A 144179-nucleotide genomic window follows, 5' to 3' on the forward strand; every position below is an offset into this window, starting at 1 on the left:
ATAGCGATGCCTTCTATCTGTCTGTCTGCAGCTGAGAGATAGAGCCGAGGACCCACGGTGAAAGCCACAAAGAGTCTCGCGCTCAACCCCAGCTCATCCCACCATTATTAGACATAACGGGGCCCGAAGCCAGAAACCAGGGCCAGGGGTGCAGAGATAAGTATTCATTAATTTATAGCCCTTTGAATTTTAAATGGTCAGCGGTGCCTGCGTGGCATATTTAGTGGGTTATCAGCACCATGGACAGTGCTGTGGCAAAAATACACAGAGTAGCACCACGGACAGCACCATCAGCAACGAGTCGAAGGAATGCAAAACATGGTTTAAAAGGAGATATGATGTTGAAAGGCAAAAGCAAACAGGTAGGTGGGGCAGAGATAGATGGGTACCGCATCCTTTTGGTATCCAAGGGTATGGATGGTACACGGGTGAGCAGGAAATCGTCCCCTGCGGGGTTAATGCCAGCATGGTGCGGACTGTGTTGGTATTATGGGATTTCACACAGATATGGTGAGGAACAATAGACAAGCAAAGACCACAGTTACCGGGGGACCTATTAAGTGCTATTTCCAGCAACACACACACACACACACACACACACACAATTCTGTCGTGGATTACTCCCCTAAATTTTCCAAACCCGTAGCCTATACATTTCTTTGTTCTTTTGAACACAAAGAACGATATTTCTGGGACATCATTGACTACCATAGTAGGAAAAAGGTAAATGTTAGTCAAATGTGCCTCAGAACTGTTTGTGTTCCTGAATTCTTAAAAATATATAATTTTGTGTTCAACCGAACAATATAAATTGTGCAATTATTTTTACTTCTATGGTACTCAATGATTTCCCAGGACTGTCAGTTGCTAACACTTTTCCAAATATCTTTCTTTGTGCTCATCAGAAGAACAAATACATTTTATACAGGTTTGGAACTCGACGGTGAGCAATTGATGAGAGATTTTCATATTTGGGTGGAGTATCCCTTTAAATATTATCACATTTTACTTCACAAATTCAGCACTTACAGTGAGGGATTTTGAAGATTTTAACATATTGCGATGTGCATACCTCCAAAAAGTTTATTTAGCATATGGTTCTTTTCATGTTGCCTTATGAAGACAAACTGCGTTTAGTAAAATCCTTGTCAACTCAATTGTGCAGTCCTTCAGATCAACATCAAACTTTGTGATTTTTGCAATGATTCATCATAAATCCACAGGTTTTTCCTGTAACTGTAGACATGCATGCGTGCATCTTAATGGGAAAGCTTTGACAACTCAGAGGCTGTGGTCACATAACTTGGGCTTTGTGGAAATTACATTTCTCCATCTCTGTCTGGTATCTAGCGCTCAATGTTGGGCAGAAAAACAGCTTGTGACAGATTATATACGCAGCTGTAAAAATACTAAGCAACTGATATCGCAAGCTGCATGCAAGGAGGTATGTTTATGAGAAATAACATGCATTTACGTAAATACGTATATAATTCAACTAAGGAAGTGTTGAACAGAGAGAAAAAAAATATATTTTTGCCTTCCAACAAGGGAAAGAGAAAAAGAAAAAATAATACTTCATTGAATGAAGGGGCTTAGCACATGAAATTTTATTTCATTACTTCTCAAAGCTTCTGAGATTTAAAAAAATGCTCTTGGAAACTTTTTTAACTCCTCTAAAAGGATCCAGATCTGGCAAGGCAAAGGCACTCAGGAAATATCAAAAACATATTTATAGAAATATTATTTTTGGGGAATTGTAATGTGATTGGTGGCTTTTCTAACGGATATATATAAAAAACTGAGCTCTTAGAGAAAATAAGAGTTTCTTCATTTGGGGAGTAAATGTACTTAAATGCCGATGTAATTCACACAGCAAATTTGATGGAGGGAAGAAATGATGAAAACAATATTGTGTAACCCACCGCTGCAATCTGAAAACAACACACAGCAGAATGCGTGACAGTTGCAAACACAAGCGTGCTAAAAGAGGGCCGGGCCGTTATAAAGATGTCAAGGGATAATTAAGACTTGACAAGCACGTTGGAAACAGCGTTAATGGCACAGCCCCATGACAGATAAAGTAAAACGCCTGTCAGTGTGGCAACCCCAATTAAATAGCAATTGTTGTCCTACAATGCTTTCATCAGACTGCAAGTTACAGACTGATTTTGTATAATTGCATGCCCTGTGGATCTAACGCAGGCATGTCTTTGTAAAATGACACATCATTCTCCAAGACGTTGTTTTGCTCATAAAATAAATTAATAAAGAAAACGAATCTTCTTCCTTCTCAGAACCTATTTTCTTTACAAGGTTCATTCTCCAAAGCCTAATGCGAGGCTTATTAAAGCTTTGCTATAGTTTTTATATGGCACATTTGATCTATTTAGTCATATCTGAGGACAGGACTATTAGAGATATAGAGGGTTGGATCTTTTGATATTTAATCACCAGGCCACTTAGAATGCCTCACAGCAACACACAAAACTCAAAGCTTCACAGAAATCTTTACTATACAATTTCCCACATGAAAAAATACTTTAGTATACTGTTGTATAATTTACTAACACGTAAAATTACTTGATAATACTGTGTTTTTTAACCTCATTTTTAAGTCTACTTAAACTATTGCAGTATTTATCGTAAGTAGCATTTTTAGTGTTTGTAATAGCTCATTTTAGAGTCAATAATATAGCATACTACAGTTTTTTCATGTAGGTCAAATGTTAACCGGACTTTTATTTTGACAGGCTGTCGCAAACAACTTTTCAGTGCGTGTTTGGCAGTAGCTTTCTCAAATAAAAGTGACATTCTCGTAAAGTAAACTCTTAAATCAGACGTGGGGAGTCTGTGCGTCACACATTCAGTCAGTCACACACAGAAGACATAATTTAACCATAGTTGAATAATTTGGCATGATTTCTAGTACGATTTGAATTTTGTTAACTGTTCACGTCATTAAAATCACAGTGCTCTACATAAAATGTATTTTCTTTTCCTTCTTTACCGTCATTCATTCCAGCATCCTTGCATTTAGTATGTAAACTGCACCTCAGTTTCCAAAAGATGCTACTTTACAGGCTGGACCGACATCAAATTATTTAACAATTTCCCATTTAATTACATTTGGACTTTCATGATTTGAAATAGCTACCCGGGTGCGTTCTGAAGGCGTCCTGCGAGTGAGCAAACTTAAATGGGACTTTGGTTTTACCGCATAAACAATTTGAACTCCCAGCATGCACCAAGTATTAATAGCAGAAACTTCAGAGAGGCTCTTCAGCATCGGACAGTTTTGTATTATTTATGATTCGAGTCTCCGAGTTCCGCGAAAGCTTTCTATTGAAATTATTTTGATGATATACACAAGCTGCTTCACTAAATAGAAACTTCTTCAAGCTTTGTTTTTGTTTAATTTATGATGTTTTGGATTAAGGTCCCATAAAGTATTTTATGCTTCAAGTATGGCAGATGCAATAGTTGGATATAGACTTGTGATGATACACTGATAACAGAAAATGTAACTGATTGTGTTATTTCTATTAAACTATTTGGTTTAAAAATTAAATACACAGCATAACTGGCACACAACTGAAATCTGAGAGCTCTTTGTCAATGTCTTTTCATATCAAATAAAAAAATCAATACTGGGTGCTTTTATAGCTCAAAGCATCCTAAAAACAGCATTTCTACTTCCTACAAAAACAAACATTTAACGTTAATTCCCATAGATTATACATTCATGTACTTCCTCGTGTAACTGACACACAACATATAAACATCACTGTTCAAATTCATTTAATCTTTATTCATATTAAATTGAAAATATACTTTTTAACAGGATCATGTAACAAATATGGGGACAGTATCTCTGTTCAGTTGGCATTGGTTTTCTGGGAAACAGTACGAGGAATGATCTGAACTATTGAACGTACTGAGTTTTATCTTTGTTTTCATATGTTATGACAGAACAGAAAGTAAAACAATCTACACTAACTGTCAAAGATCTTAAATACAGCAGACCAGTAGGCATTTGGACACATAAGCCACACTTAAAAATGTATCTCCGTTCTAACTTTAATAATATGCCTTCCATCACATACAGTGTCTTAATAAATTCATTTTAAATACATTTAAAGCAATTTACAAACAGAATATTTAATAAAAGTACAATCGCTTGTTACGTTATGACTTATTAGTTTATTCAAATAGTATTTTATTGAAGTAATTTAAATATATCCTTTAAATGCTACATTTAAACTATTCAATTATACTAATAAATTAATTTTAGAAAAATATTAAAAAGGAAGAGTTACCAAACACTTTCTGTGAAGCTGATGATTCATACGTATTTCAAAAAAGTTTGTTTTTAAGAAACTAAACTGCAAAAGAAAGGTTACGTTTGATGTTTTGTTATCTAATTCAATGACATTCGTACATTGTTAATCATAGGTTAGGTGTCCAAATCTTTCCGTTAAGTTCAGAATCCGAAATCCTCCACTCCATTTTCCCATATGTCACCATGTCATAAGATCAAAAACAATAAAACTCAAAACATCGAAACAAATGTCTATTAATAAATAAGGAAAAAATACACTCAAGATACAACAGTATTTTGCTTTTAAATTAGGTTGATAAGTAGATAATGGTCTTTTATGTAGTGCTGTAAATCTCAAACAGTCATATTTACAAGTATTAAAGAATATTAAGGTAAAGAAGAGAGAAAATGGGCACTTATGGAGAAAGGGCCACGGCTAACCATAGAAGCAGCAGGAGTTTAAAATCACACGACAGTGTTTGACCTACAAAGAATCAAGCCCGAGGATAACGTAACATCACTTGAGTTTAAATCAAACACAAAGATACTGACACGATGTCCAACTGTTACCACAGACACGGCATGTCAGACAAAACTGAACAAAATAAACAAAACAAAAGTCCTGATGCAACAGTCTCTATATATTTACAGATCATCATCTTTCATCGCTCTACAAAAATACTATTCACATTTCTTTAGGACACACAGAGCAATTATTCTGAATGCTCATGGCTCAGAAACATGGTACATTTCGCTGAATGCACAAAATGTTTATTATTATTATTTTACGGAAGTATTTGCAATGCCATGTACCGCTCACTACTTGCACATAAACTGCGCTTAAAGGAATCTACTATAATCTAATGTTTGTTTAACAGAAGAATATTTATATAACTTTTGAAACCCCTGGCAGTCCATAGAAGTTTTACCGTATCTGTGTACTGTAAATTTGTTAGAATTCCCTGAAGTGCTTCCATATGAATTAGTTTTCATTTCGAGTTAATGACATGTAAAATAAAAACATATTCATGTTAAATATGGTTTACAGTTCAATTAAACTCAGCTATTTCAGACAGTGCAAAAGGCCAGCATCTTTCTGTTTAGATTATATTTTAACTACAAAAGTCTTGCTCCAAATTTCGTTGTATGCAAAAATATACAATGGCAATAAAGGGGTTCTACTTTCTCCTCGCAAAGTCCTATACAGCACAAACTCCTCAAATACATTTACCTTTGGGAAAAAAACATTTGCCAAACGCATTGAATGTAAAACGTGCGATAATGTGTGATAATGTTATCGGAGCCAGGATATCAGGTTTTGTAATAATTTGGCAGTTAAAGACTGTTTGGCTGATGATGCACAATAGTATTTTGTAATAAAGTTCTTAAAATAAAGTGATATCGCAGGAAAACCACATCTTGGTTCCCCAAAGAACCGTTTGCTAAAGGGTTCTTAGACGGTTTTATCGGATGCATCGGATCTATCATAAAGTAAAACAACACAGAACAGCGATTATTCAGGGGATTCACAACAAACTAAGAGCTTTCTGAATAATTTTTGCACTAAGAAATGACAAATACATACTGTGCCTTTGAGTTTGTCTTTTAACAGTCTTTTACACAAATTCAGCTATATATATCTGGTATTGTAATTCATAACACATTATAACATGTCCATAACATCAGACACATGTAAACTGACTTTTTCAACTAAAAAATGTTTTTGAGTTATGTAATATCAATGAAATGCCCCCGAAAAAACGTTTAGCAGCCTTTGTAAATAAAAAGTAATGATAATATAAATGTTGTGCCCAGATTCAACTTTCGATTTTTGAACTCGATATAAACACAATGCATTGGTTTAATGCAGTATCGACCAATAAAGGTGACCAACCCGAGCCTCTTTCAACCCACAGGAACATGAAAGATGAAGTTATTCCTTGGAAAAGAAAGAAAATGAATGTAAACACCCTGTAAACCATTCTGTACTGTTTTTTCTGCCGATGAATTCTCTGTATTTACATTTACATGTAGTCATTTAGCAGACGCTTTTATCCAAAGCGATTTACAGATGAGGGTATCTCTCTACCGGTGAATCCCCCTGAGTTCCCTTGCTCATCTCGGGCAAATAAGCCCATGACTTCCATTGACAATATTTTAGGACTTTGCATTCATTATGAGCAAATACACACGCATTTATCAGCTTTTTGCTCAACTCACTGTGTCGAAGAATTAAATTCACAATATTTTGAATGTAACAGTAGCTGTCCCTGTACGGTAGCAGTGTAACCGGTTTAAAATGGCCGAAGTATGCGCTGGAAAAAATGTGCGAGTGATGTCTGCATTGATATCTTGATAATCTGCATTATCAAGCAGATTTTAGATTTCATTGTTCGTTTAAAAGAATATTTTGAGCGAGACACTTATTAAATACATGTTCCACACTTGATCAACCAAAGTGGTTACCGATGTTGAAACCACCATTTCTACAACTATCTACTGAATATACATTTTTGTATCATTTAAAAATTGACTTAATAGAGTTTAGGTTCTATATGACACTCGTATGTATATGAACCCTTTTTTGGGTTGCTGGCACAATCTTTTGGGATGAAGTAATGGACAGACCTGGATGGAGTTACCTTCCCCATTGGACACGTTACACATGTACGTTTTGTGCCTTCCTGTATATTATTTCACACCCTCTTTCGTTGACCGATGTAGGATCGAGGAAAGTCATTGAAGGTAAAGTGCTGGTACAAGAACCAGGCTCAGAGCAGAGAGAACCGGTCTTTAGACCACAGTATTCCTCTGCCGGTACGGAGGAGGAGGCAGGACCGGTCCTGGTTTCAGAGCCGACTCAGAAACGTTCTCCGTGTTTTCCGGCATGGACGACTGTATGCGTCCGTTCTGCTTGTACAGAAACTTGTTATTGCAGATCATTGTAGAGTCTTGCGAGTTCTGAGGGCTCATCTTGGGTGGAAGGCTGTGCTGCCAATATTCAGGATTGTCAAAGTTATTCCTGTACATCTTGTCTGATAGAATCATGCCGCCCGGTGGCAGGGGGTGACCTGGCAGGCCGGACGTGCCGACTTTACCTGCGACCGCAGACTTTGCCAAATCAAACTGTTGGGGAGTACGATTGGATTTGCTTACTACACAGATCTGGCCTGCAGGTGGCGGCTGAGCAGATTTGCAGGGGTGCTCATGGATGGCCTGAACCGATTTAGTATGTTGATCGCTCTGGCTCATTGGTACGGGGTGAATCAGTTGAACCGGCGGTATGGCGAAGTGAACGTGCGGTCCGTGGTTGTGATGATGGGGTCTACCTACTTGTGTGACGTGGGTAACCTGGCTGTTAGGATTGTGGGTTGCTGTTGTCACCTGCAGCGGGATGGAGACTCCGTTTTTCCGTAACATCTGCTGGGTTGTGTCACTGGTGTTGTTGAACGTGTTGAGGTAAAGAGGCTCGTTTATATACTCGTCTTCGCACTTGGATTTACCATCGGGGGTGGTGTGGTAAACCGGGTTGTCTATTGCGTGGAGGTCTTTATTTTTACGCCGGGAAACAAAAGGATTCTCCTCGACAGGATTCAGATGATCTATGGAGATGGAAGACAAACAACATAGTTTGCGTCCGAATTTTACAATGACACTCGAAGTTTTGTCGCCATCTCTGTTTGAAACATGAAAGAGCAGGTTACATTACTTTTCTTTATTTGAGTCAGTCAAAGTACCCTCAAGATGTTCCAAACCTGCATACATTTTGTTGTTCGGCTAAACACAATGATATGTAATTGGAATTATGTTCGTAAACAAACAGTTTTGGGGCACTGCTGACTACGATATCTGAAAAAAAGCCAACGGTGCCCCAGAACTTTCCTCAAAATAACTTCACAAAACAAACAAATTGAAGTCAAGTAAAAAATGACAGAATCTTCATTTTGGGTGAACTATTTTGGGGTAACAGAACAGCACAGCCCCCATTCACTTCTATTATAACCTATGCAAGTGAATGGGGGGCTATAGTATAACTACTATAAATGAAGCACATACTGATGGAGTCTTTCATAGGCGACATATAGCCATTCTCATCTGTGTCTCCTCTCTGTTCTCTTTCTTCCAGTAGCACAGTTGGATCCGCACTGTATCGCTGACCGCTGCTGTCCTCCACTGGGTGACCTGTGGTCTGTTTCTTCAAACTTCCGTTGCATTGCTGCAGACCTGCTGTCTGTATGCCAGCAGTGATGGAGGGGCTGCTGCCTGTGGCCAATGCCTCACGAGATCGAGTCTCGGACGCCTCCTCAGGACGCAACGTTCCATCATGATACCCAAACTGGTTCTGATCACAGGAGGAATGGACAAATTTTACATTTCAGATGAATCAGAAAAAGGATCAATAAGGTGCCATAATTGTAAAGTGTAATATAATTACATTAGAGTATATAGACTGGAACATTATGATGTAGATTCTCATCATAAAGATAACTATAATTATATCTAAATTAGCGTAAATGCTAGGGGTACCTCAATATACCGTGATATTGAAAACCCACAATATTTGTTTTATTTTAAACATGATAATATCATGAAGAATTCAGCACTTAAGAGACACAATGGTTACAAACTTTCTCTTTCCACCTCCACTACATGTATTTTGTAATTAAAGATGAATTTTACCAAAAGAAATAGCTATTGTGATAATATCATTGCCAACATAATATTTTGACCGCGATGACCATGTAGTGAAAACCTCAACGGATGATTCTAAGCTTTATAAACACGCAAGCACTTTATATTCGAATGGATTTTGATGAGCTCTTAATGTTTCACCAATCCTAAACTAAAATTGTTGACTGGACTGTTCCCTTCAATGTAAGGCCTTAAGTGTAGTCAAACATTTCTCTATATTCTAAAACTTGAATTAAAAAATCTATGTGCAAATGCTTGATGTTTAAAGATCCTCATAGTTTTGGAGCCGATATACTTATCATATATTTTTAGATCAACTACATTTCCAAGCTGTAGTTGGCCAGATCTTACCACTGTATGAGCCAGGACATGGATGCGTTTCTGACAGTTCTTTTTTTACTTTGGTGAAATTAAACGCTTGGCTATGAGCAGCGACTGCTTTCACGCGCTAATAATAAAAACAGCAGTTTAAGCACGGCTCCATATTTTCCTTCAATTCCATTCAATTGAACTGATTTCATCATCTACAGGTGACAAAACTTAAAGATATAAAGTAAATGTATACAAGATGCAATTGTTGATTGATCGTTGACCACCCGACCACAAGCTTTGTTTTGAATTGCTTTACATTTATTGGTGTGTATTTCAATTTAATATTTCACAGACTTAACTCAGAAACATATCTCAATTGCCTCAAACTGTTGAATTGATTTAAAGCTTGCAGTTTTTGTGACACACTTACTTGATTCGAGTCGACGTGTGGGCCGGATATGTGGGAAGTGGGATGGGAATTGAAGGTCTGAGGAACCAAGTACTCATCGGCGTCCATCAGGTCATCCAGTTCCTCCTCATCCAGAAGACTCTGGAAGAACTTACTGTGGTTGGGACTGGGCAGCTTCATGCGATCGTCTCCCTGAGAAAAACTTGACAGTTAATCTCTATTAATGGTTATTCTCTGTGATTCAGGTACTCTTGAATGAAAACTTTGGAAATGAAGTTGAATATGAGAGATCTGCACCTGTATGACCAGGTATCTCTGAGGGTCTCGTGCCATTCGGCTGAACTCTGCGGCGAGTTCTTTGAATCGAGGACGACTGTCGGCATCGATCATCCAACCTGGAGATGAAGACGGACAAATGCTGACGGATTAATGCTTCTATTAATGCAATGCGTTTATAAAAGTCCTCCGTTTGTTGAAATGCTCATATATTTCTTTCTCTTTCTTCACATCTAATGTGGAGGCTTATAGAGATTTGTCCCAGTGTTCGTTTTACTTTAACATCCTGTTCAACTCTCATCCAATATGCATATGTTTATAAACCGCTTTCACAGATCTAATTTCTTCATTTGATTTAATTTCTGCTCAAATCTGACAGATTAGACACGACTAGCAATATAAACTAATCACATATATGAATGTAACTCTCTCTAAGGTGCTGTAATTGATATACAGAATCTAATGAGAAACAGCAGCTTCCAGTCGAATGTAATTACAACAGAATCTCTTTCACACGCATTTATTATTGACTGTGGCAAATCCCATTGAGCAGGACTGTACAAAGAGCTGAAACACACGGAGAGCACCACAGTTTCTTTCCTTATGAGGATTTAAAACTACCTACAAGCTTTCTATTGAGCAATTACATCATGTGCAATGCACATTTACAATGAGGCATTCAGCAGACAATCACTTTTATCCAAAGCAACTTATATTAGGAAACAATAACGCGATTTATCATAAACACTATGCACAACATATTTACTGTATATTTACTCTATAAAACAACTTTTCACATAATTGTTGAATGTATTACATAACAAAATCAGTTGTATCCCTGCACTGCAGTTCATATATCTAAAAATGATTAAAGAAGCAATATGGAGATGTTAGCGGCATCTAGTGGTGAAGTTGCAAATTGCAACCAACAGCTCACCCCTCCCTTTCAAAAGCACTACGGCAACTGACACGGGACAAACATGTAAGCACGCTATCGCATCTTTGCCGAAGACGATTTAATTTGTAGAGGCGTTTGTCTATTTAGGGCTACTGTAGAAACAACTTTGTGAATATCATGCAAGGGGACCCTTACGTATGGAGTGTTTTTATATAGAAAAAGCTCATTCTATGGATATATAAAATCATATCGCCTCATCATGTAAGGTCTTTCTACACCTCTGAAGACATTGTTATGAATGTTATATTGCATTTCTGTCAATGGATCATCCAAAAAATGACACAATGGGCCTTTAAGTCAATATACATTCATACAAGACACATCAAATTTTGTAAAGTGCTTGTGCAGACATAAATTTTGTCTGTTGTCTAAATATATTTATTGGTGGCCGCGTCTTTTAATATAGATTTGTATGTATTTGATTGAATTTTTCATGTCTTACTGTGTGCTCTGGAAGCTTACATAACTAAAATAAATTGTATTTGGCAAGCAGAGAAAACCTAAAGTTGATCTTGATATTGTGTCTCAGGGTCTCACATTTCACCATCACCATGTAGACGTCTATGGTGCAGATGGGCGGTTGGGGCAGCCGCTCGCCTTTCTCCAGGATGTCTGGAATCTCACGGGTGGGAATCCCATCGTAGGGTTTACCTCCAAACGTCATCAACTCCCAAATAGTCACTCCTGGAAAAACAAATAAAAAATGCTGAAAATCTTTAACTTATGTATTGCTTATGCCATTATTGTTTATTATTATTTTTTAGTTTATTATTATAGATTTATTGTGAACAACTCACCGTAGCTCCAGACATCACTCTGGTGTGTAAACTTTCTGTAGTGAATGCACTCCAACGCCATCCACTTGATGGGCATCTATAGCAAAAAATGTAAAACAACATCTTTTTTTTTCATTTATCTTAAAGGGATAGTTTAAATTCCGTCACGAATTACTCAATCTCAGATTGTTCTAAATCTGTTTAAATTTCTTTATTCTGTTGAGCACAAAGAATGATATTTGGAAGAATGTTAGCAACTATGATTTGACAGATTTTACAGTCAAAGGTGCCCCCGAACTGTTTGTTTTCATAAATTCTTTAAAATATTTTCTTTTTTGTTCAAGAGAAGAAACTAAAAGTATAAAAACTTCTTTCTAATATGGTGGTCAATGGTGCCCCAGAAATCTCAGCTGCTTACATTTTTCCAAATATCAAACAAAGAAATGTATACAGTTTGGGGAGTAATACATGACAGTAGTTTCAATTTTGGGTGAACTAACCCTTTAAATAATCCCCAAAAAACTAACCTTAAAAGATCCCAACATTTGATTGACTTTCCTTACTTTGTAGAACACAAAAGATGTCATTTTGAAGAACATTGGTAAGCACTCATTGATCTACATTGTATGAACACAAAACCACATTTCTCAAAACATCTTCATTTGTGTTCCACAGATATACATGTTTTGAATACTAAAAGGTTGAATAAATGATGACAACATTTTCTTTTTGAGTGAACTATCCCTTTAACACTAACCTTGCCTCCATCTGCTTTGTATTCCTTTTCATCTGTATCCAGCAGTCGGGCGAGGCCAAAGTCGGTGATCTTAATGTGGTTTGGAGATTTCACTAGTACGTTGCGTGCCGCCAGGTCTCTGTGCACCAGACGCCTCTCCTCCAGGTACATCATACCCTGCCAAACCACACTTTTAACCATTATTATTTCAACCAACAGAGAACAAGTTTCCAGTTGAGAAACAACATAATTAAAGCAGAGTATTCAGAAATCACATTGAAGCTACATTCACCTGCACCTGCCCTCACATCTCGCTCATCTCATGTGGACCGGCATTATATGAATACATCAAGGACTTCAAATGTGATCCTGTCAAAACACATACTCTTCCTAAAGATAGACTGTAAATCGGGGGGACATCTAATCAAAAATTGATAGCGTCTCCTTATTTCGATTTATCCACGTCCACTCGTTTTATTTCATTGGGTCACTACGTATTAATACTGATCTTCAGATCTTTAGACGTTTGCCTGTGATTTATGGCTCCATGTTAATATTCAATTAAAATGCAACATCCTGGCCTTTGGTAGGAGAGAGGAGAACAGAGGTGGGCTGCAGGGGGCTGGTAAATCTTTGCATACGCTTGAAGAAAATCACTGAGTTTGAATGATTGTGGTGCATGGGGGTCACGACGGCCCTACAGGATCTTTCTGGACAGCACTGGGGTGGAATCTCGACCAAAAAGTGCATTTTGTTCATGTTTATCAGCAGACCACCAAAAAGATAGCCTCAAAGCTAAGACTCACAAGGCATTCAAAGAGTAAATCATTTGTGATTTTTAAGGTCCTACTTTGGTGTATGGAGTGACAACAAGTTTACACACATACACAGTGTAAAATCACTTGAGATTTCTAATAAAAGGCAGTTATTATTACATCATATCTGGACTGACTCTCAAATGATTCGTTCGGCGATTCATCGGTCTAATCCCCTACTTTCTGTCAACCCTTCTCTGATCTGATTGGTCAGATGGTCTAGTAGCTGTGATTGGTCTACCGTCTGCAGTGTCGCAAATTGAACGTAGGCGGGCATTACACGGTGCAAACCGAAATTAGAACGACAGACGACTCGTTCGCATGATTCAGAGTCGACTCCTTTTTTCCCAAGCCAATAACTTTGCTATTCGTTCACTTTCGGCTTTACAACTTGGCAGACTGCTTACAATCACACAGGAACATTACACACTGCATGAAATGTGATTTTAAGGACATTGTAATATTTACTCTTTAAAACATACATTTTTATCAGTATGTGCATTCTAAGGGAACATAATCTGTGACCTTTGCACTTCCCCCTGATGCAAATTCTCGTTTTGATGACATTCTGATATCTCCCGTTCATAGCTTGTCTTTTTCATGCACTGTCTCCGGTGACTTGTAGAAGCGGCACAAATGTCTTCAAGCGAGACCACAAGATTAAGTGAATTTGCATCAGCGCTATAGGGTAACATTCGTGTGGATACCAGTGTCAGGGAACCTCCAGCATGCCTGGGAATGCTGTGGTGAAAACTTAACAGGGCCCACAACATGAATAAGTCTCAAGTGAATAGTTAAGAGCCATGAGTCATTATCTTTACAAACATCAAAGTTTAGTTTTTATGTTTTACTTACTATGGCTAAAACAAACATTCAATTGTTTTGGATGTTATCATTTCAACGATCACAATAACTTTACTTTAAAAAGCCCTAAATTAAGAATAAAAACTTAACATAAAAGTTTTTATTCTTAGCTGTGGTCAGCTGTGGCCTAATGGTTAGAGCGTTGGGCTTGTTATCAGAAGGTTGCTGGTTCTAATCTCAGTGCCAGCAGGTCATGACTGAAGGGCCCTTGAGCAAGGCACCTTACCCCTGATTGCTCTGCAGTAATGTGCCACTGTATAAAACTACTTGTAAGTCGCTTTGGATAAAAGCGTCTGCCAAATGAATAAATGTAAATGTAAATGTAAAACCTTTTCGTCTTGTCTTTATTATTGTGTTTTAGAGAATCTTAAGACAGAATCTGAAACTCACACAAAAGTTTAGCAGAATGGTCGATTAATCGTTCCAATATTCGCTAAATTATTTGCTAATCAAAAATAGAAACAATGAAAAAATTTGTTCTGCAACTAAGAGTCTGAAATGATGAATCTAAAACTCACACAATAGTTTAGCGGAATAATTGTATTAATTGTCAGAATAGTCGATTAAGTAATTTAAAATATTCAAAAGTTCAGCTGAATGGCTGAATAATAATTGCATTAATCGTCAAAATAGTTTACCATTTAATAAATAAATAAATAGTTTACCATTAAATAAATAAATAAATAGTTTACCAATAAATAAATAAATAGTTTACCATTAAATAAATAAATAAATTACCATTTAAAATATATGCAAGATTATTCCAGTATCAAAAAAAAATCATTAATTATCCTTAATCATTAATATCCTAACGACGTATCAATAAGTGAATAAAACCACAAGTTTTGGGCTGAGAAAAAGAATAAAGAACAAGGAGCATTTGAGAAAATGAAGCATTCAAGCTGTCCCCTACAATGTTATCTGTGGAGGTAAACTTGTTTTATTGTTTGATAAGCTTTCCTGTATCTCAGTGGTAAGAAGATTGTGTTAACAACGCAAGGTTGTGTGTTGGATCCCAGGGGATTGCAGATACATATGTAAAATGTTTAGGATAATGCAATGTAAGTCACTTTGGATAAAAGCATCTGCCAAATGCCTAAATGTAATGTTTTAAAACAGAGCTAAAATGTTTCCTGTTTTGATAGCTTCATTTGCATTATCATTGTAAACGGGCAACACTTACAACCCATATTGACTGGAATAACATAGATTTAAAAACACAAATGTGTTTTTAGCGCCCTTGTCCATTTCAGCTGAACCTTTATGAAAACCTAGATTCACATGAACTGTGTCCAAAAAATAACATTCTCCCAAGATGCAATTCAATTAGATTTTTCACTCCGAGATCAAGAAAACAACACATCTACAGGAATTAGCATTCAAACAGCAAGCTTTGCTGCTCCCGGCTTTTAATGTTTCCTTCCACACAGAAGCTCTCTATTTCTCCAAAGAGCCGGACTAGCCAGTGAAAAGCAGCTCTTTGTGCGCTTGACTCGACTGAAGTCAAGATTAAAGCAACAGCAAAACCCAGTCAAAAGCTAGTGTTACGGGCTCTGAGCGGGTCCGAGTGTTGGCGTCAAGAGCATGCGAGCAGCATCCCTAACCTTTGTTCCCTCGCTTTATGTCTGCGTTATTTAAGGTTAAAGTTTCTCTGGAGGAGAAGAGAGCGGGCAGCTACAGCGCCCTGTTGCAACACCTTCTAACCCCTGGCATGGGAAACAACAAATATAACATGCACACGACCATCAGGGCCCAATTAAAACTGGGAGGAGGAAGATGAATCTTGAGGAGAGTTTGACTAAAAGAATGACTTAAACAAATAGATAGAATGAGGGATGCATATGGGGTGAAGAAGGGCAAGACTGTTAGGGGAGAAAATGGTGAATGTGTGGGGAGGTTGTTGAACTTTGAACTCTTTGAGCTTAAGATGGGTTATTTCGTCACCAGCGCTATGTCATGAATAATATAGTATTATACTGTTTTAACTTTGAATATGCAGTGTGTATTTGTATGTAGTATACAACGAAATATATGCACATTTTCTACATGCTAAAAAAGATTTCTGTCCTCATTTATCGCACGTTTTTCAAAGCCTGTCTACGACTCTCTCTTCTGTGGAACACAAAAGAACACATTTTGAGAAATGTCTCAGGGGTATTGTGTTCATACAATGAAAGCAAATGGGGGCCAATGTTGTTTGGTCACCAACGTTCTTCAAAATTATTTTGTGTTCTGCAGAAGAAATGAAGTCATAAAGGTTTGGAATGACATAACTAAGGAAAGCATTTGGTTCTTTGCGCAAACTATCCCTTTAAATGAATGTCTGGATTGCATACTATAGCGGTCTGTATCACACAATGCAATGCATTAGCGTTTCATACTGCGGAAAACACAAGGCACCATCATTTTTCAATGCCTGTTGACATGTGCATGTGTGCAGATAACAGCGTGCACTACATCAAAAAAAGAAAATAACATTTTATCTAGGCTGTATGGCTGTTATATAATGTTTTAATACACTTAGCTTGCGGCCCGCAAGAAAGATTGTCTTGCACTCTTGCTGTTTAGGCTTGCTTCTTTTGTTGCAGAAACGGAGGCGTAGCTTGTGGCATTTACGAATCAACGGTATCTCTCTCGGAACCATGACAGAAACGTGGGCTATTGAAGGGGACACTTTGCTGACTAATGCACGAAACAAACTGCATTTAGGTTTTAGGCAATATATAGTAGCAGAACATTAGTACAGAACATCAGGGCAACACATTTGTTCTTCTGTATTTGCAAAAATGAAAGGGCAACAAAAAGGCTTTGAAAGCATTTTAGTTAGTTCAATCTGAATTGAATTATTCATCAGTCTTGCATGAGGGATTCATGTTTACAAACTCTCTAGATTGCAAATATACATGATCGGGTGTGTTGTCAAAACAGGACTGTTAATCTGACATGTGGGCATCACCAGACAACACAGTGAGACAATCTGCAGACAAGTGTTGTCATGCATTAAGAACAAACACCCAATTTTTGTTTTGGAAATGTTAAAGTTGCTTTTTATGTATGTTCGGGTCCTTTAAGTTGCGTGCACAACTTTAAAACTAGCTTGCAAAACTAAATCCATAAACATAATTCATTATTTATGAAAACGCGAAACTGAACTTGCCACTGTGGGTTTCTTAAATTATTTTGTGTCGATATTTAAAAAAAATTGATCAAACCTATAAGATGTTCTAAGCATTAGAGGCATTTTCAGTTTGGTTTTAGTACGGTTTTTACATTCATTGTGTGTTTTTTATTATTGAGCAGCAATGAGATGCAAAGATCTGAAGATAACCATTTCATACAAAACGGAACGTTCTCTCTGCACCCTGTGAAATGTCACCGTTCAAAATTGACATGAGTAAATGGCTCACATATACAAACAGAAGAAAGATTTAGAAACAATAAAGACAGAAAGAAAGCATTAAAGCATGTAAGAAAGAAAGAAAGAAAGAAAGACGGATGGCGTATGCACACTTGGCTGAATCCCAGCATATCCTGTGGGACTGAACTAAAATATCTGCACCAAAATATTAGTATTATTTCAGAATTGAATGAAGATGTCACCCTATGCCCACATCTTCAAACGCAAACATTACTAAATCATTTACAAGCACAGGGCCCGTTCAGCTGCTGGATGCCTGTATTAACCCAGTTCGCTCTCGTCTCTGATCAGGACACCTCAGGCTCTCCAAATGAATGATCCAATCAGACTTTTCAATCCCCAAATCCAAAATCCATCCATCGATAATCTCAGCAGATACCGGCGGTAATTAAAGAGTTTTTGGATCTCCCTACACTTTTCAAAGCGATCAGAAATGCTGAAAGTGCTTATTCGGCTAGGATGAGATATGAGTTTTGTGAAGTGATGTAAACTGTTCTTAGAAAATAATGCACACCTTTCAAAACCATACTACAGTTACAACCTTGTTTTGATGTTTGCTGTCAATATTTTTAAGATTAATTGTCCTGGAATGCGCTAATCTCTAATAGAACGCTAATTGATTAGGACTCATTTCTTACGGGTCTCATTTCTAGCCATTGCTTGAGCCTGTAATCGGAGAGCGAGCGAGATGAAGACAGACAGCACAGCGCTCATGCTTATGCGTTTGCTTCATTTAGACAGAATTATATATATTTTTTTATTATTTTGCCTTGTTGTGCAAGCACTGTCGAGCTTGTGCAGAGGCTGCAGCTTTTTCCAGAGGGGAACTTGAATCCCCTTGTTAGGCCTGGTTTCCCTCAGAGTTTTGGGTTCCTCGCCACCGTTTGCATACTGTTTTGCATACTGTTTTGAATTTTATAGTTTTATTTAATTAACACTGCATATAGGAATTTGGAAATCTGATATTTGACCTGTGTTTTGACTCGCATAACCTTATATGTTTTGCTTATAGTCAATGTTTTCTTGCCATTAGCATTCATTTGCCGTTTCATTTTTCGTCTGGAAAGTCCAGCACAACGCTGCCACCTGGTGTTGTTGTTTACATTTTTAAGTTATTGTTATTACGGAGTTATTTCTTTTCGGACAATGGAAATTATGACTGGAATTAATTTTGTTTGTTGTTAGATCTTTATTCAGTAGTGGACAGTAGACTACAGTATAGCCTTATTCACTTAAACTTGGCGCAGCGATATCGAACTGTAATTCGGTCGAAAGATGTGGAAGTACTTTATAGATGTGCGTTTGACTGAAAGATAATGCACACCCGTTGAACGTTCGTCAGCCAATCAGAATGAAGCATTCCACACCCCGTGGTATAAAATATAGTAAACAATCCAATAGTTATAGATTTGATCAAGATGCCGCAGTTCTATTAAAAGGAACGGGGAGAAAGTGCTTTTAACGTTAACTTTGCTATTACAAAACAATAGCTACAAACCAGATTACAGATGGAACAGTTTGCTGTCTTACGCTCACGGAGAGCAATAAGATACACTGAGAACAACATTAACTTGCTCACACTGCCAAGATACCGAAGTCTTGAACTACTCCGAAGAGCTTTGTAAAGTCCTTCTAGGATCTCGGATGTCCAAATTCACTGTTTTTCAGGAAATGGAAAGAAGACTGTGCTTTTCAAATGATCAGTTATGTCCGTCCTGATATATTATTTAAAATATTAGGTATTGAAGGTAAAGTGTGACTAACAATTTCAATATAACCCCACACAATAAATCTTTGCTAAAACGTGCACATGCAGAATGATCATCTATCTGTACGTGCAATGATAAAAGTAGTTCTTTCTAATATATTCCTGATTCTGTCACTTCTGTTCGCTGCCAGAGAAATGCTGGAGATGATTAAAATGGCACATATCATCTGATGAAACACATCGCATTTGATGCCAACTTAGCCTATAAATACATGATTTTAACCAACGGGAGAGAGAAAATAAGGGTGTGTGATGTCAGAAAACGAATCGTAACCATCTTTTACCCATAATGCACAGGCTGAACGTCTAGTCTCATATTTACATTTAAGCATTTGGCAAATGCTTTATATGTCAATTGATTTAAAGAGCATTCAAGATTTTATCAGTATGTTTGCTTCTGATTCAAACCCATGATCTTTGCGCTGCATGTGCAAATGTGTTACAATGCTAATTCGTGCTTCACTACTATATGTCATAAAACAAACTATAATCTAGACAAACCAAAAGATGCAAAACAACATTTTGTCAGAAGAACAGATGACCACGTAAAGCGAATCAAGCCGAAGTGAGGAGATACTGAAAAAGCAGCTTTTGAATTCAAATATCAGTGGTGATCCGAAAACATTGCAGGTGCCAGAATCTTTCTCCTCTCTCCCTGGCATCTAACTCTCACCGCACCCCAGCTGTCATGTTCCAGGTCTGGACGTGAGAAGGAAACAGGTCCAGAAATTCACTGGCAATAGAAAAAGTCTATAGTTTCTGCTAAAGCACAGCAGGAGGAGACCATATGCAGGATCTGTACTATTGGAGCAGAAGATCTGAAAGGAACTGGCGAGACTCGCAGGTCGCCGGGGTGAACGCTGCGGGATTATCTAATGGACGAATGAAGGGATTAATATCCTGAAGGCCACAGCAGGTGAGAAATCAAACGCAGCTTCCACCTTAAACTTGCGAGCTTCACTTTGAGATTTCACGCTGGTTAACAATATCTTCTGTAGATCAGTGATTCAGCTTCTTGTTTGAGAGGTTTATCTGTCCTACACAGATGATGAAATGTTGGGATAGTTTAATCTGCTCGGTGTGAGAAGTTAAGGTGATATTCAACCCAAAAATGAAAATTCGGTCATCATTTCCTCAACTTCGAGTTGTTCCAAATCATTGTAAAACGTCTTTGTCGTGTTGAACACAGAGAAATATATTTGGAAGAATGCTTGTTACCAAACAGATCTCACAGATTGACTACTATAGTAAGTGCCCCAGAACTGTTTGCTGTCCTACATTCTTCAAAATATCTTTCTCTGTGTTCTACAGAACAAAGACATTTATACAGATTTGAAACAACTCGAAGGGGAGGAAATGAAGACAGTTTTGGGTGATAATTTATCTAAATCTTAGTTCAAGTTATCTAAATAAAAATTGGGGCAACATCTGGGTGGTAAATATATCCACACTGGAAACCTTGAAAATGTATTTAGGAATTTAAATTTTTTTTATATATCACCACGAAAAATTTATAACAAATTATTATTTAATATATTTAATTAAGTACTTTTATAAATTTGATAAATATATTTAATTAGTTATATACATATTTATATATGAATATAAATACATTAAGTGCAACTATTTAATCTGAGATCTCAACACAATATACATAAAGAATATATAAATATTTATTAAATACAAATAATTGTATTAATATATTTAATTATTATTAATAAATATTAATTGATCTATACAGATACATATCATTTCATTTTGAAAAATATAAATATACATAATTACAAATATTTATATATTTTTAAATATAAAAAGAGGTTAAGATTCCAAAATGTTAAGGCTCAAAAAAGCATATACAACCATGTTTAAATACCCCAAATTATTCAAGTTGGCTAATAAATGTCTTCTGAAGCAAACCTACAGGTATGTAAGGAAGTGATTGATATTTTTGGTTTATTTAGCAAAACTGAAACCAAAACAAGAAGTAAATTCAAAGATGATGAAATGTAAAACCTCACTGGTCCTTGTCTATGTCTTGAAGAAAAATTATAGGAAAAAATAGTGACTGTAAGAACTTAAGAGGTTTGAAGTTGTTGCCACATCTACATTCAATGATTTGGTTTCAGTTTAGAAAGGTGTCATTTGGATTACTTCTATTTTGGACCGTCAACATTTTAAGACGTATAAACAGTATGTATATCCTTTTTTTGCGTCCAGAGACTAAGACCTGTACACCTTTGATGACATGAGGTTGAGTAAATTGCAAGAGAATTAAACATTTTGTGTAAACCATTCCTAAAAAAACTGTAAGGCACAGGTTGGATTGATTGCCGCTTGAGACCTTCTCTTTTTTAAGTTCTTTAAAGAACGTCCTTCTATGTGATCTGGAACCCTACTGAGTTGTGGGTTCATCAGCCTGCAGGTTTGTGCGTCCAGACACGGGTCTGATGAAAATCAGGTGTAGTATATCAGGCACCCTGAGACCAAGAGCAGGTCCAGTGTCTACTTCAAAGTGCAGCATCAAAGACACGCATGTTCCAAATGACTCTTACCTTGGCGATCTGCACGCACCAGTTGAGCAGCAGCTGTGAGCCGATGTTCTCCTGGTGCTCGTGTACGTAGTCCAGCAGACAGCCGTGGGGCATGAGCTGAGTGACCAGCTGAATGGTGGGACTCAAACAGACACCCAACAGACGTGCCAGATGGGGATGCTCGATGCTGGCCATGATCAGCGCCTCCTACAGGACAAAGATAGACATTTCTAGAAAGGTCTAGTACACCACCACAAATATCCTAAAAACATTTGCAGGACGAAAAACACGGATTTACATTCCATGCCTTGGTCTTTAGGTGCCTGTTTATTAAATGCGATAATTACTCACGTCCATAAACTCCACATTAGCTTTCGGGCCCGTGGTTTCATTGAGTATCTTAATGGCCACTGGTATCTTCACAGTTTCTCCTTCTGGAACCCAGATTCCCTTGGAAAGACATCAGAAGACATCAGTACCCAAATGCAAATCTAAAACATCAATAAATAAACGTAACACGTAATAAAGCATGACTGTTACCTTGTAGACCGTGCCGAAGGCTCCAGTTCCCAGAATCTTGACCCTCTTGAGCTCCATTTCCTTCAGTATACGAAGTTGAGCCTGGTTGGGTGCTGCACCGCTGGGAGTCAATGGCTCCACCAACTGTTGAAAAGTACAGAACCAAATTCAGTTCATTTCATAATTTCTCGACCCTTTGCCCTCAAATGGGCATATTCAGGTGTCAGTCCTCACACAAACCATCTCATCCTGTATTCACCACAAAGTACTTCTCTTAACCTCCACGACTCTTCGTGGCTTCATGGCTACTGAATACAAACACTGCTGCACGTATGATATAGTCCTCCAAGTTCAGCTTTCCTGACACACTTCCATACAGGTGGCACATTTTTAAGCGTGTTGGCTGCTCAACAATTCACGTCTACTGTCTCTGCAGCATTTCACCCGTTTATCACCCTCTCTTAAATACTGATAAAGAAATGCATCTTGTAACACCATATTTTATAATTATTATTATTTCTATTATTATTATGAAATTGGTTGTGATATATATATATATATATATATATATATATATATATATTATTTGTATCATTCTCCACACTGTTATCTTTCATTGCATTTTATTTCTTTTACCAGAAAATAATTCTGTTCGATTTTTCTGCAATAATCCAAAATCTTCTAACAGAGTAAATCAATTTGTCGGCTTGACATTCCCTTTCTTTCCTCACACAACATAGCCCTGCAGTTTCCCAATATTGACCTAAACTTTATATAAAATGCTCACATACACACAGTAGAACATTTTCAAGTAGTTGCATACATTTCCTTTTAAGTGTCTATAAATGTTATGTATTATTCTATTTGAAGTGAAAGAGGCACTTTTAACTTTTAAATGGAAACCGAGACTCGCTGTAGACGTCATAAATGTGACAACACACCAACTTCAGTTTTCAGGCTTCATAAAAAAGTGTTTATAAAAGTATGCAACATGAAGGTTTGAAATCCACTGTGAGATTTTTACCTCTGTTTCTAGAAAACGTCGCAAGGCGCGTTTCTTCTTGATGCTTTTGCGACGGAAACAAATGGCAAAACCCAGCGCCACGATTACTGCAACGAACATCCCTCCAATCACACCAGCCGCTATCAGAGGAGTCCTGAAGAAACACATGCACATCACGTTACACTAAAACAGATACAATGTTTCATTTTTACAAAAAGATTTTGTAATTGCCATATGTTTTGATTGAAAAATATAATGTTTCCTTTTATGAAGGAAACATGTCTTCGTAGAACTTCATTATATAGACATAACTTTAACTCGGTATAAATGTATTTAATAAAACTACAATTTGCATTTGGGCATAAAACTTGTACTGTTTTTCCCTTACAAACATCTGTTACTTTTACTTTAGAGGACTGAACTTACTTTGCCAAAATATGCATGCGTTCCAAACCATAACACTTAGTTATCGCAATTTAAAACCTACTCAATGATAAAAATAACTTCACTAGTTTTTCAAGATAAGAAAATATCCTCAACTTGAAAACAAACTGCGTTGGACAGTAAAAACTGGTTGGATGAAATACGCTTTGATGTGTTCAGTTTTGCTTGTGTTCAGTTCATTAATTCTTAGCTATCAGAAATTAACATATGCAATGAAACAAGACTAATTTATATTAAAATTAAAACCAGTGTCTTGATCAAATCTCAATATTTAAAACAAGTTTAGCATAGTTTACTAAGATTTAAACTTTGAAAATGCTTCTGTTAATTAAAATCAAATAAAACATTGACCAAATAATTATATATTATATTTTATAACAACATAAAAAATAAATGATAAAATGAAAAAGCATATATATATATATATATATATGTGTGCCAAGATGAAATAACACAAAATGTTTCTTACCTGTCTGCCATCCCGATGCAATCTTGGATCCGGGGTCCAGTACACCTTCAACACAGATAAATGTAAAGTAAAATGAAGTAAAACAATCCAGAAAACAATATTTACTGTCATGATTATCAAGATAAAGCTTAAGCCCTCTGGTGAAGTAAATAACTTCTAACGACCAAGCTGTTGCCATGTGCATGATCTGCCTCAGATCTGAGAGAGATGACACTGCAGGAGCATGGAACTAAACTTATATTTGTTACCCATTGGGCAGTTACACACAAGCACACTCCTACCCCTGAGTGCAGTTGGGGTGGCATGGGTGACACTCATTGTTGGTCTCAGCATATTTGAAGATGAAGCTGTTTGCTCCCTGAAGACCGTCGGGGCATTTCTCCACACAGTTGGGCCCGTCTTTCAGATGCAAACACTTTGCACAGTGGTCTGGACCCTATATCATGAAAAGAAAGGATCAAATAACAAATTGAAAAAGTAATATATACACATGATATATATTAAAAGTCAAGTGGCCTACGATTTCTTTTAATAGGATTAACTGCTATAGCATCAAAACTTTGTCTTCTACAGTATCAAGCGATCACCTCCAAAATACATAATATACGGTAATACATATTTACAGACTATTATTTTACCTAAACACATACCTATGTATACAGTATGGACAAATATCAACAACTATTATTAACAGATACAATTGTAGTTAATGTTGACTTCATTTCGTGCACAGCTTTTGTTTAGCTATGCTGTTTTTGTAAATCATTGAATCATTTAAAATAATATAAATATTCTTTGATATGCTGCGGTTTAATAATTTTGCACTTAAATGTTTAGTGTGTTTGGATTTCGTACCACACTCCGATTCGTACCACTGTTTAATATGACATGAGTGGGCATTATAAGCAAATATTGTACCCCTCGGACATCACTTTTTGCAAAGCACTTTGGGAATTGACATGGACAGACAGGTTAAATCCTTTCCTGATTTAAAACCACCGGATGTGAATTCTTCAGCAAATCTACTTTACAAAAAAAGTCCTATACCGTCCAACATCATCCCTTGTTAAAAGTGTCTTTCATTGGCTGGATCAGCTGGTAGGTGGGGCTTAACAGGATGGAAGTATATTTAAAAACTTTGGTTGACTTACTGGGCCACGACAGGTGAGAATATTTTCCTTGGACTTCTCACACTGGCCATCACACTCCACACACACAGAACCGTTGGCAAACTCTCGAACATCTCTAAAAGGAAAAGTTCTTTGTTAGCTTGATACACAGAGGACAAAGATTTAATCATAAAAACAGAATTATAATAGTATTTTACAGTATTACTTAAACATTATAAAACTTTCTCATATTGTAGGTTAGTAATCCTTTAGTACTTATTTGCACATGCAAATCAATCCGACACGTTCATCCAAAGCAGGTGATGCGTTCTGTCAACGCCAACACATACAGCAGCTTCTGTTTTGTCTCCAAGTCTTCTTGAACTGCGGCCAACTGAACCACAGACACGGTTTTCACACATTGCAGAGAACTTGGCTAATACGCCAGTCGCCAGAATAAGATCCATGAAGAAATAATGGCATTTTAATTGGAAAAATCTTTCTCCGCACTGGTCTGAGAGGAAAGAACAAACTGTCCTCTTTTTTTATTCCGTCTGAGCAGATGGTGGTTTAGATTGCGGAAGACACGGATGAGGAGCTGCCCCGCACAACCATCAAAACAAGCCCTGCCTTCATTCCCATCAGCCCGTGTTTCAGAGCGAGATTCGCACAGAAAAGATGATGTCTAGTAAATAACAGAGTTGGGATCAAAGGCCCGCTTAGATCTTCAAAAATCAGAAATCGGGCATAAGTGCTCCTGTGAAAAGGAGCGCAGCCTGAAGTTTCTCATGATGAAGATGAATTGAAGGTGAGGAATGTGGTTGTGACATCGTTACCATAGCAACATGCAAAGCATTTACACCACTCATGTGAAAGACTTGGATTTATAGCGTACAGTTCGCTTAATATTCATCGATAACTTTTTTTAGACCCTTTAAACTTTTTCAAAAAATTGGCCGCATATTTAACTTGTAAAATTAAATGAGTTTCAAAATTATATCACAACAGTTTTTACCTCCCACTGCATGTCACTATGCAAAAAATGTGAAATTGCTGGACTACATGAACAAAATACATGAACTCATATATTTGATCAGAAAGAACAGAATTAAACAGTAAAATCAGTCAAGACATTTTAAGAAAATTTTGTTATTTAGGCCCCATTTCAATGGACACTATATAAACATTCATTTGCAAAAAAAGATATTTCAATTATTTCAGTTGTACATTCCAATTTTTATCAATCAAACTGCAGTCAGGTTGTTTTGATTAAATAATATAAACTAAAAAAACACAACGAAAAGATAATACAATAAACTCATGATTTATGTATAAAAACGGAGGTTTGGCAAATAAACTCTTCTTTTGTTTGTTTCATCATCCGACAACCACCATCCGAGGCCTAAGACGACACCCACTGGGGTGTGTTTTTAATCACCGCCACAATACCCGTCGTGCTGCACATGTCCTGAAAAGTGAAGCTAAAGATATTGGATCAATCCCTGGTGGCTGGCTGAAGTGTAGGTCATAACTCCCCCATCCCTATGTAAACAAACAGGACATACGACAAACTAAAACATCCAATTACACTTCAAATACATTTTTGTCAAAGATCTTTCTAGTCAAAGGTTTTTCTAGCAAGTTTGGTTTAGATTGTTAATTTAGATGGATGGATGGATGGATGATTTCATTTATCTACAATGGAAGTAAATCTTTTTTTAAGGTCTTTGCTCAATGCCAAAACAACAACTTGCATTCCATAAATCTAAGTCATACAATAAAAAAATTCAAATTAATAACAGACTTTTAATCCATTTCGGATTCGGAATGAAAATATATGCAGCTGGTCTCTTCTCAGTGAGCGGGAACTGAGATTTTGGTCACGGCCCCATTGATAGACTCAACACAATAGCAAGTGATTTAAATCCCGTTTGATTGACTGTAATGAGAGCCTTGTTCGCCTCTCTAAGATCGAGACACTCCCCCACAGCTGATCATTGTTTGGAACTAAATTACATTTTTTCCCCATTGGGAATCTTATTCAGATGCCGGTCAGAGCTGGGAGTTTCCTTTGTTTAATGACCACACCAGAATAGCAGAGCCAACCAAAACCCTCTTTTCTCTGAAGGTCCCAATAGACAAGAATGTTAATTTGTTGTCAGATGAGAGTTTCCTTTTTGTCACATACAGACGGCAATGAGTTTACTTAAAATAGTCCAAAGAACAATTAGTTGGATTTTGGCCAGTGCAGCACAGTCGGCCGGTCACAGCGAAACTTTTCGATGAAACCCATCCCTTTCATTCCCTTTTATATCCCAGAGGAAGATATTTTTCCACGATTGTGTTTACAAAGAGTATAGAGATAACTGCACTCTAAATGATAGATAGTCTTGATAAAAATCCTGCAGGAGCTGCGAGAATACCCAACAGTTTACAGAACTTTAGAAACGCTCTAAAAACCGTGGTCATCCGCCCTACATGAAATACAGACATTGGAATTTTGAGGAAGTGCTTTTTCAACATCAAAAATACGTTTAACATTAACTATGTCAGCATTCCAAACCAACAAGAGATAACGTCGTGTTTATGCTAAGCTAGCGTACATTTAAAAAGCAAGCCAATTGTATTTTGTACAGAACAGCTGACTAAGAGCGCTTTTCCACCATCCCGCCGAACCGTTGAAAGCACAGTCTGAAACGGTTACGGACGTGTTTTTAGTTGAAAACGGTCTCGTGTAAACGGCCCTTAATTTTTCACAGGCAGAGTCACATAAACATACTGAACATTGTCTCCGGTTTGATGTCCGTTTGCCATCTTTCTCTTACTCACCCATCATATAGATTACAGGATTTTACACATGTCTTCCCTCGGCTGAAGTATTTACATGACAGACACTGGTCTGCACCTGGACCCCAGCAGCCTTCTTCTGAACACAGCGGGTCACACATCATCTTCTGCTTGACTGAGAGAAACACAATATGTTTTATTTATTTAGTCATTTTCTAGTTTGAAGTAGTTTTCAAGGCCGCTTAGATTGTTTACAGCTTTAAATGAGTCTATTCAAATATCCTGTATACTATTAATACCAATGCTTTCATTGCATCTGTGATTTCCAAACAAAACTCATGTACTGGTCGACCGGACGTCCATTCCAGTCAACAGCAGCTAATGGAATATTGTGGCAGTCAGTTTTGCGCCGCCGGACAATCCAGGAGCATCAATCTGCCGCGATCATCAGTGTGGAAAAGAGGCCAATGAACGAGTCGGCTAACAGCCCCATTGATCCCACACACCACAGACTTATTACCTCTCTAATTACATCAAGCACAGGCTGGCAGTGCGGCACTATGGGACGTGTCACACTCTCTGAGTGTCTGAACATCTTCATTAGACACTCACCAACACGTCTGCACTCACGACCACTCGCTTTCTTCAACCGGGAACAGTCGATTTGTTCATAGTCCAGTATATTGTCTTGTACAAAAATGCTTTTATGTTCAATGCATGTCCTAAAGGTTGAATATATTGAAATTCAAGAACTGGCTGACATATTAGACTGGTATATTTTCAGAGCTCTGTGATGATCATACAGAATAATTAAACATACGCTTATTTTATTTAAGATTAGTTAAAGATGTATATACGTTTTTTTTTACTTTTACTTTTATTCTTATTTTTATACTTTATTTCTTTAAATTATTATTCTTTATAGTGTTTTACATATAATTATTTATATTATTTTTTAAATGGTAATACGTTTTTTTATTGTGACATTGTCACAGACTAATTCAACTCTCAATCGACAGAATTATGCAAAAGAAAAATATATACAGTACATATATACATATATAGAGATATATATATTTAAATGATATAATGTTTATCTTTATTGTTTTATTTTAATTATTGTTTGATATTTTCACAGGCTGATTCATCTCTCATTGGACAGAATTTTGTAGAAGATACTCACTGCACTCTCTGGGGTCTCTGTTGTTTTTGATCAGGACTCGCTGGGTGCCGGTGCGGAACAGGCCGGTCCAGTTTACCGTGTTGTAGAAGCACAGCTGACTGTTGTTGGTGATGTAAACGTTTCCAGCGCTGATTTCTTTCAAAGACTGAAACTGCAGTGAAGAGATCCAGCGCTGTTTCAGGACCAGTAGAGAAATACCACTGAGAAAACACATTAAAGAAATCTGTGTTCAAATCATTCATTTGGTAAAAAGTCCTTTCATATTTGGCCGACGGAACGACAGTACCTTTGTACACGTACATTTTATGGGACTTATGAATCAAACTCGTATCTCTACAAGTTAACTACATCTATTACATGACAAATGCAATCCATATTCAATTATGATCGTTCACAAATTGCTTGGCAGTTCGCAAACCCACTAGATGCTTCAAAATTTCATTCACTTTAATATTTTCTAACTTTCTTAATGTCATTAATATATAATGACTGTTAACCCAAAACTATCTAAAACTCTTCTCTTTGAAGAAAATCTATGTAAATTATCTGTGTACACAAAATTAATATGAGATTAAAAGGATGTTATATACAGTAGCTTCTTTACACCACTAGACCCCTTGTATTTCAAGTACTTCAAAATCGTTCCCTAGAGAAACTGCTGACGGTCCTAAATATCTTGTAGAAACTTATACGGCACATTTTGTAACAACCCAAAATCGCGGGCTAAAGTGCTTTTCTCAGTTACAATCCTTAGTTACAACAGCTCTTTAGTTTTCAAAAAAATTAAAATAGCTTACAAACATGACGGCAAAGTCATTAAAAAGGATACTTACAGCGATTAGGATGTATTATCATATATATTATATATTATCAACATCAAATCGCTTCATACTACGTGATGTTTGTATCAACCAAAACAAATAAACTTTTCAAAAGCCGTTCCTGCAACTCAGCGAGTATAGAAAAGTTTGCCATGGGTTTAATTTCCCGGACACACATGCTGCTACATTTGGATTTTAAAACCTTAAAACATCAGGGAGAATCATTGAACATAAAAAAATTATGCAAACAAGATCAATATTTAATATGCTTGTGAATCACACTACCGTGTTATAGAAGGTCAAACCTGTTTTTACCTGTAAAGAGTTCTTCCTCCTATGGTGACAAGGTTGGAAAAGACACCGAGGTCGGTCATGTTCTCTGGCCAAGACTGGATGTTCAAGTAACCTTTGAAAGGAATTAAGAAAACGTGACAAAATCTCACAAAATGATTTGTGCATGTTAGTGTAAAAAACTATGATGAACGTCTGTAGCTACTGATGGTTAATCGAAGAAATGCAGTTTCTGTAGAAATGCAATATCTTATAAAAAACTGCTTCAATAACTTGGGCTCACGGCAACATTCTTGGTTCTTTCTTATTGCGTATTTTCCGTTTGGCCACATTAACAACAATATCTGCTCCATCCCTGCGCTAGACTTTAACGTAATAAAAGTCTTGTCACATGACTAAACGCTCATTCGTTTCTAACCTAGACACACACAAATCAATATTGACAGACACAAAAACAGAATGGAAATTCAATTCAATTCCATTTTATTTATACAGCGCTTTTCACAATATGCATTGTTTGCAGCTTTACAGGAGCATATAAGAAAACGGAAAGGTAAAGCACAGTGCACGGTGTTTATAGAACAGGCAAGATCATTCTAGTAAATCATATCTAAAAAATATGAAGAAAAATAAGGATCTTTTGTGTATCTGCATGTGGCCGCATCTTACCTGTGATCTCTCTGACTGTGCGAAACACATTTAGCTTCTCAGGGTCCAGAGCTCCAATGCCATGATACATGTCTCTGTTATACCAAACAAAGCAGAAACCAACAGTTAATGAATTGCGTGATGTGAATTTACAATTCAAAACCGAACCCCTTACAAAAAACTGCCTCTCCGAGCGGGATTGATATGCACATACAGCATCTTCTCATAGCAAAAAGAGGTTCAAAGAGAAACTAAAAAGTCATTCAGGGCCTGACAGACTTTAAACACTTCTCACCCTTTGATGCCTGTGATGAGGAAGATGAGGTTGCCGTTGATCTTGGTGCAGTTGACAAACATCTCAATGTTGCTGGAATCCACAGTTTGAGCCATTTGAAGACTGCCGGTCCCTATCCCATCACACACTGAACACAAACATACATGTTGTAAAATACCATTAGAGGTTATATGCTCGTCCTGAAATTCAAAAGCCTTGTATTTTACTTTTTGGACAGATGTCTGTGCACGGGATGCACATCTTGATGTGATTCTCCTCGACTTCCATCTTGTTGCTCGGACAGGCGCGAACGCACGAGCTGTGATCCACCACAAAGTTATCTGTGACATAAAAAAACAAAAGTTTTCTTGAGAAAGTTATTTGGATCAAATCAAATGTCACCCAATCTGCATTTACAACATAAATGTTTTTTTTATTAGTACTTTACAATGTTAAAGGTCATTTTATTCCATTTTTAAAGTAAAATTGCCCACAACAAGTTGTTTGACATTGTGTGTAGTTTTCGAAATGTTTCAGACACATTCGTTTGTGTAACTTCAATTGTGGGTCATGTGGCACGCTGTTCATGTGATTTCAACATGGCTGATTCATTAGGCTTGTTCGACTGGATGAGGCGCTGCAAGATCCGACAGGCGACGACATCAAAGTACCACGAAAGCGATTCGAAAGAAAACATTTTATGGTTTTTCAAATCACTCTTTCGGCACTTTGATGTCGTCGCCTGCCGGATCATGCGGCGCTGCATCAAGTCGAACAAGCCGACTCATATTAATAAATTAAAAATATTCTAAACGACCTTATATTATAATACACCTTCTTGGTTTTTAATTCCATATTTATTTAATTAAAAAATAAGAATTTAAATATATTAAACTACAATTAAATTATTTTTATTTCATTAATAATGTTTACATTATAATAACATCCAGATTAGTATTTCATATTTACTTGACAAAAGAATAATAAAAGAATATTTTATTAAAGTACAATTTATTTTATTATTTTTTTGGTATCACTTTACATTAAGGCACCCTTTATGAAGCATTTATAAATGTGTTCATTAATGATTAATAAATCATTTACAAATACATTATAAGCAGTTATAACTGCATAAATAAAAAGGGAATCTAACTAAATACCTTCCAAATAGTGAGCCATTTTAACTCATGTTATAAATGCTAAATAAATCTATTTATTTATTTTTATTTGACTCGAAAGCAGATTCATTATTGTCTTATAGTTATAAGTTATAACTGCTTTATAATGCATTTGTAAATGACTTAATAATCATTAATGAACACATTTATAAATGCTTCATAAAGGATACCTTAATGTAAAGTATTACCATTTTTTAAATCAATCTTTTGGTCATAGTTTGTTGCCTTTTTAAATGTATTCTTCTGTGATCCTTACCTGTTTAATTCAGCATGAATAATAGCCTGACTTACGTGGACATTTCTTGACGCAGAAAGCTCCGTACGTGTATTTGGCTTTGGGATTGAGCTCAAGCTGAAAGGTTGTTGGATTGTAGACGAACGGTTGAGGACATTGTGTCACGCAGGCCCCGCTGTCATTGAAGTTCGTACAAGCCTGACGACAAACAAAAACCGTGCTGGATCATAAAAGAATTCATAAAACTGCAACCATCCGTGCTTATTTAAACTTAATAAACCTTTAAAATGAGAGCAGAAGAAGAGAAAAACGTACAAAGCAGTCCGTGTCTTTGGGTCCGTAGCAGCCGCCAGCACACTCGCGATGACAACAGTTACTGACGTACGGCCCGAAACATCGCCCGTCACACTGTTCTGCACATACCGTCTTTGTTACTGTAATTACAAAGAAGTGTTTTGTTATTTGAGTACGCAACGGTGCAAAGTTATGAAGTTCATCTAACTTTACTTTTCTGTGAATATGTCATAGACAAAGCAAAACCCTTAAATCTATTATTTGTCAGACAAACTCTACCACCCCCCAATCAGTCCTGACACCCTTGGATCTGTATTCTCTTTAATTCAATTTAATTACACGGTGAAAACCGAACCTACCATCTCCTGTCCTTCCCACCCTTTGTACCCGTAGCCCACACATGAGTGCATCATCACAGGTTGTGTCACAAGGGTATCAGAGGGGATCCAAACAGCTTTGAGTCTGAGCTTCACAATGAGATACTTGAAAAATGTACCATTTTGTGCAATCTTTGTAGTTAAAAGATCTCTATATCTTTTCAGAAAAAAAAACGATAAAATAACCTCCTCATGCATAGCATTCTGGGAACCAGAAATCCACTTAAACCCTTTTCAGTTTTTTTCTAATTTTGGTTCCCAGAATGCTTTGCATGAGGCTGTTATTTTATCATTTTTTTCTGTAAGGATAAAGACAGTAAATTACTGGCAAACTGCTGCCAGTAATACTGTAATTTCTACAGATATTTGTTTTGGATGGATTATCACTTTAAATATACCATCACTGTTCCATTTGTGTGCAATCTTTGTAGTTAAAAGAGACTATTATAACAGTGTTAAAGAACGAGTCATATACAGTACAGGTTTTGAATGACAAATCGTTTATTTTTGGATGGATTATCACTTTAAATACTCACAGCTTTGGCACTGGTCCTCTTGGGGTCCCCAACAGCGACCGTTACAGGACCGATGGCACCGTCTGCCTGCAGAACATATATACATGTAAATCTTATGGCTGTACGATATACAGTACTATGTAACAATACTATAGCATTATAGTGTTGGATTTAATCCTGAAAATAATATAATAATTTTCAGTTGTGAAATGGATTGGAATTAATTGACTCTTTTGTGATTGAATCACTTCAGGGAATCACTTCAGTTACAAGTGATTATATTGAAGAATTGTGACTTTAATTGTTCGATTGACTAAAATATACCCGTGGATACAAGCCCTCGACAACATATGGCCATAATTCAGTAAAGTAAAGGGTCCGTCACAATATCAGATTTTTTATTGTATGATTACTGTGTCCAAAAATAACCGATAATAACAATCGTATCATAATATCTATAAATAAACAAAGATATAAAACAAAGATATACAATTTCTGTTAAATGAATCAAGAGGTTTAATTTGGCAACCCTTAATATATAAATCTCTGCTTAAATCTAAATGCCCAAAGCGCTAGTGAATTTGATGTTTTGTGTATTTATAATTTGCTGATTTTAATTCCTTCAGTTAATCTACTCACATGTGTTTCTACTGTTGTTAGAAGGAACCACCAAGAGTTCAGAACGCGGGTTCTTGATGATGTCATGCCAGTGGATGGTGTCAGCGTGGCACAAGAACTTGTTCTGATCCACATACACGCCCCCATTCAAGATTTCTAAACAGTCAGAATATAAACAGAATCTGAATTAGGAATCATGACAATTTCAGGATTAGTGTGAAGACATGAATTCACTTTAGATTATGATCACATTATGAAACCGGTAGATGTTACACATTATGAAATAAATATAATCTCTCCTTTTAGAAGAGGATTTAAGAAGGAAAATCGTTCAAATTCCAATAAAAGTTAAGCAGCTTATAAAAGATCAAGCAAGATTATGAACATATCAATATGTCTGGACAGATTGTGAGCGTATGCGTTTATGTGAAGTATTCATAGTCCCGGGGAATAGGGCAGACTTTACTTTCGAGTGCGTCCTATTCTCCTGAAACGAACATTAGATTTGATTCAGAAAAGGACAAACCTGATTGAGAACGTAGACATGTTATGCTCCAAAATCTCTATTTATGGTCCGAGACATCACTAATGTATTAATGTCCGAAACCAGCGCTGGTTTATTAAAATGGGCTAGCATAGTTATATTAGTACTCAGACTGCATTTCATAATGAACTAATGTAACTTTATCCATTACATGTCTGCAGTTTGAATGTGCATTAAATATGATATAATTATAAGACCAGTCGGCCTTAGGAAAGATCATCTATTAACCAGTGTTTTGTTTTATTCTTATCTTAAACTGAATATGTAACGAGTGCAGTCCCCATTTAGAATAAATATGCAAATATTCTTCTTACACAATATTCTGATATAAATTTGGATTTGGATAGCAAACACATATTGTGGCCAAGAAACATTAGGGGACATCCCTAATTGTCAGATTCAAGTGAATGATAAAATGTTTGACATTTCTATTCATTTCTTTATTCTGATTTTGTCCAGAAACAAAAGTTGGCAATTGTGAGGCTAATGCTATAAACAAAAAGCTGAATCAATAATGTTCATTTACTTAAAGTACTAATAAATTGCAGCATCTGTTAAAGTGTCAAGTAGGATAAAAAATACAGTTTTCTTTAAATCTGACACAAACATATTTTATATATATATATATGGGGAGAATCCAATAAAAAATCCCCATAAGATTATTAAATAACAGTGCAAATGTATTGCTTTTTCACTGGTATCTCATGTTGTCTGCAGGAATCATCACATTATGCATCCATTTTTTTCACAAAAGACTGATTTGAAGTACACTTTCTGGTCCTTAATTTTAAAAGCATGTCCAAGGAGGTCCACAGTCAGGTCCACCGTTCCTATCTTCTCCTCAGTGGCTTTGAAGTGATCTACAACCCTCAATCACGACTGCTCTCCATCATTCAGCTGACCGAGTCGTCTCATTATTCAGTCACAAGGGTAGGAGAGCTTGGCTTGTGGTGATAGCACAGAGCCCAGAAATCACAACAACAGCAGGGTCTCATGAGGGTCGGTGGAGCAGTGAAATGGAGCCCACCATGTCGATGGTTTCACATTAGACCAGAGTAAAAACAGAATCTACAATGATCTTGACATTTGCGCTTATTTTGTTATTTATTTTTAGCTAGATTGATAGTGTTAAGATTCGGTCACCCCCTTCAATGGCACTGTTATTGAGTATTTTCTTAAGGCAATATTATGGGATTGTTCACCCAAAAATCTAAATGATTTCATGATTTACTCGCACTCGTGATTTCAATTATGTGTGGCTTTCTTCTGCAGACTCTGTATTGACTTCCGTTGCAAATAGACACAAAACCACTGAGACATTACTCATAATATCTTCTTTTGTGTTCTACATAAGAAAGGGTCAGATACAGGTTTTGAATGACCTGAAGGTGAATACATGATGATAGAATTTGTATCAAATGGACATACAAAAGAAAGGAAGATAGACATAGACAAAGCACTGCAACGATATTATGAAAATAGGCTACAACAGAGATGTTTACTTTCATTTCTTCACTGTAACCTTTGAATTCCTGTTTCTGAAGGTTTTCTGGTTCTCCATCCTTATATGCAAACATATTTGTTCTAATGAGAAAGAAAAAAATAAGCTGATACATTAGAAACACCTTTTGCAGACGTAGAGTTTCACAGTTTAACATGGAAATATTTAGAAAAAGTAAAACTGTGTTTGAAGCCGTGAGAAACTGCAGTTTAAACATCTCGCTGCATGATATCAGATTCATTATTCATGCAAGCCCGGTCCTCTCTTAGGCTTCTTAGGAAGAACCCAGTGATACAGTACTTTCTCTATAATAACATCTTTCATTTTAGCTTCTCCATATAATGTCTACATTTTCAAAACGGCCACTCCAGTGTGATTTTTTTATTGTAAATTATAATTATATTATGAATATTGCATCATATATTGTTTAATAAAAGCCTATTACACAACACATCAAGAATATTACATGTAATTCCCATATTATGTGAAGATGGTATAATGGGTCTCTAAACCCTTTACACTGCAATCCTTTTACAGCTATGTGGCCATTAAAATCACATTTGTTGTATATAATAAAGTTGTATATATTCAGCATTAATCCTCCTAGTAACATGGCCCGGTAAACCAGAATGAATTGTCAATGGAGCCAGAAGGCGGAGCTGCGGTATCAAACTTCCGCCCGAACTCTCCCATGCCCAATCAACCACGCCCCCGAACTTCTAATTTAACTGCCCTTTAACGCTGCGTTTACTGTATTTATATAGTGTTTGAACAATTGAGGACATCCCCAAAGGAAGGTTTTGCTCTGATTTTTACACTTTTGGGTACGAAAGTGGTCCTATGGAATGAATGGTGTGTTATAAGTTGCCCATGAATGTATAAGACACGTAAAATTGAAAAAATTAAAGAGTCGGGACAAAAGATGCATTCTATCTAAAGTGAATGATCACCCAGACCTGCCTGAAACGCCTCGTGCAATCACACCCCCACATATCTACGTCAGTTCGTGGTACGATTTGACTAAGACCGCCCAAATGTATACGCACGTAAGGTGGGCGTATCTGCTTTGGAACCTGATGTTCCGTCACACGCTTACAGTATTCGACCGATCAGTACACACTGGTTAACTGTGCTTTGTAAAGAATCTGTGCTTTCAGAGAGGCGGGGCAAAGAGGAGATACAAACATACACGGTACGTGGTAAAATCCAACGTTTTTGAACCTTAAATCGTGTATACACATTGCTCATGTACACACTTTCAACTCTCCGTACACTCCAAGACATGTTAGCTGACAAACCACAAAGATCAGCTGAGATGAAATTGTTTCTACACTGGCTGAACTACTATGATTGTACAATGAACCAAGAAAAAAGGAGCTTTTAAAATCGTTGTTTATTTAGTGTGCCCTACTCTTGAAAGAGAATAAACTACGGTATATAGGTGTACAGTAGCTGCCTGTTCATCTCTTGAAGAATTCATTTTTGTCCCATTGATCCTCTACAAGGATAATGATGCTAAAAAGAACATCTATTTTTTGTGATGAACAGACCATGTGTTTACCTACCGGCATCGCCTTGGGCAACAATGACCGCATGGTCATGTGAGCGATCAGCATTTAAAATGAGGAATTATTACTGTTATTGCTCTTTCACTGAAAAGGTAAACGTTTTTATACTTTGGTACACATTACCTGGCTTCAACCTGAAATACTCCACATAGGACAATAAAGAAAAAATACAGGTAAAAAAGCGTAAAGGATCACAATGACAACATAATTCAGACGATTTCCTTCCAAAACCAAAAATCTTAAAAGTGATTAGCAATTCATTTACAGCAGATTCTCTCAGGGGTTTCCTAAAGCGTTAAAGTGACTCATAACACTGCCCATATATTCATGAAATCATCTTCCTTTGCGTTCAGAAGAAAGAGAAAGTCCGGTGTTACGGGATTTAAATGTTTGGGTGAACTGTTCCTTTAAGCCTCAATGGTGTGTGCATGTGTTCATTTAACCAAGAACATGTGTGATAATGTGAACATAAATCCAGATAAGAGATGGAGATTAGGAATAAACAAGAATTTTTATTGTAATGAAACACAACCAAGACTACACTATAGTACTATAGTAAATTGGAGTAATTTGTAGTTTACTTCAATGTAGGGATGTTGTACAATTTAAGATCCAATTTGTATTCGAGTCATATTCACTGTCCTCTCAACAATTGTATTCGGGATTGGAATAAAAAGTGACGATTTAATGCAATGAGGATTGTTTTTACTACAGTAATGCCTCTGTTATTTACACAGCGTCGGAAAGATATAATCCCCCCCTTAAAACCCACAGAAATAAAACCTTCCTGTATCCCAACCATGCAGCAAAATCGAGGACTTGGCAACACTGCAATTATTCTACTAAGAATGGCATTTTCTTTTCACTATTTAGTTTGTGTTACGTGCGTTAGATACTGCTTCTTTTCTGGCTAATTGCCTGCGGAAACAAATTAAACCAGAAAATATTTTCTTCAATTTACATTCTCTACGTTCATATAAGTGCTGATGTTCACAAATTGCTACTTACATCTGTTTCCTTGGAAAACATGCAATTACTTTCTGAACTCTAAAGTTATGAGCTTCATCAACATTATTCTGCATCAGTGGATCTGATGTGGGCTCTAATCTGTATGCAGTTAAAGTTCAGGCGTAATTGCTTTGTAGGGAACATACGGAGACCTATCGGGAGTTGTGTGTGGTCAGGCCATTCCACCAGAGAATCTACAACAGGAACGAGGAAATTGGAAGAAGTGCAGTGAATTAAACAGAACACTTCCCTCTTAAGGTACCTCTTCATCATTTTCCTAGCGTAAATGTCATTATTTATTACGCTAGTTAAAAGGACTACATAGACTAAATTATAGATGTTGAAAAAATTATGATTTCCAACATCATTTACACATACCTATGATCTTTCAAAACCAGTACATAACTCTTTGTTCTGTGGAACACAAAAAAAGATATTTTGAGAAACGTCTTAGTGGTTTTGTGTCCATAAAATGGAAGTCAATGTGTTTTTTGGTTACCAACGTTCTTCAAAATATCTACTGAAGAAAGAAACGTGTACAGGTTTGGGATGACATGAGGATAAGAAAATGATGAAATAAAAAACTTTAACATTTACTGTCCAGCTTAAAGCTTTCTTCCCTTATATGACATTACAGCGGCAGTATGATGAAGTTCATTCGACTACGAATCTCAGAATTGAAAAACTATTCATGTTGCATAAAATGAATGCATGTTGTTAAACTCTACACCGTCCTAACACGTACTGAAAAGAGTCGTAGTGACAGAATAAGGAAAAGGCCGCCTCATATTTCTGCTGAAGTGACCATGTATATGAAAGCTACTTGGCATCAGTAAAGCAGACGTACATGGGGGGGGGGAGTACATCAGTTGCATTTTATATCAAAGGATCCATTAGGTTCGTAGGGCATTGCTCTCGACGAGAAGAAATACAAAGCTTTTATCCCATCCCTTGGAACGACGTTGGATTTGGAAACTTGTTGAACTCGTTCTATTTGAGTATCTTCAAGGTAATGATCTAACTCTACATGTTAAAATGAATTACAGAATTATTTCTAGTTGCTTTCTTAAAGCTATTTAATCATATTTATCAAACCACTGAGGAAAAGGCCAATCAGGTTACGTCTTATAAAAACAAGTCAAAAAGAAAAATAGATCATATTCATAAAGACAAAACAATATTCTGTATTATTGGTAAATGTATAAACATACTACTATCGCCCATTAATCAGCTTTTCACCAATAATGACAAACTGAGATATATGACATACTGTAGATGTACTGTATGTATTCTCTTGGTTAATATTATTTATAGGCATAATTTAGAATATGGCATGGTAAGTATTAAATGCGCTTATTATTGAATCCAAATCAAAAGATGATCAAAAGATCATCAAAAAATATAATATCAAATAAATAAATAAATGTGGCCCAATAACACATCCAACGTTTAAGAAGTTTAGACAGTTGATTAAAAAAATCATTCTCAGTGGGCAGAAGCCGTGTCTGGGGGGCATATCGATGGTTGTGTCTTTTTCATCTTTCGCCCCTTTGTGTCACCAAGTCGCCTGGGGTATAAGAAAACATACTTAGAAGTGTGTGTTTAGAATTCGGAAATCATCTTTCCCGGGGCAATATTGTCACACTCAGCAGGGATTGAGTCGAATTAAATCAGACATGACACTTTTAAAGGGTTCTTAGAGTTATTTGTCTCTCAAATATAATTGTGTTGACGTGCCGGCGTAAAACATTTGACAGCCAAACATTTGTACAATCTTTTTGTGCATTTCAAGTTACAGAATACAGCAGGTGGTCATGTTACCTATATATAATATTATAACATTATAAACACCCCCATCACAACTGGTACTGTTCCCACCTCATTTAAACTAGCCCTGGGGTCTCATTTATAAACGGGAACGTACATGACTATAAGCATTAATGTCTCACACACATTTAATTTCACCTCCTATCCGTTAAATATCCACAGAGTATCCTGCAGAGTTATTTGTGCTTGTATTGAGTGATATTTGTTTGCACCTTCTTGTAAAATCCAACTCAAATCTTAAATAAAAATTCAATCTAAATATTTAATCAGCGCTGTCTCACCATCACACGATGAGCGCATGAGGAGAAGATGGCCGACTGCATGGAATAGGAGAGCATCATACACTATAACTCAGTGCAAATAAATAACTACATAACTTGTATATTTTCCTTAAATACCGAGCATAATCATCATAAGTCAAAGTACGGAAATACAGCCATTAAGGTCTCGAACAATCGTTTCTCTTTATGTCCTTGTTATCAGTTCTTACTATGATGGTGTTCATAACAAAACAGGAACGAAGAAACACTATGTCTTCAAATTTGATCTCAGGTGAAGGACACCACTAATAAATGATGTGATTTTAATACGCCGTTACTGATCAGTCTAAAGGATGTAAACATATAAATGCTGCAGAGACCATCTGGCTTTAATAAAATAATTATTATAATAATTATAACAATTATTAATTTGTAAATCGCAGTGAATCTCATTTGTTCAAAATCTCCGATTTCGTTACAGAAGTAAAGGATTGGATCTGGGTTTTGGGAAGATATACATCATTTTTGTCTTCTTTTCCTATGGCATCTGATAGCGGTCTAGGACACGGTATGTGCATTATAGTGTGTGACGTCAGGCTTTACAAGCATATTGGATGCCAGGCTTATTAATATACGAATCAGCATTCATGAGGTGTTTTGCATTGATTATTCATGGATAATAATGGCCGTGTAAGGTGCGGGGGGGGGGACGGGGTTTGGGTGGTATGAGGCTGATCCACGTACGCACAATTGCAGGTCATTTGTGATTTATAAAGCGTATATAGCTTAAGGTTTGATACGGGCACACTTTTAGAAAGGATCCTACGCACAGTTTTATAAATGAGACCCCTGTGTCTCTCACAGCTTCTGGACAGTCAACAATCTGGCTTCAAGAAAGGACGTTCCACGTAGACCACTTTCCTGTCTGTCGTCAAAAACCTCCGGCAGGGAAGCGCTTAATCATTGTCATCTTTGCTTATTATGCTTGAACCACCAGATCCTGCTGTCCACTCTCTCCAAACAGGACATTTCTGGAACTTCACTTCAACTGGTTTGAATCTTATCTCACAAGCAGATCCTTTGAGGTATCCTGGAGAGGCAGACATCCAGATCCGACAACTGGAGTGCATCAAGGATCGGTTCTTGCTCCTCTCCTCTTTTTTATATATACCCCCTACCTAGGTCTAGTTATATTGTTGTTCATTCTCTTCTTTGCTTAATCCAGCTTTAGTAGCATGGCCTTGTAAACTAACTGTACTGTTAAGCATGTTGACAAAATGTTTTATGCTCTCGTACTTGTAAGTTGCTTTGAATAAAAACGTCTGCCAAATCAATAAATGTAATTTTCAGATATCAGTCCCGACCTTGCTTTTCCCCGTACATCTTTTTGGTATACTGCACCAAAATCAAATGTGCTGGGAATCTGTTGTGGAGAAAGAGAGAAAAGCACTCAGACAAACAGCGATACCTGTCAAGTTCTTGAGACCGAGCTGTCTGAGGCCGTTGTTTCCGTCTCGCCTGTAGTTCAGGAAGATGGCCAGCCCATAACGTCCCTCGTAGAGTTTGGTTCCACGGATGATCCGCAGGTTCTCCAGGGGAAGGTAGTCAAACTGGTTCAGCGCCACCAACACGTAACCCGTCACCTCCCGGATAGACTGCAGAGAATTGCACATTCTTATATCATATAAACCATTGTGGACATTTATTTCATATCAATTTATTCATTCTAAAATAAAAACAGCCTTCGCACAACAGATGCAAACAAGAAGCATTCAGGCACTTGAACAATTTTCGTTCATTTGGCTTTTATTGAAGCCGAAGTACTGAATATTTGAAATATACTTGATTTGAAGTGCCATTCTTCTTGTAAATGTTTCCTTTGAAATAAATACATTTGCATGTTTTAAAGTTGACTCAAGTGTTCCTACTTTTGCGTGGTCATAGTTCCGAACACACTAGCGTCGCTCTCACCTGCACTCCTCAGCTCAAAACGTATTCATACATCTCAAATAACTTGTTTTGTATAGCGATTTGTCCTCTGCCCTAGGTCATCGTGGCCATTGAGGAGTGTCGCAAGGACGGCAAAGAGACCGCCTTGATATAATTTGAAGAGATAATGACCCGAGGGACCTCCAGACCCTACACCCACATCAATCACGTTGACATCCAATCAGAGCTTGGGTACTGCGTGCCATTAGCAGCGGAGGACGGGTCTATTTCATGATAAAGCTGTGAATGTGATGGAACTGTACTGATGGGATTGTGCATCACTGATGTTTGTCATGAAGATCCATTTGAAGAGTTAACCAAGCACACGGAGACGGAAACTCCTGACAGCTGTCACCTGTCAGTCAGCTGAACTGGAAGTCCAAGTCTTAAAACTCTAACTATATAAAGGTGTATAATAGAATTTAGTGGGTGCAAATGGTACTGCAATCTGTTTGTTTCAGTTCCGTTACATTAGTTTATGATCAATTGGATTCAATAATTGACTGTAATTTAGTGTCATCGGTTATCAGCTAAATCTTCAGACTAATGATAATGTAGAAAAACTCTTAATCCACACAATACAAGCCATAAGGGTTTTAAGTAATGGCTGGTAGTTGATAAAGTTGTCTTAAATCAAGACCACACATACAGTAGCTCTTAGTGTGGGACGGACCTACGCTTCCCATTGTCCTCACACGACACAGGAGAGAATGAAGAGAGGAAAAACGCTGTAATGGGTAATTACTCTGATTATACCTTTCATTCTGAAGAACAAGTGATGCATAAAAGCCCCAGAAAAAAATAACACAACACATTAAATAACTCTGCTCCTCAGTGCATTACTAAAACTACTACTAAAACTTCATAATGCCATGCCAGATGTTTTGCCTCAACAAATTTAAAGTTATCTTTTATTATGTTCGCCACGATGTGCGCTTGCTTATGACACGTATAATAAAGAAATGAGCATTTAGTGGTGATGTTCAGCAGTTAAGAGTTGTTGTTACTGGAGGAGCAACATAAAAAGAAAAAATGTCTCTTCTACTTTACTATATTCTGTAATATATTACTGTATTCTTTTTATTTGACTGGATTTGTTCAACACTAATGTATTCTATTCCAGTGGTTCTCCAACTTGTCGTTCTAGGGTCTCCTGTGTGTAGGTTTTGTATAGCTTTGTGGACACCCCATGAAAGACTTGATAAAATTGATCTTGCATTTCTAAATTTCATAAAATGCCACAAAGCTGTGCTCCCCCTGGATCCATCCATGTCCCCCAAAAAACTGTTTTTTTCATGCTACGAATTCTACTCTATTCTTCAGGGAATTACTAAAACTATTACTATAACTTTAAAATTGTTAATAGACAAAGAGTAAAGTTTCCGATCTATTCTACTGTAGTTTATTTTATTATAATGTATTGTACTCATTGAATGTATTCCATTCTATTTGACTATATCGCATTCTTCTGTCCTTCCATGTATAACTTTATAGCCATGCCAAAAATGATTTGACCCGACAGATTTATGCTAAATATTATTTTTATTTCCACCATTTACATTTACATTACATTTACGCATTTAGCAGACACTTTGATCCAAAGCGACTTACATTGCACTATAATTTTTTTCTTTCAAGGCTTTAAGATTGCTTATGAAGACATAAATAAAGAAACGAGCCTTGACAGATAATGTACAATTGTTGAGAGTTGTAACTTTGTGGGCAACATTAAAAAAAGCACATTTCTTCTGTATTACATTGTACTCCATTCTATTCAACTGTATTATATTTCATATAGCTTATGTGCTACTTTACAAACCAAACTTTCTTTTTAAAAGATCTACAAAGGTTTCAGACACTATCAAACACAGATGAACGCTCATACGCAAGATCTTTTTTTGTTTACTTCACATATTCAGTAAATTTCATTCTGGATCACCTTTGTATGTTATATCATTTAGAAAGCCTGAGGTTTTGAAACAATACTTCAAAAAGAGTTCATAGAAACACTTCGCTCAAACCACCGGCAAATTGCAATGGCGCGGCAGGTCACAATCTCCCATCATGCACCGCGCAAAACTTTTCCCTCTATACGCTCATGGCTTCAGTTGCGGTTATGAATAAAACAGAGTCACAGCACACCCACATCCCAAAAGCTCTTTCACACTCCACGCCCGTATTTCTCCTACGGGCATCATTAGAATTTTTTATTTGTTTGTAATTTTTGCACTTATTCATCGAAATTCATGGTGTAGGGGAAACAAACCCCGTCACCAGCTCTGCATTCATTTATTCATCTTCACCCAAATCACGCTGGCATCCCTGAGCAGCCTGCAGCGTGAGTCACTGCCACAGTCTCAACACATGGTAACTTACACGGGCATCTGTACATTCGGCAGCGGGAAACAAACTGGAATAAAACAAACCAAACACTTGAATTCAGCGCTTTGGTCAAGTTCCAATGAGCAGAGGCCAAACACCTTTTCGTGCATTTAATTTGTCTTGCCCATTAAAGGTGCTGTGTGTATTTTTTGGAGGATCTTTTTACAGTAATATTCAAAGCTATGTGTTCAGAGATGTATAAAGACTTTACATAATGAAGCGGTATTTTTTTTTACCTTAGAATGTGCTATTTCTATCTACATACATCCACTTGCATGGAATGCACTATGTTGTTTCTACAGTAGCCTTAAATATGTTATCTCCTTCTGCACAGAAGCAAAAACGTGATGACATCTTAGTCCTGTGAGCGCCGCCGTAGTGCTATGAAAGGGAGGGGTGGAGTGCAATTCCCAACCTCACCACTAGATGCCGCTAAAACCTCCACATTGCTCCTTTATGTACATGTATAATATTCAACTTTCACATGGGTATTTTTACAAGATCGTTTACCCATAAAATGTAATATTTGTTCATTAAAAAATGTATGTATATACAGTATAATGAGATATGCTTCTAACAATAATGGATGCACAACTGATGTGATTTAAACTGCTGACTTAAACGGTCAGCATTTCCCCTTTCGTCACATGGAAAGATGAAGCCTTGTTCAGATAAATGGTGATCGTTCAATTATAATTTGCTTTTATAGTCATACCTTTAATATAATGGCGATCATGGGAATTCCTGGTGCCTGTAATTGATCGGAGAAAATGATTTCACCTCAGTGGCGTGTCGGATCTAATAAGAAACTGCGGAGCCCAGCATGAGAAACAACGGTGCTTTCTAAAATAGGACAAGAGTTACTACTAACTGCGGATGCATTATCAGTTTTGGCCTTCACTTTAGAAAGATTACAAGTTCAGTGCTAGCAGACCCAAGAGCAGCGCTTATCTTCTCTGAATGGAATCGAAATCAAACTTCTTTTATTTCTGCGTAAGCATCATTCACTATACCCAATTTATTAAAGATACACAAAACATTCTCAAAACCTCTTGAGCTGTACAAGTTAAGCTTGGGTTATGAGAGACACGCTTGGGTTATTATGACGGTATATGCGCTTTTTCTAAAAATGGGGTCCGAATTACAGCCATACAGCTACTGACCTGCGGACACGTTACTGGGTATAAACACAAACAGTAGATGACTATCTGTAGCAGTGTACTTTCCAGCAGCATCTCAGACATCAGCTCACCTTAGCCATACTACCATCTGTTTACCCACTAATAAGGACACAACATCACACCGCTGCAGGGCATTGGACAGAGAGCTCTCCATCACCCATTCTGACCCTATACGGCCTGGCATTATCACAAACTGAAGAGTTTAACAAGCCCCGGCCAGAGCTTCAATATTTGCTGTAGGTTACACATCCTCAGAATGATACAAATATTACCTGGTCTTGCTCGAGTGTTGAGGTGGCTCTGGGTATAAACAAATACAAAACAGGAAAGTGATCGCTTGGAAAAAGGCTTTATGGCTACTGCTCTCCTTCGTTCCAAACAAAACATATTAAAATATCATCCATGCACTCCCGATACAGAGATTTACAAAAGAATGCAAATATAAATGAATATGCCTCCTAAGTCTTCTTGTGTTGTCCAACTACACGTGTATAGATATGGCACTAGACAACCACACAAAACACTGCACAAAACACACGGTGGTGGACACAAACCACGTCTTTATTGCAAATGAACACATTTACAGTGTATTCTTGCATTAATTTTAAATGAGGGCATGTCATGTATTCTAATTTCACCCAAACGTCAAATGAATTTACGCCAGTAAACTATAAACTTTACCCGCTGCATAACCATTGACGTCAACAACAAAATACTACAATAACGTGTTCTACCATTGCTTGTTTTTCTCCACTGTTTGTGACTGGAACACACATGCAACCTATTTTTAGGTCGTGACCCACCAGTTAAAAAACAATTCCTTGAATAATCTTATTTATGAAAAAATATTTTTCAAATGTAAATGAACTGCAGTCAGTTCCAAACCGGCATGCAAAACCTTTTAATAAATATTCAAGCGACGAAACTACAATTACCACAACATTAAAACAACTCAAGCTCTCACAATGAGCAGAGGACATGCAGGTCCTAATTCGATCGCTTAAAGGGATAGTTCACCCAAAAATGATGTCATTATGTCCTCACCTTCGAGTCGTTCCAAATCTGTTTAAATGTCTTTATTATATATCATATTTGGAAGAATGCTTGTTACCAAACAGATCTCGCCCCCCATTGACTACCATAGTAGGAAAAATACAATGGTTGTCAAACGTGACCCAGAACTGTTTGCTGTCCTACATTCTTTAAAACGCCTCTTTTGTGTTCGACAGAACAAAAACTAACTATAAAGTAATTTTAACTGGCAAGATCTGTTTTATGCATTATTCCAAATATCTTTCTCTAGAAGGTGAGTTAATGATGACAGAATTTTCATTTTGGGTGAACTATCCCTTTAAAGTTCACAGTTAGACTTTTCCCTAAACCTAAACCGTCTTTACCTCTCACAGTGACAGAATAATGTGACAGGGCTGTTAGCCATCACCCTGATTTATATTTCATCCGACGGAAGTGCGCTTATCCTATGCCGTATATTACAGAAACTCTGCTCTACTTTTTATTTCAGTATGAAAATACAGCATGTCTAAAACAGACCATGAGAAATGGAGGAGTCAAGAGGTTTTTTGTCCCTCTCACCAGTTTAATTATGGTCCTCTATATACACTTGTGGGTAAGTGGCCCTTAGACTTGGCACAACATGAAACTCTAGAAAGCAGTGCACAATGTTCAAAATGTATTGAACATATTAAGAATATATGACATTTTTAACAAGCTCAGGTGATTTTCCTCTCCATGTATTTTCTATTGAAAAAATAAGCATATTGAGGAAACATTAAAGAATAATTTCATTCTATGGAGCATTTTACTGTATAAAAACAAAGTCACCGCGCTCAACTTGGAATATGCGAATTTAAAATGCAATTGCATATACTGTATAAGCGCTCCAAACTCAAACTTTGGTCATTGTAAGATAACAATGTATGATTAGAAATAGAGCAATAAAATGAAGTAGGATCAATTTTATTGAAGATAAAGCTCTGCAGAAGCTTCATTTCAATCTCAGACATAAAGCGCAAACCTCTGTAGAAGGACCACTGAACAGTCATATGGGCGAGGGGGATTAATGGGCGGTATCATTCCTGCCTACAATCTGCACAGGGAAGAGATTTGATTTCATGGGATTTTAACTTACGCAAAAGAACAAGAAGGCACGTGTTTTGTACCATTTAAAATCTTATTTAGTTTTGTCAGATTTACCGTCTACAAATCTGCATACACATTAATATTCTTCAGTAGCCTTTACAGGGAATGACTTACGGCCAGCTGTACAATGTTCATGTGAGTCTCAGCTATAATGCACGTTAAGAAAGTTATTGATGTGTTTTCGTACACTTAGCTGTCTGGAGTAAACTATATTTATCATGTTTAATTTTCGTTTATCACTCATTTGGTTAGTAAAATGCTAGATGGTTCCAGAACCACGTGTTACTTTATGTAAGGGATTATATACATGTGAATCAAAATTTGCATTTCATTTTAAACTTATTGTTCTTTCTGTCAGTTTAATTCATTGAAGTGTATTAATTGATTTATTATATAATTTCTCATAATGGTTTGCGTAGGACCCCCATACATTTACGATTGACACTGGGGTTCAAGGAGGAGCTCTTCCTAATAATCGTACGTTTTTGTATGCTTCACATAAATTAGCCACCTCGTAAAATACTTTACGAATTACTTTGAGATCAGGTTGGCCATTTGGATATTTGGATAAGCAAGCCAGTAAGTCACGCACACAGAGAAAGCAATGGGGTTAAAGGCCAAATTGCAGGTTTTACGCCTTTGAAATCACATGCTAAACAACATGTTATTATCGCATCTGTATTTGAGCCGATGGCCCACACAGTATGAAAAGCCTCAATTTCAGAATAATTCTGATACAATATGTGACTTCTCAAAAAGTGCTTTGGAAAGAAAATGAGTGATCCCTGGATTGAACACATTTATATTTGACCATGCGTTACAATTAGCAGATCTAATTACATTTCATATCTCAATGGTTTCCGAAAGCGATTCTACAAAAAAGACTTTGATCCATGCAGTGAAACCAACACCAAACGAATCCAATACTATTTTTAAGTTACTCTTCAACAGATTCAAGGAGAACCATCGACTGCAGGGGAAAAACCTACAAACGTTTTTATAAGCGTGGGAGAATATATATTTTGCGATGAGAGCTGCTTTGATTTAAAAACAGACAGGATATTATCAAAGGGTTGGATATTTCAAAATATTCAGGGTTCGTGCAACGTCTCAGAGAAGAAGAAGAGATGTTACAGTGATCACTAAGAGGACTAATGTGATATAACTGCGTGTTGTAACTACAAGCATTTTTGGGTGTTAATGTAATGGACTGAAATGTGTCAGTCAACTAAAGGAGGAGAATCAAGTGCATTTGCATTTGCATGTGCATTGTTTGTTCTATAAGCAACAATACATGTAACAACATTCAAGTTTTACAGTTTATCAAAGGTTATGGGTTCGATCCCAGGGTGCACAAAATGATAAAACATATACCTTGAATGGCCCTAAGTTGCTTTTATCCAAAATTAATGTAGGTGCATATCGATTTAACTCTTAATATATTCCCTCTTCTATCTTTCTTTCTGTCTCCCTCACTTTTACCAGCATGATAAGCTATTCTGCTTCTGAATCCGTCAATGTATGTGCGTGTTCGGTTTGTGTAGCATGAGGTAGTCGCACCAATTTTCTTTCCAGGCAATCTCTGCCTCTTCACGGTAGCCCCGAAACCACTTCACTCTTCTCAATGACCGCAGGGCGAACGGTTCGAGCAAGACAACGAGAGCTATACCGAACAACTCAAGTATTATTACACAGAATTGGGCTCTTATTATTGTGCCGCAAATCCTGCAAAAGCTACAACTGAATGTTTTCCACTCAATGTGCGGATACTGTATATTTACTGTATTCTATAGGGCTTTCTTCAATTGACGTGGTCTCAAAGCAGATTTGCAGGCAAACATTTGAGCATCAAAACAGTAAAGAAAGGAAGAAAAAAAATCACATTGAAATGAATTATCTAAAAACTGGAAAACATTACAAAAGCATTGAAATTTTATATGACACTGAATTTACACAACAGCAAATTCTAAGCGTTCTCAACCAACGTCATAAGATGCTACACAAAACACTTTAAATACTGTATTGAAAGAACAGTTTACTCACCCTCCAAATCTGTAAACATGTCTCAGTTATGAACACAGAGAAAGATATTTGGAAGAATGCTTGTAACCAAAGAGTTCTTGGCCACCATTGACTACCAAAGTAGTAAACATTTCTTTGTAAATGTCTTTGTTCTGTTGAACACAAAATAATATATTTTGAAGAATGTAGGAACGCAAACAGTTCTGGGGCACTTTTGATGGTAGTCAAACTATGGTAGTCAATGGGGTCCAAAAATTCTTTCAGATATCCTTCTCTGTGTTCATAACAAAGACATGTTTACAGATTTGGAGGGTGAGTAAATGATGACGGAATTATTATTTCTAGGTGAACTGTCTCTTTAAAGGGGTTTGACCGTATGTTGGAGAATTAACGTCTGCTTTTTCTTTTGGTCCATCTTAGTACATCTTTATATTTGTTATTTCTAAAGAGGGCAACCCTAGAAAACATCTGTGCACTCCTTAAAATGTCACAGTAATGATACGCAGAGATGGTAAGTAACGAAGTACAAATACTTCGTTACTGTACTTAAGTAGATTTTTTACTGTAGACTTTACTGTAAACTTATTACTTTCACTTCTTACACTTTTAACCAAATATCTGTACTTTCTACTTCTTACATTTTCAAACCAGACTTGTTACTTAAATCTGTATTATTTTTTGTCATGCGCACCGTTTTTAAACAAGAAGCCTGTTGGTTTATTGGTTTTTAGGTGAGTCATTCCTAATCACCCATGGCCATATATAGGATTATCTAGAAAGTTGCCAATTTGAGCGGTTATGATTTATAATATTTTCACTAGGCCTATTAATCTGTCATCTGGTAAACTAGGTGAGGTGTGAATTATAATGATACTTTCACTCTTGTTTGCATTTCAGTATAATTAACAATGTAACTCACTTTTGTCTGCCTGTGTTCTCTATAGCAGTTGTTCATGGATACAGGCTAAAGCAGGTAGTAGTATTGGCTACTTTTTACTTAAGTATATTTTAGAGCACATACTTTTTTACTTTTACTTGAGTAAAAAAATTAGTCAGTACTTCAACTTTTACCAGAGTATTTTTAAACATGAGTATCTGTACTTCTACTTAAGTAAGGGATGTGTGTACTTTTGCCATCTCTGATGATACGTTCACAGCCTGTTTACTGTATTCGCAAGTGTTTTACATTAACAGCAAATGTCAGAGTGCACAAATCCTCCCACATTCCTTTTTCATCATTGTGTACCAAATATGAAATGAAAAAGGAATGAGTTGCACTTAAAAACATTGCACTATTCAGACATTTCACAGAGATGTCTCTGAGCATATCAATACACTTAAAGGAAGGCCATCGCTGTAGAGATGAAGAACATTTTAACATGTCCGACAAGAATCTGCAGTCTTTACGCACAAACAAACCGATGAAGAAAAAATATTTGTTAAAGGAATAGCTCACCTAAAAAAACTACCATTCTGTCATTATTTGCTTACCGTCCTGTCATTTCAAACCTGTATGACTTTCTTTATTCTGCAGAAGACAAAAGAAGATATTTGAAAGAATGTTGGTAATCCAACAACAGCCGTATCCATTAACTTCTATTGAACGGACATAACACCAAAGCATGTGAATGGATACCGCTGTTGCTGGCTTACCAACATTTTTCAACACATCTTTTGTGTACTGCAGAAGAAAGTCATGCAGGTTTGAAATGACAAGAGTCAATTATGACAGCATTTTCATATTTGGGTGAACTATCGCTTTAAGGCGCAATCTTTTTTAAATCTCTGATGAAGAAGATGTGTCCAACTATAGATATTCTATTCTTGAAGGAAACTTTACTCATCTGTCCACATATCTTCCATCATAAAAAGTGTCTTGCTTCTACTGATTTTTTATGATTGAAAGCCAGTAATAAAGATACATAAACTTGCGAGGGGTTGATTCATTTCTCTCAGCCTAAATCACTTCCTTACATTTGAAACAATCAAAAGCAAATCAGACTTTGTCTTCTATGCTTAGCACATCCTACGGAAAAAAAATATATGAAGTAGATTTAGAAAATATACTGCCTTGACCTGAAGTTTGGACAAATGCTTAAGTTTTTGATTAGTTTATTGTTTTGGGTAAGGAGTGACTGTGGTATGTTTGGCTAATGAAGGCTGGCGTACTGGGGTTTGTTTTAGTTGGCCAAACAAATAAAAGAAAACCCATTGTGTCGCCGCACTACAGCACAGCAGAACTTCTATACAAGTTCACAAAATAAAACAAAACCACTGTGAATCATCGATGCTGCCGAGTTAAAAAATGATACGGCAACTTGGGCACAGAAAGAAAATGTGTAAAGATGTCTTTGGAAATAAATACTTTGAAAGACAGAATACGGTACAGAATACAATGTCAATGAAATGGAGTTTAGCAGTTTAGTATAAAAGCCAGTGGAGTAACTAAACAATGAAAATTCTTTGAACATTTATTCAACCTCATGTCATTCCGAACCTGTGTGACTTTCTTTCTTCTGAAGAACAACAAGACTGGACCGCATTGACTTCCAATGTATGGACAAAAAAAACACTGAGGCATTTCTCAAAATATCTTCTTTTTTGTTTCACAGAAGTAAGAGTCATATACAGGTTTTGAACAACATGAAGACAAGATATTATTTTGGGGTTTAACTATGCCTTTAACAGGTTTGTGCCAGTAACAGATCCACATTTTGTCTGTAAAAGCAAAAACAAAATACATCAAATTTTTCCTTATTTGATCAGATTCATAGTTTAAATCGGGCTTTAAAATCACAGATTTGATCCATATCGCACAATCCGTGGAAATGTCATGTTTGCATATAAAGTGGCTTACATCAGCGTGTAGGAGAGGAGAGGTCAGCATCTGACCAAATCTTAAGATTGAATTCTTTAGTGATTTGGTTTAGTGATATTCAGAGACTCTCATAGGCGTGCTATCATGTTTACACGGCTGATTCTGATTGGTCAATCAGTATTACCGATTACCGATATCAACCAGTGTACACACCAGTGTTATCAACAGCACAAATGTGTTTTCTTAACTAATGATGAAAGCGTTGATTGAAACAGGAAACAGTTCCAAGCTTCCGTAAAAGCTCCCTGATTATCCACTAGACAGGCAAATAGAAACTGGAACTCTGGGAATTATTTTTCTGCATCAGAGGTAATAGACATTAGTCAAAGTAGATGCCAAACGTAATTTGAAAGTAATGTACAAGCCTACAAGGGAGTCTTTGTTCAGTAACATGTACTGTTTTGTACGTGGTCGTCAATTGTTTGGTTGAAAAACCAACACAAAAAACTACAGCTAAAATACAATTACACGATGAATTAACGCATGAATGAATCTTGTTTAACCATTTATTGAAAGTTCTGTATTCCCTCAAATGTTTCCTTCTCTGACATCCTGAGGTTGTGTGCTCAAGGGAGACCCGAGTTCAAGGTCATGTTCCTATTATCTACATCTTTCTCTATATAATATATATAATAACACATTTAGCTCACCTTGAGGAAAGACAGGTTGCGGTTGCGCTCGATGCTGGTGATCTCCAGATTACCCATGACCACCTCACAGTTCTCATAGAACTTACGGAGAGTTTTGTACTGCTGGTCCAAATCAGACAGCGTGCTGAGCTTGTTATCCGTCCCGGGACACACTGTGGAGGAAAAACAGGTTAGATATGGTAAAAATGTTTTACCTAGGCTTTGAAAGATTTTAGTGTGCGCTTTGAATAATTATTTACCAACTAAAGTTAAATAGGTGGGTGAAAAACACTGGAAAGATTCCAAAGAAGCATTCGCTTTTCCAAACAATGTGTGCGCTTTCCTCTTGCAACCATCATAAATCTGGCCTCCATATGGGTCCTCGGGCTTCCCACATATTGTGTGAAAAGACACAGGTCATTACTTTAAGAAAATAATTAGGTAAATTACAGAGTGAAGGTCCGAGTGCCTTCGCACTTCCTCTGACCTGCTTTAGAAACTCTAAACATCTGCCATCCAGATAAAACGGTTTGCTTCCTCATTTTTCTATTAAAAAAACACAGTTCCCCTGGCAACAGCATTAACATCAGCATCTCTGTTCTGTGCGCCAAGCTGAGGACCGTGAGCTTAGCAGCGGGTATTAATGAAGTATAATGATGAGCGATTGTTTAAACGTGAACCCGGAGACTAATCCGAGATTTAAAGCTCTATGATGGCAGACTCCATTCAAAAAACAATCCTGGCTTAATATCAGGGTAAGGGACCTCTAACGCGTTCTATGTTCTCTCATAAATGGTAATGGGTCCTCTGGGTTTTAAGCTACTATGAGAGAAATCAATGTGTTTGCAGTAAGAAAAACTCAAACTGCGGCAGACCCAACCTGCTATTGGATGACATACACATTATTTTCATATAGTTTCATTGGGACTTGTGACATCAGGCGGGGAGGTACTGTATATTTATTTGTGTAAATACAAACCAAACTTTGCAACACAAACCTAGGATTAAAAAAAACTAGGCTATGATATTATTGTTATATAATATTTTCACCACATTGGTTAAAAAAAGTTTCAAAGGAGGAATAAGTTCATATATTTGATGAATATACATTCAAAATTTTCATTCCTTTGTAAAAATCGTAAGAACACTGTTAAAATAGTGTATTTTTACGGCAGCTGGGGTGCCTGTAAAATAACAGTTTTGTCACGTTAAATTACATGATTTCTTGTCAAAGTGTTTTTGTGTATGTCAAAAATGTGTTAAAATACAATAATTGTTCGAATTAATTAGAATTTATTCACAGACATAAGCAAACAGAACTTAGATTTTGATATTCAAGTACTGAAGCTGTTTCGTGAGAACAGAAGTGTGATGTCTGTGTGTGTTATTTTTTTTAGCGATGCCAGAAGATGGGTCTTGGCCGTGAAGTCCAATGCGCAGAAGAACAGACATGCCCCTTTAACCGTGGTAAAGGTGGTAGACTTGACATGCAATTAAATGCACCGACTTCCACCCATCAAACAACTTCATGTGTCCGGCCTGGACCATCTGCCGCATCAGCTGGCGTGTGCCTGCAGACCACTGTGATGTGAACCTGTGTGTGTGTGGCGGTTAATAAGAGAATGTGCTTCTGTGTAACTGTGTGACACATTTCAATTAGTTTCATCTGGCAGGAAAAACCCGGTATGGCACTTCTGAATCAGCCTCAATGAAGACTAATGCAAGCCTCTGATAACCTTCTTTATACTCCTAAAAAATGAAACCAAAAATATGACATTCCATTTGAGAATATTAAACATCCACATGAATTTAGCAAAAACATGTATTTGGAACATTTGATGTGATCATATGTGAACGTAATTTAGTTCACGTGTTTGCTTTTTTCTAAAAGGGATTGTTAAAAACTACGACTGAATTAAAAACATTTGAATCGTTTTGAGAATGATTTTATAATCCGTCTAAGGATGTCAAAGAAGACATAATATTGTGAAATGAAATTTGAGATGTTTCAAAAAGTGCAGAGCAAAATACTAAGGCAAAATTATTAGGAGCGTATGACTTCCAAAAGTGAAATAGCAAATTGACTCGCTGAAGGCAACATTGATAAGCAGTAAATGGACACCAGAGGAAAAATGTTATGTAATGTAACTCGAATAACTAAAAGATAAAACTGATCAGAAAGTGATGTGAAAAGTGGTAAATAAACGGCAATAAAAAACATTTATGACCAACTTGAGGTTTGCATTTCATTGTCATTTTCAAAGAGTAAATATTTAGTGATTTTTAAGGTCCAAATTTGCGTATGTTTACGTACATACACGGTGTAAAAACACTTAAATTTTCTAATAATAGGCAGTGAGTTATTATTACATTACTTCTGGACTGACTCTCAAATGATTCGTTCAGCGATTCATCGATCTAATCCCCTCCTTTCTGTCTGCATACTCTGATCTGATTGGTCAATAGGTCTAGTCCGTATGTGGCTGGTATACCACGTAAAGCGTCGCAGTGTTGCAAATGGAACATTGGCGGGCATTCGACCAAGAGACGCAAATTAGAACGACAGACGCCTGATTCAGAGTCGACTCCTTTTTTCCCAAGCAAATAACTTTGCTATTCGTTCACTTTTGGCTTTACAATTTGGCAGACTGCTTACAATCACACAGCAACATTACACACTGCATGAAATGTAATTTTAAGGACATTGTTAATGTGGTGAGGAAGGCGGGACGAGAGCCGTGACGCGGGGCCGGTGGCGTGAGTGATAAGTGCAATCAGCTGTGCGCGCACCGGTCCCGCATCTCATCACGGAGGAGATTGGGAGCTTAAATAGATGTTCGGCAGGACTGTTGACGAGAGAGGACCGGGCCCGGAAATGTGTTTAGTTTATGTATGTTTTATGGCCGACAGTCTACCGTGAGGTGGCTGTCGGCAACTTCCGTGTTTATTGTTTGTTTAATTAAAGTTTTATTATTTGAATGTTCGCCGGTTCCCGCCTCCTTCCTTCCCTTCTACGAACTTTGCTACATTGGTGCCGAAAACCGGGAGGAAGGAGGGGCATGCTGTCGAAGAGCCCTCGCTGCCGAGAGGCATCGTGGTGCGGAGGAGTTCGGGCAGCGCGGACAAGGGACGTCCGCCGGCGCGCTGCCCGAGGCGGTGGTGCTGGAGCAAGAAAAATCGGCTGGGACGGAGAGCCCGCTGCCGTGCTCCTGGGCCGAGGTGGGATGGCGGCCTTAAGGAGGGAGCGGAGGGGTCGTCGCCGTTGGCCGTGGGCCGGAATCCTGTGTCCAACAACTATGAGGGTGAGGAACAGGAAACGGGGGACCCGCTGCTGGCTGCCCTCACGCTGAGGGCCATCGCCAACCGCCAGGAGGCGAAGGAGGATCGGGCCGTCCCCCCGACGTCCAGCACTACCGCATCGCACCGCGAGGAAGAGCCTCTCGGCTGGGCTGAGGACCGAGTGACAGCGTGTCAGGGAACCGGACAATTTTTTTTCTTTTCCTCTCTCCCCTCTCTCGTCCCTGTCGCTCCGGGGGCTCCCGTCTCCGTTCTTTCGTCTCGCCGGTGCATACCCCCAGGCGCTGCCGACTCCGAGACTGGCTCCCCGGGGGGGGGAGTAGGTACAGTCTCGGGGGTGCCCCCCGGCCTGTAAGGGGTGATGGGGGTATGTGGTGAGGAAGGCGGGACGAGAGCCGTGACGCGGGGCCGGTGGCGTGAGTGATAAGTGCAATCAGCTGTGCGCGCACCGGTCCCGCATCTCATCACGGAGGAGATTGGGAGCTTAAATGGATGTTCGGCAGGACTGTTGACGAGAGAGGACCGGGCCCGGAAATGTGTTTAGTTTATGTATGTTTTATGGCCGACAGTCTACCGTGAGGTGGCTGTCGGCAACTTCCGTGTTTATTGTTTGTTTAATTAAAGTTTTATTATTTGAATGTTCGCCGGTTCCCGCCTCCTTCCTTCCCTTCTACGAACTTTGCTACAGTTAATCTTTAAAGTAAAGTGACATTTTACTGTAAATTTACAGCTAAAAGTTTATATAGTAAATGCTTACTATATCTCTGTAGACTTTGTAAAAGCTGTGATGTAAATTAGAATTCATTACACACAAATTCTTTGACTGAAATCAAAATACAATATTTTACCCCTGTAAGAATATTCTAATCCTGTTGATACACGTCACAAAATATCACAATCTAACTCACAACTTAATCCGCATCCCAGAAAATGCAAGTTACATCATCTCTACATGCATAAACACATTGATGTCAGCTTTTAACCTATCTACAAAGAGTTCTTTTATCCCAAATCATCATAAAATAAATTTACACTTGCGTGGATGCCTCATTAAAACGTCACATACAATACAGCCAATTGTTATTCCCCTGGGCCACATAAACACTGACACACACAGACACACATTGTGCATGAATTCTTTGTCTATTGTTAATGTAGTCAATGTTGTGGATATGCTTGTCCTCTCGACTCCTGGAAGTCCTGCATGGATCCGCTACCAACAGAAACAAAGTTAACACTGTCTACTGATGCATTCCTCATCCATAGCAATAACTCCTATCCTTCTAAAGAGTTGAGTAGTGGGCAAATTGTGAGATTTCATAAAAGATTGTTTTGTTACTTTCAACAAACATATTGCAACAAAGAAATGCCCAATGAACAAACATCGTGCCTTAACCAGACCGAATGCCACATGCAATAAAACATATCTAATAATATAAAATAAAATAATAAATCTCATGAAAATATCACCATTATTAAGGGGTGATCAAGATACAATTACCTTTGAAACATTTTGAAGTATAAGAACAAGTGTGTTTCATAACAAAAATGGTATGTCACTTAAATAATGTTAAATTGTTCCATTTATTAATTTCTTTATATCCTATCCATTAATGCAAGATAGCAGCGCACTTGGAGAGAGAGCCTCACTTCTTTTTGGCACGTCTTGGTGTCGTGTCGCATCTGGTGTGGACATTGGAGTTGAGTAGCGCATCTGGTTGGGACATGGTTTAAGAGTTTTGCCTGTTGTGTTGTCTATTCATCTGGCTATTTGAAACCAAGATATTCTTGCATGCAGTGGATTTTTAAAACACCTCTCCCCACAATTTTCACTGTCTACTCTAAATCATAAGCATCAAAGCTTTTGGTTCATGTTAAAAATGAAAGCTTCAGTGTAAAATCCCAGATGTGTTGGTATAACATCATGAAATAAACTAACAGATGGCCCCGACACGATCGATGATGTGACATTTTATTACACTCACTGATCATCTAAAGCTCTATAAGAATGTGCCTGTGCATTACTGGTGCAATAACAAATCTGTCTTTATTTCTCAACCAATCACAAGCCTTTACTAAACAAGACCTTACCTGTTGGTGCTAACTTTAACATTTATAAATATCCAAATAAAAGAAAATGACTATGGAAGTTTTATGGCACAGTGACAAAATACCAATCTTATGAATGATAATTCATATGGTATTTATATGCTGCTATCCAATTACGCTTTAAATTCATTTCTGATTCCTTCCACAAACTTTAAATGCTCAATTGATATTCACTGATTCTCTGCGGTTGACTGTTTTACCTGAAATCTCCTTTAAGAGTCATTTCAACTCGAAGCGATGAAATGCAATAAAAACAACAAGATAAATGAAGTCACAAAACAGCTTTTTTATGAGTGCAGTTCAAGTGAGCATTATTACTTTTGTTCTTCATAAACACTCGGCTCAATATGGATGTGATGAATGTTGAGTATCATAATGTATTGATTGCCGTGTCGAGTATTCAGAAATCAGAACGCAGATGTTCATAAGCTCAAACTGGGATCATTTAGAGTCATTTCATTATCATTTGCTTCATCCCAGTCATCGTGGGAAGTAAATTGTGCGTATTTTGCGATGTGGGGGTTATATGTAAATACACAACAGTAATTGTTTTCACAATATAACTACACGAGGGTCGCGTGTAGCGTGTGCAGAGAAGCGCACGGCAACCGAATATAATCCAAAGGGTATCTTTTATTAGCTCCAAGGTGAGACAGAAACAGAAAATCACATTAAACATAAACAATACCAGACAATGAACAAGGGAATAGATTGAGTATATATAGTCCATGGGTGATGAGGCTGATGACGGGCAGGTGTGGGGATTACAGACACATGAAACAGGTGTGAGAGATCGGCGGAGTGTGGGTAATGAAGTCCATGGGAAAACACTGGGAGGGACGAAGTGAAACCGTGACAGTTAGTGTGTAAAACACCCACTGAAGTGCTTATGAAATGCATTATTGTTATTTACACCAAGTGGCCCCTCAATGATTCTATCATTTTGGGGCTTTTAAACACTGAAGGTTTACAACAAATCACAAGATATCAGCCCAAAATACTTTGTCAACAATGGGTTCAATAAGCATCGAAACAGCTAAATCTGCGGAGATACCAGTCAAGTAAAAGCATCTTAGTATTCTGCACTTTTGCTGAATTTATTATGAGCACTTCACATCTTGTGAGTCTCTTAAAAAAAAGCAAATGCCCCGAGAGTCAGTCAACAGACTCTCAGCTTCAGATCTCTGTGTAGTCCTGAAAGAGTGCCACATCAGATGGCAGAAGTCTGACTCCTGCCCTGCGGTGCAGTTTCTGCACAGAGTTTGTTTTGTGCTTTCCCACTGGCCACATTCAAACGCTCCACTAATCCCAGTTGACGGAGTCTCTCTCCATTCAGAAGGCTAACAGATCAGACTATGACTCAACAGCTCCGTGTGTCCAGCAAACTGCCCACCGACAGTCTCCTGCTACTATCTTCACAACAACAAAATGTGGGCAAAAGTCATTCCAATACCTCCGGCTAACGCGAGTAAAAAACCAAAGATACTGGAAATCAAAATCTGTATACAGTACTACTGTGTGTGTGCTTGCAACATCAAGGTCAAGGGTTCGACTCCCAAGGAAAACATGAATGGATCAGATGTACACTTCAGAATTGTTCAAATGTCAGGTGTCACATGACCGAAATGTTTCTCTAAATGTGGACAAAAATATAATTGCGCCAACTTTTTTTAACGCCTCTAGTGGCGAAGTTGCGAATTGCAACCACCCCTCCCTTTCGGAGCACTACGGTGGCTGACACAGAACTAGTTGTCACATTTCCGCTTATTTGCAGTAGTATATTTACTCTGTAGAGCAGTTTGTCCGTTGCGTAACGGTTTACATTTTTGCAGCTTCTAGGTAAATGGTGGCTACCAAAAAAATCTATTTTTATTTAAGAGAATACAGAATTTCACAGAACACAGAACAAAATATAGGACCGTAAGTTGCCTTAAAGAAATTCTAAAATAATTTTGATCAAGCAACACAAACTGCAACCTCCCGGGCTCGAGGTTGAGTTCAATTCTAACAGGGATTCGGATTTGGCACGACACTGTGACTTTCTTCTGCGCATGCAGCTTTTCATACTAATAAAACATTATGAGGATCGAGCCCTGACCCGAACGTCTAACCTTAAACAGTGAATCGATAAATACAGAATGGAGCGAATGAGAGCGTCTGATATACGATTATTACAGCAAGAGGCTATAATGAAGTCAATGGACTGAGAGTAATGACTCTTTTCCCTATCACTCACTGAGTGACATTACAACTTTGACACTGCCTTCACTTCCATTACCAGAAGTTCAGCACATAACTGGAAGAGGGTAAAATAATGCAGAGTCTGTCTACATCAACACAGACTGTACTGCAGTCCAAAATCTGTCTTTTCATTTCTTTTTGCATTGATTTGTTGACGCGATGTAGAGGGCTATCCTATTATTTATTTATTTCACTAAATTTGTTTCTTGGTACTATAGACCACTTCGCACGATGTAAACACTGGCCCAGAAACACGTCTTGCTACAGTTTCTTTAAATGCATTATTATTTATTTAATTTACATTACATTAAATCTCACAAATAGATTGCTCTTATAATTGTAACATTTTAAATTGGTAATAAATAGAACAGGAAGTTCCATTTTGGAACAGGAAGTTCCTCTGGACCAGTTTTGTTTAAGCTCTATATTTCACGTTACAGAGAATTTTTGAGTTTCATAAAATATAACAACAGTGAAATGTAAACAACCCCTAAGTAATTAATCTGTGGCATGATAATAAAACATTCGGGGCTTTACTGAAGACATTCGTGGATTCAGCACCTTCAGCCCACCCCTATAGCGCCGCCCCTGATTAAAAATAAGAATCACAACATAAACATATTCAGAATGCGAATCACAATGGCAAGCCAACCTGATTTCACAAGAATTCGTAACTGTTTTACTAGGTGGCTAATTCCTATGAATTTGTACGTTATGAATCGTACAAAAGCGTGTGACTACGAAAAAACTAAAGTAAAATAAAAATAAATCTAATATTAACAACAAATTTAAAAAACAACAAATTATGCAACCTTTAGCTATTAATAAATCGGTTTTAACGTTGTATAATACAATAATTCAGGAATTTCTGAGGCGTGAAGGCCCTGTGGGCTTTGCTCTGAGGGAAGGGAAGTGTGACTGCGTGATTTGCCTTCGAAACAGTTAATATTCTAAGTGATGTTTCTGGAATTTGCCTTTGTGCTCAATCTTTTCCATGACTCGGCGAACTGCTTATGCACACAACCGTCTGCCTCTCATTAGACAAGAACAGGAGACAGGTGGATTCAAATTCAATGATGTATGTTGTGGTGATCTCTTAAGAGGGAAGCTACTGTCAGAACCCATCCAGACCCGACGACAGCCTTTTCTAAATCTGAATGCTTACTGTAGTTAACACTTAAAAACAGGGCTGAATCTAAAAACTCAAGTCCCCTGTAATGGAGCGAACACTGAGCAGTAAACCATCTCAGGGATCCTGAGGCTGGTTTGGCTTTTACGAGGAAGGAAATAATAAAAATCATATTATTCATTCTTTAACTTGTGAACATCTGGTGAAGCTTTAAGTGGAGAATCCTTGCGACTGTATTATACTCTACACCAAATATTGGAACAAGTACAAAAGAATGAAGTGGGAAAAAAGTCAAGCGAGGACGAGGTGTGTTGTTATAAATAAGATCATGTTCAAAGCATGCACAGGACCTTCAGGAAAGATTGGATTGATAAAAGTATTAATAGGACTACCTGGGCGTGCAGGGATCATTTTGGCACTTATGTTATTCTTCAAGGTTGTTGTTGGCATTGCATAAATAATTTGCATAGTCAGTCAATAATAAGTGAATCCTAACCTTCACCTGTTCCTAAACTTTTTTGAGACATCAAGTGTCTATGACCCCTGCTTCTGTGGAACACAAAAGAAGATATTTCGGGAATGGTTTCGTGTCCTTACAATGGAAGTCGATGGGGGCAAATGTTATAAGGCCACAAACGTTATATCAGTAAAATATCAGAAGAAACAATATTTTAAATACCGATTATATTACCAACATACACAACAATTGAATCAAAACATGTTGTTTTGGCTGAGGTTTGCTCAAATTTCAGTGGAGCTTGTGCTTGATAGAGAAATAAGTTGTTGGCTGCAGTTCACTTTATAGCCACAGGTGTCGCTAATAACAAGGGTTTCACAAGTCTCACACGTTACAGACCCATCACGTTTCTACAATATTCTCACCTTGAAATATGAGAAACAACTATCTTCTCTTCAATAAGGTGAAGTCAGTGTTGCGGCTCCAACAGATAGACTGTGAATTGAGAGTGTGTGCCGTAAAAAGAGCCACGAATCGGTGGGGTGCAATGATGAGAGGGGGCTTTTGTGTGCGCGTGCTTTGATAGACTGTTAAATCCCCGACAGCTGTCCGTGCCCGGTGCTTTGTGAGAAAATCAGGGGATATCATTGATCCACATTAACCTTGGTCACTGAACTCCCTATTGTAAACCCGGACGGATTGAAAGAACTTAGTGCTTAAGGGTACAGTGCGTCGAGGACAGAAGCTGGAAAGAGGTCACGGTCCTATTTTACACATCTGAGAGACACGCCATACAAAATTGTTATTTGTGCCGGGTTTCTTCAAGACTACAAATGCAAATAAAAGTTTTAACACTGTCTTCGGAAAAAAAAGCATCTTCTACGATATGACAATGGCTTTAAATGTTGTCATGGTATTTATTATGGTCTGACAGCGCTGTATGCATAATGCATGGAGATTGAGGAATGTCGCACGGGTTGCGTCACTTTCGTCGCCGTGAGTTTTTGTTAATCGTGATGTGAAAGCGGTGTAGATGTACGACACCAAGTTACTGCTGAATGACAGAAGAATATAAAAAGGTAAGGTCACCCGTAAACTGCCAGAATAAGACATTTTGATTAAATTTTTATTCTTCTTGAGCTTGGTGGAATGGAAGAATGAATCAAATAAAAAGTGTTTTTATATACAGGTTCAAGAACATAAAAATAGAGGCCGATAAAGTTCAGATGTTGCTCTTTCGCCCCACATGAAAAAATGAAGTAGGACACCATAGTTTTTACTATAGTAAATCATAGTAAAATTCCTAAACACAGTAGTGTTTTGAAACTTACTGTTGTACATACTAAGGTATATACTACACTATTTTTATATGATGTATAGTAGTTCTCTGTCGTGTTTTCCAGGTTTGTCTCAGATGTTTTTTTAAATGTTTAATATCAGCAATTGTTGATTTACATTAACATCTATACAATAAAGGCAGTATGGCAAAGAAAATCTTGTTTCAACAATTCGATAAGAAATATTTGCGTGACAATGTGACGTTGTTGTCTTAAAAAGATGTTTGAATGCATAAAATCCATAATACATTTCCATAGTGCATAAAATGCCACAAAATCTGTGCCCCCCCTTTATCCATCTTCGGGGTCTCCCAGAGGGCCATGGCCCCCTTTTTGTGACCCTCTCCAGTGGAGGCATGTGTGAGATTTCTGTTTTAAGATTTCAGCAAAGGTCTGATTTAATCTCATTTCTGATAGAAGTTCTCATTTAGATACAAACATGTGCAAGCTTCTCTTTAAATTATGTAGGCATGAACACTGTATCGAACAAACCTAAAAACAAGGAGAAAGTACCCCAGTGAGAAACCGCATTTATTCAACGAGTTAAGTTGTGCTTAAGTTAGAAAGCGCTGGCCCAAATACTGCTGAGGAGTCCTGTCCACTCTTATACATCTCAATTAGCTCATCGCTTACAGAACGAAACACAGAACAAAGTATTGTTTCCCAAAGTCAACCAGGGACACCGTTTTTTCTCCGTATCAGAAGAACAGAAAGGAACTTTGTCTCGGGCGATGGCACCTGTTCCATATGTGATGCTGACAGATGTGTGCAGTAATTAAGCTGCCAGAGGTGGCTTCTCCTTATTCTGCTCTTCTCCCATGAGGGACTTGTGCGTCTATGTGCGTGATGTGTGCAGACGGCTCTCTGAGCCACGCGTGTATCATCATAATTATCTGGCCCGCTGAAACTCTCAATTATTAAAGGAAAAGTTCACCAAAAAATTTACATTTAGTCACCCACGTGCTATCTAACACAATTTTTATAAACAAATGCATACACATTTATACATGTATAGAATTTAAATACTGTACATAGAGTATAGGTCTAAAAATCACATTAATACAGACATCATAAAAATTATGTATTTATAGAACTCCAGTTGGGTAATAAAGCAAAATGATAGATTACAGAAACCAAATAACATGGTGAGTTTTTTTAGCAAAATTATTTTTTAATAATCAAAAGTTCTTACGTGTTTCATGACTAGTTATCATATGACCTTTCATCACATAACATATAATGAGAACCAACAAGATTTGAAGTTATCGACAGCATATTTGAATCTAGTGCTGATTTGTTTATATTTAAAATTTCATCAAAATAATCAAAATATTTACATTTTCTCTTACACCATTTCTACACCAGACATGGCACGATGAGATACGACAAAAGACAATAGAATCCATTAGAATCTATTATAATTTGACATTTTGTCCACACAGTAGACATGATGTTACTAATCTTTTCACCTAAAAACACACTTAAACCATTACGTTTTTTATGAATTTGGGATGTATATATCTACTGTATATAAAGTGTCAGTTATAGCGTCTTGAAAAATTGCCACAGTTCTGTCTGGATAAGAAATGACTCGATTGACAGTGAGACCAGATCTCTGTGTAGAGCATACCGGCTGTTGTCAGACTCCCCGTACGTACTGAAATCTCACTGGATTATTACAAATATCCCCCAAAGAATTTGTAAACTCATATTTGCGACCGACACAGTTTAGCAAATATATAAATAACAGGCTTCAAACTATTTTGGGGCGGGGGTGAAAAAAATACTTGCACATGTTGTTTTGGAGAGAAACAACCGAGATTTTAAAGAGTTGTCATCATTTCTTCCTCTCCTATGATGACGACACTCTCTCAACTATCTGTGTGGGACTTATGGCATTTAAGTACGTCATTAAATGCATTGATTGCCGGAATTCTGCTTTATTATCCGCTCTTTGTCCTTTGTCGTTTCATAGGGGCGAGTGGTCACTTACCCCTGTTTCAATTTACGAGCCGTTTCCCTTTTAATCATTTAACGGAAAGATTTCTCTTTCATTAAGCCTGTGCGTGGGGCCGATGGGGTCAATTTATGACTGACACCGGCTCAATACTTAATACCACAGATTTATGTTAGTCAGTCGTCGCCATTTTTGGGCTGATTTCTCAAACTCCTTTCAGGTTTTGAGATGACCTTGTAATCATTTATTCCCGGTCGAGCGACGCCGGATGGTTTGACACGATCAACCGAGTGAATTCTCCAGCCGTTGGAATGGAAAGAGAGAGAACTCGATAAAAAGTTTGAATTTTTCTAATGTCTAGGATCACATTAGTGCACCAGGACGGCTGGTTCCAATATAATTTCCTGCTAATCCCAACGCACCTCGACCCATTGTTATAATGCCCTAAGGGGATCTATTTCATTCAAAAAGTTCTACAAGATCTAAAATTACGTTGAAATAAATAGAATAATAACCACACAAAGTATGTATACATATACTGTATATATATAAATGTATATCTCCTGGTGTAAATATGAACAAACTCCGGCACTTGCATCGTGGTCTTTTTTTCTTTTTTCACCTGAGGTACCTGCTTTCAAAAACATGTTTCAAAAGTCATGTTAACGGACCCTTTGTGACACCGAGCACTCAGAAAAATGGCTGCGTATATGCGAGGAAGGTAAATCAGTACTCCAGGCTGATAACGCTAGAAAAAGAGTAAGTCCGCTCATGTTCGCCCACTCAAACCTGTCAACCGGGTGTAATGTTCAAAAGAAACAGCCATTTCTGCTCAACTCGTGTCTGTTGTTCTGCGTTATACGTCCCCTTTTCAAGAATTAGGAAGGACATGGGGGTGGTGTTCAAAAGAAACACTCACTTCACATCTCCAAGATATATAACAGCTCACTTAAAGACAGTCTTTTCCTTTCACTGTCTTCCTCCAACGCGTGTACTTATTTCTGCGCTTCGTGCATATTTGATGATTTTATCCTGCAGAGAAGTCAAGGATGCGAAACGTTTGGCTGTAGGTAAAAGCGAGGAGATCTCATTATTGCTCTGGCTTTTCCAACAAAATTTAACATAACAGCGTAGGAATAAACTCGACGATGCTTTAACTTGTGCTACCTAGGTCAGAATTGTTTCACATTGACACCATTAAAAATGCAAGAATTCTTGGGTGCAATGGATAGAAAAATGCTTTTCTGGTTCCTTGAGTGTTTTAAAAAAGAATAATGGACGACAACTGAATTTTTTTCAACTTTCATAATATCCCACACATAAAAACTACTTTTTATTAGCCTGCAATTAGTAAATGCAGATTTACAATTTTAGTTTATGTGCATCTCAAATAAAGTTGGACAAAGTTCTCACCCAACCTGATCGAAAGGCAAACAATCACTAAACTGGTTTTACAACGTCTGTGTTGAGAGACAGAGATGAGCGCTGATGGTCCTGATGTTGCTCTGATGAAGGCTGAGTACACAGAGCTTCATTCATCTTCTCCCTACAGCAGACACACTGCAGTAATGACTCCCTGGAGAACATCACACAATGACTCTGACCTTGCAGTTCTCGTCAGGGTTGGGGACTGTTGATACCCCAGGTGAAGAGCCAAGGATTTTTTTAAAGATACTGCTTTAAAGGAAGCACCCTTTATACGCTAACATTTAACAGTGCGATTAACAAGAATAGGTTTCCTTACAAAGATTCCCTCTTGTGCAGACATCGCTGTTAAAATTGGGTCTATAAGTTATGCTATAAGTCTACTGGAAGTAGAGGGGATGGACGGTATATAATTATGATGTGAAACATGCGATCCCAGCTTAGGTCCAACCATGAATTATCTCTGAAATCTGAATAGCAATGTTGATCTTATACCGTGTCTACACTGGACGCATCCAGTTTGGACAAAATTTAAAATTATAATGGGTTCTTATGCATTCTATTGTCTTTTATCATGTCTTGTCACGCCGGGTCTGGTGGAGACACGGTGTTAGACCCAACATGGATGTGTTCGCAAAGATCAGAATTAGACTGAGATAAATCTGAGACCAGTATGGAAATCCTAACTGAAAGCTTGTCTCTTTATCGGTGTGAGATGTGTCACATTGTGCACGTGTGCGCTAATTTTGGACACAAATGCCCTAGCGATAATGTGCACAAGCACATTGCCATGTATGCTTCCAGCGTCCAAAAATAATACACTTATTTCGATATATGCTTCAAGTAAGGGATAATCCACGGCTAGCCTTGCATTTAAGGATTGCACGATGTGGAGGCCAAGAAGTGCATTAAAATCCTTTAAAGCACGCTTAGCCGTGGACTATCCTGCTTGTGGCCATTTGCAAAGTTAAATCTGTTATTGATGTTTATAGTGTCATTTTTGATCAGACAGGTTGTTATTTTGGTCAGTTAATTTCAAACATTGAACATCCAGCCATTCAGAATCAAGTATTCAAACTCATAAATGCCTGGACAAATGTAAAACATTAAATACAGCTGTCACTAGATACAGAACATGTCAACTGATACACCCACGGGGTGAAGATGCTCAAATATATCGTCTAATACTGGCAGATACCCTTCATTGCATTCTCAACGCGGCCCTGAACTATTTTTAACACAAGTTCACATCTCCATGCATTATCAAATATGCTGACCACAATAAGAGTACTTATTTAATCGGTGAACATGAAAAATATATGCACACATATGAGCACGATCAATCCTTGAACCAGGATCTAACTTCAGAAAACAACGAACAACGAAGAACATTAGATGACAAGCACTCTGAGATCATGACATCATCAAGGACTTTATGTGATGACCTCACCCGGACAACAAAGATACGGAAAAAAGTTAACAACCCTAATGTTCTTTCTTCATATGTTCCTGTAGTGCTGGAGGAGCAAAGTATTAAGCAGTACAGAAAGACACGTGTTTGCGGATCGTGGCAAACACCGTGTTCACGGAGACTCGAACAAATTCCTCCAGATGTAATTACAACATTAACGTAACAACTAAAACCGCAGCCCGGCCTCCAGAGAACCGCGCTGTGAATGAGAAGCTAAGCGCAGCGATTAGCCTAATGGAAAAAGACAAGCTAATGCTATTATTGCGCGAACACACGAGAGGAATCCCGAGGCAATCAAAGTGAAACGCTCTTGAACATCCTTTGCAGTCATGCTAACTGCGTATGGGCAAAACCAGCCAGCGTTACACCGTAAGGGACAAAGCGGTCAAAGTGGAGTCTTTATCCCTGCATCAGCAGTCTGATGAGGTTCTGCTTCTAATTACAGCATTAAAGGTCCAGAGTGCACAAAAGCACCAGTTTCAGTTTCTGAGAGTGCCTGACATTGCATGAAGCAGCCTTATACTGTACATTCACTGGACCCCATGATGGACAATTGTTGGAGGAATTTTAGGTTTGAAAGTACATGTAAGTGTTATGGGGCTGTTTCTCATTCCAATCTATATTTCCCAATGATACGATTTCGTATATATTTGGAACATGGGCTCTAGCAATGTCTTTAATCCCATCAAACCGATCCCCCAATCCAAAAAACTTGATTTGGGATAAATTGAACATTTATTTGATTTTTTCTTATAATTTGTGAAAGTTCAGAATTTCGACTAAACTTCTACTAACCTTGAAAGTAACTTTTACCCAATCGGAAATGGTATGCATTCGCAAGATTGTGTTGGAAACATCACAGGTGAGATCTTTTTAATATCTCAGTTGTTTCTCGTAGACGGCAATGAAATGAGAGTAAATGCTCAAGTTTCAGGCGTTGAAAAAAATTCTCCTGAGAAAAAGTCCCGGAAATCTCACATTTGCTTCCACTATAGTTTTAGAAGAGATGTCATCATTGTCATTCACTTTGCCGAGATTTGTCTGAGAAGATTTGTTCAAAAAATAAAAGATTGGTATTACAGTTGCTGTAAAGTATATAAAACCTTGAGTATTGATGGGTTTAATCTTCTTTTTCCAATCGAATGTACATATTTTTTATAGAAATATAATAATTTCCAAATCTGATAAAAAACCCCTAGGACAAAGTTACCATAAACAAACACCAGAGAACTTCCTTAAATCTGATCCGTTAAAGCAACAGCTATAAAATTAAATAACGTTGTCCTCGGGAAACCTAAATACGACACGGCACTACTAATAGATGAATGAATGAATGAAATTGAGATCCAAAGGACCAACCGTTGAGAAATATTGTTGAACAAACTCCCCACTACTTCCATTCGGTTTTCCTTGTAGGCCTCTTTAATTCTTAAAAAGGTAAAGACTCCTCCAGTGTCCATGGCCTCATGCATGTGATACTGATCTCTGATTAAAGCCGAGCCCGAAGCATCAAACCGATGTAATGAACACTTGCTTCAGAAAACCGCCCAGCTTGCTCTCAGTAATGAGTTGATAGCAAGGCTACTCTGTGAGATCCAATCACCACAGGTCATGATTAGAGCACCGCTGATATAAACCGTATCACTAATGCTAACATCAACCCTGAAAGTACTACTGAGGAAGTTTGGGCATGTATGTAGCTGTAAAGCTGGAGACGTTATCGTTGAATTGAAAGAAATTTAGTTGCATGATTTCTTAGTACGCCAACCCTTAAGGCGAAATGCAAAATGTGAAGACTGTCGCTGTTTTCTGATCTGTAACTCTACATGAGGTCTTCCACTTGAGGAAAATTGTACTTTCTGACAAATATCCACAAAAAAGTTATACATTTATCAAAACAAATGTGAGAGGCGATAACAGTCAGGCGCCTCCAAAGACTGAACCACTTTCAAACTGAAATACTAACGGTCTGCAAAGCCAAAGAGAACACAGTAGGAACTTAAGAAACAAAAAACCCTAAAGTCTTTAACCAGAACTGAATTTCTTTCATCTGAGAAGGAACCCTACAATCACCAATGCTCCAGAATTTATATCCAGCCCAGAAAGAACGATACTAATGTTCTTGATGCCTATTGAGGTCCTAACATCTCCACAACCAAAGATCCAAAAGAACCAAAGTCTAATCTACTAAACCCACCTTGTTGACCAATATAGATCAGAATAAACTTTAATTATGTTCTTCAATTAAACTGCCAATTAAAAAATGCTTTTGTTGTTTCAACCCAAAATGCTGGGTTGATGGTTCAAGTGTATTTTCTTTTGTGGTTTAATTTAACCGATAGGTTGGGTTTGTCCATTCTTGACGCAATGCTGGGTTGAAAATAAGAGTATTATCTGGTTAAGGTCTTTGGAGAAGGACATTTATGCTGGTTAAGAATCAGCTGTTTAAGAACTCTAGTGGGGTATCAATGCTGGTCTTCTAAAGAAGGAACATTATAAAAGAGTTGGCTCAAAAAGATACAAACCCAGCTGTTGGGTTGAATTAACCAAGAATATGTTTAGCTTTGACCCAATGATGTGACCCAGCATTTCATGTTGAAACAAGCAGAAGTTTATGTACAAGCCAATGGTTGGCTATCGCCCCTTTTTGACCCAATGCTGAGTTAAAAATTACCCAGCATTCTTTTTGTGTGCGCGCGTGTCAATAGACAAACAGAAATGATCCCTGTGCTTGATTGACTCTCTTTTTATCAGCACAGGTCCATCCCTTTTTACTGTATCTGCTTTCCCCTGCCAAGAAATGCACTGTTTCGATCATAATATTCATAACCGAACCCCCTGGAGGAAAATATGAGATGTGGTAAACACTTACGTTCAGACGGAGGAATATGAAATTCTCATTCAATCGGAACCACATTAAAATGCTGAAACCACTAGGGCAACATAACCGCTTGACAGAACTGACCCCAGGCATGTGATAGCGTGTCCTCTGAATCTAAGGCGCACGACAGTCTGTGAATCATGCGTTTTAGTTGGGGAAACACTTCCTTAGCAAACAAGCAGAAAGATATACCGGATTATCCATTCAAGCGTGATCAATCAGTAGGAATGTTTCAGAAAACAATGTTTGAAGATGCTGTACCCTTTTAGAACATGTGTAACAGTGTCATTGGAGTAACATGGAAAGGCTTGTCAATGGTGGGGAAGCCATGACGGAAAATCGTATTAATGGCAGGGAAAAAGTTAAAGGGAAACTTCCCCCAAAAATGAATATTCTGTCATCATTGACTCACCTTCAAATATACACCTTCTGTATAAATGTCTTTGTGTTCTGAGGCACAAAGAGAATGATATGTTGAAGAATGCTTATAACCAAACAGATCTAGCCCCCCATTGACTCCAATAGTAGGAAAAAAGTAGCAAGAGATTTTATACAACCCCAAATGTCTAGATCTGCTGCTAGCCGTTCAAGGGTATGTTCATATATGCCATGTTGATTGGATTAAAGCGAACCCATTCAGCACTGTGTACAGCACACAGCATTGTTTTGGACGTCCGGTAAATTCCATTTGAAAATATAAATCATAAAAGCCATCCAATCACGTTGCGACTTTACACGTAAGCTGTTCGGTTCAACATCTTTAGGTTCGCCATTAAAAGGCCCCAAAGACCAAAAGAACCGAACTAGAAATATGAACGCCCTCGAGAATGCCTCGGCCATCAGACTTCGAGGTCAATTAGAAATGTATCTATGCCAAAGCTCATATTTAAGCAATGTGAAGCTGTTGTCTCATTATTGCTCTTAGGCATCAACAGTCAGGAACGCAGTGTTAGGACAGGCATCTCATAACACTGCTAATTTGCTGTAGCCCGCTCTTGTTAAAAGTTAAGACGGTGCTGTAATTGCTCTGATTGAAAGATGTTAAAACTATCAAGAGAGAAATTCCAATTATCAAGCCACCATTAAGGACAATTACCGATAGATGTGACATAACGTTTAAATGCTTAAGATGCTAAAGGCACCTCCGAAGTACTAAACAGATACGTGAAGGGATAGTTCGCCAAAAATGAAAAGTTTGTCAACATGTATTCAACCTCGTGTCATTCAAAACCTGTCTATGACTCTTTCTCTTGTGCAACACTTAGTACACATTTTCAGAAATGGTCTTCAGTTAGAAAAATTATCTAAAATGGAATGGACAAAATTAACAAATATATTGTAAGTATGAAACGTATTCCTGGTTTGCTTGTTTTGAAAGGTTTTAGAAATGTGTTAGCTCGGTAAGGACACCAATGAGACTACTGGCGCTAATGACTTCATTATGGGAAAAATGAGCATTAAAAAAAATCTAAAGCGATGCTTCTCTATTTAATCTGTCTATATCTGCATACATTCATTTCTACACTGACAGGCAGAATTATGTTCTGAATTTAACTTTAATTTATCTTCCTTTTCAAGCCTTAAAATGTTTAAACTTCAGCAGGGGGTCCCTACTACAACTTCATAAACCGATCTAAAACACCCGAGAGTTTGGCCACACGGCGATAAATATCCAGAGACGCATGTAACAGATGCTCATAGCAGTCAAACGCTGCAAGCTATTTAGATTGATGAAAATCTATCTGCATCACTTTGTTTCTTTCTGCATAAACAGATGGACAGCTGAAATCCATCAGCAACACAACACACAAATATACATTTACACAGACTGTCCTTCAGCAAACAGAGCGGTTCAATATAAACCACCCCAGACTGACCAAAATAAAAACAATCTATAGATTGAATGCACGTTATTAAGGAGGTTTGTATTTAAATGACAGTTAGAAAATAAACAAATAAGAATTGAGACTAGTCCAGATAAAAATACTAACAATGGCCAGTATATGTGGCAACATTAAAACTTTAAGCGATGAAAAATAGACTCGTGAATTAGACATTTAGAGGACATGTAGTTTTATAGCTCTCACATCAAATGAAGTCATTTATTTTACAGCAATCATGAAGTTGTTGCCAATTGCTTTGAGGTCAATTCCATGGAATGACATACACTATACATTTTCTGCCAGAAATATTTTGCTGGATGACAAAATATGGTTTCAATGTATTCAGTACCCATGCAAATGTATAAACCACATAAAATCGCAACACAGATGAAGGAAATGAGAGGGACTAAGACCAAGAAGTGAACTTAAGGGTGAGATGGAGTTCCAATTCAAAATATAAAGGTTTTATCAATTATTTACACAATAGTCTCAAAACCCAAAGCAAAGTTCATGCATAAGTATAATATGATTATTTCCACCACTGCCCATGACTCAAATAAAATACCATGTTTCATAGAAACAAAATTTACTGTACCCTATAACGTAGTATTTATATTACTATACCAGCCTTTTTGTAAAAACATTACACATGTTCTCTAATTATAGTTTTGTTTTCCGTTGAATTGTAGCTTTATAATGTTTTAAAAAGCTTAATGTTAATTTGTAGGAATTGTTTTATGTGCTTTTGTGCTTATTTATATGTTAATTATATAAGATACAATGTAGTTTGAGTTGTATTTTTATTTTGAGTTAATCATTTTTGTGTGTCAACTTACAGTAAACAGATTGTTTATTTCCTAGGCAACAGTTCTCATTTTTTAATTTTAAGGTTTAAAAATTAGGCAAATATTGTATTTAGTTTCAATAAAATAAATGTTTTAATAGTTTAATCATTTAGTAAACTATAACTTACCTTGTTTTTCATAACTATGATTGTAGGAACGTTTATTTATAAATGTGATTTTTGTATAAAAAATGTATATCTCGTTGTAGAATAACATTTTATTTTCCCTTTAACTTTTCAGCACAAAAGTAATTAAATAAGTGATGACAACAAAAGTGATAACGTTCTGATCGTAAGAGCAATGTTTTTTTGTACATTTACAGTTACTTCTCTTATGCTTTTTCTCTAAGCGCTATTGACTTATTCAGAAAATCTACTTCATTTCAAATGTTTCTATAACTTAATCTACTGCTGAATTTAGATGCATATTTGTGAAAACTGGAGCTGGCAAAATAATTCATGAGGAAAGTCACCACACCAGCCGTGTGTTGTGTGAGAGTTCAGCGGGCTAATGCTGTTGAAATGGCCCTGGAGATTAACTTCATCCAGATGCTCCGGTGACAATGTGAAACTCCCCCAAGCTTATTTAACATTCCAGCCACGTCACAGCCGAACATGAAGATGTTAACCTTCAGAGGACAATGAGAGGCTTGTAAAAGATTTCCTCACATATCATGTTCATCCTGCTCTTCTGACACTCTTTATTATTCAGCTGCTCAGTTTTTATTACATATTCTTCTATTTTTATATAAGATTTTCCTGCACAAACTATTGCGATAACATTCAAGGCACATTTTGCTGGAGAAAAAAATCATGTGACATTTAAGACGCTTTTGATTGGTTGCAGAGAAGATAAATCATGATTTATGTGGAAATTTATTTTTGTAATATGTTTATATACTAAATAGTAATAATGTGTAGTATTTTTATTTGTTACCATTCACTTTTAATAATGTTTTATTTTTCATAATTTTTGAATAGTTTGCTAGCCTGATGGTAGATGCCATAACAATAATATTTATACAAAATCAATCTATTACTGTCACTTTTTGTTTGGTTGGCTCCTAATAGCATGAAAGAGGCGTTTAAATGATTTTATTCTATAATGTACGGCAATCTTAAACCCTCCATTCGTCTCAAAGGAAGCAGGCTCTCCAAAAAGGAGAAAATTGCATTAGATTTGACATACTACCTCAAATAACCATTTACCTGTCAATAAAAGATTTACCTTCATTCCCCCTCTTCAGTTTCAATCTACACGCATGCAATCCGTGCTCTTGTCCTGAGGCGCACCGGATTAATTTCCATCACTTTATTTAGCGTGTTTTCATCTGAGCCCGACAGGAAGGTTAACCGGTCTCATTTGGTGCCGGGTCACTGGGCTCTGACAGTAATTTGCAAAAGTTTGCCATCCGGTCACAATCCCCATGCGTCTGTAATCGTTCGGAACTGGGGGAGAGCCGTGTACATGCTGCAAAAATAAGGCTTTAATGACCCATTTACACCATTTGCTTTCCTCAGACTGTGTTTTAAAACAAGCGGAACCCTCACCCGCCACTGTTGCACTTCAACTTGTGTGATTTCATAATTAGTCAATTACGCAGTTTAAGAAAAGATAACGTCGCCTCAACCGATAATTAATTTTAGACAAGTGCGAGGCGAAGGAGGGGTCGGTTTCTAAAGAAGCAACTCAGCCCTCCAGTGAGCGAGATAAACAGCAAGAAACGGATCAAATGCAATGACATAATATGAAAATACAAACAGTGTCATTTAGTTATGAAGCGAGGTTCTTCAAAATGGAGGAAGCCAACGAAAGACCCTCTGAAACAAATAAACTGTTGTGAGAACCGATCAGAACTTTGTTGCCTGAAACTAACATTCATTCCGAGTTCAGATCGATCCAAATTCCAAATATTTGGATAAATGCATCAACTTTGTTTTATTGAACAGATCTGACTGAAAAAGAACAACTTGTTCTCAAATCGAAATCCGCTGCCTCGGTTCTTCAAGGCTTAAAGGGCGTCTTGTAAATATATAAAACTAAAGAAGTTTTGATTGGTCTGACCGTGACTAACAGCTTTCTATGGCAGACAGTGACCTCCGCTCATCTCTCCACAGGCCGGTGTTGTTGACCGCGCCTGAAGGTCTAGCAGAGCGAGGCAGACAATATCATTTACCATCATCAGCCACGCTGCTTTTGTGTTCAAAACATTCTACAAAGCCTCTAAGCCACAATGCTGTAGCAAACAAAACCACTTTAAGATTACACCACCATGTTAAACTGACGTTTTACCGGAAGCTTCTAAAATTGATCAGAGATAATGTTTCAAAATGCAATTTGTTAATTGTGTATGAGCCCTGGATAATGAAAACATGGACATCAGAATCAAAAAGCGTTATTGACAAGTGTGCTTTACACACACAGGGAATTTGTCTCAGTGAAGTCACAAAGACTTAGTGAGCTTCCAGTGAACATAGCTGAACATGTAACAAAAATGACATGTTTTGTAGACTAGACCAGACAAAACTCGTAATAAATGATGCTTCGAAAGGTTATTCGATACCGTAGAAGAACCTTTTGGTTCCATAAAGAACCTTTAACATCCGAAGAACCTTTCTGTTTCACAAAATGTTCTTTAGATTATAGAAATGTAAGAAAGACATCAAAAATGGTTCTTCTACGGCATTTCTGTGAAGAACCTTTTAAGCACAATTCAATAAACACCCTTCAAGCTTCCAACAATGTTTAACATTTTTCTTGTGTCAAAATAGATCACGGAACACAGTTTTAACTGCTATGAGTGTATTAGAGGAGGGAATTGATCTTGATTTTAATTCTTTTGTTGGATTTATAAAAGACTGTGACCGCCTCACAAGTGATTCTCAGAGGTCTTACTGTGCATGTCTTTCAGAGCCAATTGTTATACTGTATAGGCTATTATTCACACTTTTCTAATAAAGGTGCTTTGTGTAATATTTAGTAGGATCTATTGACAGAAATGCCTTAAAATCAGGGGTGGACTTAACCAATAAGCGAGGTAACCAGGAAACCAGGGGCCCCAACAAATGCCCAGAAGTTTATATAAAGCATGTTAGTATCCCATCATATTTTGTATGGTCTGGATACCATAAGCGTTACATTCGCATGGATTCATGGTAAAATAAGCGTGGAGACGGTAAAATAAGGGTTATAAAGAGCGCATATTACGACTGTTGGGGTCCACCCTGTATTATAATACATATAACTATGTCTTTAGAGGTGTCTAAAATCATTGTAATTACACCGCGGGTCCCCTTTCAGGGAACGCCATGTTGTTTCTACTGTAGCCCTAAACAGAAAAACTTCTCTACAAAGTGTGTTTTGTAAATACACTAATGCCTTCGGCAAAAAAAGCGAAAACACAACAATATCTTTGTCCTGTGAAAGCCACCGTAATGCTTCGAAAATGAGGGGGAGTGAGCCGTTGGTTGCATTTAACAACCCCACCACTAGATGGCGCTGAATACATCTGCTATCTGTTTGAAATTTGATGGGACCACAGCACAAAGTGACATGACAGCCTGCCAGAAAATTATGGATGTAGATGACAGTAATCCACTGCTGCCAAAAATATCAGAAAAAAAGCTAAATATATATATATATAAAATATATGTTTTTAAATAAAACAAACTCACAAAAGACAAACGACAAAGAGATGTTATTTGTGCCGATTAGTGTCGAGTTGTTGGTCTATCAGACAAATTATTTCACGGCACAAACTTGGTCAAGATGATCTACATGTTACTCTAACGGTGCCAGACATTTACATATGACTTATTTTTAATTTTTCTTCAAAAATGTCATCAATATCTGCCAGAAGACAAAACAGCTAAAACGGTAAAGACATTCTTGAGTATAAACTATGACATCTTTGAGATCTCTTCAGAAAATCTAGAGGAAACGCTCTAAGGTAAAATATCTCAATTATGTTTCCATGTGTTCTTAGTTGAGACATTAAAAAGATTGAATTTTGTATTTATTGCTTTAGTTTGCATGTATTGAACTATTGAACTTCATATGGGCAGATATGCCAACCTGAGAAACCCTTGTGCCGATTTAATATGAATTTGTATGACGTGAATCACACAAAATACCCAATTAATAGAATAATAGCACAACATGAACCAAAAACCTCACTGGGGCAAGAGTGAATTGTTCAAAAACATATGAAAGAGATCAATTTAATCCAAATTTTACAAAACTTATAAAAGAGACCATATTATTTAATAGGAATAAGCCCAAAACTTGCTGAAAACAAAAAAAAACTTGGATGAAATATATGTTTTACCACAGGTCCTCTCTGAGGGCAAAACATTTCTTTACGAAGCACATTGTTTCGCTTTACAAAGTTATGAATTGCCATAGGATTGTGTTGGCTACGCTCCTCATTTTAATTTAGGCGTCTTTTCAATCTAAACACAAACAGCTTGTCCTTAATTAGCCGAAAGAAAAAACTCTTCTCGTGGAGGAGCATTGGATCAGGACGCAGAGCTCATCCTGCCCTCGGTGTGCCTGTGCATTAAGAGACTGGATGTAAGTACAAGGCCTTGGACTCGCGGAAAACGGCATGTGCTTGCATCCTTCACCGCGGCAGTGCCGGCGCATACGTAATGCCTCTGAACAGATGGAGATGAGCTCGGCCATATTAAGCGCTTCAGTGTTTTGAAAACAGGCAGCAGGAAATGTCAGCACATAATGAATTACCTGAGAAGGTGAAATGTCACATCTTCGGATAAACAGAGACTAGCTTCAGCTGCTTAGATGATATATGAAATCTTTACTGAAGTATTATATCGAACACATCGTATGTTAATTTATAAATCAACGGTTGAGTTAATCCTTTTTGACCCAATGCTTGGTTGAAATATCCCAATATTTATAGTTGCAGTAATAGTTCAGTTTGGAACTATCGTATAAAAACAACACTGCTAAAGACGGCATAAAAAACGAATAAACGATATAAAATCGATATATTAAATGTATATTTCGAATGTTATAAAGATACCCGAGCAGCACCACGAGAGGTCTTTCAATGAAGTGCCCTTGACTTCTTGACCTTCTCTGAAGGTCCTCAGCTGACCCAGGAGGTCTGGTGTATCCTCCATCAGGTGAAGTGGATCCTCAGAACAATGAGATTAGCACAACAGAGAGGAGATGATGCCTTCCAGGCATCATTAATATGCATTCAACATTCAGTGTAATTGCTGAACTACAGTGTGATCAGCTAAAAAATACAACAGAGAACAGGAAGAAACACAATCTATGCTCAGCTTCTTGTGTGTACAGAGGGTATATCATGTTTATTTATAGCCATTAGGGTTCTAAAGAACAAAATAAATTGAACCCATCAGATCCAAAATGTTTGCAGCGAGTAAATGAAAAATGTTGAAGGTTAAAGTTTAAAACTACATCACGAAAGCTAAACTGTGTGTAATTCTCAAGATATACAAAACCTGTTGGATTTCTGGCAATGTAAACGATTATTTATTCATCAGATTGTTATATGCAGGTTTGAAAAGAAATCTGTTGGCCAAGACAATGAGAAATTGAGAGCACATGTAGCGCATACCTGACGTGTTTTCGTTTACCAAGTTTTATGTTGATATATCTAGAAGGTGATGTAAGAGATGTTACTCCAACATATTGTACATAAAATGGATATATTAAATCCAATATAGAGGATATTATCAACAATAAATAACAGCAAGTATAAAAGATATTTTGAACAGACAGTAAGTCACAACAGATAGCAACGGAAACTATCTGGGCTGCGTTTCCCCAAACCGTCTTAATGCTACGTCGTTCTTAAGTCAAGCTGTGCCTTATCGATAATACGTGTTTCCCGAGACCCATAGTTTGAGAAGCTTTGATATAAACGTGGCACGTAGGAAAGTTTCCTCCTAAGGTATAGTTCGTACAAAAGGTATACCTGTAGTTAAGATAAACCTTCGTAGCACGCTAGGAGACAACGTTAGCTCCGACTGGTTAATGTAAAGCATTGCCCGATCATTTCTGACATAAAAGTCTACACATGCAACACAGCAAAGAACATTCCGGCTGTCTGAAAATGTTTATTCATGCGGCGCCGTCAACGATGTGCAAATTGCGGTAATTATATTTTGTCTTTTTAAGTGCTCTTCAATTAATGACTTAACATTTGCCTTCCTTTCAAAATCCTAATGAAAGAATGAGTTATTTATTTTGAAATAACCATAATAGTTCACACATTAATGTGCGTAAGACAGATCACCTCTTATAAAACAAAAATTAGCAGAGTCACCGATCAAATTACCTGTTGAAGGCACTATTACACTAGCCCGACTGGTTCTAGACTGCTCAGACTCCAACCACATATGGTACATCATCACTTTCAACAATCATTTGTTATGTTCGCAATGAAAATATAATATATATATAACTATATAATGAAAATCCATGCACCGATACTCAGACGTCAAAAATCTGTCTGCGCTTCTATAATAACCGGTATGCCCAGAAACATATTTGCTCATCTTTGCTCTCATATCCGTGTAGAAATTGTTAGATTTTTCAGTCCGTGTCAATATCGAGACTTTGGATTTTTTCTCTTTTGGAGTCTGTGAGATTCCTAAAATCCTAAATTATTCAACCGCACCTCATCAATCACTTCCAAGCAATTGAATAATTCAGCTGTGGCCGAACATAAGCTATTTCCAGAGCACATTTAATCCAGTGGATTAAATAAAGTGGTCGGCGGTTTACAGCGTGTTAAAAAAGTGAGTTTGTTAGACAGAGCTGCGGTTGAAATATTAAAAGTACAACAGTGAAAGAAACACATAATTCATCAGCACACAATGAAGTTATTAATGTTTTTCAACCTATTTTGAGTCACTCTTTAAAATATTTATCGCTGCCTGACTGTGATATCTGTTTTCTTCCTTTTAGCTCGGGTCGCCCAAAGTGCTTTTGCACCGAGTGCAATATCACGGACAAACAACATCACATGAACTGAAGAGATGGCAACAGGTTATATACTGTAGAATTAAAAACTGTATGAAAAATACTGTTGAACTGTTTCTAGTCACAGCAAAATGCTTTAAATCTTTGCATGAGTAAGTAAGAGACAGACTTGAATCACATTGAAAAGCTTTATTTAACGATAACAACCGGCTAGATGTACAGCGCTGAATGGCTACTTGCCACATGACTGACAAAATTGGACACAAAATAATGCAAAGAAATGTATGATGGCATGAGAAAAAAAGAGAGCAAAATGATACATTAAGCATACATGAAACGTGGTGTAGATGACTATAGATTGATAACAAACACTTCTCATATTATTGCCTCCTGAAGATGATTTGCTTTGTTTTCCTCACTTTCCTCAAGTTGTTTTGGATAAAAGTGTCCGCGAAACCGTTCCTTATCTGACATTTTTGTCAAAATTGAGTTAATCACATAGTCTCGTTTTGTGCACATGAATACAACTAACCAATATTAACATCTTCTGTTCAGCACGGACTTTATTTTAGGCATTGAACAGAAAACCCATTGACTTCGGGGCGATGGAACCAGGAGCCCTAACTAACTCGCTTCCAGGTTTTGCATACAAAAACACATCATCCCCCCAACACTCCGTTACACTGGAATACAAGGGTAAAGTGCTTCAAAAAATGACATACTTCCCCTTTATCTTGAGGTTTATTTACAGTTTAAGGTAAGGCTAAACATATATTACACTTGTAACAGCCCACGGTGAGCTCCGGAACGCTCCGATATCAATTTTCTTTGAGTGGTTGATATGAAGGTGGAGTATATCAGTCGCTGTCAGGTAAAACCACTGCAAACACCATCTTAAATTATACAAAAACAGACCTGCTTAACATCTCTGGTGAGTTCCTGTCAGACACCAGGCGCTCTTTTAGAAGTCCACAGACAGCCATCAGCTAAAACTGAGTAATGAAAACAATTAACAGCTCTAATTACCTCTACAAATCACATTCAACACGGTGCTCGTTGATTTGATGGACTGAGTCTGAGTTATGAGCGGCTTCAGTCGCACGACCTCTTGTAGAAAATGATTACGGAGCTACAGAAGCTGGCAGCCATTCAGCGTGGAAATAAATCTTTAGGAGATGTGGCAGTCATCTTCAACCCCAAAGGTACAGTTTCTCTGCCAGTGTCTCACATCATTTCGATAATGCTAAAGCATCAAATTAATACTCTGTGAATGGAAAATAAAAAGTAGTGGCGTTTGTCAAAGATAAAAACAAAAAGAGCCTCGGAAGGTCCCGAAACTTGAGCAGTGTTCTCATTTTTTTTTAAATGATGGAAAAGAGACATCGTCCCATTTATGGTGGCGAAACTGAATCACGTTTGGTTTACTGATATCTAAAGGGATAGTTCACCTAACCTGCGTGAGAAGAATAGAATTAACTTCTATTGTATGGAGTCAAAACCAATGTAAGTGAATGGGGACCAGTTACCAACATTCTTCAAAATATCTTCTTTTGTGTTGTGAAAGAAAGAAAAGAAAGTCATACAGGTTTGAAATGACAAGAGGTGGACTAAATGATTAAATCCTTTTCTTTTTTGGGCAAACTGTCACTTCAACTTTTATTCAACTGTAACATATTTTTTTTCTATAATATGATCGTGAAATGCAGCATTAATTCTTAAAATTTGTTTTTTTAAATCCTTGTGTCGACATGTTTCACGAGTTTCGAAAGTAGGCAAATTTTTTATTAGGGTAACATGGCAAATGTTGCTTGTTAAAACAATGCTACAATATTTGAGTACACAATTAGAAGGACATTTACAAAATAACCAGGGATTTTAATATAACCATATACATAAACCTAATAAAATGGATGTGGAATTACTTAGATAAGTAAACTTGTGTAGAACATGCAACTTGTGCTCTTAAAGTCCCAGTGAAATTAAATATTACCATTCTTATTTTTTCATGAAATGTTGCAGCGTTTATAGTAAATAGCATATCTTTGTGGGTTATTTTCTTTTTCAAATTCATCGAGCCTCATAATCTTCAGTTAAAATCAGAAAATGCACGGCTTGGACGGAGCGTCCGTTAACTCCTCCCCTTCGACCGTCAGTCTGCTGCCAGTTTCATTTTAAAATGCAACAGCTGTTTTTAAACATCCAATCAATTTGCAGTGAAAAATGCAAGCCACGCCCACTCATTTTCTCCTTTTCAATAAAATTTTACTCGTAAATGTGTCAGAATATGGATGTTAAAATGATCGCAACTTCCAGTTTACGGGGACTTAAAAAGAAAAAGTGAGATATTTTTTTATTATTCCATATAAGAACCCTCAAAAAAAAAATCAAGTTCTGCTTTACTTTATTTTTCTCTAACGAGTAATGTTCATGTGATGCACGGCTTAATTTCAGAACGTCAATATCATAAATGTGATTGAAATGCGATCTTGTCTTAAACGCCCCGTGTACACAAGACAGTCCGCCCTTTTCTTCCTGAGAAGATAATCTCCACGGGAACCCACATGCTCGCTCCGTAGGATGAAGGGACATACAGTAACAGTCCGGACTTTAACATCCACATATCTGTGGATGCAAATAGCACTGAGAGTCAGTCACCTGTTTACACCAGCAGGGGTCCTGATCCCCTGATCTCTAACACCAGCGGTACAATAGCAATTTAAAGATACCATCTACACAAGGATGCAGTTTCACTAACACAAGTAATATCATTTTAAACATGGTCCCTCGTGCTGTGAGAATTCACTTCTGTGCCCTTAAAGGGCCACAGCCACTTAACTAGTGTCTAAATTGCGTTTCTATCATGGAATCCTCTTTGGGGAGATCTAAATCAGCCTGCTTCTCTTCCATTCTTTCTATGCATACCTGCACACACGAGTCTCAGGATGAAGCCTTACTGCTTCATTAGACTAAATACAGAGAGCTGTGAGGTTAACAAAATGGCACCATTTACCGAAGCTGTTTACTCAACTCATCTAAGTCTATTTTAGTGACACTAAACAGATACTCGTGGCACATGGCGTATATATGCTAAATCAGGTAGCGGCTGCATAGTTTGGCAAGCCTGATTTCAGAAGTGCCTATCTGAGGTCCAGAGGGATGCAACTAACACGACGATTAGAGTTCAGTAGCAGATTTGTTGTTTTGTGTAGATTTGGTGATGAGCTAAACTTGTGTAAGCATGTGTTCTGGGTAGAATCACTTCAAAGTTCAATTTCACAAATAAATATTTCACTGCAAAATCAATAGGAAATTATTTGAAATCATTGTTATACGTTTTGAAAAAATTTTTGGATTAAACATTTTTTTATTGAGCAAGTAAATATAAAAATAAATGCTCAAAACCGTCTCTTTACCTTACCCCGATTCGCAATAATAGTCATTTATAATTTGTCAGGCGTGATATTGTGAGTAGTATCAGTTTGAATGAAACTTCCCCTAAGACAAGTATTTAAAGTAAGTAACAGAGATAGAGAAGCAACAAGTGTTTTTACTGTAAGTCTTTTTTGCGATAAATATAATATAATATAATGTACTATAATATATTATATTAATGCAATATCGCTTGAGTAGGAGTATATATAGTGCTCTTGTATCAGCATGGTTATGATTGCACGAGGAAAACACAGCCGCTGATATACATCAGAAACAATATAGGAGTTTCTAAAAACTCACCGACTAGTTCCACCTACAAATGTAGAGAATTTCCATCTTTTATTTCATAAAATAGCCTCAAAACACTGTCGACATTTTATTTGAAGTTGCATTTTCTGCATCTATGGTTTACAAATATAAAGAAATGTCCAACTAGAGTCCCCCCAGTGAATGCCAGCCATTTCCAGTACTTATTATACATATTGTTTAATATAATCATTTTATACTTTGGGTGAAATTGTAGGGATCCTATGGCCTGTGTGTGTGTGTGTGTGTGTGTTTGTATGTCTGTCTTCTGTGTTTTCACCTTTTTTGTTTTGACTTGCATAACCTTACATGTTTTGCTTATAGTCAATATATTTTCTCGTACGTCTGCTTTGTAACAATGAAAATTGTAAAAAGCGCTATATAAATAAAGCTGACTTGTTTTGACATTTTATGAGATTAAGCCATAAACACTCACAGCTGTATTAAATATAAATGAATGAAACATGTACATTAAATATAAATAAAAGCTGCCAGAAAGATCATTCTTTGCATATTCAGTTATCTGATTTGAAAACGCAGCCGCATGCAGTTATCCCCCATCATAATGTGAGCACAGCTGTGCTTACACAAAGTTGCCCGACATGCTCGCGTGCTTTGCCAGTATCAAAGTTCCAGAGTGCCACAGACAGCCGGGCAGTGGGTGGAGGGAGATTGTGGTTTGAAACAGGGTCACTGATATACATAACCCAGTAGTGAGAGATTCTCTGGCCTTATCCCCCTATGCTATTGCTTCTATTAATAACCCCACACTGCCACAAAGTGCCCAACCTATACTGACCCGACACATATCTAGAGTCCATCTGTTTTTAACTCGAGAGTTAGGACTTTAACTTTCAGGGTTAAAACAGCAACATTTACAACCTAAAATGTAATACCAGAACAACAACTGCCACTTGATAACTCATATATGTATATATATATACACAGGATTTCACCTCTACTTTTCAAGCTATTGTATACTTGATTAAATTAATTGAATGCATTACAAATTATTACAAATAGGTTTGAGGTTTAACATCGCTAACGTTTAACTTCATATCATCAAATGTATAATTTACAGTTACTTACTGATGTTATATATGAAAAGATTGGTTCCAAAATGAGATAACTCCGTTTTTTATTGTGCAGTCTAATTCATATAAATCAAACTGCAGTTGTTTTGTTTTGATTTGAGCCATAATAACAAAAAATACACAATAAAACATAATAAAAACATGTTAACGTAAAACATCTCATTTTGGAACCAAACTCTCGATATGTTTTTCTAACTATTCTTATTTTTAACCAGTTTAACAAGACAGTAAATGAATAGAAGCTGTGTATCATATACAAGACATTATAATTAGTTTTATGGAAACACAGATTGACATGATCGTGCATCAATCTTTTTCTTTAGCTCCAGATCGAAGGGGAAAAGCAAACAGCCATCAGGCAGAAACTATATCACATGATGAAGATATTCATAAACAGGAACATGCTTTTCTTATTAAAGGTTTGAAATGTACCCTGTTTTAGTTTTGAGGGACACAAGCTCAGACGTATTTAAAAAGAACCAATTCGTGTAGATGAATAAGAAAAAGTAATATTTTATTACAACCATACCATATATTTTAGTCTTGTCATCTCTATAGGTTTTTTCCAGAACAACATCTTACTCATACCAGTGTGCTTGTTTTATACAATGTACGTAGTACATACAGTATATCATTTCTGTCAGGGTTATGTGGGGGTCTGTCATGTCTTTTATTTTGAAGTTTTAGTTGTAGTCCTTGTCCATGATCTTTGTAGTCTTTTGTGTAGCCCCTGCCCTAATTGTCTCATTATTCACAAGCGTCTCTTTAAGTCTTTCGTCTTCTCTGTGTATAAGTTGCCCTCATGTGTCATTGTCTCATTGTCTAGCTTTGTTCTTGTAACCCTGTTTGGTGAGTTAGTGTATGGTCAAGTTTTGTTGTATCAGTTCAAGTTTTGTTAAGTTTGTTTTTTACTCCACATGGGTTCTCAAAACTTGCCATCATTGGATTCATTACAATTTCACATGAACACTTTGTCAGTCTGACCAAATTAGGCATTACTCATTATTTTCTAAGATGTGCAATATCATACGGTTCATTCATCCAGGTAAAAATCTAAGATGACTGCATTGCAACTGCAACTACACATTTGGGCAAATATCCTCTGCACGCAGTACACATACGGTAGTACATACTGCCAAAGTCAAAGTATGGTAGTATGCTATTCAGATGTAGTCATAGTCATTTTGGTCTTGGGTTGTGCTTCTGATACATGCCAGCAGGTGTGATGTGGCCACAAGACTAAAAATATCTCACCCTGAACACCAACATGAGCACCGACAAAATAATCCTCTGACTGAAGACATTAATGATTTACCACCTCTGTCAACATTCTACAACAAAAGAAGTCATTTATCTTTCTGTATTTTCTCTCTCTCCTAAATGGATGGATTGGCGCTCAGCTGTGATGTGCGTAGCATTTCTGTCAAAGTACCAGAGCAACATGTCCAGCGATACGAGCCTCAACCTCCAGCCATCATCCAAGATTGGAGCTGCCATCAAAAGCCCTGACTTATCATCATGCTGGATGACACAACAAGTAAACTTGTCCAGCTGTTCTTCTGATTTCCGTACCTCTGATTCAGATCACCTTCCAAGTCCCCATAAGAAGATCCTTAGATGTGAAGACCAAGATGGTCTTAAAGGTCTAAAAAACCTGGAGACAGCTATCCCTCCATATTTCTAAGACAAAAATTAAGAGCGAAAGAAAGAAAGAGCAAAAGAGAGAAAGTAAAGAGAAAAGAAACAACAAAGACACAAACAAAGATAAAAGAGCGAAATAAAGAAGAGGAGAAGAAAGAAAGAAAGAAAGAGACTCTCAGGACTCGCTCCATAGCAACTGATGGGGTCACCTGAACATCCAGCAGTGCCTTGTGCTCCTTCATGCACACCAGGTGCCATGGTCAGAATGTACCAACAATTACAGCCCTGACAACACTTTCCACACTAAAAAAAATCCTGACTGGAAGTCCATTTAATGGAGATTTGTATTGGGTCACAGAAGGTACGCCTCAGAACACAAAACCACAGCTGTGGTAAGGTACATCTCTAATAACTACTGGACAAACCTGAGCGGTGAAGTTCTATGAGGAACCGTAAGGATTTCCTAAACATGATGCTTGTTAACAGAGCTTATTTTAGTTACCCCATCAGTAGTGTAATGTCCATAGACGGCCCGCGGACCCTCTGATGTATAATGGACACAAAAATGACAAGAGCTTTGTCAAAATTGTAAGCTCTCTTTATTTTACATAAAAATGTCTCAGATAAGCAAAAGCTAAACAAACAAAGCATGTGATCTACAGTTACAGCAGTAGAATGTAAATTTAACATCATCTCGCCCAGCTTCCGCATGTTACGGTAGATGACGGATAACCTCGACCACCGTCAGCACGGTGTGTTTCCAGCGTCTTCTGTCTCATGGTGTGAATATTGTTTCCCCTGGGTGCTGCTGCAGTCATATTAAAGGGCCTTGTCAGTTCATCTGTCCACTGGATTGTGTCAGAGTACATAATGAAAGTCCCAGAAAGCCTTGTAAATGTGTGGGAGGTGAGAAGAGAGAGGCCTGATAAAGACATTGCTCAGCTGACAGACAGCCCTGAAGTAGCTACTGTATCCAGAAGAGCCGCTTCAGGCGCGGACAGCCTTTTGTGTCACGGCATATTACGGGGGAGCCGGGATCAACATGCATAAGCTAAAGGAAAATCGCTTCCAAGGCGTCAGGGAAATATATAGTTCTTGGGGTTTCAATGGCTTAATACGGACAGAAGTGCAACCAGAGGTCTTTGCCGACTCTAGTCAATGATGAAAAGGGGATTATGAGGAAAGATAGATGCATTTACATTTATTGATTTAGCAGACACTTTTTTTACGAAGCAACTTACACATGAGAGGACATATTTTACAATTTGAAACTTTATTTCCAATTCCTGGTTAATTTACCGCTAAACGTGAATGTGATTTCCCCGGCTATTTTATTCAATACTACTATATATAATGAATGTGGTTTTTACCCTATAGGACAAAAAAGTCATTTCGGCAAAGCCCTGAGTGTCAAAATATGTAAGTCATTTGCCCTTTTATGAAATCTAACCATGATTAATTGGTAAACCTCGGTTACTGAGGTAAAAAGTAAGGGGCAAGTAAACAAAAAAAGATTGATATTAACAAAATGAACTACCGCTGGTTAGTATTATTTCAATATTGGATAAAGAAAAAGAAAGAAAAAGAAAGAAACAAGAAGGAAAGAAAGAAAACATGTAATAAAGAAAGAACAATGGAAATAATGAACAAAAATAATGAGGAAACGAAAGAAAGAACGAAACAAAAAAAGAAATGAAAAATATTCAAATATGGTTAAAACTATGGTTACTATTAGGGATGCACCGATACCATTTTTTAAAGACCGAGTATGAGTACGGATATATCTTTCACAGTGAGACTAATAAAAATGGAATAACTTCATAATTAGAAACAACTCCACCTTAAACACATTATGAAATAATTTTATCTCACAAACTTTCACAGCAAGTTTCACAACAAATTTCATTCTTTGGAGTCTTTGGTATCGGTGCCTTTAGTACATGACCTTATTATAGGGCCTGATCCCTAGTAACTATGATAAGACAATGGTAATTTGTGGTCACTATGTTTACTGTTGTAAAACCATTGCTATAATTCATAGCATAACACCTCCTTCGTCTTTGAACTGTGATTTCATTACATTCACGAGAAACGTTTTTTTAATTTGTACTGTGTACACGATGAACTGCCACGATCCCTCTGTGATGGCCGTTATATGGTTGTTAAAGCATAAGTGATGGAGAATAAGGATTCTTATTTTAACCTTTAGGATGGAAACGCACACTAAAGCTGTTCTGTTTAGTCTACAGTTGTAACAAGCATAAAGGACCCTTAATAAACGCCTCATTAAAGTGAGCAAAGCGGCTAGTGTTGATGGTTCGATGATAAAACACCATGCCTACAAAATAACAACTTAGCTTTACCAAATATATACATAATGCTAAATAACATTAAGTACACTATTAGCGGTTCTTTGCGGTTACTTTAGCGGTTGTAACTGTAACTTGTTTAACAGCATGAAAATCTTTTATTAATAGTGTTTTAATGCTTGTCCTTGAAGCTATAATGGGAATATTGAGATGTCCAGTGTTGTGTTGTGTTTGTTGTCAGGGCACAAGAGGTTACATTTCTGGGTTCTCTATGTATTCAAACTCTGATCCATAGCGACATGATCAAACAACGCACTATTAAGCGATTTAAGTCATTTCAAACATGGTTTTCATTATTATTGTATACACTTTAAAAAGTTAATAAGCGCACTATTACACTCATTTCATATATATTTGTTGTAGACTCTTAAACTGCTTGCAAGGATGATGTGATAATGATAAAAGAGGGATATGTGCAGTCAATATCTCTTTTCAGAATAATCATAATATTATCCTCCATAAAAGGCATTAGACACATATACCTGCTTCAACGGCGACCTATTTTCTCTGAAATTTCTTTTGAAATGTTGCCTTGCAATGTTATTCTGTGAAATAAACACCAGTTTAAAATGGTAATATAATATGAACAAAATTACATTTTATAAACGATTCTGAATAAGATCTACTTGAAAATGTAATTCTATATGTTTCGAGATCTAATAAAGAGATCTGTTCTCAGATACCACAAGCACAAATTGCATATAATATAAAATTATTTAAAAAGACTTGGACCAACTTGGTTCTGTCTTTATGTAAACTGTAGTTTCTAACACAACTCGATACTCATTCAGTTAAGTCATTACATTATAACTCACCGAGCAATTACTTTTATTCACCGTGCAATAAAATGAATGTGAAAAAAAGTGTTATTATTTGAAATTTGACATTATTTCAATTCTTTTATAGTTGTAGATATTCCCTAACCACAGCTACAGCAGGTCTGATGACAGAATTTATATGGTGAACTATAAACATATCTGATACTTTATGCGTTTAACCCATATCAATCAAAAATTCATAGTCATGCTCATCAGCTATACATCTCTCTCTATATATTGTATATATAGAGAGAGAGAGTTTATATACACGTAAGCGTGTATATTTTCTGATTTAAAAGCACTGTCATTTTCCTGGCCAGATGTTAAGACGTTAACCTTGGGGTTGACCTTGGAGGGGGTTGGGGTGGGGCTGTTGTTCGTGATGTAAAGGGCAGGTGGTGTAATAAGATCTGCCCATGTTCCCTGATCCATCATTCCTGAAATTCTGCCATACACCAGTCACAAAACTTAATCACATATCACGTCGCTGCACCCCCTCAACAAGCCTGACCAGCAGGACATAAATCCCTGACTCATGGGTCAATAATCCTGTCCTGGGATCTTCCCTAGTCCCATCCATTGTTGTACAAGTTACCAGGTATAAGGATCCATCAACCGAGCATTTTCCAATCACATTCCTTAACTTTATCATATTCTGGAATACGTAGAATAGCATTTTTAGAAAATAAACGTTTTATGACTGACAGTTTGTTACGAGCGAATGAAAGAAAGATTGAATTGCGATCAGGTGTCTGACAATGAATAAAAATTATGCTATTTTAGAATATTTTATATATAAATGCGAATACTAAGAAACCACAATCTTTATTAAATAAAATAAAATGAAATGAAACTCAGCACAATGGGTCTCTGCCCTCCCAGCGGGAATCCCCCGGTCTGTGAAGCGCAATCATCTGAAAATGTCTTTGTGTGATTCAGTATTGAGTGACTATTACAAGTGTTGACTCTCCCTGTACCAGTCACTTGAAAGATGTTATTTAAAGTACAGGCCCGGATTCCAGACATGCTTAGATAGAGCAGAGAATCACTTTCACATGGCATACAGCTTAGCGGATGCAGAGCGTTCACGCAACAGCTCGCAGACAAGTGCATCATTTGTGCCGGCGCAGGACTTTATCTGCTATAGTGGCGTTCTACATGATCTCTCTTTCTCATTTCAATTTCGATACTGTGCCTGGCTGTGTGCTACCAGCTGTCCAAATCACTTACGCTTAAATGAGTTTGGAAGTTTCAGAGTTTGATTTGCTCATACAAGCAATGACATTCAGATTTGGCCATATCGGAGTCCAATCCAGCAAATTTGTACGATTTTTTTACAAACTGGATTTAAACAACTTCTGTAATTACTGTAATATTAGATGTCGGCATTAAACGAAAATTTGTGTTTACCATTCAAATGGTGACATAAACAAAGTATAACCGCTTCTGGATTGAAAAGATGTAGGGCGGGGCTTAATTTCGTTTTTTGGGAATTGTTTGGATCGTTGAATGTTGGATGTCTAGCCATTGAACAAAGAATATAGTCTCACCCTTGCGCCCTCCAGCTAAGACAAACGTCATTTTGAAAATTACGAAGCCACATGAATTTACCATAAACAAAATTTTACTACCGTTGTCATTTTTCCTACTATTGTAGTCAATGGGGTCCAAGAACTGTTCGGTTACAAGAATTCTCCCAAATAGAACAAAGAAATGTATGGCGTCTACACATTAAGACCAAACATATCTAAGCATCCCCACATACAATTCCCACCAGAAGGCTTTACACGTTCCTCTCTCCATCAACACCTGGTTCTAACATTACTCAGCTGGATTTCTCAACAGTAGCTGAACTCAAGACGATGTCTCATCCCTTCTTTCTATCATAGCATCTCAGTTGGAAATCAATTCTTCCTGGCAGGACCGACCTTCTACCTTTCCTTCTCTTTCCGCTTGAGTGCAAGAATAGAGGCAGGGCTGTTTTAGCTCGACTTTACAGGTTGTGTTAAATCGACAGCCGTACCCTGACAATTTGACCCTTCATGACCTTCTAAATCCTCATGTTACTTGCATTAAGACCTCAGGACTGAATTATTGCATGTCCAAACACATAAACCTGCTATCTTGTGTCACACAATCTTTCAATAGCATAGAGCTCAACCTGACGTTTCCATTCAAGACCGGCTTTTAGCTACTACCAAGAAATAGCTTATTAGAACTGACATATAATGCAATACATGGATCAGATTTTCCTAGTTACAATAGTCCAGTTATAGTTGGAGAAACAGGAATTGGCTCATTTGTGTGAGTGAAAACAACAATAAAGCCATTCACATATATGAATTTAAGTATACAGTGGATTAAAACGCTCAAGTTACAATTTCCTGGAAACTATCCCAATCCTTGAGCCAAGAGGTCAGGGAGGTCACGGTAAAGTATCTGTTAAACCTGACATCAGATTTTATGCGGTCTATTAAAAAAATATTTTACAGAGACCAAGTGAATGTACAAATAAAGGCGTAGTGTTGGCCTGGATCATATTGAGTACGGTCTGCTGACTGTAGATAAGTGTTACGAGACTATAAACCAATAATATTAAATCTTATGAAGGAGAGTTAAAAGAGTTATTGTTTCTCTCTCTGTGTATGTGAATACATTTCTGCTTCCATGATGTCTTTATACCACAGCAGTCCAAAGAAAAAACAACATTTCATACAACCCGAAATTACAGGAAAAAGTTGACTTTCCAAAACAACCAAACCTGGATTCATAAATGGACCAATTTTGATCAAATTTAATGATTAAATTGCTTTGCTACAGTGCCACTTTAATCTTGTTGTTTTATTCTAACCTTAAAACAGAATCAAATTGTTCTGTCATGCAGTTCTAGATCAAAACCCCTAATAAACTGTACTTCATCAAGCTTGAAGTCATCACAAAAACAGAACTATTTTTACCGTTAAGTGCAAGAACTGTAGGCCTACTTGCAAACTGCGGGGTGCAAACCGGGCGCATAAAATGATAGAGTGTTTTTGCAAACCGGTGCTAACAAACAGGAACACATAGAAATAACCATTGCATCAATGTGGTATTTGAGTTCATTTTACATAGATCAAAATCAAACTGTTTGTTATTTTATTATTATTTATTACAAGTATATAACAAATTAGGGATGCACTGAATGTTCAGCAGCCGTTGGCATTCAAATGAGCCGACATGTTTGCTGCATTTACAGGGCGACTCTCACTCAATGCAGTTGCTATTTGATAACGTAGTTTAAACTGATATTGTTTTCGAACTATTTTTAACAATACAATTTTTGATGACGCGAGAGATTTATAAATGCAGCAGATAAAAAAGTTAAAAATATTAGTATATTTTATAAAATACATAATTCCATTTTTAGGGTGTGCCCGTCCTGCAGAGAATGGTAGGCCTACATTTTTAATGTATGGCGATCGGCTCTTTGCACTGGAAGGTGGGACTTCCATTATTATAGCAGTCGATTCTTAGCGTTGCCATTTCCTAGTTTGCATGATGGGACATTGACAGACATTTGGTGTTCTCACATACAGGTGTTGCTGATTTCCCTGACGAAAGGGAATGAATTCCTCCTTATCACTGGAAGACAATAATACCTAATTTCTCTCCTCCTTTGAAAGTCAAACTGGCACAACTAAAGCCTTTATCTCTATAGGCCTACCACTCTGTCTAGACACTGAACTCTATCAGCTTATATTCTTGCGATAAGGACCGTTAGATATGAGCGAGTATCTCCGCTCTCATTAATCCACATCCACTGTCTCTGAAGTGTGATTGCCATTTCATCTTAACCATTCGTCTGCATTGCAGCCCGCAATAAATCCATCATGCCTCACGCGGGTACTTCTTCACATTAGCAAGTCAACACCAGTTCTGTGGCTTGCTGGTGAGTAGGCCAGCGATGCTTGTAATACATTAATCTCCAAAGCACAACAAAACCGTCAGACGCCTAACTGGGAACAATGAAAGAAGACGCGAGAAAGAGGATTATGGGAAATTTTCAATGAAGTCAAGGAGAATTGTAAAGGGTACAAATGCAATTGCATGTTAATACATCATACTTTAATGCTGCTCGGGTTTTACAATGAAATTTTTCTTAATCGTGATAACTTTGTTCGTGTTACAGTTTCTAACCATGGTACATTGTTGGTGGTATGAACATTTTTCTGTCTGTTTTTATTAGGTAATGCCCATCTTCGGCTACCTGAGGAGAGAAGCCAAAATGTTGTAGAAGTTTGTATAGACTGAGGAAATGAAATGTAGCCAAAGAAATAAGACACACAGGCATGAGACTGTTCATACAGTCACACTAGCGCAAAAAAATGAATGTGTTGTTTACAACAAACTCGGCGTGAACGGAACCGTTTATCACTTGCTGAATGAAACGCGGAAGAGATGAAAAGCAGAAATGACAAAGAATATGAAAACAACAGGGAAGGTGCGAGAAGAGATGAAGGTTGATACCACCAGCGCCAGCGATAAAAGCGGTAGTGGGAGATTGAGACAAAACAAATGTGTTACAAAACATAAGAAAATGCAAACGTCTGAAAAACGTTCAGCGTTTTGAAAACCTGAGGCTCTTGTTGTTGTTTTCTTAAAGACACCTGCAAAGACACATTTCTTCAGGGAAGTGAAGTAAACTTGCTTTGTTCCACATATCAGAAACCTTGATGTCCTGATATTCTGGATGATGAAGGGATGGGTCACAGTGGGGGCGTGTGGAGAGCGGCATCGCTTTCATCTTTGACCCACCAAAGCGCGTGTTTAAAACAGCCTTCGCTTGGCCATTAGGTGCAGCTCAGACAGATAAATGTGTAGGATGACGGAGAGAGCGTGTCGGCGTGTTTCAATGAAACCACTGAGCCTCCATTATTGCAACCATAAATCCTGTTTCCTATCTGCGCGGCGATGCACAGGCGTTCTGCGCTCATCTCGGCGTCCCATCTATAGAGCTCAGCTGTATGATAACTTCTAAATTTGACGTGATGCCTTATAGTTCTTTATGAGTATTTCTCCAAACATGTGTGACTGCGCTTGAGTAATGCTTTTTAATATATAGCATCCGTACCAGTGGAAATTGTGCCATTTGTCTTCAGAAACTTAGTTGGCGAGTGGAGATGTTCGAGTGTTCAACAAATGTAATATTTCGGGAGGAGAGTATTATGGGAAAAGGAAAAAGGAAGGAGGAACAGAAAGAAACTGGTAGGCCACTCACAAAAATGACATCATTACCGTTGTATATTTAGCCAAAGATAATATAAATATAAAATAACAAAATGCACCACTGCCATAACAATAAATGGAGAGAAATGCAATGCGCAATATGGCCGCTCTAGCGCAGAAAGCTCATCCTTCCTTTAAACACATCCAATGGTCAATCGATAAAGACTAATGATTCTCTGGGACGGGGCATATGTGAGGCACTTGCCATCCTGTGCGTATGCGCAGTAGCAGAAGCGACCTTGAAGAAAGTGTTTTTTATAACAATTTAAGTTTAGCAAACCAAAGCAATGGTACATTTCAGGTTTAATCATTGATCGGAAATACGCAATTTAATGATAGAACTTGCTTTGACGTAAATAACCGCCCAGAGGTGTTGCAAACATGGGTGCCGAGTGGCATAACTTCTGTAAACGGACTTTGATTTAACCGACATTTACCTTTTTACCCTAAAATATCATTCTTAAATTTTAAATTAGTCAACATGTGACTGCTGGTTGGAGGTCTGTATTTTTACACCGTAAATTAATCCAGTTTAAGGAATTAAGTAGAATATAGAATCCATAAGAGCTATTGCAAATGGACAAAAACCCAAAAAGCATGTTGTTAGTGATAGGAGTCCGTCCATCACGTAAATGAACCATGGTTCTACTACAGTACCCATATTTTAACAATACAATTTGCAGTAAAACTATGGTAAAGAAAATGGTTCAGTTTATACACTTTTACCACAGTAAAACCATGATTCATTTTCCTAAGCGTGAGGAATTAACAACAGAGATACATTCAGAAAACAGAGTCTTTTAAAATGTTGACAAGTTAGACAGCGGCTCAGAGGAGGAACAGGGCTTTAGTACCACACCAGTGTTTGAGCAAAAGTGGAAAAAAGAAGATTAAAGTATTTCACAGCAAGTGTTGAGCAGAGATTTAAGAGCTCCTGGGCAACACGCAGGTTAATGGGCATCTCATGCGGGTGGGAGGGAGCGCCAGAACAGAATAATAAGAAGACATCTCTCTCCATTTCATAACATGGCAGAGAACAAGAATTCAAAGAATCAATCTCTTTTTGAAGTATGGAAAATGACTAATAATAAAGTATTTTAGTGGTACCACGGTTCAATGAGGGCATAAAATGGTAATCCCATGAAACTGTTTGGTTGCATTCATTTTACAATTCATCTTATGAGGTACAATCTTCTTTTTTTGCACGCAAGTTAAGGGGTGGTTTACTTTTATAAATATGTGCATAATGAGCCAGGCCAAGGGTGATGATGTGAGAAAACATCTTTCACACTGCTTCTGAGACCACGGTAAATTTAACAGAGTATGCATGCTGAGAGTTGGCCATCAGAGATTGGGTCCTTTTAAATTGGGCCCTTTGTTTAATTGTCCCTGTGTACCCGATTGTCAGCATGTGTTGCGTATCCTCTGATTAAAACACGCTAGCGCTTGTTTACTCTTATTGAAATCGCCTCTCAGCGGACGGTGCAATTAGCCGACGCCGACCAATTAGGAGCTGAAGCTAATGCTTATGGCATTCAACATAGTGAGTGGCCATCCCATTAGAGTTAACACACAGATAGATACACTGGCATGAGTCATACTTGTGTCGCAGTTAAGAGCCCGTTCAAGCGCATACTACATTCAATGAACATCGAGCTCAACAACATAAACTTATATGAGCAAGAAAGAATCTTTCTGTCCTAAGGTTATTATAGTTTACTAAAACTAAACTAAATATAAAACATTTTCTGTTCATTAAAATAAAATAAAATATTGGTCTAAATATTGTTTGAAAGTCCTGAACTTTTCCACTCATAAACAGAAATAAGTTTAAAGTGGAAATGAACCATCCAGTCATTAATCAAGTTAACATTAAAACATCAAAAATGATGATAATTATTATTATTATTATAGAATACAATACAATACAAAAATGTCTTTGTTTTGATTGCGGGATGTGCTGTTATATCTGGAGTTCTTAAGACCGCAGAGCTTTATCACGGCTGACAAACCATAGCTGCCGCTTTCATGATAACGGCAACATTTTCAAGGAGCAAGCTTAAAAAAAAATAAATGAATTTTGTCACTGAGGCAGATAAGCAATTTGTTTTATGTTAATAAAGTGAAAAAGAAGGCCCAGTAATGTGGAAAGATTTACCACAGGGGTTTTCGCTTCTGTTCATGGGAGACTGATGTCCTGCAGAGTTTCACTTCAGCCTAAATCAAATACACCTTAAGCGGATCATTAAAGTCTTCAAGAATAGAGGGTATGGACGTGTCGTCACTTTACGAAGTGAACACCACGCGAGCCTGACTCCTTTGTAAGTCGTATGGAAGTCGTAAGGATCAATGTCGAGTCCAGCTGCTTGTAATTTCAGCAAATAATTGCGTGTTTTAGTCCCGGTTTCTTTGTTTCTCCTAGAATGTCACGCCCTATGTTGCAGTGGTGCCGCCATCTTGGGAGGATCATACTCACTGCTATTATTGTTTTGATATGTACCGTTACTTGTTATGTTTGATATATGGAGAAATCGAAAGTGAAAGAACCAGGCTATTGCAGTTTTAAACACAGCAAGACCGACCAACCATAGTCATCATTCCTAATCAAACCAGAAAACAAATCACTGCATTGAACCCACTACTAGTCATACTCCCAAGATCACTTTTTCATTCCAACTCGAAAAAAGTGTCTTTGACGTCTTAAAGGAACATTAATTGTGTTGTGGCTTTGGATTTCTCGGACCGTAACCTCATTCGCATATCTCTCTGCCTCAGAAGAAGAGGTTAACATGATTACACGGTAAGACAGCAAGGACACACTGATAACTTGTCATTGTCAACAAAAGTAATACTGTCAATACTCAGAGTCTTTTTCAACAACATGTGATTCTTTTAGTTTCTGTGGAGTCTATTTTAAATGTTTCTGTCATGTTGCTGTTTGGCTTTGTTCTTTTTTAATTTACATGCATATTTATATCTTTGTCCTAAAAATGTCTCAGTTCATTTATTAGGAAGCTTGCCACTGTGACCGGTCCAAGCTCAGACTGTCATGTGTGTGTGTGTCCGTGTAATGCAGGAGGAGCGCATCCGTGTCATTTATCACACCGGACTGGACCGCGGCTGATGAATTGAAAATCCCATCTAGCTGGACACATTCATTTCACAAAGAACAGCTCTTTTGCCAGAAAGTGTGACAGACGCAATGGACTAAGACTTGACTGAGCTCACAGCAGGCACGGCAGAGGCCACATATGGCATTAGCCTGCATGCAAGACTTCGGCGTGCCTTTGAGACCCTTAATCGCTTTAGTATTCATTGTAAAATTGGGATTTGTGTTAATTGACTGGCACAAAAAGAATAGGGGGATGCAAAAAAGCACCATGGCTCATGTCAGTGCGTGTGATGCCAAAAGAACAGGGCAAATCAAGGCTGTCACTGTACAACAGTGTCCGCTTATGTTTCCGTAAACATATTTTTCTATTCAATTTCTTCACAGGGAGTTCCAAAAACGTTCTTCTCGTTAAAACTTTGACAGTTCACCCCAAAATGAAAACATTCGGTCATTTACTCACCCTCGAGTTGTTCCAAATCTGTTTTAATGTATTTGTGCTGATCTAACAGCCACCACTGACTAGGAAAATGGCAATAGTAGTCAAAAGTTCCCCGGAACTGTTTGCTTTCCTACATTCTTCAAATATATATTTTCAAAGTGTAAGTCATGCACTTTAGTATAAAGGTTAGTACAACATTAGCCTAGGATATCTTACGAAAATGATTGTGCTTCAAAACATTGGGAAAATTTGCATTTAGAACTGTTTTTGCTGGAGGAAATAACGAATTTTCAAAACGCACTCTGTAGAGCAGTTTGTCCTTTAAGGGCTACTGTAGAAACAACATGGCGAATTCCATGCAAGGGGACCCGTGCTGCGTGTACATAGAAGGAGCTCATTTCTTAAGTAATAAAATCATAACGCTTCATTATGAAAGGTCTTTATACCCCTCTGAGCACATAGTTTTGTATATTATATTGCATTTCTGTCAATAGATCCTCCTAAAAATTACACATTGGACTTTTAATCTAAACAAATAGTGTCTGTGTGTAGACATAAAAGTGTAATTCTATTTATACTTAACTTACTGTCACAGAAAGCAAATCCTTTAGTTTTTATTTTACATGCTAAAAGGTTTTTTTTAAATACTGTAGGATCCCAGGTGGGACAGCAGGAACTGGACTCAGCATATTGCCAGCGCTGTCCGTAATGAACAGCCAACATGTGTTGTCATGCAAATGAGCACAGGGTCCTCGCCGCACAGCTCGGCTCATTCTCTTTTCTGATCTCCGGCTAATTCTGCTAATTAGTGAAGGCAGTTTTAGTGCGGATTGTTCTTCTGTGTACGTTTTCTCTTAAGACGAGACCTGAAATGTTACACACAGGTGAAGAAAGTTTCACAAAAGTTTGAGATAGAGGTTATTAGGGTGAATCTGATAAAAAAATTACTTTCTGGGGACAAATGTCATAGAAAAGAAAAAGTAATGGATTGTTTTGTAAAGCAATTACATTGTGGGTTCAGTTCTCAGGGATACTACGTAATGCATTTGTACCTGAAAAGTATTTAATTTTCAGCAAAACAATAAATAAAAATGAAAAATACATTTCAGATGTACACTTTAAAAATAAAGGTTCTACAAAATGTTCTTTACAGTGACGCCACAGAAGAACCATTTTTGGTTCCCCAAAGAATCCTTCAAAGTTAATTTTTTTTTAATAGTTTTAAGAACTTAACTTTAGATATTAAAGGTTCATTATTTTGGTAGTAAACATATGCTAACGTGTCATAAACATAAAAATATTTCGCAAAAATCTTAATGGTCCTCATTGTTCCTTTAATTCTTTATATAATTAAAGTAATCAATTTAAAAAATAATCAATTTATCCCTACATACATGAAGATAATCAAACATATTTTATTAATACCAAAAGATGCATTATGCATTTACAGTGTATTTTAGCAAAACATTTTCACTTCACCTCAAAAACCTCTTCATATACATCACATTGACATATAGAGCCCAAATATTGCTATCCTGCCCCAAGCCACCCACAGCACTGTTCACATTCCCTGTAACAGCTGGATACGTCCGTCAGAGCAAATACAAAACATTTAATAATGACTTTCCTCATAACCATTAGCATAATTATTGTCAGATGACGAATACATCGCCCAGAGAATGAGTGTCAAACTGTAACCAAACCTGCATACGCATCCCTAATGAAACATTTAAATGTAGAAGGTTGCCAGGGGGTTGCTATATGGTTATTATGGTTTTGCTAGGTTTTTAACCAGATGCTACCCTGATACCACACATACATCTGGGAGATGTCTATTTGCTCATCTGCAATACGTCTCTCAGACGTCTGCTGTCAGATGTCATATAGACGTCTAGAAGATGTCCGTAAGATGGTTTAGAATGTACGTAAAGCCCTTTCTAAGATGTTTTACAGTCGTACCTGTGCAATTTGAGTATGGGTGTTGATGGTACTTTGCTAAGTGATGATAGCGTGTTGTGAGCGGTTTCCGGAATGTTGCCATGAGGTTACACAGCGAATTTTAGCATGTTACCATGTGGTTGCTAGGGTGATTTTATTGACTTCTAGAATATTGCTACAGTAGATAGCAGCAGGGTAGTTGCTTACCAGCCAAAGTCCATACATTTTAATCCTGGTGCAAAATATTTCTTCACATTGATAGAAATAGCAAACATTGCTTTACCAAGTCACATGATCTGAAGCAACGTTCATGTTAATCAACAATGACTTTCAGAACTGCTCCCTAATGTATTTAGCCAAAAATAATGCACTCTATTCGGCATATAGAGCGATTCTGGACACGGCTAATGTGCAAGTCCAAAAACTGGTAAAAAGTGTCATGTTCAGACTGACTCTCTTGTTAACAGATGCTCTCATAGCAGAACATCTACCGCACTTCTTCCACTTCGCTGTGTTGTGCATAAGTCTGCACTTGAGACTTCTTAAGACTTCTTGTTGTAATTACAACAGTTAGACAGAGCCAGATGGCTGCTGACGGATGTTATTAACGATCCTCAACCTCCATCATAAAAGCCTTGTAGGTCTCGAAGAGATTTTATTCAAACCTTATCCTTCTGTTAAGAACAACATGAGTAATGAACATGACACTAAATCAAAAGAAGTAAAGATGCATCTTGACTTTAGCACCAAACTTGGAACGCTGACACATGAACGGGCTTAAACTCAATTTCACAGGTTAGATGTGCATAAGCAAGTCATTCTATATAATCTGTACAGGTTGAGTACAGGTTGCATTTTTAAGCGGCCATAACTCAGACAGTTTCAAAATATCTCATGTTGAGTACTTACAGAATAGTATCGCACCCTTCAAATATCCACAGAGTCACATTTATAAAAAATAGATACAGCTGCACCACCATTATCGATGAAACGCGCACGTGTACTGATGGCGCACGTCAAACAAGTTGCCCCAAAAATAATGCGGACTTGATGCATGTTTCTCTCCTTAGTCCGATATGATGCTCTGCAGAAAAAAACTTGTTCATTTTCATGAAACAGCAGCTCCAGAATTATAAATAAGAGGTACGTGTGTTCTGCAACGCACAGAGAAAATAATGAAACAATCTATTTTAACAACAAAATATCATGCCCTAATAACATGCATAATAGTGCTCATGTAATGTCTTAAGATAATATTGCAGTGACAATAAGGGTTGTTTCTATTTAAATAGCTCTGTTTACATATTTAGTATAAGGGGGTCCCTGCTCCATGCATCTGACATTTAGGGGGTCCTTGCCCCGAAAAACATTGATGCTACATGATTATAAATATTACCAAAATAATCAGCACCACAGAATTGTAAAAGATTGTAACAAACAATAATTTGTTACACTGTGTAATGTACACAATTCTGACATTTTCTTCAAAGCCCTCCAACACAGAAAACATCTTCCTTTGATCTCAACACGGCCAGCCACAAATACAGTTTGGTCCATTTGGTGCCAAACAAAGAATCCAGATGAATAACAAAGCTATGATGGCCTTTAAATTCAATCTTTCGAGGAAACTGATATCAATCAAAAGCTTATTTCTATCGCAGCCCTCAAGAACATCTTGCATATGAAAGATATGATGTTATTTATGCGGCTATGATGCAAATACTGTATGATCTGTGTAACCTCTCTTTACACACTGCGAACTTCTGAATTTTTTTACGTTCAGTGATTCTCAAGTTAATATTTCCGACCTCACAACGTGGCTGAAGAAAAATTGGCAATAAGGGGGTCGGAGAGTGTGACCAAAATATAAGATAGTGTATAAGCAATTTTACATCACAGTAATTGTTAAGACCACAACACAGTTATTTTGCTGCATTATATAATACAATACTTTTTAGGAATGGAGGAAACAATGGATCTGTGCATTTGTTTATGTGTAATAGAACATATACATACACCCTCTTCCCAGCAGCTCCATGCAATTCTCATCATCACAAGTGCCAGTAATTCCAGAGGGGTAAAAAAAGAAATGAATTTAAGTCGTAAAGGGGTGTCCGATGACTCTGTTCAACCCTTCGACTTCAGTGGCCAGCTATATATAAGTATAGTTGAGTTAAAAAGAATAAGAGGCCCTAATAATACCAAGGGCATGTGTGCAGGTTTATCGTTATTTCTGCACCCGACAGAATTTTGTTTTAAAGCGTTGTGTGCCTTGTTTTCTGGTAAACTAACGTGAGAATTACATTTGCTAAAAGGCTTCATTTAGAAAACAAAATGAGAAGTATTGGGAAAAATACATAATGTAGAGGAGGAGGGGTTCTAAAACTTTATAACAATTAAGCGTATGTTTACCGCAATATACATATATATATATATTTTCTTCTTAGTGAAATTATTGCCGTGGGATGTTTGCAGCCTAAACTCAATGTTGTGAACATGAATGAATTAGCAACGTTTTTTAAAAATGAATACAACAACCACTGGGCGATGTTGTTGATATTTCTAATAGCTGTACTGTTCAAACTCTGAATCTTTCTGTGAAATTCATTGACTTTGATCTTGTGTAGTCCAGCACATGCTGAGTAGTGGCCTGGTCCAGACTGATAATACCTAAATTGATGGCCATTGTACGGCTGAAACCGAGCCAACATCCGAAACTAAACCTCAAGCTATTTGGAAACCTGATGTGATATTATGAGACAAGAAACAGCCTGATTAAATATTCTCAACACCCTGCCTGTAAAAACCCACGTTAAACTGTTTCCTGTTTCCAATAAACCGCTCCTTCCACTTTATAGTTCAGTCAACACAACAGCATATTTAATTTGACCAAAACAAGACTGCGAGACTCAATAAATTGCGTGTCGTTAGGCCAACGAGAGACTAAATCTTTTCGCACATTTCCACTGCACAGTATGACATATTGAACAGTCTGTTTGTCACACGCATTTGCTCAAATAAAGCATTATATCAGTAAAGTCTACTGTCGGCTGAATCTCAGCATTTCGTCCTGTTTATTTACTTCCAGCCAAAACTCTCACCGCTCCTGAAACAAGTGATGGATCGTGGAGGTCTCATCTCAGAGCTAAGAACATAAAGCACAGATTACGGTTTCTTGCAAGGTCCCTTCGAAGAACCTGTAATCCAAGGTGACACACCATCGCCCAATCTTCTCGCTGGGAGTTTTATGAAGCTTCAAAGAGAAAGAAACTGCTGTGATATTTCTATAGGGCTGCGAGGTGACATGTGCCGTCGATCTCATCTAACCAGAGAAACACTGAGGCCATGAGGGCTTACGCACACAAGGAGACTCAGAGATGTTGAAGTACAATTGTCTTTTCTTTCTCTCTCTCTCTGTCCTCACAATGCATCTCTTTTCTCCCCAAGTCTCTACAGCATCTCTCTCTTTCTCTCTCTCTCTCTCTCTCCGATCCACCTCCTCAGTTGCCATTGCTCAGCACATTCTTTTATTATTAAATGTCACAGACGCAGAAGGAATATAAAAAGCAGAACGCTCATTTACGATAAACAGTTACACTAAACTCTACAGTTAAAGCAGCACTTACCCTTTTTTAGGTCGAGAGCCCTAAATGTCTCACAAAAAGGGTCTGTACTCAAACAATAGTGGGAAAAAACATGCAAAAAATGTGCATGTGTATCCAACCAGATAAAAAAATCAAAACCGCGAAGAAAACTCCACAAAGGCATAAATATATTGATCTTTAAGAGCCATTCAAGGGGCCATTTTCCTGTTCACCACACGTTTGTTTGATAAACAACTTTGCTAATGCTAACGTGTCTCCACCTGATATCCAATGAAAGAACAAAGTAAAACCCAAACAGAACCAATGACCACCAGCCAGTTTTATGTTAGACAGAAACATAAATTTAAATGTTAACAAACCTGATGAGATGCTAAATCATATCTGGAAACCTAGAAGTCCTTCATTTATCGTGGACCTCATTAGTTTAGTTTCAGATGTCAGTCTTTGATCACATTAGCATTGAAAGAGAGAGACTCTGAGGGAACCGAGCCAAAAAGACTGAGGGACAGATGAGAGTCAGAAGAGGGACGAGGGGACGGAAGACGTCCCGCCACCCACAGAACAAAACCAACAGCAGGCGTTTGTTTTCAAAATTTCAAGTGGGGAAGACAACCTCTCGAGCCAATGACAGGACAATTCATGTTCATCTTTCATCTACATCTGGAAATATACATTTTATGGATTAATTCTATATTTAATTACAGACAAAAGCTGTCAAAACACAGGCAACAACGCATCTGTGTTAATAAAACACGCCCCCTGGTTGTAAAACATGAGCTGCAGGTGTCATTTAAAGTTAAGCCTCAGTGACAAATGAATTCTTAATAAGAAGATTAAGCTCGGCTGAAATAGCGAACGCTTCCTGCTCATAAAAACACATTCACGTCTAGACGCCGTATCAGTGACAAGCGTAATTACTGTGAGATTCGTCAGAGCTCTCAAACGGAGCTTTAATCCGAGCTGACGCTGAGTAATAATTTGACTCCATTCCCAAGTCAATATCCTTTAGAACTTAAATGTCACATCTCAGCCGGGTCAGAAGTGGTGTCAATTATCTCCAGAAAGAAAAGTGACTCAAATCATGTTAGATATAGATCAAAATGAAAAATGATGATAAAACAATTTGATCAAATCTAACCAAAAATTGCAAAGTATTTCCTGTGTAAGAAATGTATTATGTTCTTATTAAGACCCGAGAGAAAATGAATGTTCTCCACAAACTCGAAATTAATTTCAATTCATTTTCATTTTTAATTTAAGCTTCACCATCATCATTTCTCCACATTCAATTGTCTTAAAAGGAAATGCACTCCAAAAAGTTGGTCATCATAACCTTCATTTAACCTGATATTCATAAATGTTCCCTTTCTTTGCACATACTGCACAACTAAACTTTGTTTAACTTATTTGTTACTAAACACAAAATATGTTGTTTTGTTAACTGTGAACAAAACAGAATCTTATAAACTAGTTCTTTGTCTTTATGTGATACCTTCATGGAATCCGAAACATTGTACAAGATATTAAATGTCGAAAATGATCTCATCACCAAATGATGAATTTGGATGAACTCATAAACGACTATTTTGAAGGCCACAACATCAAAGAGATGTTCAGGAAGGTGCTTAGGTGTGTGATTCAAAGGCCTTTTACCCAGACAACAACCCATCCCCTTATTTATAGAATCTGAACCTGACAGAGGTCAAACTAAACAGCATCCTTAAATTAATGAGAGATTCTGATTAATTTTCACATTATAGTTTTTGTTCACACATTTATGATCTCAGTGCATTCATCTCATAACTCTGGCCACTCATGCAAACAATAAACCAATAGATTACAAGTATCTCTCTCTCTGGATACATGCTTACCACTCACTCATCATAACAACCCCCACCGAATTTCTCCTTGTTCATACAAAACAGAATTCATGCACCGCCAACGTCGGGTTCGCTTCTCGCAGTGGCTCCGCGGAAATATGCTGAGCAGCTATTTGAGCGCAGCGTAGGGGTCTGATGCGCGATGCCAAGCGCGCAGGAAATGCGCGTTCCGCTGAGCGCGCACTCGCGCTGCGCTCCGCCAAGTTCCGTTACGCGCACTGGCAAATTCAAATAGACCTAATAAAAGCATGACAGACACGTAGGTTGTAAAGCTCGGGCTAAACCATTGAAACATTTCGTTTATTGTACAGCAATCGCTGGTTATGACATTTCGTTGCTTTGTTTGAAAACAGTAAATCTGTTTGATTCTTAACAAAAAACAAAACAAACCAAATCAACATAACAAAATAAATACTGAACAATAGCTCAATCCGAAGCAAATCTTGTATGCAGCATTGACTGGGGTGCTCAGGTATGTGTAATGCCAAAGGCTTGGATATATCAACTGTGCCTGCAACACACGTTCTTTCAACCGACAAACGTTTAAGTAGAGTAAGGTGCGCGTTAACGGCAGCGCGCACCGGACAAGTGCGCAGCTCTCCAAAGAGCCTTTTACGCACGGGTGCTCTCACTCACCTGACTGCGCGGCGCTCATCCGAACAACCCCGATGGTGAAGACCAAGCAGCAGCGGAGAAGAAAACGAGTCGGCCACATATCTGCTTAATTCAAGAAGTTGTATCTCCATACATTAACATGTTCAAGAGAGAATCCGGGCTTTGTCGGTCCAGCTTCTGTTTCTCAAGTCTTGCGCATGCTGTAACAATAAACACAGCCTGCTCGTGTTGCCTTTGTGCTGTTTTCGTTTTGAAAGTGTCCTGTGCCCGATTATCCGGATAGAGGGACTTGTAACCATTTCATCACCTCGATGAATTCGGCACGGAACTTCGGCTTGAAGGCTAGCCACGCCCACCGCGTGCCCGGTACCGCCCGCCTTTGGGGTGAATGGACAAAGGATGGCTTTAAACCACCCCTCCACCACAAACGCTTTGCATATACACCTGCTTTCACACACTTGCCAAGAATGATGGGCTTCAAAAGGTAAACATATACCTGCATTGCACTTTTTTTCTGGTCATTTGAATTTCAAAATGGTTCTCCACTGTATGAAAGTTGACAACACAATTCACACACTCACATTTTTTATCTTAAAGGTATCTTTACCTTTTTAAATGTATGCGTCTGGCTGACGCGTTTATTTAAAGCTATACATTTTTTCAGTATGTACGTTCTTTAGGTATCCAACCCACAATATTTCCTCTGCTAATGCAATGCTCTACCAATTGAGCTACAAGAAAATGTATCACTATCTTGAAAAGACTTACAATAATACAAAATGAGTACAGTTTTGGTCACTCTTGTAACATCTTATAACATATTGATCATTTATGTTCTGTCTCTACATGCCAATCAAACCACCTTCTCATCACTTCAGTATTAATGTTGCAATGTTCTAAATATGTTTGATCCTCTGTGAACAGTAACCATGTGACACTGATAACCTCGGTATCTGTTCTCTGAACTCTGCTCTAGCCACTAGAGGCCCTCACATTACAGTTATGAAGACATGTTTTAGTGTGACTCAGCATATTGAACATCAGTTCCCTCTGTAAACCCTGCGCTTCAAAGCTTCAGAGGTTAACGGTTTAGAAGGGAGATGATGTTCATACTTTTACACAACAACAGTATTGAAAAGATGTCCAGAATGCACAGTAGACACAACTGGACACGATCTGTCACTTAAAAACAAAGAAATTCTGTTTGTGACATTATTGTTTGACAAGGATTTGCAAATAAAGGTTATATGGGTTTTGAGACTTAAGAAGTCTGTTTACACCTTTGGAAATGGTATTGTTATAAACATATTTTTTTTGACTTGCACTAAAAAATGTATATATTTACCAAGATTAAAACCATTTATTATCCAAGCTACTAATTTGTACAAATCATACTGCTGAACCTTGAAATAAATACACAGGACCTAGTTTCAAATACGCCTTGCTAATTTATCTGTATAAACGTCTAAATGATTTTATAGGAGTACTAAGACAAATCACTCAGCCCCATTTCCCCATTCATAAAACCAAAAAAAAAAAAATGGTTTTGCCACCTTAAAGTGGAAGTTCGTTCAAATATGAAATTTCTGTCACCGTTTACTCACCCGCATTCACTTGCATTGGTTTAATTTCAATATAAAAGTGAATGGGGCCAGTGCTGTTCGGTTACTGACTTTCTTCAAAATATCTTCTTTCGAGTCATTAAGCTTTGGAATGACAAAAGGGTGAGGAACTTATGACAGAATTATCATTTTTGGGTGAACTATCATTTTTGTTTTCAACCTTTATTGTTTAAAGAGCCTCAGGCCTGTGATGGACCTTAGAAGACGTCTGTGGGTTTTAGTGAGGGGCAGCATTAGATCGATATCAGAGTAGTATAACAGTCCTTTCAGGACAGAACAAGGGGCATTCACACGAGACACGAGGAAGGATGGCACGCTGCCAGTAATTCCTTGGCACTTTCTACTCCGAGGTGAAGAGTGAGAAAGAACCACGTTTACTGGCAAGATTTGTGTAGACCACAAATGTTTATTTATTGATCTTCTGCTCTCTAGACATTTATTTTGCTTTCAATACAATTTTGCACTTGAGCCTTTAAAAGCAAAGTTTTACTTTAAATTACCTTAAGACTAAAACAAGTTGTAAACTATTGGGAAGCTACAAGTTTCAGTTGGTCACTTATGTTGTTTTGCACTTGGATGTGGATGTTCCTCCATCCTTCTTGTCAAGTTATCTTCTGTATGCTTTGGTGTTCTCTGTGCTACTTTGGCAGCAGTAGGTTATTCCATTATCATTCTTTTTCAATGGTCTGGATCAATTTGAAAAGCCTGCTGAATCTGCTTACAAAGCAATATTTTAAAACAGTCATCAATTTAAAACAGTCGTCAAACAGTCAAAATTAAATTATTTTGTCACACTTTTGTCATTTACAACCCGTACACTTTCTTCTGCAGAACACAAAAAGAAGATATTTTGAAGAATGTTGTTAACCACGCAAGATTGAAGTGCATTGACTTCCATTGTATGGACATTTGTGAGACATTTATCAAAATATTTACTTTTGTGTTCTACAAATCAAAGAGTCATATACTGGTTTTGAACAAATGATGAAAGAATTTTCATTCGTTTTATAAGATTTGAGCAACGCTTTTGATATGGTAGATCTTAATATCCTTTTGTCACGTCTTAATCAATGGGAGGGCATTAAGGGTACAGCACTTCGTTGGTGTGAGTCATATCTCAAATCCGGGTCTTTTACAGTGTCTGTTGACCAGTTTCTCTCTTCCTCTTCTTCTCTTCTCTGTGGGGTTCCTCAAGGATACATTTTGGGCCCATTACTTTTTAACTTGTATATGCTCCCGCTTGGTAATATCACAAGGAAATATAACATTTATTTTCATTTTTATGATGATGATTCTCAGCTGTGGCTTCCATTAAAATCTTGAGACTCTCTGCAGCCTCTCATTAAATGTCTGGAGCATATTAAATGCTGGATGCCAAAACAATCCTGCAGTTTAACAACACTAAAACTGAGATGATACTCTTTGGTCAATCTAAAACCAGATTCCCTCTGTTTATGGAATTTTAGAAGTTGTTGGTTTTATTGTTGGATTTGAACAGCACTTTGGTCAGTGTAATGCTGAATTTAAATGTGCTTACTGACTTACTTAACATGAACAAAGCCATAATCTAGCCCAAAACCCCCAACTCAACTAAACTACAATAAAATAAAAGTATTTATTAAAATAAAACAAAACAATAAAAAATATACTCATTTGGCTTCAAACCTCTACCCCTTTCTTGGATTAAAAAAACATTTTAAAGATATTTTTTAAGCCTGTTTAAATTCTTTGCTAGCACAAAATCTTTGGTACACCATATCTGCTCCAACTAAAAGTCGAATATTTGGAAACTTGGATATAAAAAATACGGCAAAACAGTCTCTGCTGTCCAAGCAAGGTTTACAATAAATGTTAAAACTATCAGATTAAATATTAAAATGCCCCTAGGATGCTGGAGACGAGAGGAGGTCAGAATACAGGAAACATACGAGATGTGCAGACATGAGCAGGCCAAGTACAGTGTAGAGCTGAGTAAATAACCAGTCTGGCTTTTTGTCGCTTAGTAAACACAGACATTCTCATAGTGGAGAACTTGCTATTTGCACACTGAGGCCGTTGTAATTGAAATCAGAGCCGTAAGCAACCACCATCCCTACAGCAGCCCCTTAAAAAATGTGCTAAGGGCAACGGAACAGGGCAAACGAACATGTGAAATATCATTACGATACACAGTGCATCAAAATACAGTGTCATCACTTTGTCTAAAAGATTACAGAACGTTTAAATATTTTACTCACTATTTAAACGTGGTGAGCAGCAGGTGTCATTTTGTTTCGTCCCAACTAACATTTTGAAAATCAGCAAATTGATGTCAAAACGACTTTCCGTTTCATGAATGAGGCCCAATGATCCCATTTACTTCTTTTGTATAGACACAAATCCAATGCAATTCAACGGGTACCGCCTTTCGGTTACCAACATTTTCCAAAATATTTACTTTTGCATTCTGGAAGAAAAAAGAAAGTTATACAGATTTAAAATGATAAAGGTGAGTAAATGATTTTCATTTTTGGTGAACCATTCCTTTAATGTCTTTTTTAACAGTTTTATATTTATCAATTTTCTGGTGACTTTCTGTAATTAATAATAGATACATGCCTAACATATTTCACATACACATCGTTTATTCCCACGTTAGTCAAGGGCATTCCTCTAAAGGGTGTGTGCACATGAGACCGCTTTTAGATCCTGCATCACTACATCCCACATTTTAAAAGTGTGAACTAATCGGAATGTTATGGGTTAGTGAGGTGAAAATTAAGGGTATCTCAGCGTCCCCTTCCATCTTTGTCTGCATCCTCCTGTCTCTCCCACTACCCGTACAGCATCTCTAGGTCACTGTGTCACATTACGTCGTTGGCCTCCTCTTCAATGATTTATGGCTTTATGCTAATGGCGGATTAAAATGCGACTGCGAGCCGTTTAGGAGGTTAGATGGATAGGAAGGTGTATGAGAGGGCTCTCTGTATCGCGACAGCTTTTTAGAACACATCACCAGTTATTCCGCAATGATATCGGGGTCAACCTTTTGACCAATTATGGTAAGTAAACACGCTTACGTGTGGGTGGACAATTGATTTTCCAAACCCACAGACTTTTGTAATCTGACATTTGTGCCATTTTGTCTCCTTTCACAAAGATCACGTTTAATGAAGGGAACTGTTCACTGGAGAGTACACAAGCATCGGAATATGAAATTGAAATTAAAATTCTACCTTGCAATATTGCTATTATTCACTAATTAATTTATGATTTGCATCTATGAAATCCAGTCGTCTTGAAAAGGAACATAACATTGAATGAATGTGACCTATCGAGATGAATATGAATAAATATATTGCTATGAATCTATGAGTGAATGGATGACTAATGAGTGAGTGAGTGAGTAAGAAAGAATCAATGAACTGAAATTAATTTGATTGAATTAACATATTACGCATGCATAAACGACTTCTGTGTGAACAAATGATTAATGAACAAATGGTTATGAATGAACAAATAAAAAGTAACATTAAATGAATGAATGAACAAGCCAATGAATGAAAAAAATATATACCCTACTGTAAATGTATGAATTATTATATATTATAACTGAAGAAATTATTATAAATGACTAATCACTATGAATGAATGAACGGACAAATGAACGAACGGACCTCTGGCTTCATGGACATTATTTGATGATATTTTCTTTCTGTATATTCAGCATGACATCCGCTGAGCCTTTTTACAATATTAAACATACCTGGTTTAAAGGTGAGTGATTCACCAGTGCACCTTACTACAAGTATAAAGAAGATCTGTGTAATCTTTCATAAAAAAATAATAACTTGCTCCACCTCTGAAACGATGCTTTCCACCCTCAAGTCTTTTTGATATTCTCCTCCCTAGTCATGCGTCTCTTTCAAGTCTAAAGGGTTTCTGAGCCAAATTATTATACTACAGGAATCACATGCCAAAGTTACATAAAAATAACACCTATAGAGATGTCTTAAGGAATATCGCAAAAAAACTTCCAAACAGGTTAAAAGCTGCAAAACACGTATGAGGCGCATGAATGAAACAGTGAATTCATTCTGTCATTACTTTACTTCCTAACAATGCTCAATTCAACAGACACCCTAAACAAGCAGCTACTGTATCTCTCCTCCTGCAAAGTCTTCTAAATTGACAGGCCCCTGACAGCGGTTGTCAGTCACTCAAAGCTGCCACACACGACAAAAACACACACTAGAAAAACATCGTATCCGTGATACACATGCAGCGTGGGCGGATGGTGATATAATGCAAGCGGTCACTCTGTCATTGTGCTGGGAATATGTGCAATGTGAAAATTGTGATATTCCTCTGCCGGAGACGCTTCTGTAAAACTCCGGGGGCCAAATTCACTATCCTGCAAGACGAGCGAAACGTCATCATCAATTTCACTGCACGATCTGTGCCAAAACAAGCATCACTTCAGAGTCAGTCTAAACGCCAATTCAATGGCACGGGGGTCCTCTAAAATCACTGCACTGTTGCTAAACAGCCCTAAAAAATTATTTTATTATTACCGTACTCCAAAATCCCAATTGAACTGGACTTGGCCTACGCTCATTTAATTACTTCTTTTTTTTAATTATGTGACTTGACATTTACCGTAGCCTTTCCCAAGTTAACGCTGACCAACTTCTGACCTCTGAGTCAGAACATCTCAGACCGAGGAACAAAGACATACTCCTCTGTTCTCTCTGCTGTTTCATGACGCAATTTCACAACACCATCAGAAATGTCAGCATTCGGGCATAAAACATTACCTTTGGCAGAATTTACATGAGTAAATGTCAATAATCCCACCTGCTTTCACCAGACATCCACACAAAGCATGAAGATTAAAATGAAACGGAGTGTTTGTAATAGAAAGCGAGTCAACCCGTGTTTATATATTATTTGTTTTATAGAGTTTGTCAGTGCTCAACGTGACCATTTGAATGATATTTCATGTAATTTTAGAATTACTTCATGCTGCAACTATACTGCTATTTATAGCATATACTGTATGTACATATTTAGTTACTTATTATTGTAGCAAAAGTTGTAGATTTAAGACATAATTCCAACAAACAATCCATAAGGTATGGCAGTAAATAACTATTTGTTGACATTTTGTGGCCTTAAAATTATATGATTATTATGATTATTATTCACATATCATTTTTCTGTTACAACCAACACAATCTCACAGCAAAACCGTTACTATTTTACTTCCACGATCTTATTCGTACATTTTAGTACAATTTAGGGGAGTGGCTTCAGTATTTCTATATTCTAGTACGATTCACAACGTACAAATTCTTACGAATTAGCTACCTGGACAACACAGTATCGCGCCAAGATATATATAATTATATATACTTCATTTAAACATGAATACAATATTTAGGAATATTTGAAGTTGCCCCAAAATCACCTGTACACTTCGTCAAACCAGCAATTTGACTTGATTTGAATATATTTGGGGAAACCAATATATTTGAGTTGAATCCTGTCAAACCCATCCAACAGATTCAAACAAGATTTACTAACAGAATACAGATCTCCCTTTGGTCCTTCATTAACAACAAACATTTATCAATAATTCATGACGCCCCCTTCACTCTGTCACACACAAACCGTGTTTTCAACTCTTGTTTTCGTTTGGTCTGTTTGACGCCAATCTCTGAACGTCACGTCGACTCATTTCACAACGGACCCTCCAAGGGTGACCAATCCAATCAGCCTGTTTAATCCTCCAAATCTAGTCCCTGAATCTTGACCGTATGCATCTATTAGTACAGATGATCCCATAGGTAATTGAAAGACTGCAGTGCTGCAATCTACATAACCCCCTTCTCAAACATTCAAGCCCGTTTTTGGTCACGTCAGCATGACCGGGGTGGTTTTTATTTCAAGAAGTTCAGAAATGCAGACATGTGTGCTTTTAACATGGATATATTTTCACATTTTCAGTTATAACCTTTCTTCAAGAGGTTACTGGTTCAAACCCCCAAAACGGCATCCTCACCGTGACCTTAAGGGATAGTTCACCCAAAAATAAAATTCTGTCATTATTTACTCACCCTCTAGTCAAAGATGTACGGTTAATAGAAAGAAAAGCAAGTACGAAGCCCCATCCTAAACCTTATCTTAATTGGGGCAAAAAAAAGAGATCTAGCTAACAAAAAAAACAGGATTGAACAAACTCATACATATAGTAACATATTGTCAATACATTGCTAAATCACGCTTGTCTGGATAACCTGAAATAAATGTATTACCAATCTCATAGCAGTTCACAATACTGTTTTAGCAAATTGGTAACGAATTCATATCAATTTGTCCCATCTCATTTGTACATCTTAATGCAACCTGCTTCGAGATATGGGACCTTTATTAATACTCACAATTGTGTCCAATTCTCATCATACGTAATCATTCAAAACCGCGACCTACGCGAAGTACAGAAAGCTGAAATGTGATTAAATAACATTATAAAATGAATAGTTCCGATCGTGAATAGGTGTGGTTTACTGACATGATATGTGCGGGCATGACGAAATATTTCGTAAACTATTAGTACACCTGGAAACCTACCGTAGTTATAGAGATGTACGGCTGAGCACTGGCAATCTCAGCGATGCAGTCTTTTATTTAGTACTGAAAACAAACCATCACAAAAGCGGTTTTGCTCAACAGGCTTAAATGAAGTAGTGTGCAACAAATTTGCTGAAGATTTATTCAATTGAAAAGACGAACTGCAGTCGATGAATTTAAATGTCCTCCTTCTCCGTTTAACAAACAGCCCCCCGTAATGTTATCCACTGCACCTCTATATCTAATTTTCGAGGCAGTTCCCTGCTCATGCTGTGCATGGTCACCCGTGAGAAAACAAGAGGTTTGGGAATTGATTCCTCTTAAAATGTGACAGCTCTGAGCACGATACAACTAGCCTCGCACAACAGGCCGACTCTATCAAGAGAGCTAAAAGCCTTCAGTTCTCAATAGAACGGAGCCAAGGAGACTAAAGATTGACACCTCGGCGGGTGAACGCAGCAGGATCATCTCATGGATGATTTAAAGGGCCGGTAACCGCTAGATCTGAGGATAAAGTGCAGAGATGGTCTCGTGCTGCAAGCCGAACTGCGGGAGAGACCACCGGCTGGTAAACAATATCGTTAGAACAGCATCCACACCAGGTCTTCTGTGATTCCACCTTCTGCTTGAAAAACCACCAATTATGTGCTTTGTGTTGCCCAGGCTTTGTCTATAGATCTGTGGGGGTTTGTCTGTAAGAAAAAAATAAACAAATGGGAGCTTGAGTTGTCCGAGACCCCACTAAGGCGTGTGACCTAGGATGAAGTTCACCTTGACTCTACACGATTGCTTTTTGCAAACATAATAATTTTAAATGATATTTGATGTTATGAATATTTAGCGTTCAATTTCTAATGTCCCTACTTGATATCTCATAGACAGATTGCTCATACTCGTCGCAAAAAAAAGGCAGTTGTGGATAATAAACAATGACTTTGAAGGGTAGCGTTTATGCAATGAACAGAGAAGAGGTTCCATCACGACTGCAAATGCCTAGTAAATTTAAATGTATGCATTATGTGTTTTATGCCAAGCAACTCACAGTGCATTCAGGCTTTACATTTTATCAGTAGGAGTGTTCCCGAGAATCTAACCCTTGGTGCGCTGCCAGCCGGGAAAGCCTAAGTTCGCCAAACAGGTTTAATCACCTGATAACTTAGAAAGGCTCATTGATGCATTTTATGAAAATGAAGAAGGGTAGACCTCTTACCCCCACAGGAACACAACATGTTGTATTACCACTACACCATAGCACTGACTGAAGAAGACTGTGGGCCCTATTTCCACAATCTAAGCGCATGGTTTAAAGCGCATGGCGCAGGAGGTCTTGGGCGTGTACCCATCCACTTTTACTAGTTTAATGGCTTGAAAACGATCGGCGGGCCTGGGCGCATGGTCTAAACGGGTTGTCCCGATTCTCTCAATGAGTAATGGCTGTTTTTTGGGCGTTACATGCAAAAACCAGTCAGAGTGTCATCTTTCATTCGATTTAAAGACACAGTAGCGCTCGCGCCATGGCGGATTTGTTATTTACACAGCGGAATTCAGAAGAGCAGACACTTCTCCAGAAAGCATGCAAGAGGTTAAGACCATCTACAGGACAAGCCGTATTTTATCGTTATGTCCACAATAATAATCTTTTACACTGTATTTCATTTTTATAAATATTTGGCATTACTGTGTGCTCCTGCACGTCCCCAAATTGCCAACAAAACACAGACAGTCTCACTTACCGCGTGCTGTTCATATCCGGACCGGCATTGTTTAGTGCTGGGAACGCCGCTCCATCTATAAGTTTCAAACCATCTCCAAATCTAATGTTATATCCACCGTTTATATAACATAAATCACCTAAATGCGGTGAACAGACAACACAGCTGAACTTAGAGCTCTCTCTATCTCCGGCACACAAGTGAAAGTGAGTTATGCGCATGCTCCTTTTCCCGCTCTCCATGGTTGATGCGTGGCCATGCCGCTTGCTTTTCCGGGAGAATTGTCCAATAAGGGACTAAGAAAAGTTGTTACGTAACGATTTTTCATGTTCGAAAAAACTTTCCGAAACCTGTACGAACACCAGTGGAGTGTATCGAGCACAGAAATACTATGTCGTACGTCCAACTCGTTTTTTTTACAAGTTGACCATGTTAAGCGTGAGAAGACAGCACGTTTGACATGGTACAGAAGTCAGAATGCACGAAACACTGTTGCAGTGCCACTTTAATCGCAAATTATGAAATATATAGCCCCGAGCGTTCCAAACTTCAGATGGGTAAGGTGCACCCAAATACATCATAAATTCATTCATTCGTTAACCGGCTATGTAATCATTAAAATATTTTTTTGAATATGTTTTACATTTTGATCCAGCCTTTGTCACGCACCCCTGCAATGAAGGCAATTAAAAAATATTGGTCTAAATATTTTTATTTAAAAAACAAAAATAGACATTTCTGTAATGAGTTATCTCCGTAATGAATCATCATTTAGTTATCTTTATTTAATATAAAAATAAAATGATAAAATAAAATAATAAATAAAAACGAAATAGCAAAATAAACGATAACAAAATATTTGAAATAAAAATAGAAAAAAATGAAAGCTAATAACAATAACTAATATAACTTTGCCCGCAATACCACTACAAGGCACTGGGTGTCTGTGGACCTCAGTTTTGGAAAACAACTCCTATGATATTTGAAGCTATTTTTAGATTTTAAAAGGAAAAAACACACAAATAGTTCTATAACAAACTTCACAAATCCTTTTAATATTATTGCCCAGTAGACCTCGAGTAGATAAGTCTTCATTCCATATTTCTACATAAAGTTGTATTTTTACCTAAGGGTGAGTGTTGTATTCTGAGTGATGGGTTTCAGTTGAATTGTTAGGAACATGTTGTGATCCTGGCGTCGCTATAATAAAATATAATTTTACAAAATTTCACAAAGCACCCGAAAGTTTCTTTTAAGAACAAAAGTCCTCCTTTTGATACAATGTATACCTTGAATGCACACTAAGTCACAAGTTCCATTTTTTTAAAATTTGAATAAAAATTGTCTGCAAAACATAAGACACATGAATGTACAAACACCAGCTTGTCAACCTGCTCGACAGCACCGTTTCCAGACGAGTCAAATAATGCCCACAGTACATCTGTACACGGGGGATATTATTTTACATCATTTCAGCCATCCACCAATAAATATGTTCATGAACGATCCAGTCAATCAACTTCCCGCCGCAAAATAAATCATACAGCGATACATCAGTGAGCAAGTAAATGAGTTCATATATCAATCACTCAAGCAGAGCTGCCCGTTCAATTGACTACAGCCAACAAATTCCTTTAATGGAAACCGAAGCAATTTGGAAGTCAGAGTTGTAAGTACCATAAAATGGAAACGGGAATGGGTACCTGTAAACGGAAGCTATGAGCAAAGCAGGAGAGATGCAGAGATAGAACCGGAAAGATAGGCTGGGAAAGACAGTCGTGGTAAAAAGGCATCATATTTTAAATAATACTGCCTCTAAAGATAAAAATAACACATTGCATGCAGAGACTGTGAACCTCCGGTCGGACAGATAAGTCTGATCTAATCGATGGTGTGGAAAGAGGCTAATGAATGAGCCATCTAATGGTGCCATTGATCCCACACACCACAGACTTATTAGCACACTAATTACATCAAACACAACTCGCCGGCGCGGCACTGTGGGAAGGAACATCTCCATCAGCCTCTCACAAGTACATGAGTATCACCATGGACCAAACCAGAAGAGTTTATCTTGATGAGATGCAGAAACGTCTGTTGTCAGTAGACATACAGCAATTATTGCTGTTCACCTTGCACATCATGGGAGATGTTTCTCTGTCGCCATCTATGTTGAAACATACAACCGCAGGTCATTTTAGGTACTTTATTGCATTGAGGGAAATAATGTTAAATTGACATTTCTCTAGAAATCTTATCATATTATGGGCAAAATCATAGATATTAGTATTGCAAGGATATATCAGCTAATAATCGATATTGGTGGATAAAAGCAATTTCGCACCATCGGCCGACTGTTCTGTGCTCGATACACTCCCCCAGTGTTCCTTAAGGTTTCAGAAAGTTTTCGAACATGAAAAATCGTTACGTAACAACTTTTCTTAGTCCCTTATTGGACAATTCTCCCGGAAAAGCACGCGGCACGGCCACGCATCAACCATGGAGAGCGGGAGAAGGAGCATGCACACACTACATGAAATGCATTTTGAACGATTTCAGAAGTTTACCACTTATGCACATCATCACATTATCTAAACTTAAGACGGATGTTGATTGTAATATTATTAGATCTAAAAACAAAGGGCATCAATCACGTCACTGAATAAGAAATAAATAGTTTTGACCTTACAGTCAACCTGTTTTTGAAAAGCATATCGATCGATGTCTGTCGAAAAATAACATGCATACTATACGTAGGTAAGCGTTTACACACATGCTGGAAAAATCTCTCAGTTGTTTAAAACACGAATGACCAAAGTAGCAGATTTTGACTTCTACGTTATCAGTTGTAAGGAACATGACACATTTAATGTCGGCATCAAGTCAGTAAAACCGACACATTACTAAATCAACAACAAGTCGTTCCACTATAAACAGTCTTGAAATATACAGTGCATTCAGAATTGTCGTGAATTCCATTTCATTTTTCGAGTTGCTCTCTGAGAAACACAGGCAATATGGTGCAGTTTAAATTATTGAGTCTCAGTATCTCAGAAAGTGATTTGTTCTGGGAGCACAATATTTCAATGAGCATCCTATGATGTGTGGAAGACAAGGAAATAAACATTTAAATGGTTACCGCAGTAATAGTCCATGAGAACGACCATCTTTCTTCCTTATTGTTTTGGTATTCATTTCGAAAGCACCGCTTCGTTCCATTAGTTATTTGGCACAATCATGCAGCAAAGTAAAATCTGACAACGGCTTTGATTGCCAGTCATAATTTACTCTTTAGTATCCCATTAGACTTTATCAAACAAATAAATATTCTGTCGGTACATACGGATGAAACACGTAACTGTTTTCAGTTGCATGTGTAATTAACATTTAAACAAAGGCGTATTAATAAGCATTTGTTTACACATCCTATGACACATTTTGCCCCTTGAGTAAAGATCATGTCATCATTTGTTCGCCCTAATGTCATTCAAAACACAAAAGAAGATATTTGGAGACAATGAGGGTCAATGTTGTTTGGTTACCAACATTCTTCAACTTATCTTGTAAGTCATGGAATGACATGATGGTGAGTAAATGATGAAAGATTTTTATTTTTTGGGGGGGCAAACTGACCATTTACCAACATGTCTTGGTCGAAACTCACTGCCTACAATAATGTAAAGTTTGAGTTTAAGCATGTTTGAGTTTCATGTAAGGATGCTTCGAAATAATATGTATTGTAAATCACGGTTTCAGGGGTTGTAATTCAGAGGCCAAAGTTTTCCCCTGGAATGGTTTGAATCTGATAAGTAGTGAGCTATAAGCCGTGTGCTCCCAGCAAGACCACAGTGCCTGTCTTTGTGTAAAAGCATCTGCTAAATTACTATACACCGTTCACGCAACCTCGGCCCATTAAGAGAGACAGAGCAAACTATTTTCTTGTTCGCAGCGAGATGAAGTTCATCGTCTGTCAATCTCCGTTCTTTATGCGGCAAACGCTCTGTAATTATTCTGCAGAGATTTAGTGAAGTCCTCCGACAACTTAAATGAAAGAGTGGGGGAGCTCTTTGTTTTTATTCCAAACATGATTTCAGAAATCCTCTGTGATTATCGCCCACACCGAACAGCATCAACAGCTGTGAGTCGTACATGCACTGGCGTCCGGCTACAAAAAGCACATAAGAACGTGTTTGAAGCACAATGGAAGACCGTTTTACCTGTTTATGTTAATGCAGAGACGTCAGATGAAACATTTGTGCATTAATGGTGTTTGTTGTGTCTGATGAAAAAAAGTTCAATTACAAACAAATTTCAATGCACTTTACATCAGCTATGACAGTATTAATTGTACATACGTGACTGTTGGTTAGAACAGGGACTACTCAGTCACCTTGAGCAAATTTATTTGCATTTCATAAATAACAATGTTCATACTGCAGGCTTTAACCATTCACTATGAAATCCAATTATGTAATGCACTGTACCATCTTTGCCTTGAGCGATCTAGCACTCATATTACGATGGAGATGCCTCTCATGCAACAAAGTTACACAAAAAAGATTTCATTTAGTTATGATCGGTCTCCGCTGAAGCATTGCACCACTGTGTTCTCACAATAAAGATGACAGCAGAACAGCATCAACCGATGTCTGGCGACAGCACTTGAAGAAAACACATTTGCTTTCATTTCAATATTCCATTTTGATTTATCATTATGTATTATATTAGTAAAATAATATGTAGTTTTCTTAATGCTGTGCATGAAAAAATGTATAAAAATATGTAAAAAGAAACATATGAGGTATCAACTAACATTAGAACTGTCCTTATGAATGCTTTGATGTCAAAATTGGCATTTTTTTTAGAAACCACACTACTTTTTAAATATTGAAATATGGTGTTGTCAAATTTAAAAAGTTTCAATCCTTTTTATAAGTCAGATGCATAATTAAGATATTGATACATTTAATAATCAAAATGTTTAAATGTTTTAAATATGATATTGCATATAAAGAAATAACTGATTCGGGGATAACCAGATTATTTGTTATCACAAAAATACAAAATATAATAATGACACCAATACACCAATACAATAACATAGTATAGTAACAAACTCATTTCAGACCGGGAACTGTCTTTTTCATAATTCCTAACATCTAATACACCTCTGTTTGCGATTCACTGAGGGATAAAAGGGCAAGAATGTTATCTTACATGTGGATCACGGCGATGATCCTTTAAAATCTTTCCACATCTGTAAATCACCAAAAGGCTTTCAGCACCATGAGAATCATCTACTGCCCCGCAGGGACTGAGAACAGCCTCTACACAGGTGAAATGACTTATTATGGAGGAGCAGATACAATTTGTACTCCACCTGTATGCTCGGCCAGTTCTGCTACTATTCTTCCCGTATGCAATGACTTCTGGGAAAAGGCACAACAGCCTTACAACAGGATCATCTTAACCTAAATAAAAAGTTTACGAATCTCTTGGAGATACAACGTAAATTGTTCTAAGAACTAATATGTCCATGATGTGAATTTGATCTGATCTAATGGGAAGTTGTAAATTTTTTAACAATGTGCAATGTGAACCATCCAAAAAAAAATTATACAAAAAAATACAATTTTAAGAAGAAAGGTCAGAGAAAGTTGGTGTAAACCCATTCTCTTTATGAATGAATCTTAATGATTTTTCTTGCTCCATATATGAAATCACTGAAATCATCTTCAAAGATCAAATTGATTTTGTTTTAACTGAAAATGAAAGCACTGGAGGAAGGAAATACATGACATAGCATAATACAAACAGTACACAACAGTCATTGGAAATATCAAAGTGTAGCACACAATTCTAAGCAGCAGTGTTGCTGAAACAAAGCACCAAAGAGGGATAATGGCCGTAATGCATCTGTGCAGGAAGAAGCATTTTTCCCACATTTTCAGTAAACAGTTCAATTGTGGACCTCCACGGTTCATGCATCAAGATGCCACCACTAAATTGCTGTGTAATGGAGGCTCTCTTTTCTTTTTTTTTCATAAAATCTCCCTCGTTACTGTTTAGAGGTGACACGAAAATGCAATCAGGTTTAATGGAGGAGTTGGGAATTCAATAATACAGGCAAATGAAAGAGACATTAAAGCAACATGCATTAGAGAGCCAGAGGTTCTGGCAAAGCTTGCCGCAAACAAATTAACAGCAAGCCGAAAAAAAAGGGTTCGAGACGTTTCGAGAGCTTCAAACTTTAAAATAACAACGTAAAAGATAAGAAACAAGCTATATTTATAACAGCCTCTGGCCGCATATTAAGTGTTAAAACGGTGTGACAAATTATTATTAAGAAACTAATATTTCATGGGTCATAAACTTTTGTTAATCATTTTTAATAAGTAAAATTTCAAGCTATTGCGACAACAAAGAACCTTACTAAAAGGATATCATGTCAACAAATGTACTTCTGAACGGACGGACGGACTGACTGATAGGAGGACACATGAGCTTAGCATTGTCGCTTCATTTAGATCAGCCTTTGAGGGTTTACACAACAGCACATGGATGAGTAAACAGAAGCAGGTCTTTCACGAGCTTCGCCTGCCTCCTGGGTTTTAGATCTCGCTTGCGTTCGGCAGTCGTGATAGTCTCATGCACATGAATAAATGATAGCAGCACTCAGCTGCACAGCTGTGGAAAGTCCCGAGTTCAAATCTGGCAGCAGTGGATCATGGGATTGAAAGGAAATTGAGTAACAACATGGGAGTCACAGTTATACAAACACAGGGACCAAAGATGATGATACTGATGGTGGATTGCAATCCACACTCTTGCAGGGCTGCAGGGCCTTTACAGCGTTTTGGGAAAGGGAAGCTGAGAGACTACGGGCTACAATTTTACAGGGGTAGAAAGGAGAATACTGTAGGAGTCGGGAAAGGATCTTGGGTTCCCCAAATCGCTTTTAAGTAACATGTCAACATGCAGTCCACCTGGTTATCAGCGTCGACAAAGCCAGGATCTTTGATAAAAGGAGTCCAAAGAAATCACTGGTGCTAGTCCACCCAAAGATAAAAATTCTGTCATCATTTACTCCCCAGGTTGTTCCAAACCTGTATGAAATGTCTTTGTTCTGTTGAACACAAAGGAAGATATTTGGTAGAATGTCAGCAAACAGATCTCATCCCCCATTTACTGTCGTTGTAGGGAAAATAAACACTATGGGAGTCAAAGGGGAATAAGATCTGTTTGGTCACTAACATTCTTCCAAATATCTTCAATGGTGTTTAGCAGAACAACAAAATGTATACAGGATTTGAAGCATCCCGAGGGGGAGTAAATGATGACAGAATGTTTATTTTTGGGTGAACCACTCTCTTAAAGATGCTTAAAGGGTCTTCACAGCGATGCCATTGAAGAACCATTTTTGGTTTCACAAATAACCATTTAAAGGACCATGTTTTTCTTACTTTTTTACAATCGAAATAACTTTTTTTCGCCACAAAGAATCTAACAGAAAGGTTATTCAACGTTAAAGGTTCTTTATGGAACCAAAAGGTTCTTCTATGGAAACTTTTGAGGCGTCTTTGTTTTTAGAAAGTGAGCGATAGAGAGAGAGGAAAACCATTAGAACGAAAGAAAGAGAGAGAGGGGGGGGGAATTTTTATAATAATATAAATATCAAATAAATTGTTATATTATAACCAAGCACAGACCAGAAATTAGCTTCGGGCCACCGTGTGTGTCCAAAGAAACCGTCTTAAGAACATAAAGCTTCGAGAGAGAGAGAGAGACAACATTCCGAGACAAACTGTTGTAAACACTGAAAAGCTACAATGAGTGTATTTATCTTTTTTCTTGCCGTTGTATACGCATCTTCATTGATACTGAACATTATAACACTGAAATATTTCATGTATTTGAGTTTTCATGAGAGCAGCAGAATGTTTAGAAGATGCTGGCGTGTTGTTTGTTTATTCCGGCATGAGATTTATTTATTTTCCAGCCTTTCACAAGACACCTTTTTAAAAAGTAAAGCACCGTTTGAAGCCGGTTTTAAATATTCTGCCGCCTACTAATGTAGCTCATTTATTATTAACGGCCTGTTTTCTATATTGGGAAATATTCGTTTGAAACGCTAGTCACATCCGTCCACCCCAACAGCATTCAACAGATCTACAGATTGCAGTTTACATTTCCTGTGAAATAAGATGCGTTGCACCTTTCACTCCGTACGAAGAAAGCAAGACCGCAAGATTAAACTTATTTTCCAGTTGTTTTAGCTCTTTCTGCAGTGAGTTATGTAACTACACAGCGCTCCTGTCATAATCTCCGGCTCTATGCATCTTCAGATCCGTCATCACAAATTCTCACAGTGGTTTCTAATCAATATTTAATTACCCCGCAATTTTGTTTGATCGATTCCCGCTGGGTATTATTGCGTGTATTCAGCCGACGTGGCAGATTGCCACGGGTGAACCAAAACAAACAGCCATGCAAATAACATAAAAGACCAGCCAAACAGAAAAGCGGCAATTCCTGAACACCATTAATCACCTTTATGTCATCAGTCAGCTAGGTTTGCTGTGCGGTACTTTACTTACAAGAGCTTATTTTAGTTAGTTAAGTTAGTAAAAGCCCTAATAGCTAAAAGCATACGTCTGGGGACATCAATTTGATATCTGCATTTACATATGCGATACGTCTCTGAGACGTCTTCTGTCAGACGCCATAGACATCTTGAAGATGTCTGTAAGATGTTTATTAAATCTGCCTTCAAGAGGTTTATCTGATGTTTTTACACAGCAGATGTTTCCCAGATCTCCAGCCGACAGCTCTGTACTATCTAGTTAGCATTAGTGATAGTGTGAATATATTAAAAGTAGTAGCAAAGTCTCTTTAAAGTTATGTTCGCACTACAAGCGACATGCAGCGATAAAGCGTCACAATCCCATTTACTTCAATAGAGAGCAGGTTTGAGGTTTGATAAAGCCTGTGTATTGCATGAAAAACAAAATGACAGACAGCGTGTGATCTGCGTGCAATTAATGGTATAGGCTTTATTATCATATTAGTCTCTTATGAAGGCTATGAGTCTGTGCTGAGAGAACGTCACAGGAAGGTAAAGATTACACTGTCATCAAAAAATCCATTAAGCCATTGTGCCGATAATCTCAGGAGGCGAGAGAGACGCTTCATCTCGTATGTGATGGACAATTAGATTAGCTGAGTGTTGTCCTCAGAGGTATTAGAGAGAGAGCGAGAGACATGCCCACGTAATTGTGTATTAAAAAAAGCACCTTAAATATTTGCAATGTGTCATGAAAATACTTTGAAATGGCTGTTAGCAGCTTTCCACATGCGCATAATTTGAATGATGTGGAGGGAGCGCTGGATAGATGCAGCAGGTGTATAGCTACTAATGCTAGAGCGGTACTTCATCCCCCCAGTGCAACCAAATCCATTTGGTTTTATTTCCACAGTACCTGCAGCTAGCGGTTGTTTGATTTAAAGACAATAGTAATGTTGTTGAAACTTAGTGACACGTCCAAATGAAGGTGACCATTAAAAATATAATGGGTTGTTCATTTACACGATTAATAACTAGATGATAAACAAACAATTGAAAGCTGCTCCAAACAAGTATGAAATGTACTGCCGTATACTGTCACCACCAAATACACATTCACATCATTACTAAATAGTCTCAAAGCCCGACGAGAGAAGTTATTGTTCTGTATATGAATGGATGTGCTCTCTCTCTCTCTCTCTCTCTCTCTCTCTCTCTCTCTCTCTCTCTATATATATATATATATATATATATATATATATATAATATATGAAGAGTTTGGTTGCAAAATGAGATAAATATATATAAATAATAAATATATATAATAATGTTTTTGGAGACATTTTAGAAAGTGGAATGGTGTTTTTTGTTGCCTTTTTTTTCTTTTTCATTGTTTCAACTGATTGTTTTAAACTTTGTAGAATAAAAGGCTGTTAAATTTCTCTCTCTTTCTCTCTCTCTCTCTCTCTCTTTCTCTCTCTCTCTCTCTCTCTCTCTCTCTCTCTCTCTCTCTCTCTTAGATACACACACAGACACACACACACATTGTAACATGATGTTCAAAATCCTTTTGTTACTTTTTACATTAATTACAGCTTGTCAACATGTCATGTGGTGATTGGTCGGGTTGGGTAGCTGTCACCCATCATACATGGTGTTGATTGGACAACAACTTATTTTTGATAAACTTAGAAAAGAAGTTGAACTCCCAAGACGAGTGAGTGTCCTCCCTTCCCAAGAAACAAGCTTTATTGTATTAAACAACAAAAAATGCCTTACGAAATACTAGTCTACATCAAGAAAGTATACTCTCAGAAAAGTTGAATCCGTATCATGGTAATCCGTATATGTGGTGTCTTACATTAAAACCGAAAGTAAATGAGTTTTCCTTGGGGAAGGTCCGCATTCGATAAAAATATATGCTTCACATCCCTTCACGTCAGTCCCCGATCACTGTTGGGGTTTATTCTTGCAATAACAACCTACTTGCCTGGTCATTATTCCTTAATAATTCACATCATTTTATACAGTTTATATTAATTGTAAACTGATATAGTCTAAAGCTTATCTCTGGACCCTTACTCTTGATTGTCACAAGAAATAGACGTTTCTCACAAGAAAAACTAAATCACCAGCAACCTCTATGAAAAAATCTAATTTCAGTCTCAGAGGAACAGGTGATTTTTTCTTCTTCTTGCAGCTCTTATATCTTCATAAGGTTCATCATTACCGCTCCCGCCATCGACAAGCTCTTCCACCAGCTCCTTATCAGTGAAACAGACACACAAGCCTTCTGTCAAACTTCTGTATCAACCACATCGCAGAGCAGACCCACTCCACAGCCCGTCTTGACATGCCCAACGCGTCGGCTTCAGCCGTCATGAAAAATTCATCTGTGCACCTCAAAAGAAATTCAATGACCGTCTTGCACTCTTGACAGCAAACAGAAACATACAGAGAGAGAGAGAGAGAGAGAGAGAGAGAGAGAGAGAGAGAGAGAAGGAGCTGATCAATAGTGTCTGGATATCTGAGGACTGGACTCTTTAAGACAACCATTTAATAAAGTCACTAATGCAAAAACTATTCAAACTTTCTAAGATCTTAACCTGGACGGCTCGGTCTCCTCTAACAAAAAACCCTACATGTATATTCTTCCGTTCCATAAAAGAAAGATGTCTAGACGGGAATATTTCTATATCTTTCTAAAATTATTCACTAAAACAAATGGACTTAGATTGATTTGAAAGCACCTGATGCTGTTTACCTCTATGGTGAATTGGCAGCCATTTGAATGTTCATATGTCAAGATCTTGGCAAAGATTGATGAGCAATACAAAAATGTGATTTTTCTGTTGGCAATAAGAAAAACTGGGATGCCCTTCATCTAATTGAATATTTTACTTTAGGACTTTATTTCACATAATTTAGGACATATTGACATGTCCCTTTTTCTTAAAGAGATGCATAGAAAACACTGCAATTTATTACACGAATATTGAATAAAGCACTTGACAAATAAAATTATCTTTTTTGTGAATGTGTGAATTCTGTTCAAATACCGGTCAAATCTTGTTTTCCAAATTACCCGAGAAGAAGTTTGATTGGTGAAGAAGGTAAATCTATCAACCCATTATGTATGTACAGTATTTCTAAATGCTTTAAAGTGTGTAAACTGTCTCTGGCGGACGTCTGTTGGCAATGCATGATGGGAGAATGGGTTGATAGATTGTTTTACCTTCTGCACTTTAAAGCATTCAGAAGTACTGTACAAACAGCACTTACACCTTACAAGTTGGTTTCGGTATCGTGCCATTGTTTAACAACCTCGAAGCTGATGGTGCGTTTGTCTTAGAACTCTAAAAGCTATAGACATATTACATGAAGATCAGTTCACCAGAGAAAAGGAATTTGATTTTTGCATTCAGATTCTGAGCGATAGCAGAATTACCAACACGACAGCCGTGAATGTGAAGGAGGCTTATCACACGACACATTTTGATTATAGTATTGATAATCTGAAGTCCGATTTGTTTAGACTTTGAAAGACATGAAAATCTGCTTGAGTCATTCTATCCCTGAATGTTTAACCATCAAATGAATCCAATTTTCCACTAAGATGACTATCTAGGCCATCTTTTAACATGTTTCAGACTATTTTCTTGACAAACTGGCCCATCTGTGCTACTGCTAACCGCAATCTGTGCGACGTTATTACTTAAATTATTAAGGCAATCTATCACATGTCCGTCTCTGTGTCGACATGACAAGTACATCTTGCAATACTGACTTCGAGAATCCTCATCCAGTAAATTCTCATAATAGGTTTAATTAAAATGATAGCTTGCTTATCCTGTGTAGTTTACGGCTTGCGCAATATTTTGAGTTCTGACTCGAGTGTCTGTTCGCAAGACCTTTGATATCCCGAACTGTGAAACTTTAGGAGCGACGAGCAGTCACAACATCTCGCTCTGCATTTCAATCAAAGCCAAAACAATATAAATGTCATTGTGACTGTTTAATGGAATCGGTTTGCTCTGCTCCTGCGGTGGGCGATATGACGCTGTGCATATTTACTCAAAACCATCTGTCACGGGCAGATATTAAAAATCCATAAAGGGAAAGCATTTAAAAAGCCTCATAAATTAAACACTACTGAATAGCCAGTTTAATACAAGCATGAACTGGAGACAGGCTTTGATTTGCTACACGAATCCTTCGTAATGAACTTCACGAAAACGTTGATTGACTTTTCATTGTCAATCACACTCTTCAATGGAAAGGTTATGGAAGTGGAAGTGTGGTTGAGGGATTTGTGGTGCTTTTTCCTTATCTTGTTCTGTTGTAATTCATTATACATTGCTGTTTGAAAGCAGAGGGATAGGTTTGGAAGTCATATCAAAGAGGTTTGAGAATAATGCAGCGTCTGTGACTGCATAAGATGACCTCAGACATCTCAATGACCTGCTTATACGTATAGAGCATCGCCCACCACAACATATTTGGCCACGATCTGGCAGTCCTTTCATGTACATCCAAGTTCTTGTACTGTAAACTGGTCAGTCTTGTACTAAAAACCAACTGCATAAACACTACGAACACAATCGAGCCCTTTTCTAATCGAACACAAATTTACAATCAATCAAGCAATTAACCAAACACGAAAACTCACGATCAATCACTAACAAACACATAACAATCAGTCAAACAAACAAACAAATTCTTGATCTATAATCGATCGAGGCAGCCAAACAAACTAATGCTTCTGCTGAAACCTGACTGGATCAATGCGAACAACCTTCTCGAAGGTTTCTGGGGAGAATCTCTAACGTCCCATTAATCTCTTCAGAAGAGGGTGCTTCTTAATAACGCCTGATTCGTCACGATTCAAAGGATTTGGCACATCCATCGACATTTCAAGACATGGGTCACAGCGGCAACAGGTAAATCACAGATTCTGACTTTAAAGTGTCAATTACTATTACATTCTAGGCCCTTATTAAGTTATCAAGTTATCATTGAAAATCTAATAAAAATAAACTTTACTTTACAAAGTGTAAAAAGCACTTTATAAGCAACAGGACAGAGCTGTACAGTATATTCTGGGCAGCTTTTTCTTCATGAGTTAGACAAAGTTATCAATCATAAAATGGATGAAACATAGAATAAGATAAAATAAAATGTATTTAAAACGAACAAGATTCAATCAATTATAAAATAAAATGTAATTAAATTAAATTAATTGAGCAGTCTAAAATAAATTAAAATAAATAAATCAAGCTAAAAATAAATTAAAATAAATAAATTAAGCAAAAAAAGAAAGAAGAATGTATTTAAATAAAATCTAATTATTTTGTAACATTTTGTCTATAAACAGTTTTATTCTAAACATCCACAGGGCCACGAGTGGCAGCAGTTGAAGGACCACCCAATTACACCTGCACCGTATTAAAGAACAGAGCCTGTTTCTGTCACAAGTGTCTGCTTAACATCACCTCAAGTCCGGATAAAAGTGACAAAGTGTTGCCTTGAACCGCAATCGATCGTAAATCATTTCCGAGGGCCTTTGGAACTGCACCCTGATTTAATCAACGGAAAAAAGTATTGCATCCCGGTCCTGGAATTGTATTTCAGATGGTTATGATGCAATAAATGGCATCAGTATCATAAAGTCATAATGGACAGTGTAATGTGTGACAGTGTGGCAGTGCAACGCTCATCTTTCTCTGTGTGCTCATCTTGATGACACACGGCCTGCAGCTGCCAGACCTTCAGTGAAAGACTGACAGTAATAGAAGAGCTTGAAACAGTCTGTCACCAGCACACCTTTATCTGCCATGTGCTCATACTGTTTGATAACCTGTGTTTCTTTATACTGACACCTGGGTTGACAGGGGGTATTAGGAGGGTGACTGAAGGGGGTCTTAAAGAAATATTACAGGATAAAGAAACAAACCCTTACATTTAAACGGGCTCATTTTCAATCCAAACAAATATCCTGCGGGGCAGTTCAACGATTAATCGTGATTTATCCAGAATATGAATCGGAAGTTTGAGTTTTGTATTCAGAAACAATTGTGTGTATATCTATTAATATTTATATATAACTTAAAATATATAAATTATATGAAAGATTTTTATATTATATATTTTTTTAAATGTATACATACATCTGTATACATTTTTTATATATTTTGTATTTTTATAATACAAAATTAATATGCCGAAAAAATGTATAAAAACCTTTTGTACTAGATGAAAAATGGAAAATGCGATTTATCACGAAATAACCGTTGAATAGCCCTAATGTTCCTTTTATTAAGAAACATATTATCATATATAATTTTGAAGATATTGAAGAATGTCTTCCAAAGAAAAACTTCAAAATACTTCAATAAAATAATAATAATAATAATAGCTCAATTTCATCTTTCTTGGTCATGGCAAGCTTCTTTGCAATGACATATAGTTTTATGTTGTATATTAAGATAAAAAAATAACCGAAGTACTTTCTTAATTTTAACTTTGGCAATCAAACAACAAATACGTGAAAAGGTCAATAATCTGCAAAAGCGTAATTCACCGAGGCAACTGATCTCCCATTGCAGTAAAGTGAGAGACAGTGTGTGCTAACTATGTGCTAATTTCCTCATAAAACGCTGCAATTATGCTAATGTCAGTACTTCAAAGGCTAAACTGACTCTGCGTCTCTCTACCGTCACAGTGACAAAGCGCTGGGATAATGACAGAGTGCCGTACCCCCCAAACCCAAAGCCCCCCCGAGCCCTCTTGAGCCGCTGTTCCTTCTCACCCGGGTTGAGTCTCCACAGCTAACGAGAAGTAGAGGAGTCGAGAGGTTCCTGCCCTCTCCTCAGGGAAATAATAGCTCTAGTCTATAATAGCACTACTCATTTCACATTTCAGAGGACAAGTGGCCTTACGTTACACTTCACTGAGACGCAATAAAAGCTAGGGAGAGAAAGATCCAGCGCATAATGTGTTTCCAACCAAATGATATTGTGAACTGGAAAACAAAGGCAGTGTGGTTTGACTCTACTGAGCTACAGGTGGAAGTCATTTTATATTTTAAGAGTTCCTTTGCAAAAACAGATTAACTTTGATGGGCAATCAAAATAATATCGATCAAACTTGGGTTGTTTTGATTAGCCAATAATAATTTCAAAAAACATGTACAGTAACTAACATAATAATTTTTTTGCAAATGAACTCTTAATTTGTTTATATTATATAGTACACTACCATTCAAAAGTTTAGTGTCACTTAAAACAAAAATTGCCAGGCAATCGAGGCGACTAATTTGTATAAATGTGGACGATCTTATTCAAACGTTTTGGTGTGATTTGCTTTTGCGCCAGTGATGTTAGGTTTAGAGGTGTGGGGCTTCAGATTTTCTTTTTATATTTATACGTTTTTGTACAATTGACATTGTGCGAGTTTATTTAAAGTAGCCACTACGTAATATACGAATTCATGTGCGATCAGGTTGGATCCTTTACTAGGCTTAGTCTTTACCTTTTTTAGCATAAAGGTCAGAACTATGCAGTAACCAATGTAACTCTGTGTAAAAATAATTAAAAGCATCTTTGCATTGTATCAAGTAGCTTCTTGGGGACTCTTTTGAAGGAGTTCCCATCTGTTCTGGGATACCATTGGCTGTTCTTCTTTTAGTCCAAGATATTTCCATAAAAAAGGAAAAACTGTTTAAGTAGTGAAAAGATGAGCAAGTTGCGAACTATATTTTTGTCTGTTGTGTAAGTTTAGGTTTACGTAACCGAGATATTTTTAATTCATGATAACATGTTAAGTCTGTCATCTTTTACATAGAGGGACAAGTTACAGATCGCGCCTTTAACAATTTAACAACAATAGATATGCTAATCGAATATGGTACATTCATACATAAATGTTTTATCTGTATTTACAGAAATTGGTCCCTTAATATCAGATCACACTGTGTACAACACAAACTAAAAGGTAAGAAACTGAAACTTAAGCGGGTTTCGGAAATATAAAGTTTGCTTACAAACTAAAAGATGTTAATGAATGAATTGAAGAACTGCAATGAAAAGAATAGCTTAAAGAGAAAGAGGGAACATGATACGTCAAAATATGAACGCAATATAATGAAAAAGATTCCAAAGAATATTTGAAGTAGCTTATTTTCTCTTCGTATGCCCATGTTTCCACTTGTGATCAGGCAGATTTGAACAAAGAGTCTTTCGATGTTCGTCATTTGTAGCAGATTGAATACTCGGGCAAACCGAGCTCCTGACAATAGCCCATGAGTCTATCTAACAGGACTTCTTAAAAACCAGATATAGGAACCATAGAGATAAATGAGGTACAAGCAGGTATTAAAAGATCAGCGACTGATGCACTCACCGAGTCGGCCTGTGAATCAATAACAATCAACAAAGCATCCCGATGCAGCACAACACGCCAGCAACAGACCCCTGAGGAAAATAAACATCATATTCTACTACAGTATATTATATTGAACTAAAGTTGAAATTTGAAGTAACCAGATAATGATAACCAGAACTGCAATAATGGAGTATGGATCTCCATCGGGCCATGGTGAACACAGCAGGGGATTCAGATGTGGGGATGGAGGAGTGTTTACACCAGGTGTGGACGGAGACAGCCATAAGCTTCCATCAGGGACTACAGAACCTCTCCTGGTACCTCCATACACCAGCTTCTCCCTCCAGCAGGCAAATTAGCATCTGCCTCGCATCCTGAGAGACTTCAGCAGATGCACGCAGAGGAGCCATTGGAGATCAGCCATGCATGAGAATATTGATATACATGGTGTGTGTGTGTGCGTGTGTGAGGGGGTTGGTCCACTTGATAGCAACATCGCGAGTGATATCCTTTATCAATCCCCCAGATGCCTAATTGTTGTGCTAATGATGCCAGGCTAATGGAAATGTTTATAGTTTCCATTTTGAAATGATAGCGCAGTAATTAGCCACACTTCAGTTCATTAGGCACCGTGAGAGCCAGACAGGAAGTGGCACTCAGATGTGGGGGTAGTGAGAACTTGAGAGGAAGAAGTGGTCTGGATAAGAGTGTGTTCATCGTTCGATGACGATTACTGCAAGCGTGATTTCAATTTATGAAGGAAAGACGCAGTAAATAAATGCAGGTGTCTGAATCCTGGTGGCCAGATGAAGCAAACAAGCCTAAAAGCATTTATTCAGACATACTTTCATTCAATAATGAAAGTCTCATGTTGTTCCAAATCTGTATCAATTTATTTCTTTTGTTAAATACACAACATGATCATCTGGGGCAGCGACTACCAATAGTAGTTTTCCCTACTGTATTTGTCAATGGTGCCACAGAACTGTTCATTTACAATCGTTCTTGCAAAAGACTATTCTTTGTGTTCTGCAGCACAAATTTACACAGCTTGAGCATGAGTAAAGGATGGCAGAATTTTCAGTTTTTTGGGTGAACTATCCCTTAAAGACAAACACCTTAATTCTGCGGACTCTAATGGAAAACGGAAGGGAAGAGTAAAAAGTTGGTGTCGCACAGAAGAAAAAAATTAAAAGAATGAAAGCCAGTTGTCCTTATTGCACATCAGTATGTGTGTTATCAACTGAAATGAGAAGACATCATCAAGGCATCATGAAACATGAAAAGAAAAGTTCAGAGATGATATATTTTTTAAAGGCCAACCCAGAAGTAAACGGCGCAATGGTTCCCTCGACCGAAAGCCTATGCATATTTCCCATAAACCATTGGAAGTTCGCATTAAAATAAGATCTGTCTGTATAACTTATAAAGCTATTAAAAATCATGACGGGTTATAACTGGTGTGTTTTATGTCATAGGTTTTGTTGCTCACAGGTATTATTTTAAGCAATTTACCAAAAACACATTAAAAAAAAAAAAAACGTTGTCCACATACCGTGCATGTTTATGCCTCCTCTTTGCCCCCTCGCAGATTTTTTACAAAGCTCATCGCTCTGAAAAGCGAGGTGAGCGATGATTGGCCAGTTAACCAGTGCATAGTGATTGGTCGAATACTGCAAGCGGGAGACGTAAAAGAGACGCCTCTTACCATATTTGGAACATCAGGTTTCAAAGCAATTGTACTGACAGGTACGCCCACCTTCCATGCGTAAACATTTGGGCGGTCTTAGTCAAATCATACCACGAACTGACGTAGATATGTGGGGGTGTGGTTACACGAGGCGTTTCAGGCAGGTCTGGGTGATCGTTCACTTTTAGACAGAATGCATCTTTTGTTCTGACACTTTAATTGTACGTGTATAATACATGCATGGGCAACTTATAACACACCAAAGACACAGAGAAATACGTATTTGCGCCATATGACCCCTTTAAAAATTCAATGTAGCTTCACTTAACTCCAACCTCTTGCAATGAGTTGTTGGTAATATCACAGATCTTTAAGGATACAGTAAGAATATACATTTTATCAAACTACAATAGAACATTTTGGATTTAAATCCAAATAAACTATTTAGGATGGATAGTATGCAGATATGGTGTAGGGTATTGAATTGTATATTTTCCATTAACCACAACACATAACTGGGAATAGCAACCTTCCGTTGGGGAAGAGCTGGAGCTTCAGGCAGGGAAACACATATTAGTCCGAACCGGGTTGAGAGACTTGACAGTTAATTAAATACACTCATATCCACACATCATCTTTTGTCAGGCCTGAACCATCTGCTAAATCAACAACCAGAGCAAATGCATCAGAACTGCAAATAAAGTTTGTGTGCTCTTAACAATATCAATGAGCTCATCATGTTTGTGGTAAATTGGTATACTGATAAATCTATTGTTTTATATTTAATAAAATACCTTTTCAAACATGAAAATGCTACAACTAAACTTTGTCCAAAATAATAAGAACAGTGATTTGACCAAAGCCGACCAAAAAACAAATCATGAGCACAGAAAACAGAACATCCCATCATGGCACAGCCACTTACGCCACCCACAATGTTGCACGAAAGAAAGCAAAATAACGCATTAGTGAGAGGTTTTCCCGCGCTGGCAAAAACTCGATCCGCAACATGCTGTGCCCAGGGACATGGAAAATTTCCACGACTTCAGCTCTTACCAGCCATATTTACCGTGTCCAACGCGCCCGAGAATGTAACGGGGGCTTTGCCAAGCTATCACCAAGCCAAATTTAGTGTGTAGGCCATCACAGAGCGCGAAGTGATGCATCATCTAAATGCAACCTTAACTCTGTGCCCTAACAAACACATTTCATCTGACGTTAAACATGCCAGGAGGATTTTAAGAAAGCGGAAAGTAGCCCAGTACGATGAAAGATTCAACATTCATGAAAATAGCAAAACTTCCAACTTCAATATCAAGCAAAGGCTTAAATAAATCCAGATAAATACACAAACAAATGGGTTGTATCTCGTTTCTTAACATTTCAGACATGATGAACACAAAATCAAGATCTGATGGAAATGTCCAGTAAGTAAACAGCTCTTTAAAACTACAGTATCAGTTGTCATAAAGTTTAAGTGTATTAATAAACATAATGGCATCATCACACACTACAGTCGATTTTCTTGCCCTCGGCATGTCTTTGCTTCTGTTCCATGCGTTTGTTTAGTGCCACGCTCAGTAATTGCTTTGGGGAGCTAAAGCTCCAGACAAGAAAACTGAAGGGCGTTTAGTGAAATGTATGCAGTTCAAAGTATGTGCATGTTTGTCAAACGTTCTGAGTAGCTCTGCAAAATAAATGGATGAGATGGTTTCAAATCTTGAAACAGTTGTGTAACCTAAAGGAACAGTTCACCCAAAAATGAAAATGATGTCTTCTTTCTTATCCTCAAGTTTTTCCAAATCTGTATCAATTTCTTCGTTCTGACATACACGTTAAAGGGTTTTACTGGACACTGATCGGCTGGAAGGTGTGCATTAAAATCCTTTATTGAACAACCAGCTGCGGATTATCCCGCTTATACCATGATCTTTTGCCAAGTTAAGGCTGTTATCGATAATTATTATAATTCTAAATGTAATCAATCTGACTTTTTATTTAACTAAAGTTTTATTTAACTAAAAATGTGAAAATAAAAATAAATTGAATCTATAAAGCATCAACACAAATAAAAGTAATAAATTGACAAAAGCATATGACGCAATTGCTACGAATATAAAATTAACATGAAAGCATTTTGTATTATTTACTTGCCACATAAAAAAACTATATTTCCAAAATAGACCCTGTATGTGCATTGAAATCCACAATAGACAGAATAGTAGGTCTGTTGTCCCTTAAACTGTACAAAGAAAATGTGGACAAAATTCTGAGCCTTTTTTTTAAAATTTGGATTCAAGTGGGCCTGTCAGGACCGAAGCTGAATAAATACAGCAGGAGTGACCCAATTTGTGTTTAATATCAGAACACTCATTGTTTCAGCCGATGGCAACGGCACCAGATGTGACGCTGGCAGATGTGCTCAGTAATTAAAGCGCTAAGAATCGTTCTACTAACTATTCTGTTCTCCCAAAGGGAAATCTGAGCGCTTCATGCGCTAGCCATTCGCCCTCTTACTTCACTGTTTAAATGCAATGCTATGGCAGACGACCATAATGTGAAAGCCAATGTGATGGATTATACAGTTTAACAACAAGATAATATGATGCTATCACAGGGTGTGTGCGCAGTTTCGTATACGGATCGTATACTTAGCCGTTTACAATCTCATACACTTTAATTAGTTTTCATTTGCATGTGATTTCAAAATACTACATATACAACATAAATGCATGTATTAGATTTGAATATCATCACACACATTCAGACTTATACATCCACACTTTTCAAAGAGTAAACAGATTTGTGTTTGGGACAGAAAAATATCCCATTTCATTCACACAGGATGCGTTTTTTCAAAAATAAAAGAAAGAAAGAAATAACTTGTGAAAAACAATCTCATATCCTTTCATTAAAAACTGGTTTCTATTCATGCATGTGCTGTTGTGTAAATTAGGCCTACACACATACTGTACACATGATGCACATAGGCTACAGTTATATCGGGACCAAGTTAAGCAACACTGCACACTTTCAAACTAAAAAATGCTAAACTTTTAAAAAGCAGTGATTAATAGTGCTCATTCACACAAGATGCAAAAGTAAAATAAATGAATGAAACAAAAACACTTGGCATAGTATCATTGCATGGTTGTAACAGCCATAGACACAACTGATGCATTAACCAAAAATAAACCACTAACCAATAAGAGTAAATTAGCTTGAAACTAATAAAAGTCAAAAGAATTCTGTGTCTTCTGTCATTTTTTTACAGGAGATACATATCTTGCTAGTCATGCTAATGCTAAATTTTGTTAAGAAAATATGTATTGTCCCATTCTTTCTTGAACCAAGCTTCCCTTTGCATTAAAACAGACAAATCAATATTTCTATATTTGTAATCCCTTCTCTTGAATAATCTGTGCATTATGTTTTTAGCATAAAGTTAGAAATCTGTGGTTTTTCACAATGAACTTCTGGGGTGCTTCTGTTGTAGACATTAAGTTAATGCTGTCTGGTTCAAGATTTTACATTTACGTTAATGCATTTATGCATTTGGCAGACGCTTTTATCCAAAGCAACATACATTGCATTATACTATACATTTGTTTCTAAGAATGTACAATCCCCTGGGATCGAACCCACCACCTTGGCATTGCTACCATTTGCTAACCACTGAGCTACAGGAAAGACAGCTTTTAAAGGTCATTGGCTCAGAAGGCCAATGTAGAGCCAGTTATTCTGGGCCAGAAGGGCTCTTTTTATAATGGAAACATGAGCCACTGGGCATCGTGGCGGTTGAAAGGCACGTTTCTTCCCTAACACAAAAACTGCAAATAGTTATCTCATTGCCTTCACAGATTTTGGTTTCTGTTTGAAAAATCTCTGCACCACACAACGTTCACATTACAGGCTTGTAATACATCGACATCGCTGAATTGTAATACTCGTGCGCTTTTATAGCTCGGCCGAGATTTGACGCTTCGCTCCATTGCCTCGAATTCACGTTATGAGCAACGGCTTCTAAATCGCACACCAACGCTTGTTATTTCTGTGGCACAAAGCATAAAATACTCCTTTACAGCTGTGACAGAAGGCTTTTGTAACACAACGCTCTCTGAGGAAAGGCTTAAAGGCAAATCAATTACACAGCCCCACAATGGCGAAGAAACGCTTGGTCTCCAGTCCTCTGCTATGAAATTCACAGGCTGAATGTTCCATTCAGGAGGAGACTATCGAGATCTTCTCACTTCACTGTGCAGAGGAATGAAGAGAGCTTGTGGAGGACGTGAGCACTCCTTCTCACAGCAAAATTATTCACATTCACACGCTACCTTCAAAACATACGATACAGAACATTGGAAAACTATTTTGGCAGAATTTTATTTGCAAGAACAGCAGGTCATTTTATTCAGATAGCGCTTTTCAGGATGAACATCGTTGCAAAGCACCTTCACTGAAATTCCAAGAACCGTAAGTTCTAGAAGAAGACCTACTGTTTAACATGACTCTCTTGAATCATAATGACACCATCAAAACCAAGCACTATTTTTCAGTCTGTAGTTGCTTTGAGCAAAACTCAAGAGCAAACATTCAAACCACTTATTTAGCAATCGGTGAGAAAATGATGTCAAACTAATCCGACCGATATACAGTTGGGAAGGATGCGTATTTTGGGACCATTATGATTTTTCATAATGTGACTTTTCATGACAATTGAGCCTTCAAATGATCATTAATGCATCCAGTATAGTTTTTATCAGATATTCCTAATCGATATTCTCATTATACAATATGTTGTAGTACTTTTTCCTAAAATATAGTCGTTTTATTGCATTCGTTCATTATTTATATATTTTCTAAGCCTTGCATCTCCATAATTTGATTATTGATAAATAATTTTTATTAGTCACTCTTTGTTTGTCACTTGGATTTGCAAATATCTAACAAAAAAGTATTAAAAAGTGCTTGTCAACTTTGACAATAAATAAAGTGTCTAATTGTTGTTAAAATTCTTAACGGTCTTAAATAGACATACACATTTCAGGGATAAAGTACATTCCTGAAATTCCTTTATAACATACATAATACATGTGCTTGCAAAAAACTATTACATAACTGTACTTCTTATTTAAAATTACATTTTAAACATCGATTAAACAGGGTTTCAAAAACTACTGGTATAATATTCATTTATGACTGCAATGTGCCCTACATTTTTGATGCTATCTTACTACACACAACTAAACTAATCATTTTTACTAAGTAAACTCAAACAATAAATATACTGAAATGCGAAAATGTAAAAAGGCAAACAGGCGTCAAGCTTTAGTTTTGTAGTAAATCTGAGTGCTGATGCCATGACAAACTTGGCACAGTTTAGACCTCATATGCAGATAGAGGCTGCCACACGGGTGAGACTGGCACAGCTGTCCGGGCACAACACTGTCCGCCCATAACTACATGTACACACCTGTCAGCAGAGATTTAAAATATAGATTCCATTCAGGAAGAGGTTCTGAGGGTCACGACTTTTACTGCAGACATAAAATTAGTTTATGATTAAAAATACAATCTTAATCTATAGTCCTGACTTTATGATTCCATACATAGCAGGTATTTGGTAAAACGATGACAGCCTTCTTAAAATCTCACTTTGGACTTAAGTTAAAGTCTAATATCATCTGGTTATATCTGCCACGTGGAAAATAAAACAGGTGCTGAAAGAGGGACTAGAATATCATGCAGACTTAGAAGTGCACTACTGGGCAAGTATCCCAAGTAAAACCCCTATGCAACCGCATAGCAACACACAACAACGTTTTCTTCAAAACCAGAGTTCGTTTTAAAATGTTAAACATATTCCTACACTGTGCATTTTATTTCTCTAGTGGGCCGCCCTTTAAAGAGAACTTTTTCAGAGGGGTGATGATATTGCAAAGCACTAAAGGGAATTCGACACGTCCTGTAAATTTGCAAATAACGCTTAGCGCCTCTGTCAAGCAATCTTGGAAATAGGAGTGTTAAGACGTTTCGCAATGTATCTCACAGAAATTCCAAATCTCTTATTGATGAAATAATGTTGGTATATTTTTCACATGTCCACTAGACCCGCCCCATTTCACTGAACCGGAAGGCTGAAATATTGCAAGCTGTCATTGGATGTGGACGCAATATAGACCATGTACGTATATATAGACAGTATCATAATATACGTGATATTGCGATTCTCAGAAATGAGAACATCTAGAAATGAATGCAAGCTCAAACATTATACACCACGTGCAACCTGTTTCATGAGTAAATATTCCTTATGGTAACATGCACAAAATATTTATTTCATTGTAATTGCATTTGTCTAAACTAAAAAAGTCATGTCAAAACTTTTTCGATTTGTCTTAACTAATTTTATTTAGCATTTCATATTCAAACCATTGGATCATATTGTTCTGCTACATTATCTTTTTAAAAGCCTCCTGCTAGACGA

The 144179-nt window shown here is 37.4% G+C and overlaps 1 protein-coding gene across 1 annotated transcript; it reads right to left on the reverse strand.

Annotated features, from left to right (window-relative positions):
* Positions 1-7111: 7111 nt before the first annotated feature.
* LOC306898023 (receptor tyrosine-protein kinase erbB-4-like) lies at positions 7112-109211 on the reverse strand (the record flags this gene model as incomplete). Its single annotated transcript, XM_079463231.1, has 27 exons — positions 7112-7920; positions 8357-8660; positions 9753-9923; positions 10029-10126; positions 11503-11649; positions 11763-11838; positions 12499-12654; positions 21895-22080; positions 22225-22323; positions 22414-22536; positions 23417-23549; positions 24309-24353; positions 24590-24744; positions 25460-25553; positions 28247-28379; positions 29388-29587; positions 30524-30614; positions 31169-31242; positions 31443-31569; positions 31649-31762; positions 32891-33032; positions 33150-33268; positions 34042-34103; positions 34656-34794; positions 42815-43001; positions 54609-54760; positions 109133-109211. The coding sequence occupies 27 exons, from the start codon at positions 109209-109211 to the stop codon at positions 7112-7114; spliced, it is 4215 nt and encodes a 1404-aa protein (XP_079319357.1).
* Positions 109212-144179: the final 34968 nt, after the last annotated feature.

This window comes from Barbatula barbatula, assembly GCF_947034865.1.
Source record: "Barbatula barbatula genome assembly, chromosome: 8".
Classification (NCBI taxonomy): Eukaryota; Metazoa; Chordata; class Actinopteri; order Cypriniformes; family Nemacheilidae; genus Barbatula; species Barbatula barbatula.